At 39.2% G+C, this 136,265-nt stretch overlaps 12 protein-coding genes across 13 annotated transcripts; 3 read left to right on the top strand and 9 right to left on the bottom strand.

The window, feature by feature from the left end:
* Positions 1 to 2,258: 2,258 nt before the first annotated feature.
* Positions 2,259 to 15,307, bottom strand: LOC308137151 (atrial natriuretic peptide receptor 2-like; the record flags this gene model as incomplete). The annotated part of the gene is made up of 22 exons (XM_080505725.1): positions 2,259 to 2,369; positions 3,227 to 3,318; positions 3,840 to 3,938; positions 4,058 to 4,210; positions 4,408 to 4,547; positions 5,041 to 5,128; positions 5,439 to 5,532; positions 5,622 to 5,741; positions 5,926 to 6,033; positions 6,123 to 6,171; positions 6,284 to 6,428; positions 6,609 to 6,730; positions 7,619 to 7,762; positions 7,866 to 7,952; positions 8,617 to 8,761; positions 8,909 to 8,981; positions 9,112 to 9,257; positions 9,477 to 9,579; positions 12,783 to 12,906; positions 13,934 to 14,066; positions 14,317 to 14,407; positions 15,263 to 15,307. 22 exons carry the CDS (start codon positions 15,305 to 15,307, stop codon positions 2,259 to 2,261), a joined length of 2,412 nt encoding a protein of 803 aa, XP_080361851.1.
* Positions 15,308 to 18,184: 2,877 nt separating this feature from the next.
* lpar3 (lysophosphatidic acid receptor 3) lies at positions 18,185 to 25,855 on the bottom strand. Its single transcript, XM_080506516.1, has 3 exons — positions 25,733 to 25,855; positions 23,368 to 24,122; positions 18,185 to 19,831 (listed from the first exon to the last, which is right to left on the bottom strand). The coding sequence occupies exons 2-3, from the start codon at positions 24,107 to 24,109 to the stop codon at positions 19,503 to 19,505; spliced, it is 1,071 nt and encodes a 356-aa protein (XP_080362642.1). The 5' UTR covers positions 24,110 to 24,122; positions 25,733 to 25,855; the 3' UTR covers positions 18,185 to 19,502.
* A 3,215-nt stretch (positions 25,856 to 29,070) lies between these two features.
* On the bottom strand, positions 29,071 to 47,110 carry mcoln2 (mucolipin TRP cation channel 2). Its single transcript, XM_080506899.1, has 14 exons — positions 47,009 to 47,110; positions 46,284 to 46,437; positions 45,592 to 45,765; positions 44,066 to 44,222; positions 43,662 to 43,740; positions 43,458 to 43,554; positions 43,264 to 43,363; positions 42,849 to 42,961; positions 42,447 to 42,596; positions 41,262 to 41,363; positions 40,369 to 40,491; positions 36,860 to 37,066; positions 35,763 to 35,896; positions 29,071 to 29,984 (listed from the first exon to the last, which is right to left on the bottom strand). Exons 1-14 carry the CDS (start codon positions 47,050 to 47,052, stop codon positions 29,948 to 29,950), a joined length of 1,671 nt encoding a protein of 556 aa, XP_080363025.1. The 5' UTR covers positions 47,053 to 47,110; the 3' UTR covers positions 29,071 to 29,947.
* Positions 47,111 to 48,729: 1,619 nt separating this feature from the next.
* Positions 48,730 to 55,338, bottom strand: clcc1 (chloride channel CLIC-like 1). Its single transcript, XM_080506403.1, has 10 exons — positions 55,185 to 55,338; positions 54,985 to 55,092; positions 53,622 to 53,732; positions 53,225 to 53,446; positions 52,938 to 53,078; positions 52,400 to 52,499; positions 51,762 to 51,859; positions 51,071 to 51,217; positions 50,359 to 50,964; positions 48,730 to 49,702 (listed from the first exon to the last, which is right to left on the bottom strand). The coding sequence occupies exons 1-10, from the start codon at positions 55,314 to 55,316 to the stop codon at positions 49,610 to 49,612; spliced, it is 1,758 nt and encodes a 585-aa protein (XP_080362529.1). The 5' UTR covers positions 55,317 to 55,338; the 3' UTR covers positions 48,730 to 49,609.
* A 951-nt stretch (positions 55,339 to 56,289) lies between these two features.
* Positions 56,290 to 64,074, bottom strand: ftsj3 (FtsJ RNA 2'-O-methyltransferase 3). Its single transcript, XM_080506791.1, has 21 exons — positions 63,908 to 64,074; positions 63,681 to 63,786; positions 62,827 to 62,873; positions 62,651 to 62,730; positions 62,416 to 62,515; positions 61,893 to 62,087; positions 61,269 to 61,384; positions 61,033 to 61,137; positions 60,742 to 60,842; positions 60,467 to 60,553; positions 60,214 to 60,366; positions 59,864 to 59,999; positions 59,532 to 59,725; positions 58,899 to 59,013; positions 58,691 to 58,772; positions 58,367 to 58,511; positions 58,049 to 58,143; positions 57,758 to 57,860; positions 57,401 to 57,584; positions 57,039 to 57,133; positions 56,290 to 56,948 (listed from the first exon to the last, which is right to left on the bottom strand). The coding sequence occupies exons 1-21, from the start codon at positions 63,972 to 63,974 to the stop codon at positions 56,669 to 56,671; spliced, it is 2,586 nt and encodes an 861-aa protein (XP_080362917.1). The 5' UTR covers positions 63,975 to 64,074; the 3' UTR covers positions 56,290 to 56,668.
* A 1,096-nt stretch (positions 64,075 to 65,170) lies between these two features.
* On the bottom strand, positions 65,171 to 68,132 carry plaat1 (phospholipase A and acyltransferase 1; the record flags this gene model as incomplete). The annotated part of the gene is made up of 4 exons (XM_080506089.1): positions 65,171 to 65,272; positions 65,778 to 66,046; positions 67,617 to 67,755; positions 68,106 to 68,132. The coding sequence occupies 4 exons, from the start codon at positions 68,130 to 68,132 to the stop codon at positions 65,171 to 65,173; spliced, it is 537 nt and encodes a 178-aa protein (XP_080362215.1).
* Positions 68,133 to 70,158: 2,026 nt separating this feature from the next.
* On the top strand, positions 70,159 to 84,202 carry mfn1b (mitofusin 1b). Its single transcript, XM_080506775.1, has 18 exons — positions 70,159 to 70,296; positions 70,717 to 70,874; positions 71,539 to 71,674; positions 72,027 to 72,189; positions 73,407 to 73,531; positions 73,686 to 73,794; positions 75,018 to 75,125; positions 75,355 to 75,508; positions 75,813 to 75,880; positions 78,066 to 78,187; positions 78,506 to 78,632; positions 79,105 to 79,209; positions 79,693 to 79,795; positions 80,735 to 80,976; positions 81,325 to 81,504; positions 82,412 to 82,608; positions 82,821 to 82,955; positions 83,570 to 84,202. Exons 2-18 carry the CDS (start codon positions 70,727 to 70,729, stop codon positions 83,637 to 83,639), a joined length of 2,292 nt encoding a protein of 763 aa, XP_080362901.1. The 5' UTR covers positions 70,159 to 70,296; positions 70,717 to 70,726; the 3' UTR covers positions 83,640 to 84,202.
* A 6,950-nt stretch (positions 84,203 to 91,152) lies between these two features.
* LOC308137366 (guanine nucleotide-binding protein subunit beta-4) lies at positions 91,153 to 104,448 on the bottom strand. Of its 2 annotated transcripts, XM_080506023.1 has the most exons (11): positions 104,326 to 104,448; positions 98,083 to 98,304; positions 97,561 to 97,599; positions 97,315 to 97,421; positions 96,369 to 96,383; positions 95,019 to 95,082; positions 94,607 to 94,769; positions 93,778 to 93,844; positions 93,305 to 93,506; positions 92,273 to 92,489; positions 91,153 to 91,470 (listed from the first exon to the last, which is right to left on the bottom strand). In XM_080506023.1, exons 2-11 carry the CDS (start codon positions 98,137 to 98,139, stop codon positions 91,364 to 91,366), a joined length of 1,038 nt encoding a protein of 345 aa, XP_080362149.1. In that variant the 5' UTR covers positions 98,140 to 98,304; positions 104,326 to 104,448; the 3' UTR covers positions 91,153 to 91,363. The 2 variants fall into 2 exon arrangements, with proteins under 2 accessions (XP_080362149.1, XP_080362148.1); XM_080506022.1 differs by lacking the exon at positions 96,369 to 96,383.
* Positions 104,449 to 113,098: 8,650 nt separating this feature from the next.
* On the bottom strand, positions 113,099 to 116,957 carry aldh7a1 (aldehyde dehydrogenase 7 family, member A1). The gene is made up of 2 exons (XM_080506075.1): positions 116,887 to 116,957; positions 113,099 to 115,286 (listed from the first exon to the last, which is right to left on the bottom strand). The coding sequence occupies exon 2, from the start codon at positions 115,279 to 115,281 to the stop codon at positions 113,653 to 113,655; it is 1,629 nt and encodes a 542-aa protein (XP_080362201.1). The 5' UTR covers positions 115,282 to 115,286; positions 116,887 to 116,957; the 3' UTR covers positions 113,099 to 113,652.
* Positions 116,958 to 117,023: 66 nt separating this feature from the next.
* Positions 117,024 to 126,752, top strand: actl6a (actin-like 6A). The gene is made up of 14 exons (XM_080506937.1): positions 117,024 to 117,164; positions 118,232 to 118,308; positions 119,517 to 119,691; positions 122,436 to 122,536; positions 122,762 to 122,859; positions 123,120 to 123,214; positions 123,877 to 123,983; positions 124,111 to 124,200; positions 124,306 to 124,367; positions 124,738 to 124,852; positions 125,011 to 125,091; positions 125,326 to 125,421; positions 125,604 to 125,690; positions 125,824 to 126,752. The coding sequence occupies exons 1-14, from the start codon at positions 117,140 to 117,142 to the stop codon at positions 125,902 to 125,904; spliced, it is 1,290 nt and encodes a 429-aa protein (XP_080363063.1). The 5' UTR covers positions 117,024 to 117,139; the 3' UTR covers positions 125,905 to 126,752.
* On the bottom strand, positions 126,720 to 128,961 carry mrpl47 (mitochondrial ribosomal protein L47; the record flags this gene model as incomplete). Its single annotated transcript, XM_080506938.1, has 7 exons — positions 126,720 to 126,861; positions 126,954 to 127,049; positions 127,328 to 127,458; positions 127,600 to 127,696; positions 127,782 to 127,842; positions 128,052 to 128,197; positions 128,828 to 128,961. 7 exons carry the CDS (start codon positions 128,959 to 128,961, stop codon positions 126,750 to 126,752), a joined length of 777 nt encoding a protein of 258 aa, XP_080363064.1. The 3' UTR covers positions 126,720 to 126,749.
* A 264-nt stretch (positions 128,962 to 129,225) lies between these two features.
* ndufb5 (NADH:ubiquinone oxidoreductase subunit B5) lies at positions 129,226 to 132,808 on the top strand. Its single transcript, XM_080506971.1, has 6 exons — positions 129,226 to 129,354; positions 130,221 to 130,303; positions 130,595 to 130,661; positions 130,796 to 130,857; positions 131,609 to 131,715; positions 132,587 to 132,808. Exons 1-6 carry the CDS (start codon positions 129,237 to 129,239, stop codon positions 132,705 to 132,707), a joined length of 558 nt encoding a protein of 185 aa, XP_080363097.1. The 5' UTR covers positions 129,226 to 129,236; the 3' UTR covers positions 132,708 to 132,808.
* Positions 132,809 to 136,265: the final 3,457 nt, after the last annotated feature.

The raw sequence follows: 136,265 nt of genomic DNA on the forward strand, positions 1-136,265 counted from the left end.
TTGGGCCTCCCAGCATGACAAATAAACTTGAGGAGAACAAACGCACTCTTGAGAACAAACACTTGTTTGGTTCATTTTTCACAGCAATTTTTGAGATGGAACTACAAACAAAATCTTGGATCACATTAAACTACATTCAAAATGGTGGCCATCAGAGAGGCGGGAAAGTTGACCTCTTCTCAACCATGTGCTGGGAGAACAAAGGGATGGAGGAATGGGACTGTCACGATTCACACTTGTAGTCAATTCGCTGTCAAGTCGTTGTCAATTGTAGGGTCTATGAGCATTTCAAAAGGGTTGTGTTTTTTCCAATGTTTGGGTAGATATTCTGACGTATATAGATCAGAGTAAAAGTTTAGGACTGCATTCTTTAGCGATTTCAGGTCAGTGACTACTGTGCCCGTAGACAGTTTTATCCTAGGAATCAGTTTTGAGAGCCCTGCGGTTCTAGTCTGATGTGAGAGTTTTCCTGCCTTATCTCCCATTACAAAATAACATTGTCTTGTTTTTAAGAATTTAGTTTCCACTTTTGATGTCGATAACAGGTCAAACACGGTTTGAAGTTTAAGACGTTGGTCATAAAGAGTAGGAGTGGGTGTGGCAGCATAGAGGGTATACATTTTTAATAGTTGATCCGAGAGCCTGGTCATTCTCTCCGTTTTTGGTTTTATTTAGTCGAGAGGTGAATGAAGTAGCTTGTCCTCTCAAATAAGCTTTACAGGTCTCCCATAATGTGCTTCTCGTGATATCTGGGGTATCGTTTGTTTGGAAAAAAGTAATTATTCCTTCATGAGATAATTTTTTAAAGCTTGTATTATTCAATAGAAGGTGGGATAATTTCCATTGCATGTGTGGAGGGCTGTGGTTTGCAAAGTTTATGACAACCGATGTGAGAGCATAGTCTGAAATCACTATACTGTGATATTCTGCCATAGAATGGGAATTTTATCTATCTGAGGAAAAAGACCCTGATATTTATTGTTTCCTGTTGCACATTCATTTATAAGTCTTTGTGTGTTGATGAGAGGTATTCTGAAATGGTTTATTAGAATGTATGTCTATGACTATTACTATTGAAATTCTGCAAATATAATATAAATATAAATATATACAAGTGCATGCACTTGTCTGTAATAGCATACATCTATGAGAAAAATGGAGAACTTCAAAAAAATGTTTATTGCATAATAGAACAATACAATAACAACTCTTTTTGCACTACACAATGAGCAATACATGACATAGTCACAACAGGTCAGAGTCTATTTTTTTCTTTTCCTATTAATTGTTGTTCATGTGTTGCAAATCTTATTTGCATGAACAAGGTATTTGTCTCTTTAAAAACTCAAAAGCATGCTCACAAGTTCAAGCAAGTGCACAACCGTGGTCCAAATTAGCAGTCCATTTTTAAAAGAGACGAGCAAATTTTTTTGATTTGTCACATCAGAAAGAGTACAAGAGGATCATTGATGTGCAACAACAGTGGCAAAACCGATACAAAGTAGCAATAATAACACTTGTGCTTCAATTGCCTCTATACACATGGTCTATATATTGTCCAAAACTATTTAATATAAGCAATCTGATTCCAAAAGTACTATTTTTTTTTTTTTTTTACCCCAGATTGAGTTTAAGAAAGTTGTAAAGCCTTTACAGTGAATCAAAAGTATCTTTTGTGTGGATGTTCTTACTTTCAGGCAGTGAGAATCTTATCACAGTAGCAATATTGCAGACTACATGACAGAGAAAAACTAATGCTAATGTATGAATGCAGTTTTTTTAACATTTATTTTAAGAGAGTTAAGACATCCTGTGCATTAATTCGCTTTTATTTGTTTTACATCTGCTTCAGGTCTCTGAAATAACTTCAGCTACGTTTTGAATTGTGATCATATTTGGTTTGTACACAACAAATACATAATCGAGGTTTCAGGAAACTGAATCTTAATCCATTTGCCTTTTTAATATACTAACTTTCTCTTTTATTCATGCATTTTATGTACCACTTAGATATTTGAGATCATTTTGAACTTGCATTATTGATTGAAAAAATATATATTATCTTTTGTCATCACCTTCATCATCATCATCATCATCATCATCATCATCATTGTTACTGAATTTACAATCTGTTATAAGATTTGAATTTGAAACATCCTACTACTATATTCGCACAATGCAGTTCACTTGAAGACAAATCAACTCTACAACATGTATAGCTTTACATAAGCTATTAGGGTTTTTGCACAATTAATGTTCTAGTCACTAACTGGTACGGGGACAACTCTAAATTCAGCTGCTCTGTGCAGAGGGTCCGTGTAATCATTCTTTTTTGCTTCAAGCCACCATGTTGTCATATCACCTTTGCCCTGTTGAGTTAGGAGAAGAATGATCAGAAGGTGAATGAACAGAATCATAATGAAAATCACTCGTGTTTTTGAATTTTAAATAAAGCATTAGGACTTTATGGAGGGCTGAGAGCAGCAGCTGAGACCATATCGGAACAAGAAACCACAAATATCAGCATCACAACTGTGTCTTTTAAAGGTAAGAACTGAATCCCACCTCTACAAGTCACGCTGCCCCAGACAGAAAAGCAAGAAAAAAGGCCAAACAGTAGATATCGTACATCTGTTTTCCCTCTGAGTTTGTTGTTTTTTGTTCTTTTCAGATGTTTCTGCATGCTTTTTCAGACAGTTGCAGGAAAATGTATTGAGCTTTGAAAAACACTAGTTACCATGCAGACAACGAACCACACGGAATTTTCATGCCCTAATTTGCCTTAATTTGAAAGAATTTGTGGATACATTTCAGCACAAGTTGGGGATATGTGTTTTCAAATCAAATAAAGGACTTCAGTAACAACAGCAAGCATCATTGTCATGGCCAGGAATGTGCCTCGGACAGTGCCTCTGCGGGGTTGTGTGGCACGATCGCTTTGTGAAGCAGAGGAACGCTGCAGAAATTATAACTGTGATTTCTTCAAATTGAATAAATGTTCTTTAACACGAGGTGGGGGAAAAAATGAGGTCTGAATCCCTTTATTTGTTAAAAAAAAAAAAAAAAAAAGATCCATTTGAGGGACTCCTTTCCAAAAAATTGCTCTTGAGGTTGTTTTGATTTGGATTTTTTTTTTTATGGGGGGGTTATCGTCACAAAATTGAAGTGAAATGTCTGCCATTCTTTCACTACTTCCAAACTGTTCTCCACATGAATGCTTACTTACCTTCACATTCAGGGTTCCTCTGCAGGTCAGTATGTAACCTTTCAGGGTGTGAAGTAAATCAGCGGTAGCACCGCTCACTTGGATCTTCAGCGCTATGGTAAAGGCACAAATGATCAATTTGAAATTTCATCGCATACAAATCTTGGTTTTTGATCAATTAACTGAACTCCGATGGTTTTGTTGAATGACGTAATCTTGACATGCCTTATTGGTCTTATAAAAATAAGATATTCCATAAAGGGAGAAAGATTATTGTTGTTTTGTGACAGTGGATAATTTCTGTGTGTACAGAATACAACTTTAAGGCCGTATGAAGTATGCCACACATTTTTACACTCATAGTTGTTAAACATTATTCTTTTATATATTATTATATATGTATAATGTAATGACAATATTTCACAATTTTAACTTAAGACCTATTCATTTCTAGACAATATCACTGACATGCTCACTGAACTAAAGGTGTTTTGCACTGTAAGGAACTTTCTTGATTGATAATAGTCAAACCAGAACAATAAGACAAAGCTTTACACTTGATGTTTCAGTGAAATATTATACTTAATGTTTCAATATTTTCCGATACAGTTACTCTCATTTCCTCTTTTATTACCTTCACTAGTTGATTCCATGCGTGACGCCGTGTTCACAGTGTCCCCAAACAGGCAATAGCGAGGCATTTTCGTGCCAACCACACCAGCTACTACAGGTCCTGGGTAGAAACAAACCAAAAAAGTAGTCTAAATATGACTTACGCTTTACACTCTTAAATGTGCTCTTAAAGTATCTCAGAGGAATGGTTAAAACGACGCAGGTATTCTGTCCTTGTACCTGAGTGGATGCCAGCGCGGATCTTCAGCTGTGTCTTGGGCTTGTGGGGGATCTTAAAAGTGTGGCAGACACTAACAAGATCCAAAGCCATGCTGGCGATCTCGCCTGCATGATTGATGCCATTTTCTTGTGGAACCCCAGAGACCACCATGTCTGTTGAAGATAAGCCATACCACCACAGACAAAACAAGGTCAATCATCATGCTAAAACTTGTTCATTAATGAAGACAATTTTTTTTTTAACATGACATTGGGATTCAAGATTTGCTTGCTATCATTTCAAGTATATACTATACTCTAGTGAATCTATGTACCACATTGAGTGAACTGTGTAATCCATCCTTACGTACAAGCATCTCCTATTGTTTCCACCTTGTAGACGTCATAATTATCAATAATGTCATCAAAGGTGGTGTAGAGCTGGTTGAGGAAGTCTACAACCTGATGAGGAGTGCTGGAACCAGACAGCTGAGTAAAGCCAACAATGTCACTGTCAGGAGAGAGGAACACAGTCAGTCACCTCTGGTTTGTCTCACTGCGTATACTGAGATAACAAGTTTACAAAAGAAGAAGAAACGACTTGTGGCAGCACAGACAGAACAAGTCAAACTTAATGTACATTCATCCCTCGGAACACCTGGTAACACCCACAATTTCTGAGATGTCTGTGGCCTTGTCAAACGCAATCACGACCTCGCAGTTCACACATTACTTTTCACCTACTTTTAACACGCTAACGTTGAAGACAAAAATGTTCACTTGTTGCCTAATATATCCCACCCTTAGGTGCCATGATTCAATTAAAAATTACTTTAAAAAAAAAAATGCAATTTCATTGCTTTCATTCCAACACACACACACACACACACACACACACACACACACACACACACACACACACACACACACACACACACACACACACACACACCCACACACACACGCACACACACACACACACACACACACACACGCACACACACCTGAAGTAGACTGTGGCATTGTTGAAACTCTGAGCTTCTGTTGTCCGGCCTTGACGAAGGTCATCAGCCACTGGCTTTGGCAACATACCTGCACATGAATTTCATGTCTTTTGGACATTCACTTTTACTTCCACTCCACAAGATGGCACTGATTACATTAACCTGCATCTCTGACTCCTCACATGTATTAACTGTCAATAAACAATTCATGTGTGCACATATTGTAATAGATGAATTTACATGAACTCTAAATTTATAGTTGACTGTTAAAAACAAATGACAATATAGATTATATGCAAAGTCCTGTTAATGTTAAACAACGTAATCTCAACAACAGTATTCAAACAGTCTTATTACAAGTAACTTTTTTTCTCTGTCCTCATCGGTTTGTGACTTACTGTACAACAGTCGATCTGTCTTCTGTTTCTCCTGCAGTAGATCCTGTGTTCTTTCTGCAACTATGGCCTCCAGATGCTTGCTGTATTTTTCCATCTGTAATTAAAAAACTTTGTGTCTGAAAAAGAAAAATCTGGATGGCACAAATGCGTGAATTATGTATGTTGGTTCCAGTGAATTATTACCAGGTTCATCATCATGTCCACAGGGCTGACTTTGAGTGGGTTCATCTTTTCAAGAGACTTTTTCACCTGCTCAAATGTGGGCCTCATAGTGGTGTTGTGACACCAGCACTTCTTAATAAGCTGTTCAAGTGTTTTCAGATTAAAAAAAAATAAAAAATCAAATGTTTATGCAACTACTGATTATACAATTTTAGCAAGGTGTAGGTTTATGTTTAGTTCAACGTTTACCAATTAATAGGAATACAACAATAAGATTTCTCCACATACATTTGTGGAGAAATAATTCATTAAATCTGTAACAAACCTCACAATAGTCTCCTTGATTGGGACAGTCAGTGTCAGCCTTCCCTGCCTTAATTTCAGGGAGAGGAGGACGCCACGTAATGTCCATTCTGACTCCTTCAGTCTGGTCCTGTTGGAGAGCAGTGCTGGTTACAAAGCACAGATCAAAAGCAAGCACAAGGCTACACAGTAATATAATGAGCCGGCTGTTATACTCACTGAAATAAGGTCGGAGCGAGTTGCGATTTCAACCAGGATCATAGAGAAGCTGAGGGATGGAGGGAAAAGCTTGCAGTGGGACACAGCTTGGTTTCCATCATTGATATAAGCAACCCAATTTTTTTCTAAGCAAAATGAAATGCTAAATGGCTCAAACACACCTGTAAACATCTGCTGCTGGTGTCATGCTTGAACTGCTCCCCAGCACAACCTCCGGTGCACAGTATATGATGTTTAGATCCCCACAGTTGAAACCATTACTGTAGGCTTCAAAGTCTTCCTCTCTGTAGGTTGTGAGCCCATAATCTGAGCCCAAACACAGAGAAATGTACATTACATTATAGCAGAGCAATGTTTTGTGAGTTGCGTTTGTGATGATGCTGCTGACATGGTTGCCTTTCAGTAATGCAATTATATGCAATATGTGAAACTGTGTTTTATGATGTCTTGAGTGTTGCACCGTGACTGCGTATAATATTTTGATACCTGAGATTTTGCACACCCAGCGGTCATCAACAACACAGTTTCTGGTGTGAAGTCTCCCATGAAACACCTTGTGTTGATGGAGGTAGGACATTCCACGGGTGATGTCGGTTGCAAAGGACAACCTGCATGAGTAAAGATGTTATTGTCCATGTGTTCTACACCTTTTCTTTTATTATACAGCAGAGCAAAAGGGAAGCTTTTGAAGAACGAAATGTTCTTTTCAAAAATTAGTCTTATAGCTTGCCTTATATTTTCTAACGCCATTATTTTTCCTGTCTGTGTTGCTGGGAGAGATTTAAAACCTGGTTTCAGTAAGGGGTGAAGATTCTCTATTCAATATTATAAATCTATTTGCACACAGGAGAATGCACACGCAGGGCATGCATACAATAAAAGCTTGTGGTACTTCTTAGTCTTCTGATCTGCACAAGTAAACTGAATTCTCTTTCAGCAGAAATAATGAAGCGTGCCACAAACCTCCGTTAGCATCCCACACAATGTTCATGTTGTCCTTAACAACCATTTAACAAAGCAAATTTCAAAACATTTCACCAAAAAACAACAGGGGCTTCACTTAATGTTATTAATACTTATTTAAATAAAAAAAATTGTATTGCTTTATTGCTACATTAATAGCTTATATTTACCCATCTTAGCATTCCTTATTCATCTGTATTGTTTTTGAAATATTTGAAATCCACAATAGTCACTAGTCCATAGACCTTAATAAAAAAAAGAAAAAAAAAGAGCACTATATTAAGTGGAAAAAAAAACCCACAAACTTAAGGCTAATACATTTACTGACAATAGGCCCTTTGGTAATATATGTTATTGTTTATCATATAAACCAGTGGTTCTCATCCTCTTCTGATCTGGGATCCCCTTTGGTTTACACCAAAGTGAAACGTGTGCCAGACAAAATCATAAACAGACTTGCGTATGTCAAAGAAATATGTTTGAGAGCCTCTGAGCTAACGTATAACAATGAAGCAACTGTGATGTCTTCCCACCTGAAGCCCCAGTTGATGGGTATGTCGTCATTGAGCAGAACATCAGACAGACTTCCTTTTGGGCAGTGTTCTGTGATGATGGTCACGTATGGAACCTCAATGGAACCTCCGATAAACTTGCATAGATTTGGGTGGTCCAGTTGCCTGACCACAATGAAAGAAACTCTGAACTTACAGGAGACTGTCTTAAAGGGAGAAATGCAATGGCATTAGTTAAAAACAAACAAAAAACAATGTGTCTGCTCACCTCACTTCTTTCACCTCCTTTCTGATGGCTTTGGACAGAGTGAAATGTTTCTTATGAATGTGCTTCACTGCTACTGTCCTCCCATCACTGCAAAACAGTGAAGAACACGTGCCAAATAAATGTGGTACTTTAGGAGTCAGTACAAGGTATTTATTAAAAAAGCTCATTTTAACCAGCTGTGTCGGCATTGTCTATTTTAAATGACCACTGTATTGTTGTATAATGTATTTTAGTATTTTGTATGAAAAAAGGAAAGCACGTGTTACATTTTAGTGGTTTGTGCTAATGTTATAGATTTTTACTGTTTGTTATGTTTGTAAATATGTATTATTATGTTGTGTGCCTGCCCTCGGAACTGCAGATGGAAACTATGGCTACAATGTGGCATGAAGCACTATTTCTTCAAGATGAATGTTTCTTTACATGGTCCCTGAAAAATTGTAAAAGTAAGAGTAAATAAATAAATAAATAAGAAACTGTTCAGTGCTATTTGATGCTACTTCTATTTGTTTGTTTTACAATGCAAATCTGAACTAATGATTTATGGTATTGCATTTCTATAATTTAACATAAGAAATGAAATAAATTTACACTTATAGGTTTTAGCAGCCAGTGCTATTTATGTATTATATTGTATTGGTCCATATTATTACAGATAATATATCTGGAGTACAAAGTACACACTTCTACTTCTGGTTGTTCAAAATTTTAATGCAATGTATTTATTGAAACCGACAACAGAATTCCTCACTATATGCCTGGTTGTATGCAGCCTTGTTTGAAAGAAGTGTTGACCCCTGTGAACACGGTCACATCAGTGGCTCGGCTGATGCAGGAGTTGCTCTTGGCAGGCTGCAGACTTGTTGTGCTGTCATAGTCCCTGTAGCCTAATCGACCTGCAGGCCAGACAGTTGAATAATTGTATTGTCATGTAACCTCAATGAAAATTATTCATTTCGGTAGTTTGCTAAAAAGAACATCTAAGTCAGGCTTTCAGTGGAAACATATTCATATAAGTGAGCTGTATCTTTTTAACATCCTACCAAATATTATATTCTTGTAGTTGATGATCCAGCTTTCATCCCAAAACATCTTCTGTTTCTGGTACTGAAGCCACTACAGGAGTGAAGAGAAGAAAAACAAATGAATACTTGTGTAACCTGTGCTTGTATCCAATTCACAGCTCGTCCACAGAGCACAGCTTTATACAGTCAAAGGTGTGCGTCCATGTGTTTCAGGGACTGACCACCATTGTTAGAATGAAGCCGCTACTAAACAGGGTGACTGGAAGTCCGATGGCAACCTTGATAGACATGGACATGGGGCAGACGCCACAGTCTGCAGGGCAGTTCAGACACGTCTCCTCCAGTTCGCAAACATCATCCCCACACACTGAAAGACAATCAAACATTTCACAATATCTGGTCCATCGCTCAGCTCATATATTACTGTGTGTGACAGAGAGACAGAGAGAGAGAGAGAGAGAGAGAGAGTCTTGGACGACTCCAAATGTTCCTTGTGTTTCATTGCTGAGGTGTAGACGTACATACATTTTTGAACAAGTGTACATTTTTACATTATCGTTTACATAATAAGTCTTAATAGACTGACCTTGTGCGCTGACAACGAGCACTTTGGACTCCAGGGCTGCGTGCATCTGTCCTATTTTAATATGAGCAATAACCGAGGTGACTCCCACATGGATCAAAACCACCTTAAAAAAAAAAGTAAAACAGTGGAAAACGTTTGAAAGCACTTAATTGGAGGAACTAGTTTCTGTTCAATTTAAATCTTAGCTCACAATAGATTTGTTTTTTAATGAGATTTTGTTTTTTGTTTTTTTAGAAAGGAAGAAAAACACAAACGATCAGACCTGTAAAACAAATAAAAAGCATTATTTTTAAAGAAAATTTAAAGTATTATAAAAAATTATCACATTTACTAGTAATAAAGAAATAATAAAGGCGATATGAGAGCCGTCCAATGGGGGGAGAGAAAAAATAAAGTAAGAGATACAGACTTGACTAAGACAAACAAGGATCCCTGACACCCCAGGCCTTGCTCAAGGGCACGCCGTGAGAGTCATCAGCTGATTAGTTTTGGGACAAACAATGTTTTTCATCGTCCTCACCAATACCTCTGTTTATTCCAGATATTTGAACCAATGAAATTCCATTCTATGAGTTATTTCTACTATATATTTAGAAAAATGTTTCATATGAAATTATCTAATTTTAAAAAAAACGGCAAAACTGAAGATGTGAATGCGTGATATGGTAATGTGAAAAAAATGCCATGAATCTTCTTCACATGTAGGATTAAAAGCCTCACTGGTTATTCATAACAGTACAGTTTGAATCCACTCACCTTTGAGGTCCAGTATTTTTGGCTCATCGTTCCAGCTTTGGATACAGTGTGAGTCACTATTTCACCATCATCAGGAATCCATGGGCCACATATCCTACCGTGTTTCTTTGAAAAGAGAGGAAAATCATGATGAAACAATGAACAGATACTGCACGACACTGAAACCAAAATAAAAGCTATTGTTATGATTTATGTTGAATCGTCTTGGTTGTTCAGCCATAACTGGCACTGTATCAATGTTGGTTCAACTGTCAATTAAAAAAACCAGTCTGCTGCTTAAAGTTCGTAGATTTTATATTCTAACGATGCCACTAAACCAGTACTAATTCAAGCATCAACTAAATGGCAGTCTCCACGTGAAATAATAGGTACACATTGTGGTATCTTCAGACAAAATGTATTTGCCTGCTTCAAATGGAATGATAATAATTCATATAGACCGCTCAGTGGCTCTTAGCGAGGAGGTCTGGGTTCAAATACCGGCTGAACCTGAATCTGTTTGGTGTTTCCACGTTCTCACAGTGTGTGTGTGGATTTCTTCTGGGTACTGTGGTTTCCTCCCACAGTCTAAAAACATGTGCATGAGGTTAAATGGTGATCTTAAGACACCCCAAGTTGTGAACATGAGTGTGGTTGTCTGTGTGTCTGTGACAGACTGGTGACCTGTCCAGGGTGTATCCTGCCCTCGCCGGATAGTAGTTTTTTAGGTGCCGCAATTGTAAAGGAAAGATACTGTGAGCATGAACAATGTATATAGCCAGTTAACAGATAATTATTTCTGTCGATAGTTCTTCCAACACACCAGTGAGGGTCCTGTGTGTTTCATTAATAAAAAAATTGTTTTTAAATCAACCACCCAATCAGCTAAACAAGAGCCAACAGTAGAATCAGCTGTTTGACTGATGAGATTAAAAAAAATTTCCTCCCATGAACACAACCCAAATGCAGTCACTGCTCATCACAGAGGATTTTCAGGGCTGTAAGAGTTATTGGCTCTGTCTTAACAGGCTGGCTTCTCAAAGGTGCAATCACATAGTGAGCATCAGCTTCAGTCCCTTGTTCCCATAAGACTTAATCTATAAAGAAGAGCCCTGCAACCTGTGATCCATTTACTGCACTTTATTGAAGAATGTTCACATACATGTGTATGTGTCTGTGGTTCTTAAACAATCGATACAACCGGCCTTTAGTATGCTACATGTGATAATACAGATATAACAGGCGAACACCAATAATAATTAGCATTGAGCTGGTCCATCGTACATCACTCAACAATAGCATTCTACTGTTATTTCAAATAGACATTACACATAGAACAGCGACTATGTAATGCACAATCGATTTTATAACATCAATGTCAAACAGGAAAGAAAAAAGTGTCCTGCCACTAACAATAAAAATAATCCCAGAATTCTGTTTCCTACAATAGGGGGAATACAACCACCTGGTTAGTCCTGATTTGAATTAAAATACACTGCAATGCATTGGCTCTCCATGACTTTTAAGATTGATTATAACGTTCTTTTAATAGTTTAAAAACATTTTCTTTGTCTTGCACATTCTTATCTCACAGATTTACTTGTATCTGATGAACCAACGTGAACCCTCATGTCCTCCGACACCGTCCTTTTAATTATTACCACCATGAATACAAGAAGATAAAGTGAAGCTGCTTCCCAGCTGTATGCGCCACGTTTATGGAACAACCTGTTGGAGAAGCACTTTATATTGTTAATCACGTCACAACAGATTTAATGTGTACATACTTCATTAAGCTACCCTGCAAAACAGCTTGAAAATTTCAAGTACATGTAAGTATAGTACTTCTCACTAGCAATACTACTCTCGGAATACTCTTTTCAAATGGGTTATTGAAAAATAATTCTGCCACCAAGAATTGAAGAGGAATACACAAGAATCCTTAGATGATATTTTTTAAACTTACTTTCAGCAGAAACACTGTATCACAATTCTTAATGCGAGTATTTAAAAGAATATCAAATATAAATTATTAAAAACAGCTCGCACATAAATAATTGTTATGCAAAATAGTCCATATCTGCCATGAATGTATGCAAGAAAACGTCAACGTTAAGTTCATTTAGTGAATTTTACAATTTACATTGTATTTTATTTGTTTATTTCATCACTTTTTTGTAGTCTGCTAACTCTAAGTTCAAACACAACACAGTTAAAAAAAATTGTAACAAAATACAATAAACTCTAATAATAAGAACATATCTTTTTTAACAAAGTAAATTGTTGAAGCTGATAACTTACTGGAACATCTGCCGGCCCATGAGCCAAGTCTTCTTTCCATAGGCATACTGATGCACGGTGTACCATCAGTTTCAAAATGTGAACCATTTGAGTGTTCAGCCTCCCTGTTGGCTTTGCCAAAAAGGCACTTTTGGACATTATTACATACGTAATCTACAAGGCAGATTACGTGGTAATTGACTAATGTAGCATAAGAAAATGGCGTGCAGTGTTTGGAAAGTGCTTTATCGGGTCAACACAGAGTTGTGAAATATTTAAAGAGTAACCCACCATGAGGCCCAGGGGACAAGAGTGGATGTTGGCGTGATACACGCAGCAGTTCATTTCGTTGGCGTTGTTCCAGTTTGATGGGCACTCATGTTCGTGACAGAATCTCTTTGCCTCTGAGGCTTCACTGAAAGTGAAGGTTAATGAAGAAACAAGGAAGTTAATTAACATAAGAAGCCATGTTGCTTTTCCTATTGTGGAAGCTTACCGACCACTGAGGGACTGTCCACATGACGACCCTGTTTCATGCAACTGCATCATTTTTGGCTGATCATTCACACAGCACTGCGTTTTAGGCCCCGTTTACACGTACCCAGGTATTTGCAAATACAGTCATATTTCTGTGTATGGGCTTTGGATTTACACATAAAGGTGGAGATTTAGAAAAACTCTGTCTTTCCATTGGCATGTTGCGGGAGGGCGACGGATAGTTCTGTCACAATATGCGACAGAAGCATCATCAGTGTCTCCTTTTTCTTTTGCAACACCTGTTTACAGTTTGAATGCTGTGATGAAAATGGATACAATAAAAGCAGTGGTTGTGCTTTATTTGCTCAATGATCTAACGCCGCATTGAGGAGGAGCTCCGCTTCTTTATCAGTCCAAACAAATGAAATGTGCACCGAAGTGGAACTGGAAATAACTTCTCTGTTATTGGAGTATATCTGTGTCAGAGTTGCAACGCCACCTGGCATTTGTACTACATCGTGTTCATAGTGATGTGTAGACAAAGTTTTTTTTTTTTTTAAGAACAACAGAGAGAAACAACATTGTTGGTGTGGACAGGGCCTCAGTCACCCTCTTTAACAACAAACCTCAAGTTTCAGTTTGGATTTCAGTTCTCTATTGAATAAAGGGAATAGGATATTGAAAATGTTTATTGTCTGTACCCCCTTTTACATATTCTTATTATTATAGTTTTTTTGTGTAATTTTTCTTTATGTATTATTAAAGTTACACAAATGTTCCAAGCAAAACATTTTTCTAAATATTTTTGATATATTTTCACATATCCCTGAAATGTCTACATATGTGTTGCTTCTTAGCAGCTACAGAAATACTTTTTTATTGGTGCGTCACAGCTTATGTTCTTCGTCCTCTTCATCTATGTGTCCTTTTATTGGCATTGCAGGATGTTTAGGTAACACCCTTACCTGAACTGGAAAATCTTGTTCCTGACGGCATAGTCATAGAAGGAATCCGATGCGGTGACTGTGTACGAGACATTGAACTCTTCTCCATTGGTTATTTTCTCTGGGGGACGTTGCACCCAGGCCATCTCCAGACCTATGACAACACACAGGTATGACACCTCAACATAAGCGCTAAATTGAAATGTCTTTCGCTTACAGAGCCACAGTAAAAACATACATATAAGACATCTTATATGTCTCTGAATTTTGTCTCCTTCATATACAGCTGAAGCAGGATGAAGATGAGACTTTACGGTAAATGAATAGGAAATATTGCTGGAAAAAGTTGAAAATCACACATCAGCAGCAAGACCAAAAAGAAAAAAGAAAAAAACCAAACTTACCACCACAGTTAATCATGTTGAAGTCATTGGGATTGCTGATTGGCCAACAGTCATACTCAGTATTGTCGAGATCGTGCCAGCAATTTGCTCCCTGCAGACACATAAACAGAATTTTCTCATTCTTTACTAAACAAATGTGAAGTCTAAGGTGTATACACTAGTTCATCACTGATTCAGAGCTGTTGTATGGAATAATAAAATGCACAAGTTAACTACAGTTAACAAACAGCAGCTGATTGTAGCATTTCAAGATTCTCCTTGACTTTCATTATTTTCTGTACTTTTTTGTCCAAACATTTCGAAGATTAAGGAGATAGTGTCTGTGTATGTTGTTAGTACATGCGTGGTATATTCTAAAACTACTTGATGAGTAATCAAGTAAACAAGTGGATATTTACCAAATAATTGATTACAAAAGTATTTGTTGTGGCAGTCCTGCAGGAATGAATGTCACCAACCAACCAACTCCAGCTGTATGCCAGCCAAACAGCATATCTGCTTTGCATTAAGTATTTCAAGCTTCAAAGAATGATATAAATTGCATACCTTTGCTTGACGACACAGCACTTTGGCATTGTTGCGCATTTGTGTATATCCATTTAATCAAACAATATTTCCCTCTCACACACGGCAGGTACGTAATGCAGCAGCACACATTGAAATAGCACAGGCGCAAGACCATATGCCCACAGCAACAAATGTTTTTGACAAGACAACAAAAGCAAGGCCTTTCCTCAACAATTCAACAATATTTCATTATTATCAAATCACTGGTACTGTTGCCTATAAATCCTTCCTACATGCATTTCCCACTTTGCCTTCATTTTAGTGTATTTGTATCTTTAATTTATTCTTCTACATAAAGGCATAAAACTGTCTTTCGTCTTGAGAATTAAACCTGGTATTGTAATATATTTTCAAATCTTCCTTAATGTGAGACACTCACCAGCAGGAAACACAGACAGAGAGATGCCGCTATCCGTAGAGCCATGATGACTGCAGCTGGCTTTGACTGGACCTGCTCTGAACGCACTGACCAAGTGAAGGACCAGGTCCCCCTTTGTGTGTGTGTGTATGTGTGTGTGTGTGTGTGTGTGTGTGTGTGTGTGTGTGTGTGTGTGTGTGTGTGTGTGTGTGTGTGTGTGTGTGTGTGTGTGTGTGTGTGTGTGTGTGAGTGAGAGAGAGAGAGAGAGAGACAGAGAGAGAGAGACCTCCACCAATTAACAGTAACGTTCCCTGATTCTTTTCTTATCTCTGGTTCTGATGCTCACACTGTCTCCGCCCTCTATCTTGGCTTTTAATGTCCAATCAGCATGAGAGGCTCTTCAATCACATTTGAAGCACGGTCTCATTCACGGGGTCCTTCGGCTCACCTTCACTGTCCTACAGGTCAGCATTACCCACAAACCTCAACCACGCCTGAAGCTCAACTCCACTGGACTCCAAGTCGTCTGCACAATAAACAAGAGTTTGCGGATCTAAACATCATATGTTTTACAAAGGTTTTAAATTGTGTTCTTTATTTACACTGATCAATCATCTGGGATTATACAGCACAGAACACATCCACTTTGACAGTGATAATGAGTTTTAATTGAAATGAGTTTCTGTCATTTTTCACGTGTGATTTAATGTGTATTAACCTTGTGCATTGAGATTAATTTGTCTTCCAACCAAATGGCTGAATTTTCCTTGGGCAAAACGCTGAACCACAACTTGCTCTCAACATATTGTACAGTGTGAGCACATCACATTGCATGGCATCTGATGCATGTGTAAGTGTGTGTGGGTCATGTCAAAAGTATTGAAACTGCCTGATGTTGTTGTGTTTGCCTGAACATCTGGTGGATACACACCACCTGATGAAACTACATTTCCATGATGTTACTGGTTCACTAAGTAAAAATACAAGCAAATGTACAGTTACAGCTCCCAAGATTCCTTTTTAATTTTATTTGGCTGTGGCAGCCTATAGAAAGGTCACTTGGGAATAGATTATATGCATGGCTGAACTCTGTAGGAGAAACCTAAAGTCAAATAGTTCAATTATTCAACCACATATTCAACACAATAAATTTAGCAGTACAAGTCTTATGAGATTGGCAGGGAGGCTTCACAGAGTACAGTTCACCTGTTTGTGTCACTGTTAAATGGAAAAGACTCAGCAAGAGACTACTAAATATAAATGAATGGATATTTACACACAGAGAGGACAGATTGCCTTCTCTGCTTTTGTCGGTTTGCCCTGAGATTTAGAATAAATCTAAAGACAGACTTTCTGAACATCTGTGAGATTTAATTGGCTTTTCAAGAATGCATAATTACAGCACAGCTGTAGTAAAGTGGCTGCCACGCCACACAGTTTACAGATCATGTTTTTTGAAATGCTGAAGCAGAGTGGCACGCAGCAGTCACAGCAGGTTTACAGAAGTCTTCGCAGAGGACATGCAGTTGTCGCAACGATAGAGCACGTATTTTTTGTTTTTTCTTTTGTCTTGCTAAGCACATGGCTTTAATCAAGTCGAGTCAACAAGTGAAACAAAAGTGAACATGATCGTTAGAACTTTTTTTGAGAGAAATATGTGTCGTGTATTTCTTCTGCTGTCAAACGATGTTTGGTTGTGTTTGGGTGTGTTTTATACATTGTATAAAGGGATTTTACCATGTGATTAGGCATGCAGATGAAAACAGGTCACCTACAATCTGTGGGGAAATGAAAAAGGCGATGGGTTTGTGGTCGTAAAGCGTGAACAATAGGCCTGTATTTCAGGCCTGTCACATTGTGTAAATTAGAGAGGTTTTAAAGAGATAATCAAGGAAAATGTGCACATTATGGTGATAGTACATATAGAACCTGTTAATGGACGTATATAGAGATGCATAGAATATAACAGTTTAATAAAGCACTGCATTGTAAACACTTCAATGTGCCAACCTGTTTTCCAAATGACGCATTTATCTTTCTCTAACTCTTTGACTTTGATGTAGCTCAATGAAATGGAAATAAAAGGTCACCCATCTATTCCCTTGAAGAGAGTAAATCAGCCTGTAGTGCTACCAGAAATCTCAAGTAAAGGTACTTCATCAGCTGCAGTACAAATCATTCAATTCAAGGGTCAAATAATTCTTTCAATTGTTTTTGTTGGTGCTATTTTATCTGGAGTCTTCATCGCTTTTATACAATTATGAAAAACACATTTTTGTCAGCTCATAGTGATGATTGTCATTATCAAATGTAGACATATATCTTCTCAGTCAAACAGGATTTGCAAGTACTTATGCTTGCTCTGGTTTGGCTGATAGCGGTGTCAAGTGGAAGTGGTTGTTCACAGTGGCTCCAGAAACTCAAAGATGCTGATGCCAGTTAACTTTTTACCAAAGCGTATATTAACATTCAGTACCAGTAAGGATCTTTTTCTCCCCCAGCCTTTACCAGTGTTTGCTAATATGTTATTGCTGGAGCTTTTCCTAAATATTTAATTTGGATCTCAAGTGCTAAATGATCATATTGTTATTGGCAAAATATAAATAAAGCTCAGTTAAATAAAATATTTAACAATGTACACAAACAGTGCGCTAGATATTGATGTGAATACATGTAATTACTTTTGTCTCAGTTGCTGAGAAGTTTTGTTAAAACTACAAATGTTTAAAGAATATTCCAACGAGCGGATGTGAAGAAAAGCTACAAACAGACCACTGTAAACTGTTAAACGTCATTTAAAAAAACCCAGAAAATTAGTTTATAGTAATATATATATATACACACACCACAAAACAAAAAACATTACTTTCCATTTTCAAGGTTTATCTCAGTCACACTATTATTGGTCAAACAAACTTCATAATCTGGACCGTCTATTAATGAAATTTATTTACCAAACTATTGAACCTGTAAACCGTATCAGACACCACTCTCATATACACGGCCAGATTAAAAACAAAATGACTTTAATGAAGGTTTGGTGGCTTTTTGTTGTTGTTTTGTTTTGTTTTGACAGCAATTATATGAATAAATACTGTACAAGTGAGTAAAGTCTTTTGAACCCTGTAAATGATTTCGCAGCGGGGTCATCCCAGCAGCCTGCTGGGCCTGTGTTTGTGTGCGAAGGGAGTTGGAATCTGTTCAGTCGTATCCTCGTCGGTTCCTGCAGCACCTATTGTGTGCTCAGCCTCGAGCAGGAATCCAGCATGTCGCAACATCGTTTTTACAACCCTTCCACTCTCAGGTGCGCAGCTGTTTCATCAGAGCAACAGCAGCCACTCCGCGAGCTGAGGCAGATGTGTAAAAATGCTACAAGGAAAACAAGTTTGTCAAAGAGAGATGCGACATGTGGGAAGTCATGTGTTTAGCGGACCGAAGCTGGAAATGGAAAAAAGACACTCTTCTACTACAGGCCAAGATATGTTCTTTTTTCTTCCTCTTCTTTGATGATGAAAACCACCTGCTCAGGTTGTGCATAAATGTTACTGGACTACCGCACTACCATGTAGATGGCTACAGCTCAGCTAAATAACAGTAAATGTGTAAAACTGGAAATAAATCAATACCCTGCTTATACAAACCATTTCGCAAGTGCCTGAATACAAATAATTAGCATTGCTTGACAAGTTTCTGCACAACAGTATTTCTTCAATAAGTGCAAACTAAGTAAACCCACAGGATAATTTAAGCAGATATACACAAGTTTAAATGAGTAACTCGCACACAGCTTTCACCCTTCAGGGGGGCAAAAGGTGGAAATGTAGAACTGTGTATCTCATACAAACTTCTCTCATCGGTCACTGAGCTGTGGCCTCAACACACATTTAATGTACTCAAGGTATGTGATGAGAAAGAAAAAAAGGGCCACAGAAAACTCCCCTTTGCACAAGCAGAAAGGTTATGTTTCCAAAACTGATCAAATCCTGACAAAGCAACATATTCGTATCGGTTAAAGAAAATAGTGCATCAATATCTGCTATTATTTCTCGAACCACAATTCCAGCTGAACAGTGAAACAGTTTGACTGCAGCAGTTCTCCAGGGGAACTTTGTACACATTGGCAAAGCCAAGTCACTTTGACCTACAGTGTTCAAGTCAGCTTCAGTCTGTCTTCACAGAGTACTTCCAGCCAGACATTAACAGAAGTTCAAAAATGCTTTACAAAGAGAAAATGTATAGATATATATAAAAATTTTTCTCTCTAAGTCTTTAGTATCTCCTGGTTGTCACTTTTCATCTCTTCTGAGGGTGGTTGGCTGGTCCCCGTATCCTGGCCAGAGCTCAGTGGCCTGGCGTTGGCTTTTGTAGACCGCTGTCGGCGAGTGCCATTGCCAATACAGCGCATAAGATTCTTGAACGTTGCCCACATTTCCTCGTCTTTGTAGGAATAGATGCAGGGATTCATGACGGAGTTGGCCACGGCCAGGAGCAACAGCCAGCGTTTTGTTTTCATGACATTGCAGGTCTTACAGTTGAGGCCGTCCAGCAGTAGAACAACCAAGCCGGGGGTCCAGCAGATCACAAATGCCCCTGAAATGACCAAAATACCAAGTTAGACATTTATCATCCTGTTGAAGAAGGTTACATTTTGGAATAGTCTGTCAGTAAAAGTGCAAAAAAAAAAACTACAAGATAATTTTTCAATGAAGTTTAGGAAGTTTGCCAAGGTAAACAATTAAACCTTGAAGAAGGTTAACATGTTGTGCCGTCGTCTTTCACTTAATATGGGGCTCTGGCCGACTACATGCCATATACATTAAGATGCACAAGATTGTTTGAAAGTTAAATATTGAGAAAACATGCACTTTTCTGACACACAGTTGCACAATGCACATTGATGCATCTTAACAAAGTCAAATAGATGTGGAAAAGAATAGAAATGGCCTTGTCAGAGGAATAAACTCTCTGTATTTAATTTGGTATTTTTGTAATTTATTTTGTGTGTGTGTATGCAAATCATTGCTGCAATGATGAAGTCATTTAAATCCACCTTTCATATTTACATAGGAGGACCATATTGCATGAGACGAATAAAAAAAAAAAAAAAAGTCAAGACATTTTGGAATATTTAGATAAAAACTAGATGCAATGATTTGCCATTCACACAAATGATACATGAACTCTGTTCATTGACAAAGATTTCTCGAAGTGTTCCTTAGCCGTAGTTGTTACCAGTAGAAAATAATGTTGGTTTTAATGTAATGCAGCCTGAAGATTACAAGCACACAATACTGAGCTTTGACCTCGTCCCTTCTGCATGCATTTCTCCAGATTATATTAATTGTTTGATGATACAGCACCTATAGTAGCCAATATCATTCAAGACTCCAAGTCTTTCTCAAAGAAAGAGTATTCGAGCCACGAGAAAATTCTCAAATGTTGTGAAACTGATCGTTGGTCGTTTCTCCAGTTGCGAACTGAGATCTCGCAAGATGTGTGTGTGTGTGTGTGTGTGTGTGTGTGTGTGGCATATGGCCAAGAGTTTGGCCATATGATGTCATTAACGTGTTAAAATACAGTGCATAGCCCTATGTGTTTAGTAAATAATGAGGTTGGTCACATGGCTACCCGAAGAGCCGATTAGCCATCGACTACAAACGTGTTTGGGCACAAACACACAGCGATCAAGAGATTTCTGGAATTGAAAGGAAGCAGCGTGTCACAACTTGTCTTCACAACCAGCATCTCTGCAGCTTCAATGCATGGTGCAGAACAACAACATGCACTGTTAGATAGTTCCCTCCTCCTCTTTGTCTGTAGATATGTCGAGACTTAGAGGTTTTTTTTGAAGGTCTCATGATCAAAAAATAGCAAAGTCTTCTTGATCTTTTTCATTGAACGTTTAATCATAAAAACTCTTTTTGTCCCAACCCAGGTTTTTATGCCTAAAATACACCGAGAGCACCGAAAAGTAAATCTTACACACATTTAAATCTGGACCGTCCCCCTCTCAAATAAAGTAAAAAAATAAATGAATAAATAATTGAAAGATTGTGAGAGTCCACATTTTAAACATGTGGTCCTATTGGTATTTATGTGAAGATGTTTATTGCGCTTGAAATGAAAGTAAAATCAGAAACTGCCTGGAAAAGTTTGATGCCTCATTTCACAAGCAGGTACAAACACGCTACAAATAAATGGCTCAAGGCTGTGAAAATACCAAAAAAAAAAGGATGCTTCACAGGTACCAGTAAACATGTGAACAAGAGAATACATAGGAGATAGCTATATTCTTTACTGTTCTTACATATTCGGGTCAGTAAATATGTATTGAACTGCATAGTTATGCATCATCATTAATACTTTTTGGGGTTTGTTTGCTTGAGCAGGCAATTAGAGGAACAAAGTCCAAGAACACTTTCGATGCTTCGACACACACTTGTTTTTTTCCTCTGATATTAACAAAGCCTGTGCCTGTCACACACATATCTTTAAACTGGTTTGTCCAGTTGCCATTTCTGACATGGCATACTGCTTTGCGCCTGCAACAAGAGTTCACTACTGCTCCTCCCATAATTAATGCACGTCTCAGACCAGGACCCAACCACACAAGCACTTCCAACACGTTTTCCCCCAGTGTCAAAGCTTCTTTTTGTGAAATGAGTCACTAAAATGTCTGTTATGCAAAGCGCACACAATAATAAAGCAGCTACGTGCAGCGATTGAGTAATACTGAGTCATTGCAGTGGTGCTTATTAGAAGACTGACCTCCCATCCGTATTCTGATGCTCTCAACAAATATCTTTGGTGGAACAACAGTGAAAACCGCCTTTTGGTATCAAAGAAAAGTTTAAATCAAATCAAGATATTTAAAATTGGAAGTGGGTTTAGAAGATAACACTTGTACACTCGTGCTTCCATAAGAAGGCAAAGAGCATTTGAAAGCAATTGACAAAGTTTCTCAAGTATAGGCTCTTCTTTTTTGGGGTTGAGGAGGAGGGGACATCAAATGAAGGCCAGTGTGGTGGATGGTACGCCACACAGGCTGAGGAGCAGTGTCCTCACAGTGAAGGATAATTACACAGCAGTCTCAAGCAAAGTGCATTCCGAGGCAAACGACTCCTACGCTAGGATGGCGTGCTACTCTCGGGCCAGATGAGTCCCTAAACAGGCAACGATTACTGATCAATATCTAATATCTATTGTGAAACCTGTGCAATCCTGTTGACTGGAGAGCGTAGAACTGGAACCTGGGATGAACTCGTCTGAACCTGCACAGCTGCCTGAAATGTACTAGACTCACAAGGATTACCCAGTTCAGCTACTCACTTTGCATGCTCTGTCATATACTTTATGCACAATCTGCTTTCTTTACTTGTAGTGCTCCAAAGGAAATACTCAAGACAGAGCAGTTGTCTTGATTTTAAAGAAAAGCAAGGTTTGTCGATTGATTGAGAAACTGCTCCTCCATTATTGTAAGGTATCCGTTTACACCTGGTGAAAGAAAACGGGCGACGCTATCTGCCTGCATCATCTCGACTGTAAATAGAGGACGTTAAAAAACAGGATTCCGACTCTCTGTTTCGTGCGTGTTAAAGACAGACTATTTCTTCAGAATAAATGGGTGGATTGGATTAAAAAGGAAACCAAAGTGGCAAAAGAGTCAATATAAAGTTTCTTCAGCCATGTGATAGTTGTGAAAAGTTACTGTGCTTTTGCATTTCATGGGCAAAATTAGTCTTTTATACAATAAATCCAACTAATAAAGGAAATTTGGAGTTAAATGAAAAAGAATTAGGTGCCAAAATTGCAAACGCAGAAAAATCTGAGCACAGATAAATTAAAATAAATTTGCGCTAATTTTGCGTCTTTGGCTTTTATTTAGTTCATCCTATAATCCTTGACACACATAAACATTTATGTTTTTAACTTTTTCTATGGACCTCTCTTGTCAGGAAGTCAGACTAAGCATTTCAGCTCAGCACGTGAATGGCTATAATCTCAGGGACGACTACACACCTTGGTAAAAATCACACTGCTATGCACCACGACTACTATTCATGCTCTGACTCACAAGTGTATGATCCGCGGCTATGCAATGACAGCATTGGACGAGAGGCACCTACCAAGCACAACCATGACTGTCTTGATGAGTTTGATAGGAGTCCTCCTGCGGTTGATGGAGCCGCTCGTGTGTGGCATGAGCACAGACGTCTTCTTCTTGACGTAGGCGTAGATCCGCAGGTAGATGACCACCATGACAAGGAACACGACCAGGTTGGACAGGGACCAGAAGATCAAGTAGCTCCTGCTGAAGATGGGGGCCAACTGGGAGCAGTCACTCAGGTTGCAGATGCAGTTCCAGCCCAGACTGGGAACGGCCCCCATGAAGATGGAAATGGCCCACACCAGCACGATCAGCAGGGTCACCCGCCTCTTTGTCAGGTTGCTGTGGACTTTCCAGCTCATGACGGAGATGTAGCGCTCCAGAGCGATAACGAGCAGGTTCGCAAGCGAGGCGGAGAGACTGATGTCGAGAAGACCTTGGCGGATGAAGTACCCTCTGACTGTAAGCTTCCGCGACACTTCTCCCGTGTTGAACATGAGGTACACGTACGCTATGCCTGCCAGGAAGTCCGAGGCGGCGAGGTTCGCGAGGAGATAGTAGAACGGATAGTGAAACCTCTTATTCGTGATGACAGCAGCTATGACCATAGAGTTTGAGACCAGGATGAAGCAGCAAAAGAGGGAGCCCACCACCTGGACCAGGATGAGCTGCGCTTTGTCCCATTTGTCATTACTGCCGCTTTTGTTGTAGAAGAATCCCATGGACTCATTATAATGGCAGCTGTAGTTGTGCTGGGCCATTTCAGTAGAAGGTCTGTGAAACAAAGGGAAAACACAGAAGTCACTCATTTATCCGCCACATCATTTTGCATGATTAGAATCATTCAATTTCGTATTTCAAATTTTTTCATTCATCTGGAACAGTGATGCGACTTATCGGGGTTTTCTGAAAGTGGAATATGAAGCAGAACGTTGATCATTCTGGCTTCTCTTTTTTAAAGATCAGGCCTCTATTTTTTTAATTCAATAAAGCTCACAGTAAGAATTAGCGTAGGTCATCATTTTTCAGTTCAGCTGCTATAGGTTCCAGTTTATGGAACACCTTATTCAGTGCACAGTTATCTCCCCGTAAGTGCATATGTCAGTCATTTTGTTTCTCTCCTTCCAGTAGTCTAGACTCTCCTCCTCTCTACCTTTCTTAGGTATCTGGAGGCAAGGGTCCTATAACGTGCCTCCCAATATCATAATCATAAAAGACAACAGATATGAAATCATGTTGGAGAAAAAGCAATGGCTGAGGGGGTCATTGGCCTAAATATATTTTGCACCTGAATTAATGTATTCAATGTAAAACACTGTCGTAACCTGTTGAGTCTGCAAGGAAATCCCAGCAGGGAGTCTGATTTGCTTGCTGTTAATTCTCTATCAGAATCCAATAATACAAACCAAAGCAAACAAACAGCAAACACCTGTGAGACTAATTCTGTACAGATTTTGTGGTAAAAGGGAGATTTTCGTTTCCACAATCAAAAGGTCCAATTCATGGTAATGTGAAACTGTTAGCATTTCCTCTGTATTTTATTATGTGAAGTGATATGCAGTGTCTGTTTTAAATGACACAATACAGTTAAAATTGAATTGAAATTACTAAATAATATAATAAACAATAAAGTTAATGGGCATACATTTAGCTCCTATCTTAAGGTTTGATTTAACGCATTTTTTAATTAATTTCTTGAAGAGTGTCTTTTAAAGTTTGCAAGGGGTTTAAATGCACTACTTGGGAACAACAGCCCATTAAAGCTCAGATAATATTACAAAGGATGATACCAGTGATGCAAAATCCCAAAGGAAACGCTTCAGTGTATCACAGCAGTGCCTCCTGACAGTTTTTCCAAGGACAAATAGTTCCAGAGCAGAGAGAAGTTTCATGACTGATATCCATAGACACAAGGACACATACCCCGCATATTTGCCTGGAATAATACAAATAACATCGACGTTAACTTGAACACAAAGGAACATTAAAACGAAAAGCATTACAAAATAATCTGCCAAATGCCTTCCCGTACAAACATCACAACACTACAGATCAAACATCACAACACTACAGATCAAACTTCTTAACATTACAGATATACTACAGGAAAAGTGTCTACCTGAAACAGGTGTAAAGTTTTTTTGTTGTTGGGGGGTTTTTTTCCGCCAGCTTTTCAAAGAGCAGCTTCACTACAAACCCGTCGGACTCGGTTTACCGACGCCATGGGAATAAAAGAGACACGACAGGTTTGCAGTGGGATGGGTTGAGATCAGATACGCGTCCGTGAAATACAGACAAAACATCTCGCGCGTGCAGGAGGAGAAGAGAACCAAACACCCGAAGTTATTGGGGGGAAAGCCGAAGTACCCGGCAGGTGAGCTTACCTGCGTGGGAAACGATCGTCCGTGGTGCGTCAGGAGAATAAAAGTTTCGAAATAGTGTGAGATGAGTCAGTGACCATGTTGTCGGAGTGGCTCTGTGCCTCTGCAGCTCGGAAGGAGGCGACAGTGTGATGAGGAGTGGAGGAGGCAGGGAAGTTGAGCGTCTTTACTTTGAGGCTCCAAGGGCGCCGTGACGCAGAGGGCGTGACCCCGGAGCCAAGCCTCCCCCCCACGCAGGCTGCACGAGACCTCCGGTGAGCTTCCACGGCGTCAGTCGCACAGTCGTGATGCACATGATTTACTTTTATGGATTATCTCAATTTGTTACGAACAATTCGGTGAAAGGTCGACTATACGTGTCTTTGCACGTAATAATAATAATAATTTAAAAAAATACAGCACATCCATATCTCTTTTCTGCACTCCAAACTATTATTACTTTTCTTTCTTTATTTCTTTATTTGTTGGAGGGGGGGGGGGGGGGGGGGGGGGGGGGGGGGCTGATACGTGTCTCTCAGTAAAATTTTGTATCTATTTGGAAAGATATGTTTTAAATAGGGTCCATCTAACTAATTTCTTTCTGCTTTTCATTGTCAATATTACCTTCGTTATGTCCCTCTCGGTGATACGGGTCAGTCTGCACAAATTCTTTGACATTGAGAAATTAGATTGTTCTATTCACATGAACACTAACTATAGAGGGATCACATCGACATGCGGTTTAATATGTATCAAAATTATCATCCAATTCAGTCAATCTCATAATATTTAACTTGCACACATGATCTCAGATCCACCGTCCACTGGAAGTCATCCAAGTAAAAAGCTCCAGACTATTTAAGGCTAGTGTGTTTGTTTTGAAGGGAAGACACCAAAGAAATATTCTCCTTGTTCAGAGTGCAATCGTGAAGAGAGGAACATAGTGCATTTTTTTTGCAGGATGCAGAATAGCTCGTGCAGATGTTCATATAACTTTTTGTAGTTTTGTCAGTTATCACATAGTGCAACATATTTTTTGTCACAAATACAAATACATATCGAAAATTCCTGAAAGGGAGGTGGGGACATACTGTAAGTATTGTCTTCATTTCCTGTTCAAATTACATTTTAATCAGTTTTCTTTTTAACAACATGGCTGGCAGCTTTACATGATGATTACTGATATACAGAGTCCACAAGTTTCCGCATGTAAAACATGCATAGTGGATAGTTTGTTCAGCTGAAAGCCAACCTCATGAGCCAATCCCCCCCCCCCCCCCCCCCCCAACAAACAGAGTTTGATGTGACAGGATTGATAAGGACAGTTCCGTGTGCAACACAAAATATTGACTGCAAATAGATTAAACAAGCTCACATAAAGCAGTACTGGTTATTGAACAACCCTCTCCTTCTTGGAAATATAAACATCTACATTCATTTTTAGCATGCTGAGACAACTGTATACTTCATTCTTAATGGATATTAACGGAGCATGACCAGGTCTGTACAACTCTGTTCTATCTGGTGTCCAGTATGTGATGATGAGAATTTTCGTATATATGCACATGTTTTATGACATTTGTCTTAGCCACCACCTGCCAAAATAGACATCTTAACCCACTAAATAAGCCAAAGTAAAAAGATGAAGAAAAAAAAAACAGCTCAATGTCAGGGAAACAGTGTTAAAATTATTAACACTGTTTACAAATGAGCCGATTTCTTCTTTGTCTTAGTTTTTTGGCTGGTTTTCTTTGTTTTGGTCAACTGTAGTCTTACTAAAAAGCACTCCAGAGTGACATCATTCATTGAAAGGAAATAAGGATGTTTGATCTGTATGGAGATTTTTTGAATATGAATAAGTGTGGAATTCAAAAATAACCAAAACAAAACAAAGAAGAAAAGAAAGAAAAACAAACCATAAAAATAAAATCTGCAAAGGATTTTTAAAAGAAAGTGAACAGTACAGCAACAGAGGAGAATATAGAGCGTAAGCTCTTATTCAACTTACACCAGTTATCCGGAAACTTGTGTAATCAATTTCAAAATTCCCTCCAGACAGACAAAGTGACAAAAATGATTTTGTAAATCCACAATACTGATTGCACATAATGTTGGAATGCAAAAAAAATACAAACACTGCGACATTTGTTCATTGGCGGTCTGAAAGTTTACAAGCTTGCAGAGAACCACGTAGCAAAATTCAAATCATTTGCATAATTATTGATTAGTTTCAATGGGGAAGAGGAGTAATGTCAATTGACAGATACATTTTTGGGGGGCAAATATGTTTCTACATATAGAACAATGACAGGAGCATAATTTAGAAATTGACATTCTGAAACATGTCTAGAGGAATTTATTAAATTGCTTAAGACTCAAGTTTACATTAATATTCAATGACTCTTTGCATGCTGCAGTTATTCAGTGACCAGCACTCCTACAACACAGTGGGAATATCTCTGGTTCTACTCTGATCTTGGATGGCCTTTCTGTCCAGAGTCTGCCTCCTCTTCTTGTGCGCAAGTTTTCCTCCTCAGCTGATATCTCTAAATTGCACCTATATGTGCTTAGAACTGATGTTTGTACGGTAATAGACTCGCGATGTGTCCAGGACGTACCCTGCCTATAAGCCAGGATCAGCTCCAGGGCCCGACCTTAAAGACAAAGCAGTACGGAAGATAGATGGATGGAATAAAGCTTACATCTGTAGTCATCACTGTATTACCTGCAAGCGAAGGTTGCGGTAATGTTTTCCATTTAGGGAAAACATTTTCAGCACAAGTTCAGTTTAGGACTTTTCTCGTCAATTACAAATGTGCAGAGTCAAGCCACTAATATACCGATGGACTTAATTTGTAAATTCACAAGCATGCAGCACAGTGACGTAGAAGTCTTGCCTCTCCGCGAAAAGAACTCCATTCTGTGCTCGAACCTTTAATCACATAGTTTTCATAGATGGTGTAACACTGCTTATAACTAGAAAACATCACTGTGTAGGTTCTGCTATTATTATCAGCCATTCATCTTGCTGCTTTCGGTTGGTGCAAACTGGACTTTGATAGGTATTCAATAAAAAAATATGACACATTGTACATTTTCTTTGCTGCCCATTGTTACTTTTATCTGTTTTGTTTGACACAGGATATGCATGTTGATTGTATTAATTAATGTTGTGGAGAAAAGCAACGGCAGTGTTTGCTAACCCGGATGAACTGCACAGACTTGTTCAAAGGAAATCCTCAGAATAAAAAGCCTGTTCTTGTTCTCAAAACAAGGATTTGCTTTACTCGGGTGTCAGTTTAGACCTGAAGCTCCCACGTGGGAGCAACTATTACTACCATGTCAGTATTGCCACAAAGGGAACATTTTCTGAGGGTTGGTACTTTATGACACGCATCATTATTAGAAGTAATGGGTCACCGAGGTAGTCAGATGTTTTGGAAAACACAAAGAATGACAGCCCACCAGATGACAGGCAGTCACTCCCTCTAAACAAGTCAGATCAAATTACACAGGGGAAGGAAACATTTGATTTAATCATGTTCTGAAGCACAGTGTTCACACTTTATACGAGCTTGTCCAAACATGCCAACTTGCCTGTAGTTTTAACGATGAAGTTGACTCATACAGTACTTCTGGTGGAGTAAATCAAAACTCCCCTCTTACTCAATTTCATTTATAGAATGTTTTTACAAATGAGATCAAACTTTGGAGCACGTCATTATTATTTGAGCATCAAGGAAATGCATTGTGCTTGAAGTTTGTTCACCTTTGACATCATCGGTGCCTCAACAGAACTTGACCATATAATATGGAAACATTATTGACTGCAATCTTTAGCTCTTCAACACTTGATGAATAAATTCCATTTAACACCTCATTAAATTGCATAGCATCATTTTACAAAGCAACACTCAAATCCGGACAAACAAGGAATATCTTTCTTTGCTAAATATATGCATCGGTACACCTCGAGGCCCAGTCAAAATCCTGAAGGCCAATAAATATTGTTAACCCCAAAAATCTTTACGTATCAGCTTTGGAGCTCCAGTCACTCATGGAAAATGAATTTGGTCTTTCATATTGCACGTTATGAAAAGTTGCACTCGTAGAGAGGCAAGTTTACTTTCCAGGATTTTGCAGTTAAATCTCTTCGTCTCCAGCTGTTTGTCAAACGTGTGACGTCCCGTTTCCTGCATCCTCCTCCCTGAATCTTCGAACGTGTGTTCGGAACAGATGTCAGCTGATCAGAATAACGTCGTCATTAACTGGAACTCTGCAACAACAGAGAAGACAAGCATGAAACACAAAGTCCGTCATCAACAAATGCTGGATCAAGAGCCGTCTTAAAATGTTGGAGCTCGTTACACCTCAGTCATGACGTTTATAGATAAGGTTCAAGGGGTGGGAGAAAAGGGTTGAAAAGTAACATGTTTTTCATTAATGCATGACTATGAAAAACTGTATAAAGCGTTTTTATGTTGGCCTGCTGAAACAAGAGTAAAACCACATTTTCTGCAAACCTCCACATTCAAACTATATTTTACATGATTACACAGTGGAAAAGGACGAAAATCACATTGAAACCATGCTAAAGTACGAGGTGTCCACCTTTACATTTGCTCAATCAACTAAACATTTTTCCTCATCTATAGAGCCACACTTTTAAAGGAATATTGTGTTGAGACGCCATATCTAACACTCTCCAAAGGAAGCAGGAACTCCAACTCAAAGCACCTTAGTCAGATCCGTGTGTTTTACATTGAGCTTCTCAATTGTCAAAATAATACTGTTGCTGTACTTTCTTATCAGATTCAGCTACGTGAAGTCATGAAAGCACAAGCATGGCTTTTCCGTGCATCAATTCATCTTTAATTCAGCTGTATTCAACTAAGGGTGTCGGGGGGCTGGAGGGGAACTAGATTGACTGTGGTTCACACACAATCTCTCCTACGGGCAATTTAGAGGCACCAATGAGCCGAAAGGCATGTTTTAGGATTGTAGGAGGAAACCAGAGTACCTAAGGAAAGACCACGCATGTGTAGGGAGAACACTGCATTGAACAACCCTCAAGCCCAATCCAGGCTCAAACCGGGGATATTCTCATGATAAGGAAGGACTGTTGAACACTATCACCATGGACAGCTTTTGAAAATGTTATATTCCACCTTAAAAGAGGTGTAGCACTCATACAAAGGCTTACAAAGTTAGGACACAATAGAGGCGTTGATATCAGGTTAATGTGTTCCCATTTTGAGAGCTGATCTGCAAAATAAGTGCTTTCATGGGAATTGTTTGGTGTGCTGCATATTATTGCATGTGGCCATTTTCAGACAAGCCGAACACTGTAGAATTAAAACAAATTTGGGAAAAAAAAGTCCTGATTGAACTACTGCCGTCTGTTGAGGATGTTAAAGTGTTTCATACAAAGAGAATAGAAAATGAGTCCAGTCCTTTTCTTAAAAGGTGTAACTGCCCTAGTATGAGGATTTGATGTAACGTTTCAAACATAAAATCCACAGGTTGGCTAAGGGCGTGATTATGAGGACATTGTGTGGAGCTTAGCAGCTGTTTCTATTACGCAAGCCGTGCAATTCTTATGGTAAAGGGTAAACAGCAGCTTCAGATAAATGAGTTAGATGTGTAGAGTTAGAGAGAGTCTTGCTTCTCAGCTTACCATCCAAACAAAATAAACTGTACTTGAAACAGAAAACTGAGATATAAAGGATCAACGTACATGGATGAAATTTCATCCAGAAAGGCATCAATATGTTCGCCGAGGATCCTGATCTAATTTTTGAGACAAAGATGCTGAAAGATAAAATTGAGTCAAATTACAGGCTCCAAACGACCGCACTTACACAGCTGGTGCATCTTGACAAGACGGCTAATGAAGAAACCTATCCAACCCGAAAACACAATAGACGCACATCGAGCTGCATTACACTACTTTACATAATGGCTCTGTAACTGAAACAACACTTCCTCAAACACTTTTCTTCCACAGCAGGAAATCCTGGACAGCTCAATGACGGAATACAGCGTGCCAACGTGCAGAGGAAAGCACAGACAGTGTTAATGTCTGCAAACAATTTGTTCCTGCTTTCAAGACTCTCCTGCCATCCTTGTTTCAGCCAAGGATTTTATTTTTCACAGCCAATGAATTAAGATCTTCAGAGGGTACATGACAGCAAATTATTTCATATTGCTTGGAAACATTCGAAGCTCTCCAAGCAAATCTGGTAACGGTTTGGTGACAAATCATGCGTAAATCTATACAAATGACTACAGTAGTTGTCTTTCTGGGGCAAATAACATCTTTTTGCACACAGGAAAATGTCATGCCTTTGAAGTGAGACGACGTTGATGGATACAGAAACCAAGTCTGGACTGTGTTTACAAAGCAGCATTTATCTTCACAGTAAACAATCACAGACTTACTTTAAATTAACAAAACTGACCCAATTTCTAGAAAAGATGGGCAAATTTTGAAAAATAAACAAACGGGTCACTTATTTCAGCAGCCTATGATTTGCCGTTTTATAATGTCAACCATTACGGATATAAATCACAGCTATTAATGCTAAGCCTTCTCGGGTTTTTTTTTTTTACACATTATTTTGAATGCAATAAAATGAAAAATACAACTTGTTGTGTACAATATTTGGCCTTTTCTTTAACAACCAGTAATACTAAAAAGATTACAGCTTTTACTGTACAATTTCATTTCAAATGTATTAATGTTCTATACCAGGACTATTCAACTATATTTTTGGGAGGGCCACATTTTCAGAAAGCTAAGGACCCGGGGGCCGGACAATTCCCTGAGCTATTATTCCTGATCTCAACCTGACACAATGCTCTGCCACATTCAAAAGTGTTTTATTCTGGTACATGGCAAAAAAGTACAAATCACTGACTTTATACGCATCATACTGTTTTTGTTTTGGAACAAAGGCTGTTACAGCCCCATAAACACATATTTGAAACATCTGAAAGATTATGTATGTCTTTCTGTATAATTTTGTAAATTCTGACATCTCTACTTGTAATACAAATCCCTGTCTTTCAAGCAATCCACAGAAGAGAGCAAACAGATTATCAGAATTGAAAGATTAGCTGAATGGATTTCATGTCACACAGTAGCTGAAAATTGAGCATCTGGCAACAAAAGCTGTTTATCGAACAGACTTAATACCACAGCTTTTTATTTTGTTTTTTGTTGTTTCATTCTGTTTTTCTCTTTTCCTTTGTTTTCTTTTTGTTTCTTTGTTTTATGTCCTTTTGTTTTTGCTTTTGTTATAATTGTTGTGATTATTTTGGTTTTTGCTCTGTTGCTGCTCAGGCTGGTTTAATCTCATGGCAGTTGGAAAATATTTAAATCACTGTGATTACTGTATTATTAAAAAGAAAAAAAAATGTATGGAGCACTAACAAGGGTATTGTATGTATCTCCCCACCAAGTCTTTCTCTGTCTTTCCTTTCCTCTCCTCTATCCTTTCACCCCAAACGGTCCGCAGAATGCCGCCACCTCTGAGTCTGGTTTCTCCAAAGTTTCTCCCTGTTGAGGGAGTTTTTCCTTTCCACAGTCGCAAACACACCTGCTTGCTCATGTGGATATGTTGGGCTTTTCTATTTTCTCTATAAAAGCAAATTGGAATGACTGTAATGTATTTAAAATGTCTTTCTTTTTTTTTATTAAAAAAAAAAAAAAAGAACTGATCTGCGGGCCGGTCTGATGCCTGTGGGCCGCCAGTTAAATAGGCCTGTTCTATACCCTCCAAATCACGGTGCGGCAATCAGGCACAGTGAGAATAGCCATGCAGGCACAGGTAAAATATAAACTTAACTTTCACACTGAATCAGTCTTTTCACTGTGAGGCATGACGGCAACTCGCCACACCGCCACTACTCCATTTTAACAAATGATAATACTAATATAATAATATAAGACATAAACAACAACACATGATACATAAGATCTACAGTCCATAGAAACATTGCGCTGATTCACACTGTGTGTGTGTGTGTGTGTGTGTGTGTGTGTGTGTGTGTGTGTGTGTGTGTGTGTGTGTGTGTGTGTGTGTGTGTGTGTGTGTGTGTGTGTGTGTGTGTGTGTGTGTGTGTGTGTGTGTGTGTGTGTGTGTGAGCGATACAAAGGCTCTAATGCATGTCATGAAAGCGGTTAGATTTTGTACACTTTATGGAGAACACTGGCAGCATAATAATTGGTCACTTCAGTTTCTTTTCAGGAAGAGAAAACGTGCAAACACATTCTCTCTTATTTCAGGAAACATGACCTCAGCAGCCATTCTGCAAGTACAGTTGTAGGACTTTTTTCTTGCATAACCAAGTTTCAGGTTGCATTTCAGAATGCAGTGATGTATTGTGAAGAGTGACTTTGGTTTTTTGACATCATTCTACGGGTGACATTTCACATTGTCTCAGAAATCTTTTCATAAAGAGTACGCATGGCAGATAGTGGAAAAAGCTACATTTGGTGCAATCTCTTATCTATGAAGTTTGGCAGAGCGATGAGCCAAGATCTGTTAGTACTTGATCTCACATTTGACCAATTCACTTACTGATTTTGAAAAAATTGTTTAGCTAAAATGTTAAATACGCTTTCACAATAGAAATACATGACAATCTATGTTCAAAGCCTATTAGTTATCTTTAAGAATGTAGAATCAAAAGCCAAAAGTATGAAACCATGCATAAGGGAAACCTTTATTTTCTGTGAGCTGTAGAAACCTTGTTGTTTCATAGAAACAGGAAGTAAAGACTGCAACCAGTTCAACTGCTACAGATTCTTCTGTCGACTGCAGTTTCACATGGGATGTGGTGGATTAAAATGATGTAATGGAAAATTAAACATGAATTGATTAGATTAGGTGTATTGTGAATTGACTGAGCAAAATCAAACACACACAACAGTAAGCTGCTGAAATGTGAATTCCACAACAATAAGCATACCCTGAGTTTACCATGCAACTTAAAACAAACATATGAAGCTATTAGCAAGGATACTCCTTTTGAGGCTCAATTTGACTTGAAGGGTTTTGAGGGAGACAACACAGCAGTGAGCAGTGACTGGGGGTGGGAGGGGGGTTCTTCCCACTGTGCAGCCTCAGTTTCTCTGTAATCAGCCCATCACTGGGTGTGTCTGCATAGCTCTCACCACTAATTTCATTGCTCTCAGGCCACAGAATACAGAGCCAAACCACAGCCTAAAGGAAACTCCAGTCTGCTGCCTGCCGATGATAGAGATTGGCTCATAGTAAAGGAATGAGCAGAGAATGAGGATGTATAGAAAGAAATACGTTTTGCTTTAGCAACATGGTGCCGGCTGTACCGAGTAGACAGGGTCCTACTTTTTCAAACTACAATTTATGTAGTGTTATATTGTACAATTGTTTAGGCTGATTGTGAGACTGAAAGAAAAAAAATGTCAGGACACTTTTGTTTTTGTAATTTCTTCAGTTTTTCTTGCACTGAGCACAATGTACGTGTAATCTAAATTAAAGTAATGTCACTATATGTCATTGTTGTTAGAGTAGTTTTATACACCTGCTTGTGCTTTCAAAGCGAAAGCATGTTAATTGACTCCAAGAAATGTTTCAGACGGCCAGCAGCAGCTTTTTGTTTGTTACAAACAACTGATTATTTGCGTGAGCATAGAGAGCCACAACGGCAGCATAGAATATTGAAGAACAACACTTTATCTTAAAGCCAGGCTTTGCTGGTATCACCCAGGCTTTCAAATGATTTGTGGTCCATAAATACCGCAACAATGATTACACAGCAGATACTGATGTCTTTATAATTCTCTTATTTTCCCACTTACTTACAGAGTGGTTTCTGCCACTTATTGCAACGCTTTCTACAAGGCAATTTTATAACTACCGGTACATTATTGCCACAATGAAGGGCGCTTCAAGAGACAACAAGCAAAAGAACACAATCTCAAGTTTGCAGGGAGACGCTCCCACACGTGGTCTTGAAAATGACACGTTTTGAAAGCATAATTGCATTAGATTGAATAGCTTCTCACCGTTGACAACAGCAGATCACAGGGCTTCTGATGTGAACGTCCGTCTGACTGCACTCCTCTGTGACAGGAAAGTCCGTATCGTCTTTGAGAAACTTCTGCAGATCTGTCAATGGGAATCCATTCTTCTGGTAGTTCTGTTTAAAAAAAACCAAACAAACAAAAAAAAAACAATTCAAACAGTTCACACAAAGTTTGAAAAGAATGCAACTTTTGTTGTATCACATTTGAGAGACTAATAGAACAGTGGATGGAGAACAACGCCTTATTCTAAAAAGAAAACATGCAACAAAAAAAATAAAATAAAAAACACCCCTTAAAAAGGTCCTAAATTTAGCAAAGTAGCTAAATATTTACATTTTGGTTGGACTACCTAAATACAAATGGCACATCTTCAACCACAACTTTCTCACTTTCAGTGCAAAGCAATATTAGCAGGTAGACTGCGACCTGACACCCTGCCTGCCATGTTTCACTTACAACCAAGTGTGAACAAAAACAAGTCACTTCTAAAAACACTAAATCACTGCAGTATCAGCAGGTATGTTTCCTCTTGGTGCCAATACAATGTCGCTCTCACTATGTTTCAACGGAGCCCTACTGATCTGTGGGCTACAAACCCTGCAGTATCCTACTGTTTTGTTCTGGGTCACAGTGTTGTGTGAAGCTGCTACTGAAGCTCACTATAGTGCTCCGTCACACATTTTGGCACCTGATCAAGGGTCCTTAAGACTTTGCTGTATACTCAAAGTCACTGCTCCCTCTGGTTGCAATAAACCTTGACAGTGAGTGAGACCTTGGAGCTGAGGGAGAAGTGAGTCGTTACACATTAAGTTATAGCGACACAAAGAATGACCAACATGCGTGCCGTTACACATTTTCACTTCTCACGTGAGGTTGTGTCTGCACCGATTTCAGACGTCATGAAGGTGGAAAAAAAAATGCCATCAGTGCTTCTTTTGTGCACCAAAAAGTCTTGCGAGAACAGTTGGTCAATGACAGGAGGATTTCTCAATTTCAAAATTCTGAGCTTCCATTACTAAACTCTGCCAAGTGTAGTAATATTTTGCACGTTACTCATTCAGCGAACCAAGACTTACCTTGATGGTCTCGTAAGAGTCAGTGATAAGAGCGATGAAGAGTGACAGCACCATGTAGATGAAGAGGGAGATGAAGGAGTAAAGGTACGCCCGACTGAAGAGCCACACCAAGGTGTTTTTGTCTTTCAGCTGGGCGAAAGTAGTGAACATGTCGTCGCCATTCAACAGGGAGAACAGGCACTCTGCGACGCGACTCAGGCCCTCAAACTGGAGAATTGGAGCACAGACAACAACACAATGAACAGTGAATATGAGCACAATGGAAAAGGCCAAAAACAGTTCAATCTAGAATAATTAGCCTGGTAGAAAAACAACAAAAGATATTTTTCACAGCACAAACGAGTAAACAAGACAATTAATTTGGTCTGTAAAATAATTGAATTATATTTTATCAAGTTGTTTGTTTTTCTATCTGTACACGTACAAGAAAACCTTTAACATTTCCATCCAAGTTAGAAACAGGGACTATCTAAGGTGCATTAATGTTGTTGTATGGTTGTTGATTAGTTATTCAGAAACGTAACTATCACTGAGTCATTGCATAAGGTCACATCCTGCAGTGTAACAGAGGAAAGTGAGTCATACCACCCCCCCCCCCCCTCTTGGGTCACTTGTATTTATACATATGAAAATCAAGATTACTAAAACTGATACCGAAGCCAATACAAACACAGGCAGTTCAAAAATTGCTCTCTGTGCCTCGGGTGGTCACTTGTCAACCAGGTCAAACGTTTTAAAGGTAAAGAGATCAAACAAATCTTTCATTTTCTTTTCTCTAAAGTGTGATTGATGAACGATTCTTTAGAAAATGGACCAGAGGACAGACACAAGCGAAATGGCTAAAAGCGGTGACGTATTTAAAAGGTGGCAGGGGTGCCAAAGAGACTAATCACTGAAAGGGAGAGTCTGCAAGCCAACGTTTAACTTTTGCTTCAGCAGGATCTGATAGTATCTGAGAACAACATCCCTTTGTGACCTTACCGATTCAGGCCACGGCACTTGAAGACGTGTGGAAAGGCAAGTCCTATGACATCCTCTGTTTATTCTTTCAGTAAATACACAGAGGATCCTAGAAGGGCTGACAGCACGCTGCAGGGGACTCCCCCAGCCACCAGAATGTAAATATCCACGCCAGGTCTCAGCTGATTGCTGCACTGGACAAACTTCAGAAACTAAAACCTGCTTGACTTCAACTGAAGTTCATTTTCACCTCCACTGATTATTATCTATATTCCAACTGAGGATGGAAATTCATGCAATGCAATGCAATACTTTGTATATAGTTTGAAGAAGACATAAAGTGTGTTTTAAGTTATAAAATAACCCTCTTAAGTGCCTTTGATGAAACACCTGTACAGATATCCCTGTTAGTACATGTGGCAATGGAGTGCACCGACCTTACAAGCACACTTCAAAAAATGTACAGCAGTTACTCCTCTTCAGGTTAACATGATCAACAAATCTGAACTCGGTCAGTGAGACCCGAGATGTGGGACAGCTGCACTCGGTATATCTCACATTTGTCTCTTGAGTTTTGACTTGTTTAGACGCCAATTTCTCCTTGGACTTCCGTAAATAATTTATCTTAACAGCCACGGACAGCTAAACACAGTCCTATTTACCCTGATGACATTTAAGATTCAGGACCCTCCCAGATAAGCTGACCGCCTCATACTGGTAAGAGGTGAATCAAATGCTGCTTAATCCTTATGTGAACATATCCATTATGTAAAGTGAAGAAAAATAAAACCCCACGGTTCAAAAACAATTTTTTTCTGACCACTTAATTTAGGTCACACTTATTACTGAAGTCTGGCAGAACAGAATTTCATCTACTGCAAATTTTTATGGAGTATTGGGTTATATTCTAGTTTTTAAAGGTCTGCTCCTCTATATATAAAAATATGAGAGAGAGAGAGAGAGAGAGAGAGAGCGAGAGCGAGAGCGAGCGAGAGAGAGAGACTAATCACTGTTGTCAGACAATCAGTGTAGAAACACACAGTGACCTCTGGCGGTCACTTGATGCACTTCATATTTCAGTTTAAGGGCTGTAAAACATTACCGACCATAAAAGTTCTTTATCCCCATAAAAGAAGAACTCCGTGGCATTTTGTCTTCCTCTTTTTACAGTTTCCTCAACTCAAATCACTGAGACAGCTGCTGAAACAGCAGTTTACAAATAACCAGTACGAGAGGTCTGAGCAGTTTGTTTTCTGTTACGATAAATGAAACCATTAGATTACCAACTAATAATCTCAGATAGTTGGATTTATAATGCATTTAATCATTTTTGTTGACTTCTATTATTGGTCAACTCCCATAAAGATACCATAAACAATATCCTTACTACTAGAGCTAATGTTGACATATGGAGGTAATTACATTAGATGATATTTTCTTTAAATATTTGTCTTCATATTAATCTTATTTAATTGTATTGAGATTGTTTTTTTTACAGGAAATTAAATAACACTATTTGAAAACTATTAAGTAATAGTTTTCTTTTTTGCATGTGAATCACTCTACTAAGATCCACATAAAATGTACAAGCAGGTTGTTGGATTTTAAATAAGGTTTAAGACATGGAAATACTGGTTATGGCAGAGGACAATGGCCGAACCAGAAAAAAAAATGGAATGTTCATGAGCAAATTGTGACAGATGTATAATTTATACACAAGAATCATACATTTATTTGTGTCAATGTCCATCATCAATAACTTTTGTGTCAAAGTGAGTTTTAAGCGAGTGCTTAACAAGACAGTCATTTCAAATGTGTCTGAGTTGGTACTTCCCTTTATTCAACCTCATAGTTGTGGACTCAGCAAGTTTTGTGTGAATAAACAGTGTGAGTCAGTGTAGAGACTCAATAGTTTCTTTACGTTTCTCCCAGACCTCACCAAAAACATCAATCATCACAATCTACTCCTTTGACAGCTTCTACTTATTCAGAATGCAGCAGCATAACTCGACGCAAAACCACTGAATCCTTCTCCTCATCAGCTGCACTGGCTATTGGTAAATCGCTATCTAGAATAAATAGTCTTGTTAACATTCAAAGCTGTTCTTGATCAGTCTCCAATCTATCTCACTGACTCATTTACAGCCAAACCAACCTTTTTGTCTGCTTCTGACCTTCATCACTCCAAAGAGTCCCATCATCGAACCTCAACACTACGAGCACCAGAACATTCACATACTCTACTCCTAATCTCTGAAATGACCTTCAACACCACAAACACATGTCACCACGATTAAAACACATAGAAAAGCTTAATGACTTTAATTGTAAAATTACTTCTTCCAACTCTGTTTATTTATTTTAAGTACTGGTAATGTATAATTCTGTGTATGTTCCTGATGTAAAATAACCCAGAGTATCTTGACAGGCCCCTTCAAATCATGCTTTGAATGATAACGATAATGTTATCTTTTTTTTTTTCCTACTCCTGAAAACTGACTTCGCCTAATGAACTGTTTCCGCTTCGCTGGAACCAGACAGAAAATTACCTTCTCATGGTACGGCCCAAGTACAATCCATCCACAGAAGGTATAGCCAAGGTAGATCATGCCTGCACAGCAGCAGAAACGCAGGACCTTCGGGAAGGCTGCTTTCATGGTTAAAATCAGCACCTAAACATGTAAGAAGGATGGAACTGTTCAATCGCAAGGAAGATGCATGATTATATTTCAGTGCGAGGAGGACAAAGTCAGATGTGAACAGAGGCATGATGGGAACAAAATGTAAATAATATACGTCAATTCATTTATTTGTATTTATTTTTGAATTTCATTTTAAATTATTTAACAGGCAGTGAACAATTCTAACTTCTCACTCCTAAATGTGACTTGAAGTTTCTCTTTTCCCTTCACAAAAGCTGTAAAGCAATAATTTAGTTATCAATACTTCAATCATCTTAGAAATATATGGTTATATACATAGTTTGGGCAGTTGTAGATTGATAGAATAGAATATTAAAGAAATTGCATGAATCTTCTTTAGGATTAAGATTTGTGTTCAAATGTAGACAGTCTATATGTCGCCATACTTATTATCGGGATGGTGTCCATTTTTAATCACAAGAATGCTGCCTCTTCATCCTGTCACTGTCCTGCACAGTACAGTTGTATAATCTTCTATAAACGTGAATATGAAGATCATTAAATAGAATAGTGTCATGTGAATGAAGGCAACAAAAAGGCATTCCCAAACTATAAAGACGAAGAATAATTTCAATATTTGGCATTTCTTAGATATAAATAAATTTTTCTAAATAGTTTCATTTCAGTATGAGCAATATTAACTTTGCTTGACTTCAAATGGAAAGTACTGCCCTTCAATATAGCTTGGGTTTATGTATTGAGATCTGCACAATTATAAGAAAGAAACTCCTCAGACTCACGTTGTATTTCTGGAAGTATCCCAGGTACCTGATCACACCAACCCACACCAATAACGTAGACGTTCCCAGGAAGATACTGCACACATCATAACTTGTGAGGCTCTAAAAGGGAGAAAAAGGGCAAATAAGAGCACTGAAATGGAAATAGTGGAAATGCAGTATTCTTATATATTGCTTCAGAAGTTCCCAGATGACTATGGGTGAGAATAAAGTCACATATCGCAGGAATATTAACGTTATTGTGAAACTTTAACTGGACTCTAATAACCTAAACCCATAAGCAACAACATTTATTTAAACTTACTGCAATTCCCGGATGGGAGTTTATGCATTTCAAGATTTGTACGCTAAGTACAAAGGAATGAGAGTGCTTTGTGTGAGTGGATTCTGTAATGTACATCTTTTCAGTTTCTTTTTTTAATTATTTTCTACTGTGTACCAACAGAGTCTGCAAATGAGAGTTAGCTATAATGTCCTGTGATGCATTTCTATTCAATCAGAGTTTAGAACTTTTCTGTACACGATTCCTGAAAATAAATCATTAAAAAAAAAAAAACTTTATGACTCTTGGGCTTGTGATTGAACCCTAAAGTGTCATGAACCATGTGAAATGGTTTAATAGGGTTAAAAGTCCAACGCGACACAAGCAACAGAGCAACGCCCTACAGATTATTAACCACACTGACCAAATGACTGTCACGTTCAGCTGTTTTAACATCACAAAATCACTAAGTTCCTGGAAATTTAGAAAGAAAAATTATAAAACTTGACTGTACTTAACATATTTATAATGTTACTGTGTGTTACCTAATGCCACAGTGAAACTCCAGTGAGTGCCGAGTTGCACTTTGGATATTTTAGGCAACCAGATTTGACAGGGAAGGATGCTGACAGAAAGCAGACGCCCTCTTTGGTTTAATGTTATATAGAGACAGAATATTACTTCCTTGAAAGGTAAAGTCATGACTTAATAGCCCCCCCCCACACACACACACACACACACACACACTATTTACAGTGTAAATTTACAAAATACTTTCTTTATGAAGATTTTCTTCCCAATAAACACTCTGAATGTGAATAAAACCAGTGTAATAAAAAAAATGTAATGTCAAAACGTTAGTTTGTTTCATGTGCTATAATGACCCTTGACTCCAAGGGGAAATTTTGAAGGAAATAATTTACCTTGGCTTGTATTTCCATCTTTAGTATGGATCCGACTATGGCCAGAAGGTCGCTGATGATGACCAACACGTACCAGCCATTCAGAAACTCATTCTGGTCGTCCTCACACACCTTGTGATTGTAGTTCTCAAGGGAGAACCGGGAGAATCTCTTTAAAATACAGCAACATAAATTCAGTACGCCGCAGGACAGAAGGCAGAGACTTGAAAAGGAATAGAAAAGACATAGGAGAACCAGAGAAAAATAAACAAGCTTCCATTCTAAACTGTATTTTGTTAAAACCGAGTTCCCATTTTAAGCAAAAAATGTGAAAAACAATATTTCTACCTTTTACATGCAATCCGCATCAAAATTGCAAAAGGATAACAAAATTCGTGTGTGAGCAGATGGGGCACATCTGACCTGAAGCAGCCTGACGGCCAGTACAATGGAACGTGTGCACAACACGGCGGATGTGATGCAAACCAGGATGACAAAGGCATCAAAGACCAGCAGATAGTGTGTGTTCTTTTGAGCTGAAAAAAAGAAAACATTATAACTGCGTGTGAGAAACTTTATCTCTTCCACAACTCACTCACACTCCTTACTGACGCTGATAACTGAGTCAGCAAGAAAACGCCTCACCAACAGTCTCCACCAGGAAGAAGAAGACAACCAATTATGACGGTTTTTTTTACCACCACTATGGGATTAATTAGCACTGAGATGTTGCTACAGTGAATGAACCATTAATAAAATGAAGAAACAACAGCCTCTGTTCATCTGGCTGGTTTTATCAAAAAGATTCCCCCTTTTTGTTCAGAGAATGACACTTTACCTGTCCCAGATATCTTCCAGGCATGACACGCACTGCTCTGCGCATCAATGTCCAAGAATAGTTTCACCTTTCCACTGTGACACTGGTTGTCAAAGGTTATCTGGAGCAACAATTTGAAAGAGGACCAAGTGTTCATTAGAATATCAATTTGACAGTGAGTTAGTTGTCGGAGCCAGTGAATGGTTAAGCCATACCGTAACGTAGAAGGAGTAGCAGTCAGGTAACTCCCGCGTGCGCACTGTCTGGAGGTTGATTCCCTTCAACTGGAAATTAATTTTGACGTCAACCAGCCTGAGAAAGACAAAGGGCCAGAAACTCAAACCAGCGGTTGCAGGCAGCAGAGGAAATGTCACTGTATGTATGAGGAGCAGCCACAGAGTACTAATACTGATGTACACCTGTAAAAGTCCAGATCAAAGAAGGAGGAGTTGTTGGTCTTCCACTGGTTGGCAGTCCTTGGATCATGAGTCATACAAACTGAAAGAAAACCGAGAAACAGAATGACAAAACCTCTGCTGCTTCCTCATTTTCGAGCGTTTTGACATCATTGTGATACATAACATAAAGTGAATACACTTCTTCTTCACAGCAATATAGAGAGGCACCATTTCCATTTCTTGTACAATTACACACTGATTAATGTGATTGTTGTGCTCTATCGTGGTTTGTCCTGCATACATTTATCTCTTTCACAACAAACTGTCCAAAATAGCTGCCTCTACTGTATTCAGTCTCTTGAGATACTTTTTTAAACGCTTGTAAGTTCCTCACTCAAAGAAACCCCATAAGAGTGCTCTCTTACCCGTCTCCAGCTGAGCGTCAATGTCATAGGTCTCGTCTGAAGGCGCCAGGCTGCCTCGCTTGTAGTATTCTTTACAGATGATCAGAGGAAGCAGGTTCCCCTCTGCATCCTCAGCGTAACCGATGGGACCCACAGAGAGCTCACCCAGCTGGCTGTACTGTAAAGATCAGAGGCCTCAGGTAAAACACACTCCGGCTCAAGAGTGCAATGATGCTGAAAATCGATTACAAGTACAACAATGTGTATCTTTTTAGATGTGGAAATATAACAACAACCCTGTTTCAAACGAGAGCATCTAGAACTTTTACAATTTGCATCAATCGAGTGGTTTGTATTCATCTTTCATTTTCCTCTCGCATGCAAAAATATTCTTTATGATATATATATCTTTCTGTGAAAATCTGGAATAAGTGAATGGCAAAGGAGTAAGTCTCAATGTGCTTTCAAAACAGTAATGGACAGATCAGACCATGAACCCTGAGAATACACACTTAAGTAAATATATGTAAGATAAGGAGCCTGACAGTCTAAACTCCTCAGGGAAGTTATTCCAAAAACCAGAACGTCCAGTTGGCCATGGCTCTCTGTTTAAAAAGTGTAATTGCAACCAGTCAAATATTGACAAAACATGAATGGCATTTAAATTATTTGCGGGGAATCATTGAAATGGCCATTATATATTCTATCTCATGAAGAATGTCAGGAGTATGTTTGTTTGTTTGTTATATGTTCATTTTGCAGCCTTATTATGGACGAACTCTTATGCACGTTAACACTCATTGATAGATGAAGTCAACGTGTCATCTGCATGATACCGATTTCAATTTCAGGAGTCTAATGACAGGTAGAAAACCAAACAAGAAGCCTGGACGACTGCTTTTACATGCACATTCAAGCAAAAGTTATAATCGCGGCACATTTTGTGATGAAAACAAAGGATTGTGTGAAACAAAAGACGGCCAGATGACAGAGCAATGGAGAAATGTGGAAATGTTATTAAACCTTCAATATTTACAACTTGATATTCAAGTCAAAAACAAAGAAATGCTGTATGAAGGTAAGGAGAATTAATGCAGACAAAATAAAATCAAACATCATTATAAACATACCAAATAGAGCACACTGACTTTGCTAGGAAACTGAGTGCAGCGTGACTTTCATGTGAGGCGACTGGTTTCAATCATTTAGATCTTAAAATACATGGAGTGAATATATATTTTGTGCAGTCGCTTTAATCACCATGCCGAGAAAAACAGTTCCATCCCGTCCTGCCTCAAAAAAATTATCAAGCAGAAGATGTCCAGAGGGGCCCCATTTCCCTGGTTTCCACAGCAATTTGCATTGCGGCTGAAGCAGATTTCTAAAAACAATTGAACATGTACATCTTCACAGAGGAGACCCTGAACAAATGTTTATATGTGGTCAGACAGCAAAACAAAATGTAAGCAATAATATCACATCCTGTATATTTTCATTCAGCTGGTCCATGTGTATAAAATATTACAGTCACAGGTGAGCAAACTTGCCTGATCCAGGACATAAAACAGACTGTCGTAGACATCGTGTTGGGTGTAGACTGCGATGCAGTAGTCGTCCTCATCCACCCCACTGTAGTCCTTTAGAAATAGATTTTTGAGAGCCATGGTGTTCTCCTCCTTATAGGAAACCACCAGCTGGTTGTTGAGCCCAAACAGGACCAACTGTGAACGACAGACAGTAAGGCAGCGTTAAAGTAGTGCGGTGATGTAGAATGTAAATACTTGCAGTGCATAGTCAAGTAGTGAAGTGCATGAATTCCTGTTTGTTTGCAGATAAGTTTCGATCAGCACATTTTTACAACAATCTATTTTCTAAAACTGATGATCATCCCTAGATTATGTTGACTTTTTATACAAAATCCATTCTCCAAGCTCTATTGTTCAGTGGTTGGTTGTTTTTCTAGTCCTTAATATGGAGTATTACTTTTTATACAATTTCATTTTATCATTACATTGTTTTTCAGCTTTATTTTGCAAATATCTTTTTTGTTTTCCCTACTGAAGCTGCAAGAGGAAAATAATGCTGGTTATGTAGAGCCTTGTGTGTCAGCATGTGTCATCAGACTTTGCTTGCTGCCACAGATTCATATACATTTACTGCGCTGTCATATTACTGTTCCAGGAAGGGTTGATCTTATCCGAGGCGAGTAATAAATTGTCTTTAAAACTGCTGCGCGTACTTGTGTGGTGATCATAATGATTTTCAGAATCTGGACTCCCATTTTCCAGGGCAGATGACGGCGGGCTCTGTACTTCTCACAGGGACTCATAAAGTAATACTTCAGGTCATCTCTCAGGTTCTCCTCTTTGACGGTCTCTTGAGTCATGGCAGAGCTGCAACGAGGAAAACACCAACACAAAGGAGCGACGATCAACAGCAGCTGGTTTAAAACTGGAAGGTAAAGGATCCTCCATCCACCCTCGGGTTGTGAGGATCGGGTTAAAAAGCAGAAGTGAAAGTGTAAAGGCAGTTATTTCATGAGCAATCGTGTTTGTCATGTGCACCAAATTGCTCTTTCCACACAGGAAGAACTCCATGTACTGGAATACACTGCCTGCATTCAGACTGCAGCCTAGGTTCAAGTCCAAGGTTAGCTCTGAGTGTACTTTCAATATTTTCACAACAGTTTGTGAACCACACACTCTCAAAACAGCCAAAACTACATTTTACTTCCCAGCTTTTCACAGCAACAAGTGAACAAAGATAACCATTCATGACTATATCATGGAATTGCACAAACTCGTATCGTCGTCATGTTGTTGGAATAACAAATCCTCCGTTTTGAAACATATGGCGTTTAAATGCGCTCGTGTCAGCGGCCAGCACTTGATTTTACCCAATAACTTAACACACACATGACTTCACTTTTTAGTTCAGAAGAACAGTAATTAAAATAACACCCACCTAACGGAGTTGCTCCGGTCCATATATCGAACCAATAGTTCCATAATAAGTTATAATAATAATATTGGTGGAGAGAGTCCGACCAACACCGGAGAGACGCACTGTGTGCACGCGCCCTGAGGACTCCCTCCGGCTGAGTTTACCAACAGGACGCGCAGCTCGAGCTCAGCCAATCAGGACACGAGCTGCGAGCTGTGTGCAGGTGCCCAATCTGCGGGGCGGGGGCTTCCGTTAGCCACCTTAATCGAAACTAACTTTCATTCCTTTTTTTCAAGAATGGTCTACGGATCGAGTCTTGTCTTTATTATTATTATTCAAGAATTGTCAAAGTGTGGTGCTGTTCTGCTACCAGAAGACCCGTTTGCCATTTGGATCCAAACATTTATAGAAACTTTTTTTTTTTTTGCCATGTTTTTCTTTACATTTTCACAACAAAAATACAGCTTCTTGGTTCTATTTTGCTCCACAATCATATTGAAAATGAGTTACTGTACATTGAAAAACAACACAACAAAACAACCCACACACACACAAACACATGCACAGAATCCGAACAAAAGTGCTTCTCCCATCTTATCTAAACATAATCTGCCCATATTAAACTTTAATGTTTGCCAAAAAAAAAAAAAGAAAAGAAAAGAAAAAAAAGTGAATTATAAGTTACCAAGGTTAAAAACTAAAATTCAGGCAAATAAATAAAAAGTGTGTTTAACAAACCAAACCAAACTGGACGAAAAGTTTTGAAAAGGAAGAATCTAACCAGGATATCAGCTCTGTGTTCATCCATCAGGTCCAGGTTTCACACTGAGGGAGTACAAATAAAAAAAAGAAATTGGGAAATACTTTTTTCTGTATTTATTTGATTCCTATTGATAAAGCATGGATGAGAATGACTTTATATTGTTAATATACGCGACAGGGTTTAAAATGTTAAATATTTCGGTTGGTGGTGTGCCTCGAGATTTTTCCAATGGAAAAAGTGTGCCTTCGCTCAAAAAAGGTTGAAAAACACTGCTCTAAAAGACTTGTTGTTGACAAACTCTTCAAGAGATCACCTCAATTTTTAAACTGACTTGGGCACCTGATCAGCCTCTCCACCACTGGTTTCAAATGGTTTGGCTCAGGTCTGTCAAATTTTGTGGTGGGAATTATGCTTTTGTCTATTAAATTAATCAATCTCTGGCCCCTTCCTAGTTAATTTTCAACTGTATCTTTGATAATAAATCCTGGATGGTAGAAAGATTTCTGCAGCGAGACTGAGAATGAAGTTTATCAATCCTGGAGCCAAAGGAAACTTGGAAATGTACATGTATTATCAGCTTCACACCTTAACAAGTCAGGAACACATTTTTGACTCCAAGCCCAGTTTTATAGAAACAAATTTACAAGTTGTCAAAACAAGTCCTTAACATCTAAAGATTACAGCCTGATGAATATGGTCTGTTAATTTCTCTCAGGTTAAAACTGAGTTGTCGATGCTCTTATTTCCAGTTGTATTGACTTGGGCAATGTCCTACTTTGTGGTTTCACCCCCAAAAATTGTTATACCTTCAATTATGTAACCAGGAATTCAGCTGCATTCTTTTTTAATTCTAAGATCCTTTTTGCATATATTAGTAAAAGTATAAATTAAATAATTTCAAATGGTGATCAAGACAAATCACCCTCCATAAAAAAACAGACACTAGGTTTTAAATTATTCTTTATTGGAAAAAGCGATTTCTTGGTTCACACATGGGAGCAACACAAAACAATATTCATATTACAATCTCAGATTTTTAAAATGACATTAACAAAAGTTTCTCGCTTATAAAGAAAGTGGGATCTGCTAAAAATAAGTTGTTAAAACAAGTTTTTTTGCCCTTTCTAAAACAACATCGACGCGAGACTGATGAGTGTCGATGCTCAATTTCAGCTGCGTAACAGAGGTGGAAAGTAGTTAGATTACATTTCCTCTATCGCCTTGAAACACATGCATGCACGAGCTTTAGATAAAAGGCAACATTATACAGCAACATTGTTTAATGTATACTGTATGTGAAAAAACTTTATAAAAAGTGAAGCTTGTTGATTATTTAAAAATCCTGCAGAAATATCTGTTGCGCGTGTCTGCAGCTGTAGGGAATTGGCCATTCTTCACAGAAAACAAGCGATAGTGTGACGTTAGCATCAACACAATAAGCCTTTTGACCTTTCTGCACATAATTAATAACCACTTAAGTATTTCATACCATAAATTTAAATTGATCTCCATCCATATTAAAAAGAAACTAAAAGACCTTAGGAGAAGGAAAAGAGTCTTGTTTTAAAAATGTCCTGATACAGCTTTTATTTTTGGCTGTTGTGTGTATAACTGAAAATATTAGCTCCTTGTTAACTTATTGAAACAGATTTACTTGAGAGGAGCCACATTCAGCCAACTGCACTGGTTGGATGTGGTCATATCAAAAAAATTATCAAAACAATTACTTTCAAATAATGTCTGTAAATCTTTTGGTTTGGTGCATAAACAACAGTCACCATCATGGCGCACATAAAAAGTCCATAATTGTCAAGTACTGATGACACTAATATTGCTGAATTCACCAATGTAAACGTCGTCTACTCCGCTGAAGCCAAATTCGTCTCCTGAACAGGAACTCCAACAGTCTCTACAGGCACCACCGAGATGGAGGACGTCTTGTTTCCCAGGTCCTGAGGGGATTTAAGAACAAATATGTCAGAAAAAATATTAACATTCACACGCACACCAACTGTAGATAGGTCATGTTTCCGCTGTGACCACATATTTATTAGAAAAGCATTTAAAGCAAATGTTCCAAAGCTTTTAGCCCGAAGTTGTTCAACAAAAAAAACCAAAAAACTGACTCCAACTGAAATGTTTCACATAGTTAAGCTTTAAACCATTTAACTAATGCTTATATTGAGTTCACTCTGCATAATCTAAAAAGGCTTTTCATTTTCAATAATAGAATAGAATAGAATAGAATAGAATAGAACTTTTTGGAATTGCTGTGTGATGACACCAGAGAACAGGGAGAGAAAAAAAGCATTACATGAAGAACATGGAGACTGCAAACATAAAGCCCCTCAGACCCAAACCAGGAAGATCTGTGTTGTTAAATACGATCACAAACCTCTTCCTCTCTAAGTGACCCCGAGGCTTCAATTGTATCCAGGAACTTTAGAATTAAAAAATATCAATCTTACAGCTCATCAATCTATCTGCCGGATCCGAGCAGTAAAATAATGAATGTGTTTAAGTGCTAAAGCCTTACCTTGCCCAATTATAGTCGAGATGTGTAACAGGAGTGAGTAAAGTAGTTTGAAGAAGTATAAAAGAAGCTTACCTGAACATCAACAGGCAGTTTCTTTGCTGGCTGTGATCTGCCCCCTGCGCCGTCTCTTCTCTGTACAGCTTTAGAAAGTTTCTCATTTTCTTTGAATGTTAGTTCCTTTGACATGGATGACTCTGACTCATCAGGTTGAGTTTGTGTCCGAGTTGCATTTTCAGCAACGTTTCCAACTGTGGGTCCTTCAACTACCTCTGAAGCCTCCTGCTGGTTTTCAGTATCTGACGCACTGTGGAGATTCTGCTCCACCTCTGGATTCTCCTCACGATGAACAGCGTCCATCTCATCCTCACTGAGCTGAGGGTCAGCGGGTCGTAGCGTCTTCACAGGAACGTTGGGCGGCTCCTTGTTTGGCCTCCTCTGATGCACTTGGTTCCTGTGTGATCTGGCATTGGCAGCTCCGTACCCTGGGGCAGGCTGTGGCGGAGGTTCTCCTGCTATAGGAGGTACGTCTCCTATTGCAAACTGGTTTTGGTCCTCGATCCTCGGAGGACGAGGCCGTGGCTGATCCAGCTCTGGAGGAGGAGGATCCCTTCGAGGACGGCGCAGCGGTGCCATGATGCCATACTGGAAGGCCGACTGCACACTTCCATACATGCACACCTGTGGGGAAAGACCAAAAAACTCACACCAGTACAGAGAACCGCTGCCCCCCAGTTTAAAAAAAAAAAAAAAAAAGATAATTGTGATGGTCAGTTGAGGTCTTTACCACAATGGACAAAATGATGGTGATAAGGACGGGAATCTGCAGGGTGATGGGCAGATCTTTGAGGAGCGCTCGCAGAAACTCACTGATGCCCTGGCCAAAGTGCTTCATCGGCTCAGTGATGAAGGTTGTTATGGTAACGGACATCGCCTAAAAACAGAAGCATGTTCAGACACTTGGTATAAAGCTTGGAGAAAATAAAGTCACCACAAAAATCTTAACTCTTGTGTCCATTGATGTCCCTTTTTTTCCACATTACAGGTTTCTTAGCTCTGTTGAATGATGATTTTACATTTCAATACACGTTTCAATTAATCAAATTAACTGGGTGGCACAGAGATGAAGTGGTTAGGATTTCAATTTTTTACCAGAGCTAGAATTTTCCGAGTGCAATTTTGAACTTGGGGGGGGTTTGTGAGTAAAGTCTACATGTTCTCTCTGTGCATGCCTGGGTTTTCTCCAGATACTCCAATTTCCTCCTCCTCCAAAAACAAAACATTCAAGGTTAATTTGTGCCTCTATACTGCCACTATATGTTATAGGGAATGTGTGTGTTGCTGTCTGTCTCTGCCCTGTGATGGATTGATGACCTGTCAGATAAAGATGGATGGCCGGCCCGCAAACCTTGTAATCCATCAAGTGAATCCACTACATTAGTCTGAGCATCAGTTTTCAGTGCAGCACGGAGACTTACCTTGGTTGGGGGAACCAGCAGAATTGGGTTGATATAAAGGACTTCATAATACATTTTGCAAGGGTCATCCTGAAGAGTTAAGGTGCTTCTGAACAACTCTGAATGGGAACAGAAACAAATTATCAGCAGCAGCAAAATTAAGAGGTTAAATAGTTGGTGAAGCATCCTACAGGCAATTAAACGCAAAATGGGAGTAACATTTGATCAACATGGAATATTTGTTGTACCTTTCACTGACTGTCAGGATGAAAAGTAGGTAGGAGCAGACAACAGCAATTTTCATAATGATTTGTAAAAACTAAACTGAAGAAAGCACAAATTTGTCAAAAAATAAGCCCACATGCCTTTTAATCACAAATCAAGTCACAATGTTTGCCACCGCCACACAGACTGTGATCACTAAACATTCATTCTTACAGATATTCATGATAGATGTCTTGTGAACTGCTACACCTCAAAGCACCATATTAAATGGCAACTAATAAAAAAACAACAAACCTCCACCATGGCTCCAGCAGGACCACTTTATTACACAGAGGGCCATTTCTCTGCAGATTGTTCACCTTATTGGTGTGCAGTTAAAAATTGCATCCATATATTTTTTTTTTCATTTGTGGATACCGTTCTCTTGCTCTTACCTTTCAAACTGTCACTCCAGTCAATTTTCTTCACTCCGGTGCATTTGTCATTGAAACTGTCCATCTTCACAATTTTGCTTTGGTGCTCAGCAAAGGCAATCTAGAAATGTAAAGATTGAAATTCAAATACATTAACATAAAAACAACCATAGTCTTGTGTACTAATTTAATGACAGCTTAACTAAAGATGTTGTCACCATCTGTTACTACAGACCAGGTGGCCCAGTTGGTGCACACTAAAGTTCAAGCCTCTATAGTTTGTTTCGTCTGTGGCCACACTTCATTTTTCGGTTCTGTGCTAAAGGCCACGCCATCTGGCAAAGCGTTACGTTTCCATAACTCTTGGCAAGAGTTATGGAAATGTAAATATTAATATTTAGTACATTTTAGTTCATATTTATTTTTTCCTTGTCAACTGGCGCTGCTCTGAGACCACCTCTTCACAACGGTCTAAGAACCACTAGAGTACGAGTGTTTACGTTCATAGCTGTGTAAAAACACCATAAAAGGTGGTCGAAGCGAAAGAGATTGTTCTCACCTTGTACAGATAGAACCAGTTCCAGATGATACTGATGAAGAAGCACACCGCGAACAGTCGACTGAACTGCACGAACCACGAGACTGTGGACCACATCTGAGTGCACATGATGGCCACTATAATCAGCACACACAGTCCCATCTGCATCAAAGGAAAAACATACAGTTAAACAGGTAAAAGACTAATGCAAATTAGCCTGTGGAATGACATACAAACACTGAGTTCGTTTCCCCTGAGAGAACACAACAAACGTATATTATGGACTTGATATAAGGAATTATCCGTACTTTTAGAACGGTGTCGAGCTCCACACCAAAGGTGTCCTCAAAACGCCACTTCCAGGCGATGTAGTCATGTAGCTTCAGGTCAACCAGGATTTGGCTGATGGCATGGTCCAGAGCTCCTGTTCTCCAGCGGTCCTCGCCCTCCAGAAGAGTCTCAATCTCCGTTATGGCTTGTTTGGAGAGTTTGATTTTGGCGTCATACAAAACATCAGTGGACTCACTGGGCTGCAGAGACAAACGGACAGCACACACACATTTTTCTTCATAATGACATTTACTCTATTCACTACACTATTGGTGAACTACAACAACTATGGCCCAATTATTTCTAATGAACTTGGGTTTCATTTTCAGTCAGAGAGTTCCATAATTCAAACAAAATAATAGGATGACCACACACCACACCGACTCTTTCTACTTCTTTAAGTAGTCTGCTGAGGAATCTCTTGAATACTGGATTGCAGCTCGACTGCTGAGAGAAATGCGAGATGGTCTTCTTTTGGTCTTCAACCTGTAATGAAAACAAAGAACAATATCTGTGACACCTGAACGATTGAATTCATTCTCTTTTCCAAAAAGAACATCAAATCTTTCTGAAAGAAATTCAGCAGTGCAGAGTAGCCTCGTGTTTAAGGACACATTAACTTCTCATGTGTCCTCATTCAAGGTCCCACATTAAACGTGAGCAGACATTTGTGTCATCATTTTGGGGTACTCAAAGTTCTGATGAGCTCAATATGACCACAGTTGTATTTCCATGTCAACCATTATTACCACGTTGAAAGCACACACATTTCTCACATAACTGTAAAATGTTTTAATTTCAACATGTCACGCGTGTAAAAAGATTAAAGTTGAAACGCTAATTTCAAATGCTAAAAAATGCTGCACAAAATTTCTTCATTCAGTTATTTTTGGGTTAGAGGTATAGTTTCCAATCCCAACAGAGAATAATAAAAAAAAAAAAAACTTTCTTAACTCTCTAATTCCTTACGAAAATGCCCAGATGAAACAATAAAACCAATTTCAAAATAACATATAGTTTATTTTATGAATGGTAAACATATTTGTTTGAAAAAAGGTTTTTGTGTGTGCTGTTGGATGAACACTCTTTCAGGTACTTCACAACAATGAACATGAGACTTGAAATTCCACTTACAGTAACAGGACAACTATAATTATAGGATTATAACAAACTTTTCATAAAGTACTTCCACCCAGTTTGCATTTGAAAAGAAAAATCCTAAATATTGGGCGGGGAGCTCATTAATGTTGATTAGTGGTAAAACTGAAATATGATTAAACTTTGTTGTCTGCAGTGAACAACTCAGTCAAAATGCAATGTTTATTTACACTGCGTGCATTCCCATGTCGTTGAAACTGTTGTTCCATATCCAGGCTGCAAGGATATCATCCAGTCCTCTCAGGCTACATTTAGTATACCAGATAGTAATGCATGAGGTAAATATGAAGGGGTTTCATATTTTCCAATGTCCAAGTACCATATGTGTAAACTTTCAAAAGATTTAGTGAAGATTAAGTATTTATAACATCTGATTGCGAGAACCAGTGCTCTCACCCTTAAAAATAATAAGACTTGGTTTCACCTCACCATAAAAACAAGTAATTTCAACACTTCCGATCAAACTGGTAAAAATCTAACTGAGCTGTAAGTAGCAGTGAACTGAAATGAGTTGTATGTCGATGTTTTTTATTTGATTGATCTATTTGGTCCAGTTTGTCAACAGCACCATGTTGCTCACCAGTCTCTGGAGCTCCGCCACTTGTCTGCTGCAGGACAGCAGCTCTTTGTGCTCCGGGTCATCCGTGTACTCTCTTCTTTTGGTGCCAACATTGTCATAGTTTGCTGGCTGTGACAAAAAAAACACACAATCGAACACGTGCACTGGGTCACTACAACTTGTTTACAGCCCAACCACAGATTGTAAACAATGACACTCGCCTGGGGGGGCTTCCTCATGGTTTTTGTACTGGCGTCGTAGTTGACCATGTCATAGGGGTCCAGCCACTCGTCGGCCCCGTGCTGACCCAGGACAGGCAGCAAGAGGCTAAAAGTCAGGAGGATGAGCAGCATCCTGGACCCGAAGATGTCAGACGTTTTCGAGAAACGAGCGAATCCACACTGAAGTGCAGCGAAAGTGAATGTCCGGGAGGAACCCCACGATTCGCTTTCTGGTTCCGGTGCGAAACTAACGAAATCATCTACACTCACATATTCCGGCACATATAAGATACGACCACACATTTTAGTAGTTGTTTTGAACTAAACAAAGTCACTAATTCTACTTCCGTAAACCACCACTCACGCAAGAAAACCCGATTCACCACACGTTTCCTAATTGTTCATTACGCCAGTAAGGCCCGCCCTCCTCCAACTGTGATTGGTTTACTTATCAGAATTTTAACCAATCAAAAGGCAAAACAATGAATTGGCCAATCATGAACCGTGTACTGTGAACTTGCGTTTTACATGGCCTGATGGCGGAAATGTATTTCCGTTTAAAATGTACTTTTACAGTTCGTATAATTTCTTAATTTCAAAACCTATTTAAAATATTAAATAAAATGACCCATCTAGAAAATTTTAGACGTCTAAGAGCTGATTGCTTCTGTCTGAAAAGTTTCATTTACATTATATTTTAACAATTAATATTTAGTAAGTTTTTCTGGTGTAATAAATGAATTTGCAAACAAAAGTAGCAATGACGCAATACAAAGAAGCATAAATACTAGAAACATATAGCAGTGAGAAAGAAAAGTGGTCATATTGTGTATTATATGGTAGAGGTTCATGCTCTTGGCTCAAGAGGTCACGGGTTCAAATAGTTCTCACTGCGTCATCAGAAAGGCTGACGGTTACAAACTGTGTCTCAATGCAAGTACAATAATTTTACCAGTGCAGAGTATTTGAAGTCTCTCACCTGAAATACCAGGTATCCCATTGGTGATGCGGATTCAATCAATTAACTAATACAATCTCATTCCACTGATACAGACCCGCCTTAGTTGTTAAACAAATCACAAAACATGAATTAGTTTCCCAGGCATTTATTAAAAAGAAAAGATATTTGTTATTTACATGATGAAACAAAGACCTTAGTTGAATTTCATTTATAGATTGAATGTAAATTATCTCTTTTTGCAAAACTACAGGGGAATTTCCTGTCTTCAGAAACATAACCAAACATCAACATCATGAAAACCCTCTGAAAAAAAGACACTCGGCACAATTTTGCTAAATTTCAGCCAAAGTGGCTGAAAACAGGGAGATTATGTCAACGACCAAAGTCATCTTTGTCCCGAGAAAATGAGCTCAAACTGAATCATCTCAGTTCATCAAGAGCCATAAAAGCCTCGTCTGCAACACAAGGCGAGGAAGGTCAATATTTAGACAGTAAGGCAGGATTGTGAAAAGGTTTTTCAAATTTATTTTCCTTTTCGCCCTTTGCCACCTTTCATTCCTCCTTTGCCACCCTTCATTCCTCCTTTGCCACCCTTAGATTGTCTTCCTTTTCCCTTGCCGCCTTTATTAGCACGTTGCTCTTTCTTCTGCATCCCTCGCAGGTCCTTCTTCATGCGGCCGTCCACGACTTTGAAGACGCCCTTGACCCCAGCAGGCCGCCTTACCTTCTTACCGCCTCCCTTTTTGGTCACAACATAAGTGACTTCTCTTTTTTCTTTACCCAAGCCAGCTTTCTTGTAAATGCTGTAGTGAATAGAAAAAGAACAACCAAAATATTTAGTCTCTTGAGCCCGATTCATCTTTTATGTGCAGCCTGAATTCTAAACAACATACCTCTTGAGCTGGGCCATCTTCTCCCTCTCAGAAATGTCCACTGTGTTGACAACCGCCTCTGCTTTCTTCTTGGCTTGCTCCATCTTCTTAAGCATCTAAAGAGATACATGGTGTGTCCAACCATTAGTTTGATAGCAGGACATCAGTGGCCCCATGCTGTGGTACAGAACACCATACCCACCCACCCACCCACCCACCCACACACACACACACACACACACACACACACACACACACACACACACACACACACACACACACACACACACACACACACACACACACACACACACACACACACACACACACACACACACACACACACACACACACACACACACACACACACACACACACTTTACCCTTCTCTTCTTTCTGGCCTTGGCCTCAGCAACGCGTTTGATGGGCCGAGCATCGATCTCCCTCCATTTTTGTTTGTATTCCTCCACCATCTCTTTAGTGACAGGCACTGGCTTCTTTCGGTTTTTACGTTCATCGTTAAGGAACCATTCAGGCACCTCCCACGGCTCATCAGAGCTAGCAAACCTGCAGGCGGGCAAAGTCAGCCATCTGTGTAAGTACGCACTTCCACTTTGTCCTTCACATGCAACCAACACTGTTGTTGATATGATGTTTAAGGAGATTACAATAAGCCCAGTGGCGCAAAGGAGCAGGCAGCATTAGTCTTTGTGCCACCCATCACAGGGTCATACACATACCTGTGAAAGGAACTGTCCACCAGGTCTCGTGCTCTTTTCTTGGAGGTTGCAATCATTGTTCCCAACGCCAAGCCTTCTGCATCCAGAATCCTTGCTTTTTTACCTGAAGTGTATCCAGTGAAACACCACATAAGGCTGCAGCACTACCAAGCTCTCAAATTCAACGCATGAATAAAATTCAGCCGGTTGAAATGTTTCTGACATTTAAGCTTTGATGCCAATAAGATCGCGGCACAACGACTGGACGCTCAAAGTAAGTTTGCATGCAATATGCATTTTTCTCATACTAACTTGTGCTTTCGACTGGAACAACCTGGAAGTCGTCATTATCAGCCTCCCCTGATACCAAACCGGCTCCTTTGGACGTCTTCATTCTGGTAATTTCTCTGGAAAAAAGGAACACATCGATTTATGACCCTTTCATGTTCATTTAAGGCACCGATTTGAACAATGATTTCAATTAAAAAGCAAATAGACTGATAACTGTACAATATGCATGACAAAGAACATTTCTTTCAGTGGTAGATGATTGAATAAGGCGAAACTTTGATATAATTTCATTTGAATAGTAATATATAATTAAATATAATGAAACTGTTGAGGGTTTACTTTTCATCGTCGCTGCTGTCATCAGAGTCGCCGTCACTCTCTTCTGCAGCTTTCTGGGACGGTCCCGCCTTTTCTTCCTCTAATGGGACAACTGCTTTTTCCTGCTCCTTCTCTGCCGTCTCCTCCTCAGCTTTTCTCTTTTTGCCTTTTCATAGAAGCCACCGAAAGTGTTATTATTTTCACAATTTCCCATTGCAGGATTTCAAACAAGGCTCGTTTATAAAGTAAAGCAGTTCCTTCTGCTGACTTTTAAGTTCAAAAACATTATTTTGAAAAGTAGACTTTGTATGAACATTTGAGAGTGAAAGGGAAAGGAGCAATCACCTGACTTTTTGCTCTGAAGCAACTCAGTCTGTTTCAGCTCATTCTCTGCATCTCCTTCCAAGTCAATCTCAGAAAAGATGCCCTGCAGGGTGACAGAATGGCAGGCGTCACCATATTAGGAGGTACAAACCACAAAGAAGAAGAGAGGATGTCGAGATGGAAGCAGGATAGACGATATGAAGACCAGCACTCAAACACTCAGACAAACCTTGCTGAACCACAGATTGGTCTCTCGCTCCTTCTTCTCATCTTTTCCCTCAAGTTCCACCAGCAAGCCACTGTCCTGCCCTTCATCATCCTCCTCTGCCTCAGCAAACTTGACTCTGGAAACAAGTTGTAATAAATAAGCAACATGACACTTTCCTGGGTTTTTAAAAAATTTTTTTACATTGTTTCAAAGCAATAGACTTTCTTCATGCTGAAAAGTTTTGAATCTCCAAAAGAAACTTGTCTGGTTGAAGTTTACACTGTTGGGAATTAGGCAGTAGATGATTTTATATCAAACAAGCACGTGGAACCATTCGGAAAGACCCTTGTGAATCATGTTTACATTTTTACGTTCATGAGAGAAACTTAAAATTTCCATCATCTCCAGATTAAAAAAAAAAAAAAAAAAAAAAGACATAATATGTGAGGATAGATCACATTTTGTGTCAATACTGAAGACATGGTTGTTATTTTATAACCAAATGATCATTCTATGTTTCTTTATATATTCATATTCAAAGAAAAACATGGAGACATAAGTCTGTTTGCACAGCTGACAACTCAAGGGTCACAGATCTTCACTCCAGTCACACCAACATCACAGATAAAGGTCTTTTTGGGCTGAATCACTTACTTTTTCTTTGGTACTTTTTTGCTCAGTTCTTTTTCTCTCTGCTGCACCTCGCCCATGTCGTCCTCGTCTAAATCGGAGGCCAGGGACATTTTATCTGCTTCATCATCCTCTTCATCCGAAATATGAAGGTCATCCTCTTCGTCTACCAGAGTGTCCGCTATCTTCATGTCTCCTTTGGATAAATCGGTCAATACCTGATGGGCCGAGGAAAAAGAAACATCTTACTTGCATACCGTGAATCTCTCTGTTAATTAGAACAATTAAGGCCAACAATAGTTACGGAGTTTGGGTTTCCCCTTTCACCGTATCAGTGAAGTCCGTCGTGCCCTCACCGTTTGTTTCTTGACGGTGTACAGTGAGAATAAAGCTACATCATCAGTGTTTGCGATTGAGACCCCAGGCAGGTCCATCTTCAGCTCTACTCTCTCTCTCTGCTTCCTCTGCTCTTTAAGAAGTTTCTTCTTCTTCCTGGACAAACATGACAGAGACGGTCTTTAAATGACGGTTTCAAATGGCTCTATTGCCAGGAAATGTAAAGACTCTGCCAAATACAATACACATTGAACCGACTGTAAAAATTCAAGCAAAACAGTTAGTGAAATACACTGTTGTCAAAGAACAAGTAGCCAAAAGCCATACAAAGTAGAAACTGAAGTAGCAAAGTAAAATGTGTTTGTTGTACCGTTTGAGCTCGGCCATCTCGGTAGCTTTCAGTTCAGCCAGTTTTTTCTCCACTTCCTCCTCTTCTTCCTTCTCCTCATCTTCAGAATTCCTTTCCCTCCTTTTCTTATCCGATTCGTCCTCTGAATCACCTGCTTCTTCATCAGAAGATAAGCTTAAAAAAAAAAAAAAAAAAGAGTGGGGGTGGATGGGTGTGGAGGGGTTACTCTATGATATGATTTTAGTTTTGGGACTGTCGTAAGAAAGGAATTTACTTGATTTCATGGTCAAGTTGTTTGGCTTCCTCTTTCAATTTCTTAGACAGGTATCTCCTCAGCTTGGTCCTCCAGTTTAGCAGAAGCCTAAAAAAATGAGGAAACGTACATACATAAAGACTCTAAATAGTATAATTTCTAAGAAAATGAAAGACTGCAAATTGTAAAACTGAAAACTTTTCAAAATCTTGTGCATTCCGTGAGTAATATAAATCTTTTTTGAAAAAACTCTGGGTTTTTTTGTAGCTAAACATGTCAAGTGATAGATGGATTACCGCAGCTCCTTGCGTCCCAGGACTTTGATGTCACGACAACACTCCTTTATTTCATCACTGGTACCCGGGTGAGACTCCAGGTCCGAATTATCGAAGGTAATCTAAACGCCAGGGACAGAGCAAGAAACACCACTGGAATTTTCTCTTCCCTTACTCAGTCACATCTATCCAATGGAATGTCCGACACACTACTGTGGACTGTAATGTCCAGACATCAGGCCGACGACATCTTGAATATCAGACAACTTCCATTTAAAAACAGTAAATCACAAAGTTGCAGAGAAATCTCACCGCGCTGGCTTTTGCAAGGAAATCGACAGGGTTTTCGGCCTTTAGAAAAGTCGTCACTGTAAAACTGTGGTAAAGCGTCAGATCGCCGTCTGTGTAGCCCTCCGCCTGGAACACAAGAAGAATCGTTTGGCCAAAAATCTAAAAAAGCAACTAAGACAAATCGTGACTGGTCACCTCGATGCAAACACAGTAACATGTTCATGAGAGACGTATCACATCAGTAATACAAAACGTGCCTTTGGCTTCTTGACAGGAATCAGCTCCTTCACAGTTTTGGCCTGCACATCCACTTCTTTGAATGCATATTTTGGATCAAAGAATTTACTGTCAATTTTGTCCGGGGCAACAAATCCTGAAAGGAAAAAAAGAAAAAAAAAATATTTAGAAGTGGACATAAAAATATATGAAATGTATTTAAAAGTAAGCTTCATAGGAATTTATGCGGTTTGAAATGCTTCAGTATTTATTAGTGTGTCGCTGGAGCTAAAACTGTACTGTTATTTTACTATACTTGCAGTACACTTGTTCTACAATGATGCCTAGCAACACTATACTACACGACACAAATTCAACATTGTAGTTGCTCGATAGTTTGTCCACCATTGCCTAGTAAGTACCAACAAAAAACTATTTTCATTTCAAGTTTGGCAAAAAATCACCAATAAACAATAAATGAAGGGGTAAGTGTAGATTAATGTGAGTGCATATTAATTCCACAACAAGTGTGGGTGATAGGGGACATCTTGAACTTTTTATGCAAAGTAAGCTCATATAAATCACAGTATTTCTTTTACATCAACTATAAACAATTGTGATAAAGGAGCCATCAGCAATTGTAACAGTTCACTTTTGTCACTGACCCTGACAGATGACAAAAATCTCAGCAGACTCATTCCTGGAGGCCTGTGGCTTGGTCGCTTGCACCTTCTTGAAGAACTGCTGGAAGATCCAGAGCAGTGGCTGGTAGTCTTTAGAGCGGAAAACTTTGGTGACAAAAGTTCCACCTTTGTTCAGAAACTCACAGGCTAACTTCAGAGCCATGAGGGTCAGATGAGCTGCAGAAAAGAGAAATGTACACATTAGTTTTGAACAGTGTTAATGCACATTAAAAAAATTAACAGGCACTAAACAAAATGCCATGAAATACTTAGGGGGGGGAAAAGGAATTGCCCGTTTTCAAGAAGAAAGAAGAAATTCGTTTTCAGAGAATTTATCCGATGACGCAGTCTTACTTTTTTAAGTAATAATCAAGTAACATTTGGAAACCATCTATACCAAGTATGTAAAAAAAACAAGCTTGTGTATTAGAGAGTGTTAACTGAAGGCCGAAGAGAAAATCCAGTAAATAAAACAGTGTCAAATTTCCTGCAAATTCTTCTTCACCTTGTGAGAAAGCATCATGTTGCCAGTTTGCTCCCACATTCGGTGCTCCATCATTTAGCACGACATCCACTTTCCAGGTTTGAAGTTCTTTCTTGAGAGCCTGCGGATGGACGGATAATATTCAGCTGAACATCACTACACACTTGTGAACTTCGCTTAAATGCTGTACTCTTGCGCCGTGCTTTGCATATCAGCAGGCTTGATATCCTACATTTGTGAAAAGCAACTTCCTCACCTGTCTGCATTTGTCAGTAGTGATGTCTTCCTGCAGCGCCACCACATTGGGGATGGGTTTAATGGGGACAAGATCAACACCTGAGAAAAATAATAATGATTTTAACAATATGTTTACACTTGGTATGAGTACCTTTATTTTAAGATATGTTGACGTGTGTATGACAGTAGACTCACCAATGATAAGACTAGACACAGGCATGAACTTGGATGCCACCTGCAGCCTAGAAAATAAACAATCCATCACTCCATTTGAACCGTAGAAGTGCAACATATATATGTATATCAAGCTTAATCCCAAAATAAAGAGTTTAGCTTCATTCATGGTGATCTTGAATAAGCTAACATTTTAAACACATTTCTGATTAGTCCTAGATGAATAATGCATTACTTTTGAGTGTTGTCTGGTTCACTTCTGGTAAAATAGTTCAACCTGCCACAGACATCCCATTAAAAAGGCTTATTTTTCCTTGTCTGGCTGATACACAAACGGTTGTATATTTGTAAGGACAGTCTGCAGCACAGGTGTCAGTCATGTAACTTCAAAAGCCATATGGCCCAGTATGACCTTGATTGTGCTTAAGTACAGTTATTAATTACAGTCTTGTGTTACTCTAACTACTTTTATCAAAACAGTGCAACTAACAAATCTATAATCAAGAAGGGACCTCCAGGCGGGCCGGTTTTGAACTGTATGGTGTATTTTTGACTTCCCCAGCCTTTTCCATACCAATCTTTTGTTTTCTGAAGTCAAAACTAAAGTAACTGATATCAGGATTATAGCAGGTAACAACCACATTTCAGCTAATATTTATATAGGAAAAAGTAAAGACTCATCATTAATATTCTAGACACCACTCAGAAATATGACGAAATTAATGTATTGTTGCTACAAATAATAAAATGCTGAATGACAATCCAGATTCCGCACTTTCTGGTTTTTAAAATTGTTTTAACAGTAATACCAAAACATTACGCAGTAGTTGTTGATCTGATGTCTGATTTGGTGTGAGCGTGAACAGGCTGCTTACCATCCGCCGGGAGCAGCGCACAGGTCGACCAGAGCTCTGGCCTTCTGCAAAAACTGGAACTTACGATTGAGCTGAATGAGTTTGAAAGAGGATCGAGAGCGATAGCCTGAAAGATACCGAACAAGAAAACAGTGTGAGACTGGTGACACAAGACAATCTCCTCTGAAATGTGCCGGTGTTCAACGAAGGCGAGCTAAACTGAGCGGCCACAGCTCGGCGATCGTTACCCGTTTCTTTGGCCAGGTGGTAGAATTTATCCTTCCTGGTTTTTCCTGTTTTGAGTTTCTTCCCCATGATTGGCGCTCTGGTTTTATATTACACTGAAACGCGGATTTAAACCACTTTATAGTGGGAAACCTAAAGCCCGAAGACGTTCACCAAAACAACACGTGCAGCCTTTTTTCTTCTTCTACTGCTCCTGCTGATGCTTCCTCTTCTTCTTCGATTTAATGGCGCTTGCCTAGAGTAGAGTTTGACTTACTGCCCCCTGCTGGACTGGAGGGTATGGCGCAGTGGTGATTTTCAGGATCTGACTGGTGGAAAGAATACTAAATTATTCTCCTCATGTACGGTTACTTCGATCAATAGATAAAAGCAGATACAATGTACTCAGAGTAAAAATTACTTAGTTTCTTTTTTGACAGGGGAAGAATGATGTCTCCAAAGGAGTGCAAGGAATACAATGTGGTATAAATCTCGAAGTAGTTGTTCTTAATGAAAGGAGCAACTTTACCAATTGAATTGCAATGGCGGTGAAACTATAATTAAAATGGTCACAGGTGTTGTGACATACCTACTTACCTACCACCTATACAAACTGAAAATAAATAAATACATGCAGTCGAAAACATAACCTTGAACAACTTTGTTGGTCACCCAACTTTCATTGTCGAAGGTCTAAAAACCTAAAAACCTCCTCTATTAATCATTGTGCAGGATTCCTACAAAAAATTTACCTGCGCTCAAAAGCTGAGAATGACGTGTCAAAAAATATTTAAATTGATTACACCCCACATTCTACCATGAGTGGCAAATGCAAAGTACCTCAGGAAGATTTTTGCATCTCGATAAGCCTGCTGTTCGCTGGCATTTTACGCTAAATCCATACCACATACATGCGCTATGGGAATGTCCAGGAGCTTTTGGTTTGTGGGAGACAGTTATTAGAACTCTGACAGAACTAACAGGGGTACAGTTACCAATGGACCCAGCTGTACGTCTTCTAAATGACGACTCTCTCATTGCTGTTAAGGACAAGAAGCACAAAATGTAGCTGGCCATGCCAAACCGTGGCAAAGAAGGTTGTTGTCCAGTCCTGGAAATCCCCAAATGACATGACTCACTGTCTTCGGCGTTGTATACAGAGTTATAAGAACAAACGACACCGTCTTTTTAAAACCTATTCATTAATTACTTGTTTTATTAATTGACTGATCACAGCCGCATGAATGTTGGGGGGGGGGAACACTCCTCAGTGAAGAATACAGCTGTCAGAAAGGCCTGTTTCTGGATCGTGTGTTGATCAGTCCCAGGACAGAGAAGGCGCTGGCTGCTGCCGTCACCAAACTGATGGCCCCAATGGCCCTGGTAGCCTGTGGACACAAGGACGGAAACAGGCGTGGACTGAAGGTCACCATAGAAGAACAGCGGCGGTCAGAGAAACAGAATTCATGTGGTCAAATCTGCACAAATAATCCAACTAGTCAAACCTTATGCATGCAGATTGTTGTATTTGACTGTATTTACAATATCTGTGTCTTGATTTGATAAACTAAAATGGATTGAAGCCCCTCAAGCAAGAGATACTTAATAAGATTTTATCACACAACATTGAAAAAAAAAAAACATAATCAAAACTCAAGCCAAAAGTGCATGTGATATGAAGACAAGTAAAAATAACATTTTTGATTTATTTTGGAATGTTGTATTTGTCTTACTGTACGCAATATGTGTTCATAAAAACTTTACATTTGTGTTTCTGTTGTAAAGTGTAAAGTTATGACAGTAAAGTCTTCAGTTATTGTGACATGACAATTTAAAGGCTGCCATTGTGCAGCTAATGGCATCAGAAAAATGAAGCAAAGCAAACATAGAGACCTGCTCGGACACCCCCTCCCCATAGCGCAAGAGGGTAACGAAATGCTCGCAGTTGCTCCCCAGCAGGTCGTAGGACACCTCCTGGCCAATGAGGACTTGTGCTCGCTGGATGATTTCACAGACGGGCAGGGGCGTGTGGTTGTGGTCGTACTTGTTGTTGACGCGGTAGGAGTCGCTTCCCACCACCTCCTTCAGCAGCTGCATGCGCACCACTGCTTTCCTGCTGAAAACAGACTTGACGCTGGACATGGCAGCCGCCGGGCTCTCATCTGGGGAGAAAAGAGGAGAGCTTCAGCCGTCCGTGTTTCTTTTAATAGGAATGGACAAGAGGACGAGATGAGGTCCAGTCCAAGGATCAGGAAATTCACCTTTTTGTAGTTATAGATTCACAAGAACACAACAAATGCGAAGTTAAAACAAACAAACAAACAACAAAAAACCTACACACATTTTGGACCTTGATCACAGACAAAAGCCAAAAATGTTTATATTGTTCAAATGAAGCATTAAACAAAAACACAAAAGTGTGTGTTTGAGCATTTCAAGACTACTGATCGCTGGTTTTCTAATCCGATATCCGGGGGGCTGCCATGGCCACGCCCTTTGACTTCTGTGGTGGAATTTTGATGCTATTTTCATCGAGAAGGATTGTTGTGTATACAGGCCCAGTTTTAGAATAGTATACCATGTCAGTGTACAGTGTTGTTGTATGACAATACAGAATCCTTGAATACCTGAATATCACAATAAGCTAAAATAAAAAAACAAATAAACAAAACAAAACAAAAATTGGGTGAAACTCTATTCATTTGAGTGCAGAAACATACCTTGCAAAACAAACTTTTTTAATATCATTCCTTTTTAAGATCAACTCATGTTTGATCTGGAACTGATGCCGGAAAAGTCATTATTATACAGCTATGATATAGTATTTGGCTTGAATCCTGGATCTTAAATAGTAACCATATAGCAAAGCCTGCATTTTAAAGCTGGCTAAGAAGAAATCCAAGTGTTTTCTATGCTGTTAAGAAAACAACCCAACTGCATTACACACACACACATACACACACACACACACACACACACACACACACACACACACACACACACACACACACACACACACACACACACACACACACACACACACCCCTCCTGAACAATTTCCCAGTGTGCATTGTAGAGTAACTTTGCTAATGAACCAAAGAAAACCACAGCATTAAAATTCTCAGTTACAAACCCAAACGAACAGTTAGCACTGCATCCTGACTCAGAAAGTCTTTATGCATCTCCACCTGTACTATGTTGACTCAAGTTTAAGAAGTTTTTCAATGTTGAAAAAAAAAATGTCTACATTTTTACTTGGTAAACAGCAATATTATAGCTTATTTTAGTTCTGTGTCTCAGTTTGACTCCCAAGTCCTGCATATCAGGTTGAAAATGATGCTGTCAAGATTTTCCCTGTGACAGTTTGGCCCAAAGCCTGTTATTAATATTTCATGAGGATACCCATGACTGAGATAAGTGGGGTTTATTTTCTGAAAGACTTAATATATGACCTTCGATAAAGAAGTTAAATCTGCAGGTCCAACCATGAACCTTAATCTGTATTTGAATGGGGGAAGAAGAATCATCATTTACATCTTGCCTTGATTATAATGATGAAATACATTTAAATTAAATAAAACATTTCAAAAACAGAGTTACAAAGTGCTTTACATGACATATACTGCACATAGCCTATTTCACTATTATATGGTATTACATGGTCTAACAAAGATGACACCTCTTGTGCTAAAGTCAGTTAAATGAAACATTTGATTGACGGCAGTTACTCACCAACAGGAGTCAAATTGATGATGTAACCATCTCCCAGGTAAAGGGCCCAGTGCTGATAAGCAGGTCTGAAGATCTCAATGAGGTCACCAGGCTGAGGGTCACCCGAGGGGTCAGGAAGGTCAGGGTCATTAGAGGCCATCTACACAGACAGTTGTGTATTCCGTTTCAAAAAGAGGTTGGGATTTTGTTTCTGATACATTAGCCAAAAGACATTTGATTAATGGCTGCAATTGCTTGGAGGATGCTTAATTTACTCTTCAAAAATTAAATTATTTCAAAATGTTGCCGGATTTATGCAAGATTTAAAAAAGTAATAATGTTAATCAAAGTCAGCCACTTTTGCAGTATTAAAAAAAACAAACATTTCAATTTAAGATAGCCTTTTATAAAGCAGTTTACTACTGCCTGTTTTTTGTCGCACTCCTTTATTCCTGCCTCATTTGAACAAATGATAATTAAAGTCTTACAAACAGCACTTCAGTAACTTACAGTAGAGTTTTGTTGTTGTTTATCCATCCCACATCATGCTTCCACAAATTCTAAACAGAAAAAAGAAAGGATGTTTTTATGAAAGAATTTAAACCACTGACAATTCGAGGACCAGTTTAATAAAATAATAAATGTATTACTTTATCCACAATATGAATTAAACAAAAAAAAAAACAGTTAAATTCCCAGAGAAAGAGATTGCTAGATGGAATGCTACAAATGTAAAGGTCATCCACACATACACAATACACACAGGCTCACACAGACAATACACACACGAGCTCTTGTGTCACCTCTGCGGCCACAATAGCATCGACACAAAAGGGAAGCTGACAGAAAAATAGTTTGAGCTCAGGTTAATTCACATGGAGGGGGAAAAAAATATTCGTCAAGTCGGATCACTTTCAATATTTCTAATCCCACAAAATGTCTTATCATAATGTGAATCATGTGATTATATGTTTTAAAATTTCATTCAAATTGAATGAAATTTATATATCCCTGGGAGAGCAATTAGTATACCCATGTCATTATTAATGTATGATGCCAAGGCCACAGTGAAAATAAGGGGCCATTTATTATTTACTAAACCAAAACTCCATCAGTGTTGATGAGCTGCCACTAACATGGAAACAGTATTAAGTTGAATTGTGGAATGGTTCATGATATACTCATTTGTGCCATAAACAGATTAGTCAAAACAAAGGTACTTTAATGAATAACCACAGAAATACTTACTCGAACACCAGCAGTTTTTTCTTCCTCACCATTTTAATTCTCCATCATAAATCCGCACAAAACCATAAGAAATCCAGTGAGAAAAGAAACACAGAAGGAGCGCGATCCCAAGTTTCTGTGAAGACAAGCAGATGTTGAATCTCAAAGCCAAATGAGGGGCTGCAGGTCGTGTTGGAGGTATTTCACTGTTTGCCACAGTTGCCCAGGTCACACACACACTGGGAGATAGAGAGAGAGAGAGAGAGAGAGAGAGAGAGAGAGAGAGAGAGAGAGAGAGAGAGAGAGAGAGAGAGAGAGAGAAGTGAGAGAGAGAGAGACTACCTTTCCACTTTGTCCCATTCACAACCAGCTGCTCTGAATGACAATCTTTGTGTCTTTGTAAAAACAACACGGATATGTTTCAAGTTCATATAATATTTGTGGTTCCAACAATGTTTTAGCCGCACATGTTGGTAACATCTGCGATACAATCTAGTATCAATTAATTTGCCTGCTCATATATTTGTCCCCTCTTTAAAAAAAAAAAAATCACATAATATTCCTGTTGATTATGTATGAGTACAAATTGTGAATAAATACTTTCTTTTTTTCCAGTAATGTCTGTACTGTTTGTAGTCTGTTACTTTCACCCTTGCCAAGTATCCAGTAAGTGTTTACACATGTCAAAAACCCACAGGTGTCAGTTTGACAGTTGTTCCAGAAAGAAAATCAGGGTATCTTTGGTTTGTAAGGTTAATTCTATAGTGAATATAATTATCCAGGGATGCTGCCTTTTTAGGTTTCATGTACAAAATCAATCCTTCGCCACTTCTTCTTAGCTTTGGTTAATCTCCCTTTGAAAATATTCAAAGATGTTGTAAATGTTCTGAAAACCACATGTTCACGCATACTTACACATATCTACTACATTGCAATTTGTTTGTTTGTTTGTTTTTATTTTGTTTGTTTGTTTTAATTGAATGAGTCAATATTATCAGTTTTAATTTCCAGGTGTGTGTTTCTGGTGCCGTGCCCTGATTGGCTGCAGCCTGCATCCCCTTTGCCTCGCATGAATCCGCCCCCTGTCCTGATGGTGCAGGAACATGTATCAAGCTGACTGTATTCAGACTGACTCTAACAGGAACCTCAATCATTTAGTCACATGTTTTGGAAACATATGTACATTCGCGAACATTCGTAGGCTGGGTACGCTTGGAGCTCCGCTGTAAAACCTCTCGCAAGTTTGAACCCGCCGCAGCTTGTTGCTGCACTGTATAATTCTGAAATTTTACCGGAAGTGTCCCGTCCTCCGTGACGACAACTTGACTCCGGGGCTCCTCCGGCTACAAACACAAGGTTAGCGGTGCTGACAGTCATCTTTCAGCGCGGCTTTTGAGGGATTTTTCGGTGCTGTTTACACAGTTCCGCTGTGTTTGTGTTATGTGAAGAGGACTGTGGCTGTAGCAAGACTGTGGTGAGTAAAAATCACCTCATTTTTCATGCCAGAGTTTCGGTTTCGTCTGTATCTTTAGCTAGCTTAACGTGTTAGCTTGACAGCTGCACGCGCCCGCCTGAGTTCCATCGGACATTTACTTTTATAACATTTCTTCACAACTCTAGAGAAGATCGTGACCTCTACACAACATTATCCATCAATAATATTCCATGTTATCGAGTGTCGCGAAGTTTTGCGGAGTGACTTATTTACTGAGAGTTGGGTTACTTCATCAGAAGTGTTTTATTTTCGAGTCAGCGCTCCTGTAGCAGCTCTGTGAGGAAACTGTGATTAACTCCAGTTTATCAGCATGTTGTTCTGAACAGAACCATTATCGACAGTCGATCCCACTGATACGAGCTGCTTGTTTGCCCTTTTTGACCGTATCTCTGGCTGCAGATTGAGCACCATGGCCGCAGCGCCTCCTCTCCGCCGGTCGGACTCCGCTCGGGGGGAGTTTTCCCCCCTCAAGCACTTTGTCGTGGCCAAGAAGAAGATCGGCGACGTGTTCGAGCAACTACTCAACTACGTGAACGAGACCTCGGAGTTTGTAGAAGGTGAGGTGGACCTTGTTTATTCGTCAGCTCATAAACAACAGGAATAAACAATGGCGCTCCTCAATGATTTGTGCTGGGAACTATATTCTTTTTTTGGGGGGGGGGGGGGAAATAAGAACCTGTCATTGTGCTTTAGGAAACAGAAATATACATAACATCAGCAAGATGTAGAAGCTCAAAAGATTGTTGTCCATAGTCGGTCTGAGTTCCCTCCCCAACAAGATAATTCAATATCCAAACAAAGATGAGGTAAACAACAGAATCATTGGCAATCCACCCAGTGTCTCAGCAGTTTTTCGTAAACAATGCAGTGTATTCATGAAACATAATTATTGTCGTACATGTATTCAAACCCCTTCACATAAATGCAAATATTTACTTGCATAGCAGGTGCTAGAAGAAATCTGTGATAAAAGAAACTGTACCATCTTCCTGATTATTTTAAGAGTGATTACAGATTTCACTCATTACTTCTAAAGCCATTTTTTTTTCAATGTTTTGTATCCGTTTGGCTTTGGTGAGGTTTTTAAATGTCTGATGACTTAAAGACTGAGAAAATGTTTAGTGACCTAAACGTCAACCTTTTTCACAAAGGTGCAAAAATGTGGAGGGAAAAATAAAAGACAAATGCTTTTACTTTCTTCATTGTGTGTTACTTTGTCAGAAATCAATGGAAACAAAGCTTTGGAGAACATTGCATGTCAGGATCAGAAGCTGGAGATCCAGGCCTATGCTGGCAAGCTTGCTGTCATTAAGGAGGTACTCGCACGCAGGCACATGAAAGTAGCCTTTTTTGGCAGGTAAGTGTATCAATATATAAACATGTATTTTACACATTTGGTTAAAAATTAAACAAAACATTTGTAGAAATGATGCCTGAGGTGGCTTTTCCACCTCTATTATCTTAGTAGTTATCAAATGTGAACCTTCAGTGACTCTTATCACAAGCCGAGTCTATTTTTTTTTTGCCGGATTAATTAAAACATTTTAATGACCTCAACATCTAAAACATTCATTTGCGTCAAGTAAAAAGTGGAGATGACAGAAACACATGTTGTACTAGTGATGATCACAAGTCGTTAAATTTTTTTTTTTATGTTGTAACAACTGTTTGGCTGCGAACTCATCTGGGTTTGTCGGGTCTCCTCCTAGGACCAGTAATGGTAAAAGTACTGTGGTTAATGCCATGCTGAGGGACCGTGTACTGCCAAGTGGTATTGGCCACACCACCAACTGCTTCCTCAGTGTCGAGGGCACCGATGAAGACAAAGCCTACCTCAAGACTGAGGGCTCAGATGAGGAGAAAAGTATTAAGGTAACAGTTTTTCTTGAGTGCGTGTCTGCGCAGTATTTCTATTATAAGAGCAGCTTCACCATGCATGTGAATACTGGTAACTACTTCACACTACTGCCTTTGACCACAACGTTTTACACAAACAAACAATCAGAATCAGACCATCGTTTGCTTTGAATTTAAGTAGGGAAATCTTATGCTCAGTGATGTGAGTTGAGTTGTTTGGCCAGCTGTGATCGAAGGGCAGTGAAGTGGCTTAATGAGTTTAAAAGTTATTGTTGTGGTTGGTGTCAAACAGGTTAAATGGTTGAGGATACAGGTTGAACAGGTTTATTCTGCATTTTGTTGACAGAACATTTTGATATGCTTGTGTTCATTGTACTTGGAGCTTTAGCATGATCTTTAGCAGTGTGATCAAATCCTATCCTGCCCTCGCCCATAGTAAGCTGGGATTGGCTCCAGCGACCCTGAACAGGATCCGCGATGTAGAAGATGGGTGGGTGATCAAATCCAACATGTATGAACTGGGCCATCTGAACCGACAGCCATTGCAGGTCTTTTATGACGCAGGATGTTTACTAAAGTGTCTCATCTCCTAAAACCTACCGTCTGACACTTCATTCTCTTCTCCACCTCACCTGTGGAGGAGTGTGACATTGACATAGTGATTATGACAATGTAATAGGATAGACTACGTGTCTCCGGTTTCATCTAAAGGGTGTTGACGCATATTTCTGTCAGAATTTGTGAGGTCAGGTATTTTTCTAGGATTCTGATTGGCTGTCATAGCTTCATGCTTCTCACTCCACTGCCCCCCACAGGTTTGGCATGCTCATAGCAGCTCTGAACCAGGTGGAAATGTGGTCTGTGTTGAAGATTTTCTTTTTAACGTAGATGGGGAAATTCGGGTACTGGTAAACGTGGCCTTAATGTATGTCACTGCCAAGTGCACCTCTGAAGTTGAAAGTCACATCATTAAATTTGTCATTTCCTGTTCATTTTCACATTAAAAAGAAAACAGAATAAATATTGTAAAAATTGTATTGAATATTCAAATCTGTAATTGAACCCTTGATTGAAAGGATCTCAGACACCTCGGAGGTTGAATAAAATAACATTCGAAAAGTTCACTGCTCAGCAGTAATATAGCATCGTTTTCAGTTGAGTTCAATCAATACATGTACCGTTTCTATGTTGGTATCTATAACAAAAGTGTATTTGATCGCAATCTCTCTCAGACTGTTAACCAGCTCGCTCATGCGCTTCACATGGACGAAAGTCTGGACGCTGGCTGTCTTGTCCGTGTCTTCTGGCCGAAAACCAAATGTGCGCTGCTGCGAGATGATTTGGTCCTCGTCGACAGGTGAGGAGATCCAGTCTGATCAACCTCTTTATACCCTTTTTGATCATATCTAGTTCGACAACATGAACATCTCATAGTGTGAAGACGTACATCTTTTCATGCATATTTGTAGATATGATGTACTTGACATGTTGACATCTCTCTGCGCCCACAGTCCCGGGACAGACGTCACGTCACAGCTGGACAGCTGGATTGATAAGTTTTGCCTGGATGCTGACGTCTTTGTGCTGGTGGCAAACTCTGAATCCACTCTCATGAACACGGTAATGAAATTCTACTGGTATAAAACTTTTGTTTGAGCGTTATTCAATTGATTTTGCAGTGTACTTTTTCAGGCTGGTGATGGTGGCTTTCACTAATTTTGACACCAATGTCCGTGCATATGTGTTTATAGTTTTGATACGTTCAGTGAAAATCTATGTTAACAGTCAGAAAATAAAGAAAAAAACATTAGACGGTGTGTCCAAACGTCTGGTGCATGTGTGTACAGTAGACTGATTCATGTATATTCCCTTTTTATGTGGCCTGCCTCACGAGTTAATATTAGACTTGCTGTAGTGAGCCCTGAGAAACTGAGCATTCTATTGTTAGATGTTACTGTTATATTTCCATACTCGATTGATAATGAGTGTTGAATAAAAGGAATTCCTTACTAGGAATTGTCACAGCTCAACTTGTATTAACTTGAAATATTTTTCCACAACATCAAGCAAAGTACATTTTGAGTTACGTCGGTCACATAAGTGACTGATTGCAGTGTGGCTGCAATGTGATTCAATGTAGCAATAGCGTCGTTGTTTTCAATCTGCTCAGGCATTCATGCGATGTGAAACTGGACACAGTCACAGACCTCTTTAACTCGACTGAGCTTCTTAAAGGGAAAGCAGCCTTACATTCCCCTCTGGACTATTCAGTGGAAATCAACTCAGCCGTTATGTAGATAATGGAAGATGTTGGATGGTGCAAAGACTACGATCAGTTTGATAGTTTTGTCTTGTAAATAAGGGAGAGGTAAACAATAGAAACAGCACTTTTTCTCTCTGAGGTATTTTTGAACAAAAAGGTATGCTTTTATATTTGCAATTAAAAAAAATAAAATAAATAAAAGGTGTTCATGCACATATGTTGACAATGATGTGAAATATGTTCCATTATTTATTAACTCAAAATCAAAGTATGTTCTGCATTTACAAAATGAACTGTTAGAAACTCAAACTCTTGTACATTGGGGTTATTTATTTCAAAAATGTTTTGGATTGTGATTAGTATAAATGTAGAGGAACCTGTGTGGATGTGTGCAGAGCCATTCTTTGGATGTATAGCGCATGTTGGGTCGTTTGCGTCAAACGGCATCAGGCTGCTTTGGTGACTTTTTGATGATTGTTGGGAGTAGAAAAGAAAATTCTTGAAAAGAATAAGGATGATTCAGTGTTGTGAGTTCAGTGCAATCCTTGGTTTATTCATCCTCATGTTATTCGTCCTCTAGGAAAAACACTTTTTCCACAAAGTCAACGAACGTCTGTCAAAACCAAACATCTTCATCCTTAACAATCGCTGGGATGCTTCCGCGAACGAACCAGAATACATGGAGGATGTAAGTCTAACATGCGTTGCAATTCTTTTGAACACTAATGTTTTGATGAGCAGAAACCGGAGTGGATTGTTTTGACTCTTGAAATATTAAGTCGCTGTTTTTCCGTTGGAATTCTTATATATTAACTTTCTTGTAACCTTTCTTTAAGTGTAAACTTGGATATGTGAAAATAGACAAGGAAAAAGTTCATAATTAAAATGTGTGACTCTTTTTTTCTTTTCCTCCTCAGGTGAGGAAGCAGCACACCGACCGTTGTGTGGACTTTCTGGTCGAGGAGTTGAAAGTTGTCGATCGAGAGCAGGCACCCAATCGCATTTTCTTTGTTTCTGCAAAGGAGGTCCTTAATTCCCGCATGCAGCGTTTACAGGGCATGCCTGAAACAGGTGAGGGTGCAGGACATATTACAATGTGTGTATATATATATTTTAAAACCCATAAAGAAAGCGTATCTTCCTCCCTATACATACTAGGGGCAGCGGGCTGTCACAATACATTGCTTCAAAGAACTGATGGAGGTCAAGAGTTTTGCTCAAGGAGCCTCATTAGTAACCTGTCCACTGTGGAATTTGAACCTGCGCGTTTCCAATCCAATGTCTGCTCCTGTGACCTCTGAGCCACTACTGTCCTCATGTTAGAGGTGGTTTGTTCTTATCCTTGTTGTTCTTATTCAATCATCTCATCCATCAGGTGGCGCTCTCGCCGAAGGCTTCCAGGAAAGACTGAAGGAATTCCAGAGCTTTGAGAGGCGGTTTGAGGTGTGTCTGCGAGTTTAGAGCATTGCCAAGCAATGTGCAAACATTTTAGGATGCATACGTGAAACAAAATCCTGATTATTGATACTGATTACCCAACAGAAAGCCCTCCGGCAGTTTCAGAGCGTGAGGTAAAGCCAGTTTGAAGTAGAAAAAGAAATGTGGGTAACGTCTGTGTCCGGGACCAGGCAATAAGCACTGCAGTTGATATATTCCATAAAGTAAACAAATTCCTCTGACTCCATCCGACTGCTGCCAATGGGAATTAGTTACCACAGCAGAGAAAGACATTCGTTATTATATGATTCAAAGTAGTTTACTCATTGATTCAGAGATTGATACAAATACTAACTGTGTAATTAGGAGGTGGACCAGAGCTGTGATTGTTGTTCAGTCATCTCTGCTTGCCTTTTGAGAAAAACAAACTGGAGACTCTGCTGCCTAACAGGCTCTGTGCACATTCGTCAATGTTTAATGGAATTTCATTTATTTAAGAAAGCGCAAAGGCAATATCCTCTCCACGTTAACAGCCAACTGAAGCAGTCAACTGCTCAAATCCTACTGTTGACTATTTAATTTCAAGCTGTCTCCCTCGAGGCCTTCTAGACCAATCACTGTGCCTTTTCATCATCCTGCGTCTTCATTGCTGAAATCTAGATTCACTTGGGTGAGGGCATCCCTTTGTTGTCATTCAGCTATGAGTTTGTCCTGTTTTTTTTATATAACTATATTCTTTTTCTGTATTGTCTTTGTTTATATGGTTTGATTTTAATTTGAAGAATGTGATTGTTTATATCTTCCGTGCAATGTATCGTCACTTTTAAAGATTTAATCCTTCATTTTATAAATAGCACAGCAAATTTACCAATATCTACTACTTGAAATATTTTTAGAAACTGATAACAAAATTGTGTTTGGTAACACAATAATAGTGAACAACCTGACTTGTTAGATATTTTTTTCAAGCACAGCTGTTAACAGCTACTTTTAATACAAAGCCACCTTTTCAGATTCTGCAGTATAAATGAAGAGGGAGTTTTGACTGATAGTTTAAAGGACGACCTTATTGAGAGTCAGTGAAAATGGCTTCCAGAGTACATTTTCAAAATGCACCAGTCTCCATCCCTCTGAAAGCAGGAAAAAACACAACTTCCATGGCACATGTACTCTTAAGTTGAACTGCAACTACTTCAGTCACTTCACAGATTGATAACAATCACAATGGTGAATTCCTGATTAATGTTAGTGTCGCTCACTCTTTGAAATTGGACATTGCTTACTGCGTTAAAGAGTATGTTTACCACACCATCATCTGAGTCACATGCAGAGACGCATTTCTTACATACAGCAGATACTGAGTGGGCCTATACGGCAAACAAAACTAGTTAAAAGGTTCTTGCATATACTGTTGTTGTTGGCTGTATTTCAGTAAAACACAACACCAACTGATGACCTGACACGCAAACGCAGAAGTGATGGTGTTTCCAGTTGAACGTTGTCATGTAAACAAAAAAAGCTTTGAAAAAGATGAGCAGTCAAGCTTTTATAACATTTCACTCACCCGTATTTAAAATATGCAATGAAGCATAAAAGTTAATATTGGAAACAAATGTGTGAATATTTAAAGGATTAAAAAAAAAAAAAAGTAACTAAATTATTGGTGATAGTTGTGGCCTGTCGTTGATTACAGAGTAACATGTAAGACTGGAAGACTGTTAATGATAAGTAATAGGTAGTTAACATCAATATAAATACGACATTATTGTCTATGACACTTAAATTCTCACTCGGAAAAAAAAAGTCTGCAATGTCTCATTCCTTAAACGTGCATCCAAAAATAACTTCTGTCCTTCTTTTACATGTTACTATCATTTCTTTCATTTGCACTATGGTCTGTATTCACTTCATATGTTTTTTTTAAATGTTTATTTTTGTTGTTTTACAAGCACAAGACTGTGACTTTACAGAACGTGGGCTGCAGGACTCAGGATACACACTCTGCTGCTGTCATTCTCATCCCTGTGTTTCCATTTCTTTTGTTTCTTCTTTTGAGTTTAAAAAAGCAGCAGGTGTTCTATCTTATTCCTCGGATTTGTCCCTGGGCGGCGTGCGAGCTCATCGCACGCCGCCCAGCAGCAGCAGCAGCACTTCCAACTGTCACAGTAACTTGTATGTTATGGCCTCGCAGGAGTGTATCTCGCAGTCAGCAGTGAAAACAAAGTTTGAGCAGCACACTATCAGGGCCAAGCTGATCACAGAAAAAGTCAAGAGCATCATGGACGCCATCAACATCGAGGCGGCCGAGAAGAGGTGAGTATCTCCCGCCACACAATTCTTCCTCCCCTCCGTGAGTCGACGCATGAGCGTATTGGTGGAGAACAATATTAAAATGTGATTACAGTGGCAATGCTCAACTGGTATTGTCCTCTTTTGGCAAAGTCGTGAAGGGCTTTGTGAAGGTAAACTGTAAAACATGAACAGAAAATAAACACCTTAAGTGTCCTTTTCTTAGACGTTTAGCTCTCTTTTGTTTTTCTTTCTTTTTTTTTTTTACATTAGCATATCCTGCTGCTTTAGCACTACTTGTTAGCTCGTCTGACAATGTTTCCCTTTGGGCTGGCCTGCCAGGGTGGCGGCTCTGGAGGACCGAGAGTACCAGATGGACCGGCTGGAGTTTGTGAAGAATCAGCTCAACTTGCTGATCAATGACATTAAGAAGAAGATCAAAGCTATTAGTGAGGAGGTGGAGAGCAAGGTAACTCCAGGTCAATTTATCATCATGGAGGAAACACAAGAATTAGAAAATATTTGTGAGGAAGAAGCCCTTGATGACTTTTCTTTTGACAAAGTCCTGTTGTCAGTGTGGTGGCAGATTTATTTGCTATTCAAACACTCAGATCATCGTTTTAGGCTTAACTTTTCAGGCAGTTTTTACCTAATATCTTCTATAGAAATACCTCTGACACAACAGTCTGCAGTTTAAAAAAAAAAATGAAATCAAGCTTGAAATTGAAAAAATGGTTTAATCCCTTAGATTGTTGAATTAGACGATACTAAACGTTGTTCCTGCAGCATACCATGTCTATGCATATTCCTCTTTGTCCAGGTAGGAGGCATCTTAATGCAAATTGAACCAGGTCAGCTGTACTTGGTAACTTTGCATTAAGCTTCATCTTCAGTCCTGACCTGCTGATGGTGACTTTTCTCCTTGATTGTGTGACACTCAGGTGTCCAGCGCCATGGAGGAGGAGATTTGCCGTCTCCATGTAATTGTGGATGAGTTCCACACAGACTTCCACCCCTCGCCTCATGTCCTCAAGATCTACAAATCTGTAAGTCAAAGCACTGACTTAAAAACATTGTTAGCATTGGTCAAATTCACTGCAGTTTGTGCAAGAGAGTGGGGGGGTTATTTTTTTGTGGTCATTGGATGTTGTCACTTAGGACTTCGCAACTGTTGCATTTATGGAATAATTAAATGCTATTTTCATTAGAGAATTCTGTATTTTACTGGACGTTATGATGATGACATTGGTGAAGTATATTTTGCATTAAGCTTCTTCAACTTCTTTAAGCTCTCAGTCTCTTTTATCTATAACGTTTTGTTTGTTTTTGCCATTTTTCATTCTGCATTATGAAAGTAGCATCTGCATTGGTCACCGGTTCACTAATTGCTGGACAGAGCTGATAAGTCAGTGTAATCTTTCTTGCAGAAACATTAATGAGAAATGTAAGCATTAATAGAGTTTGGTCATCGTAAACACCAGATGGAAACTTTCATGTTGTCCGTCTGACCTCTGCGTCGTCTTTTGCAGGAGCTGCTGACTCATGTGGAGGAGGGCATGGGAAAGAACCTGGCCTTCCGATGCTCCAAAGCGGTCCACGCCTCGGTCCAGTCCTCTCAGAGTTACATGATAGGTACGTGACATCGAACACAACTTGTATCCTAAACTATCAGGCTATATTGATGATCGAGGTTCCAGTTGTTTCTGGGCTTACTGGAAACAAGTTACCCTTTGGCCTCAACCACTATGGACACAATTCTTAAACTCTAAACCAATTAAGTCCTGGGGTGTTATTTGTGTACTTTCTCCTTGAAGGAGGCCGTGTATTACATCTTAAAAAAAAAAGGGAAGTTATTTCATATCCAGCTTTTGGGGGGAAGGGCAACAAGTCAATTAAACTGTTCATAAATCTTTGCTCAGGGATTGATAAATCAAAGTTTAATATAATTACATATAAGGGCGGGTTATAGTTTTATTCTGATAATCTGTGATAGATTCTAAATTACATTTCTAGTATTATCCTTATGTAGGGCGCGTAAAGGTTGAGTTCTAAAAATAAAGATGAGGTTGTGTTAAAAATCATTTATATTTTGTTGCCACCTTCAAAAATGAACAATTTCTCAGAAATGGCCTCAGTCAGTCAGGCAGTCCCCCCATTGCTCCTCTCTGGATCACTCGTTCAGTGTTACTAAACATAGTCGGGACCTGTTGGGCTCTTGGGCAAAGGTCTGTAACACCCAGAGCACAGATATATTTACCCTCCTCACTGAATGCCATCATTCCGTGCTGCATTATGCTACCAGTCCATCACTGTGTCTCGCTCACATCAAAGCTATAAATGACATGCTGGAAAAAGGTGTTAATGTGCCCTCTGAAGAAAAGGCTCCAGGAGCTGTTATGTAAATGTGGGCTGTTTTTTTTTTTTTTTTTCCCTCAATGAAATGGCTCACATATTCAAATGAAATGTATAAATTTGTGATAAGTTTGTCATTTGAGTAATGGTTTATGAAGCTTTAAACATTGAACCACAAATGCTCCCATGATGGTTTACTTGTGTTCTGTTCCTCTCCAGAGAGCATGCTGCCTCTACTTCCTTCTACTGCCCAGAGCCAAATCCACATGCTCGTACCCAGCAGGACCTTCGACCTGAGTTACGACCTGAATTGTGCCATACTTTGCAGCGACTTCCAGGAAAACATTGAGTTTCGCTTTTCTTTGGGCTGGACGGCGGTGGTCCACCGCTTCTTGGGGTCCGTCAACGCACAGCGAGCTCTCAAGCTGGTGGACCAGAAGTTCCAGATTCCAACAACGACTGTGAGGGAGAGCTGTGACTTATATTTTAATGATTCAATGTCAAAGATGAGGTTGACGTCATCAGTCAGGACTGGATGAGACACAGGAGCTTCTGCTGGTCTATGTTATGTTATGTTATGTTTCCCTCAGTGTGTTAGAATACAGATGCACAACACACTATCTTTTGGGGAATGTAAAGCTTCTTTAGCTGTCCTGAAAAGCGCTTCATAAACCGCATGCATTATTATTTTTTAAATCATTAACTTCAGTGCATGGCTGCAATTCATAACAAATGAAGCATTCTTGTCAGATTAGAATCGCAAAACGAAGAATACTAGATATTTAGAAATTCTGCTAATCATTACACAGACCTCCAGACCAGCGCTGCCCCTGGCGCGAACGCCTTCCTCGGGACCGCCCTCCATCGCGGCGCCACCCAACAGCGAGGCGGCCCTCATGACCCAGGAAGACCTGATGCTCGCCATGGCAACCAACGTGGCATCCCTCACATCTCGCACGTCAATGAGCGTCCTCGTCGTTTGTGGAGTGGTACGTCAACGGTGATTTCAGTTCAGAATAGACGTTCGTAGAAAGATTGTGTTGAGATTTGCATTTCTTTGTATGTAAAACAAATCTCTTTGTTTCAGTGAATTTTTACCTTCAAAATGTTTAAAATTGTGAAACGAAATTTTTATTTAAGGACTGAATTGTTTTCTCACACCCGCATTTCAGCCTTTAGTTTCATATCGCAGGAAACATCAGACGTTATCTCTTTCTTTTCTTTTTTTAACCAAGGTTCATTTTCAGTTTCAAACACAACACAAAATATAAACGTAACAGCAGCAACATTCAACATTCTCCCATCCCCTACACACAAACCCTTATAAAACCTTTCACCCGTTTGGCATGCTATAAGTAGTGCGAGTGAAAAATGAAGTGTGTGATGTAAAACAGTTGCCAAGATGACAAAAAAATGGACTGGCAAAACCGGGTCAGTGGTGTGCAGGACCACAACATGTGGTCTGAGGCAGCAGTGTCTTTACACCTGTCCCATGTCCAATCTAAATTTGGACAGATCTTATAACGGAATGTCTCATGCCTATTGAAGATGAATGTATCCTTTTCATTATATGCTTCCACATTTCGCCTGAGATACGTCTCCACATTTCTCGCACACTGAGTTTTAACTGAATCAAATGGTACTTGGCCAAAAGTGTTGATTTATGATATAAAGTTTACCAATGTATCTGAGAGAAGAACTGGAAAGTTAATAAAATTAGATGGGAGTAAAATCCCGGACCTGCGGGTGTCTAAAGAAGCGTGGCCTCGGTAAATCTTAACTTTTCAGAGAACTTTTTCATAAGGAACCCCGAAATGCATGTTTGAAAAGTTATCCTAGATATGCCTGTTAGCTCACTTATGGTAATATTAATCATCCTGATTATCCTTCTCCAAGGTGTGGAAAACGGTTGGCTGGAGGTCGATCGCCTTGACGGCTTCACTCTACGGCGTGTTGTACCTCTACGAGAGACTCACCTGGACCACGAAGGCAAAGGAGCGTGCTCTGAAGCGCCAGTTTGTGGACTATGCTTCTGAGAAACTGCAGCTCATCGTCAGCTTCACCAGTGCCAACTGTAGCCACCAGGTCCAACAGTAAGTCCTGAAATGTCCCAGTGCATGTCAACAAACACTTCTAGCAACATATATACACACATATATGATGTATACAAGGTTGACCAGGACGTGCAAAAAAAAAAAAAAAAAGGCAACACGTGCACACACAAAGCCATGCTTTTCCGCCGCCCTCCTCTTTAAGCAGGGCTAAATATCTAAGCAATGCAACGTTGTGCTCTCTGCGTTGCCAGGGAGATGGCGACGACCTTTGCTCGGCTCTGTCAGCAGGTGGACCAGACGCAAAAGGAGCTGGAGGGAGAGATTCGTCAACTGACAGCCAACATAGATCAGCTGGAGACCGTCCAGAGTCACTCCAAGAGCCTGAGGTCAGCTTCGTTTGTTTGGTTTTTTTGTCCGTCAGAGGAAACGAGAACTGTAGAGAAATGGGAGGTGGAGGGTGGGGATCAAAGAAATAGTTTATTTTGAAGAAATAGTATATTAGAAAATCAAGTCAATCATTCTTCCATCTTTTATTTAGTTTTTTTGTTTTTAGTTTGGGGTCTTGAATCGGTACAATTCTGTTTTTATTTTCTTCTGAATATCATGCTTTGAACAGTCAAATTCATGATGAAATTTACAATAAAAAATGTTTTCCCCCACATATCAAGTAGCTGTAAATTGTTATTATACTTGTGACTAGGTTTTATTGTTTCATATGAAGAAAGTCCCCTCACCCATGCTTACATTGGAGAAACAAATTTTTTTTCAATGGGATTATGGTATCACGTTTTGGAACTGGTGGACGTTTTCAGATGTAATTAAATTCACCAAAAGCTTTTTGTATTAGTAGTCTCATGTTGGACGCGCATTTGTACACGACTTCATGTTAAATACCCTGTCACACATTTTCCTGCTCAGGTCTCAGGACCCGTTTCAAGTTTGCACCGACATTTGCACTTTTGAACTGTGGCTAAATGTGATCCATTTGTTTCCTGTGCAGGCATAAAGCCACTGAGCTGGAGAGAGAGTTGGAGGCCTTCACAAACCAGTACCTGCAGCCGCATCAGTGATGTCGCTCCTTTTCGTGGCACAAACGTTGGGCTGTCATCGAGTCACTCATTCCTCAGTGTGATGCCACTGTAATCTGAACTACATCATAGTTACTGTGTGGATGACGAGGCTGAAAAAGACGGATCATGTCCCGATTGCTTCATTGGCTGTTAAAACAACATGCAGTTTTTTTTTAAGGTTTTTAAGGTTATGGTATTGGATATCATATTTCTCTCGTATTTGTTTCATTTGTAAAATGAAAAGATAAAAAATCTGTACAGATACATGATTTGCTTTATGTTAAAAAGCATCAAAGGAAAAATCATCAAGGCACTTTTCTTCCTAATTGTATGAAATAAATCCTAAAATCTCCGGAGTAGGAAGGGAACGCATGTGTTTAAATAACTGTAGGTTTGTGATCTATTTTTTAACAATCCAAACTGTATAGATCAAATCCTCATATATTTTGTATCCTGTTTATTTATAAGCATTAGAACACACCAGTCTGCACTTTGTAAAATTGTCCTCTTTCTTTCTGTTTGTTGACTTAATGATTCAGTAATAAACTTGCAGTGACACTCTGTCCATGTATTGCAAATCTTTCAAGAAGTGTTGTAAATATGCTTTGAAAACTTTAATTTCTACATTTTCATTATATTAGCTTTTATAATTCTCATAAATCTTTATAAAAAAAAAGTTACAATTTGTCCATGTGTTGTAGCTGTTAAAATACGAAATGCAGTATTTGCAATGATCATAGTGGCCAGTAACGGGACAGGCATCTGGAAAAGTTTCACGGAGACACTCCTGAACTGCCCTGGCTCTGTGTTTTTGGGTCATTATCCAGAAGACCCAGTTCAGTCCTCTCTCTTTTTGCAGCATAGCACCCCCAAAGTAGGCTGTTTCCACCCCCATGCTTCATGGTTGGGATGGCGCTCTCGGGTGTGTACTCATCCTTCTTCCTCCAAACACAGCAACTGGAGTTCATTTGAAAAAGCTCCTCTTTGCTCTCATCTGAGCCCATGACATTCTCCCATGTTTCTTTTGGATCATCCAGATGATCATTGGCAGACTTCAGATGTGTGCCGGCTTGAGCAGAGACCTTGAGGGGGCTGCAGGATTTTTAATCCACGGTGGCGTCGTGAGTTACAAAAGGTAATCTTAGGTTGTGGTCCTGGCTCTCTTCAGGTCTTTGACCAGGTCCTTCAATGTAGTTCTAGTCTGATACCCTCACGAGAAACACCAGGGACAGTCTTTCATGGAGCTGCAGACCAAGAGCGATTGACAGATGTTGTCATGATATTATCCAGTCGTCAAGCCCAGCCTTGTGCAGGTCTGCAATGTTGTCCCTGATGTCAGACGGTTCTCTGGCCTCGCCCATGGTGGAAAGCTTGGACTCTGATTATGTGGATAGGTGGTTTTTATACCAGGTAACAAGTGGAGAAAAGGAGGGCTTCTTAAATTGAAACTTACAGGTGTGTGAGCCAGAATTCCTGTCTGTTGGGAGGTGATCAAATACTTTTTATGCAACAAATTACATTTAAAGAAAAACATTTTAAATTCTGTCCCTCACAACTGAAGTGTTCCTCCGATAAAAATGACCAACCTCCATATTCATTATAAGTGGAAAAACTTTCAAAATTGGCAGTGTATCAAATACCTATTTCCCCTCTGTGTGGCTATTATAGAGGTTGAAACTTTTATTTTTGAGAAGTAACAAACACATCAATATACACCCAATAACAAATGACCAGGCAGAATATGTCCTTGGTTAAAAGCTTGTTTTTATTGGTTACAATAACTCATGGCAACATATCAGTATCACCCAGCCACTGTACAAATACAAAAAAAAAAAGTTTGGTGTGAAAAAGACTATAAAAGTTATTCCAGAACAAGTGATTATAATTTCACACAATAGCACTGTAAGAGTTTATCATGGCACCAAGTCCCTGGTCTTCACTGGCTTAAAGCACAAAAAACAATAAATAAAACAGGATCAAAACAGATTTCAAAAAATGTCACAATAGTAGGTTGTAGAGTCAAAAGGCAGTGCATTACTTTGTGATGGTGCTGTGGTGGTGACGCGACGCTATCAACTCAAGTGATGGGTGTCACAGACGAGACTTATTCCACCGTGTGTTCACGAGAAACATTTCACAAAACGCATAAAGAAGGAAATCTTCAGCTTGAATAAATCACCACGACCTGATCACAGCAGTGTGACACTCACACATCTGCTCATGAAGGTTTGATAGAGGGACAATCTGCTGAATACAATAAACAAGCTAGAAGTTAACTTATTACCAGCTCGGTCCGAATATAACACAACCCTGATTTTTTTTTTTTCATGTTTGGAAAAAACTCTTTTTGCAGAACAAATGTTCTCATTATGTATGTCACATTGAGCATGTTTCTCTTGTTGTAAAACCCTTTCAGTCATTTTGCAAAACTCGCCATAACACCGGGAGCTAAAAATGAATGCCTCAACATTAGGACCACCCATTTGATTTTTAGAGAAAAGAAAGTGTGCTAGATTCGAACCGGTATTTTATTGTAAGTCACCTCTGGTGTAGTTTCATGAATAAAATGGAAAATAGATTTTAGGTCATTATAACAACAATGTGAAATCAAGTCAAGCACCTTTTCGTGGTCTATGTGTTTACTGCACTGGCACATAGAAGTGTAACCATTTCGGATTTCAGCAGCTAAAACTGCAAACACACACAGAATGATGAAACTGTTGCCTGTCAATGTCAGTGATACAGACAGTCCCGTCGTTCAACCGTTAAGGACTATGGTGTGTTATTTCATTTGATCGCACACAGCTCACAACAATGTATGAAAATGATTTGGGACAGTGATGAAGGTTTTTCAGAGATATCATCAGACAGCATTTGTTTTCTTAAAACTAAACTACAAGCCTCACACCACGTAGCAGGAATGCTAGTTTGTTTTGGGGAAACGGCACTGGCCGCCACCGTCCTGTGTGTTTTAAACACTTAGGGACACAAAAACGATCGCTATATGCAGATGTTAAAATTTCAGCTGGTTATGGCTTGCAGACTAGAGAACAATCTGCCCTCAGTTACATCAGACAATCAAACCGGACTTGTGACGAATCACCATTGTTATTTCGGCACACGCCGCCTCTTTAATATCCTTGAAACGTTCCAGAGCGTTCTCTCATTGGATGCCGACAAAGCTTTCAATCGTGTGGAATATGGTTATCTCTTCAAAGTCCTAGAAAAATCGGGCTTTGGTTCTAACTTTAGAAATGGGTGAGGCTGCTGGATTTATTTCCCTCTGCTTAAATTCTCACAAACTCCCAGGTGTCACAACCTTTAAGCCTTCAAAGAGGAACTCAACAAGGATGTCCGCTGGGCCCTCCTTTTCCACATAACCCTGGAAGCTTGAGGAAAAGCACTTCACAGTAGCGAATGGTAGAAAGTTTCACTCTATGTGGACGACCTCTGAATTTCTTTTGTGAAATTCAACTACATCACTCCCAGCTTTGTTGTCATTATCCACTCAATTCAGCCAGTTTTCAGGATATAAGCTAAACTTGCAACCGAAGCAAACTATTCCTTGTAAATACAGAAGCAATCTCCCAAAATTATAGCACATTTCACTCTAAAACTGTTTGAAATCAATTCTTTTATCATGACATTACTGTCACAAGGAAACAAAGCTCTCTATAAAGTGGATTGCTTTGCTCACTCAAGTGAAACTGAGCTTCAGACAGTGGTCACCATTGAGCACATCTCTGGTAGGCCGGATCAATTCCATTAAAATTACTCTCCTCACTAAATATTTGTACTCCTTTCAAACTATCGTAACGTTCATCCCTAAATTGTACTTTGATATTCTGTACTCACTTCTATCATCCATATAGAAGGGTAAATGTCCCCGGCCAAGCATACTGCATCTTTATAAACTTAAGATAGAGGGGCCTGTACAACTATGCAACCCACATATGTTGTATCATGTTTGATCCCACCAAACAATAAATAAACAAATAGTCCACTTGGGGTCGGTATGGAGCTCAGGTCAATTAAAAGCATCATTGATTATTTTATGTATTAAACGGTTTTAAGCGGAAACTAAAGAGAGCTATTCTTTCAGTTTACCTTATTTTTGATAGATTTTAATGGGGCTTTACTATTTAACAGTTTGGTTTTAAAAGGCAAAAATGTCCCTTTCAGGTTGGGTAAATGTGGAAAAAGAAAATTCCCCAATTGGATTAATAAAGTATGACTACATTAAAACATTTCAGGGAGTTGGTGCTTATCAAGCAGGCTCTTAAAGAAACAGTAGCTGATATAAAACAGTTTTAGTCAAAGAACAAGCCGAGGACTTCACTAAAGACTAGTTGAAAGATTTTTTTCATCTAAGTTATGAAAATTTGGTTGACACAAATTAATTGATCTCAAAATGATTTTTTTTTTTTTTATTACATAAATTACCTTTTGTGAAAGAAAGTGAGAAATGGAACTCAGGTGAGATTGCTAGTCAAAAAGTCACTCATTATATAACACAGTTACCACCTGAACAGAAAAAGCTGTTCGGAAATGATTTTGTCGAGTGCTTTACAGATGATCAGCTGAAAGTAAAGTCCCTGCAACCTGCATGGGACTGCAGACATGCAGTGTGATGCAACGTGAGACAAGCTGCTGGGTAACCACCACTAATACTTTATGGTATATGCAAAAAAAACATACTCTGGCACAACTTTAAAGCAAACTACATGTAACATGCTCATGGTTTTCCCCGTCGTTGCTCTACCTCAATTAACAGACAGCCTAATTTCTCCCCGCATCTGACTGCCTCAAAGCAAGCGTTTCCCAGAATGCCATGCTCGCCCCTTAAATACATACTGTCACTTTTCCATCTTCATCTGAGGAAGCATGACCATCTGATGACCACTGACAAAAATAGAAACTTGAAACTAATGAGGACTGTCAGCTTAATAACACTTTGGGATAACAGAAGCTCATAGTGACGTAACGGCTGTTGACCTGTTTGAGCAGAGAACAAATAAGCTTCACAATCAGACACTGGCTTTTACTCGATGGAGATGGTTGGCACTTGAGTAAAAAGAGTCAATGTTTTGTTGTTGTTTTTTTTTTTTTTTTGTCATCACACAGTCTCGTTTTCACTTCACAGCTCAGGGTCTGTGAGTAACATTGGCACATATGAGGCAGTAACACTTAAAATCAATATGTTATCCACATACATTACGCCCGACCGCCAACCCCTCTCCCACACATTCTTCAACACTCGTATACGATACACATCAAATACCCTACGCAACTTTGAAATACTCTCAGGCTAAAATTTAAATGGTTACTGTGAACACTCCCTCAAAATGGACTGATTCATGCAAACCTGGTACAAGAAGAAGAAGCTAAAATGTGGAAAAAAGGTTGCCTAGAATCACGTTATGCCAAAGAGGGGTCTCATTTATATCTGACTGCACCTTAATAAAGTACTACAAACTTTAGTAGAAAGCAGAACTGTATAAAAAAGAAATGGTGTTAAATACTTGTTTTAATAAGCAGTAGGGAGCTGCATGTGACAGCAGTGGTTTTCTGTGAGCATGCTTTTTAGTGTTCACTAGTATCAGGATGTGCTTCTACTGGGGAAAGCAATAAAAAGGAGGAATCTCACCTACGGATGTGTAAAAAGAGGACTATGAAGAGGAAAACATGACTGTAGTCAATGCTCTTATTACCTGCTAGTATGACGGCATTCGAAGGCAGGGTGGAGACACAATAGTGCCACGTCTCACTAGTGTACAGACCCTCACTTTGTCCAACCTATGTGGGTCAAATGTTCATATTTCGAGAGACACCTGAGACAGCTGATGAATAGGTCCAAGTCACACAGTTATGTGCGTTTCTAAGTCCTTTAAGAAGCAAAAGTCACATGTGCTCCATGGTTTACATTGGTACTACAGTTTGTGAGTGCTTACCACTCTTTAAGTGTACATTTCAGTCCACACAGTATTTTTTTTTCACGAGCAACACTTATCAGTTCATAACATTTTTTTTTTTAAGTGAACAAACAATGCAGAGTGTGAAACTTTTAAAAAGTCTTGTTTTCACCCCCCCCAAACAGGCGAATGGTGGCATTGGTGTGATTTTGGAGTGGCTCACTAGATTTCAGTTCTATGTCACTAAATTCACATCCTGTGGAAGAGGGAAAAAAAAAAGGATTCTGTGATCCTCGATTCAGAAAAACCTAAAGATGAAAATAGCCTGTTGAGCTTAGAAAGACATCTTCTGCTCCATCCTCACTTCTCCTGACATCGACCTCTGTTCAGTCACACAGATTTCCCTTCAGTTCATAAAGTTTTCATGCCGTTTACAAAGTTGCAGGTTGAGAACGGCTCCTGTTGGTGGAAAAGGCATCTCGACTTGAGCTCTTTTCAGGGCATCTTAAAAGAGTGAGACGTCTCAACTTTAAACAACGTTTTGACTCTTCAGGCCATGGGGGACAGGGACTTGATAGCCTGGCTTTAGAACCAGTATCGGTCATAGCACACTGCAGTTGATCTACATGGTATAAATGACGTCTTCCATGCTTGTGCATTTAGTATTTGAGACAAAACTCCACTGGAGTAGAAGCCAAGGCAATGTCTCAAATAATTCCTTTCCTCGCCTAAGATTCTGTAGTTTCTACTTTGGACTTTACACAGAATCCAGGTTTCAAACAAACAAACAAACAAAACCACCTCGTCGATAGTGAAGTGCTTTCTTTCCAATCACACCCACAGCAATCTGACTGTTTCAATTGAAAACATTAAACCATGGAGGGGAATACTCATGGTCACATTATAAAATCTATGATAAAATAAATTTAAAAAAAAGAAAATTCACAGCCGTCATTCACATAAGCACAACACTAGAGGTGCAGGTCACCCTGACAAGTGTCCATAATACGGATACACTGACAAAACAAGTTCAAAATGTTCAGTGAGGCCAAATTATATCACTGGTTTGCATGTTAATTTTGTTTTTGTAGGGGCACAAAATCAACTAAATCGAGTCCAAGATATGTAAAAAAAAAAAAAGTAAGGATATAAAATAAAGGAGACCATCTGACTGTCACTCTTCTAATCAAGGATAATTTAAAAAAAAAAGTGCATCATGTTGCATTATCTAACAATGTGAATATGTCAGTTTGAAATAAGACATTTCACCCAAATTATAAAAACAAAACCTCAAAGGTGAGAGAAAACAAAACTACAAATTATGTACATACACATTATATATGCATATATGATGCATAAATACACACATAATGCTATACATATATACTGTCTTTACATATACATTTACATAATACACTCTGAAGCTGATTTTGTTTTGTGGTAAGTGACAGATTCTCTATATTTCCCCATATAATTTGTATGAAGGCAAACAAACACCCTTTTTTATATCCTTCAGTTTTCAAACAAATTTGTTTTCTTTTTTTTTTAACTCTTGATTGGCCAACTTCACTTAAGGGGTTTCTCTTATTGTTGCTGTGTTGGGTGAAAAAAAGTGTAGATAAAAACAGTAGGTACGTTTTCACAGGTGGACAGGTCACTTGCAAAGGGGTGATCCGATGGTGAGTGAAGAGGATTTTGGCAGACACCGTGCTCACCCCAAAGTTCCAGCACTGCGGATGAGTTGGGAGACGTCAGGTGGGGCTGCGGGGAGGAAACTGGTGGGCAGTGATTGAGGAGGCAAAAGGTTTGTTCTTAATTCCAGATCCGGAGGAAACTGTCCCAAGAGCCAGTGGCCACAGCCATGCCGTCCTGCGTCACTCCTAAACAGCTGACTCTGTTGTCGTGGCCAGCGAGCACACCTGGAGGTCAAAGAATACAAGATGTGGTCGAGAAGTCGGGATGAGTCCCGATAAGATCTCCTATCAACTTGGCAAAACTAATTTTTGGTTGAGTTCCGTGCCTGCTACATTGCAAATATACAAGCATGTACTCACATAGAGAAATATCACAATATGTAATGTGTAGGGTGAGGATTGGAAAAATAAATGAACAAAATTAAGCAAATGAGAAAGTTTAACATAATATTATGTACATAAGCTGAAGCGCTCTTCATATAAATATAGAAATATATTATTATATAAACTTATATTATATAAACACTGACAGCATCACTTGTCGAAACCAAACATTGTCAGTTACAAATAGCTCAGTTTCCACACCAAGGAAATGGAAATAAATCAAAATTACTACTTGTTAGACAAAACAATGACTTGAAATAAAGCACATTTTTAAAGATCAACTGAAATGAGGTGGATTGATATTTGATTCTTCCATCAATTCCCATGAACACAGTTTCTATGTGCCATCAGACATTTGACTTTGTTTTACAGAAGAGCAAAGGCGAGGCTTTGATGTGAAAATACTCCCCGAATCATGTTTTACTACTCTTTCACACAGACTAAGCCCCATGAGAACAATTAAAGCAAAGACACAAGGTGAGAACTGAGAAAATGTATTTTCCACTTCACAAGGGCTTTCGCCACTTCAGCAGTCTAAAAACACTGACCATAATTTAAAACTCGACTTCCTGGTCAAACAAGCCTCCTTTCTTCAGTCATTGGAAGCTACAGAGCCAACACCCAGGCTTCAGACGTCACTTACCTGCACGCTCGCCTTTAAGAGTGTCCCACACATTGCAGTTGAAGTCATCGTAGCCCGCTAAGAGCAGGCGGCCGCTCTTGGAGAATGCAACTGAAGTTATGCCGCAGATGATGTTGTCGTGGCTGTACATCATCAGCTCCTGGTCAGCACGCAGGTCAAAGAGCCTGCAGGTGGCGTCATCAGAGCCGGTACCAAAGGCATTCCCATTGGGGAAAAACTGATGAGAAGAAGCCATAAAGACAAGTGTTGTCACATCTTATCACTCGACCAGGGGAAAAGGTTGTGCTTCTGAGAAGAATACTTCTTGAACTTCTCTTAAAAAACATCAACTTTATTACTTCACCTTTTAACCTTTCAAAATGAAATATGAGTCATACTATCTTAAGCATGTCAGAATGTAGTTTGACATATAGAAATGCTTAACATTTCAGCAATCATTCATTGAATACAGAATGAATTAATTTAATATACAAATATAATGGATTTACAGTTCAACGTCATTCTTTTGTACACTGAACCTCGAAGGATTATGGACTAAACTAACTGTCCTGTCAAAAGTCAAGGTTTTGACATGATAATAAAAGAAAAGACACATTCTCCTCTTTGGACTGACCAATGAGGGTTCATAGTTTAATGGTATGAACAAAGACGATCCTTTGAGTGGAGGAAGAATTGAGGTAATAAAATTGAAACAGCTTCTCTTCAAGGGTTACTCATACTATATTATACATTATTCTGTATTGTATAAATATACTATCCTATATTATGTACATATTGTTAAGTCTATATCTTTCTTTGACGTTACCTTTCTCCTCCGCTGTCACAACACCTGCAATTTCCCCCACTGTGCAACTGGTAAAGGAATATTTACTCCAATGGAATGCAACTGTACATGCTCTCTAATAAAATGTATTGTTGCTTTCATCCTTTTATGAAACCGACTTGCAATCAGAGTGCAGTTCTGCAATTGCTCAACTTTCATACGTTTCTTCCTCTCTGCAGTGTGTTTGTGACGGAAGGTCTGATACTCACAGTGACAGCATTGATGTCAGACACATGGCCAGTGAATGATTGCCTGCACATGCCATCGCGGATGTCCCACAGCTTGGACGTAGCGTCGCACGCTCCCGACACAAACGTCTTGAAGTCTGGGCTGAGAGACAAGCTCATCACGTCCCCTGTGTGACCAGAGAAGCTGGTGGCCTGCTGGCCCGTCTCGATGTCCCACAATGCACTGCAGGAAATCAGTTGTGGTCAAAAAAAGAGCTGTGATCCTTGAATTATTGCTTTACATTCACATTGGACATTGATTGTGCTAATTTTCGAATATTCCCCCCCCCCAATTTCATTTACCTATAAATGATGATTTCATTAACTGATATTTATTAATATTGTATATATCCTAAACAGAAAAGTAAGAACAAAATAAGGCAACTAGTAAAACTTATAAAGACAGAGGGATATTTTTGTCATGCACAGTGCACAAGTGTTTAAGTAACGCTCACCAGGTGGTGTCTCCAGAGCTGGTTAGTATCTGGTTGTCATCCAAGAAGCGACAGCAGGACAAATAACCTGGAGATACACAGTAGCTATACATCAGATAAGGCATCCACTTTTCATGCAGACAATTGCCTCAGAAACTGTAAATAATCTCTGGAAAATAACATGAGCATCTCTCCAACTTTATATAATTTACAGCAGTTCACAATTAGCAAAAGCAGGATACATTCTGAAGAAGGTTGCAAGGCCATGAAAGTCCAAATTTATATACACACAGAAGAGCAATATTGAGCCAACAATGTTTTTAGACTGTAGGAAAAAAAAAAAATAGAGTCCATCCATCCATCTTCCATACTGCTTTATCCTGTGCAAGGTCAGGGGGGCGCTGGAGTCGAGTTCAGCTGACGAGCTGAGGGCAGGAAACATCCTGGACAGGTCAACAGTCCATCACAGGGCAAACACAAAGAGACAGACAACTTCACGCTCACATTCACACTTAAGGGAAATTTTTGGTCCCAAATAATATCACATGCATGTTTTTGGACTGTTGGAGGAACCAGAGTACCCAGAGGAAACCCACCCACACACAGGGAGATCATGCAAACTCCACACAGAAGGATCCCGTCAATATTTGAACCCAGACCTTCTCGCTATGAGGCAAGAATAATAAACCACTGCTCCAGTACACACAAAAGCTCAGATTGAAACTGTTGTTCATAGAGTGAGACGAGTGGAAACAATTACCATCATGGATATATCATTACTAGCATCTTAAAAGCAGAACAAAGTGTCTGTTTAGTCTTATTTCTCCTCGTATTGTATGGCTGCGCATACCCGTGTGTCCTGGTAGCTCTCTGGTCACACGCACGTTGCCCTCGCGGGTCTTCAGGCTGTATATAGAGCAGATGTTGTCCAGACCACCGCAGGCTACATAGTTCCCAGAGGGGGCGTACGCACAGGTCATCACCCAGGAAGAGCGCAGTGGGATGGCGTGCATCTGAATACAAAGAGAATTAAATGCATTTCTTTACATAACATAATATAGTCCTTGCTTTAGAGAATGAGGAGACATTTTAAAAGATGAATTCAATAAATTAGTTTCAATCAACTGGGATGATGGTGCCTTGTCTTTGATTGCAACAGATTCAGAGCAGTGCAGGATTTATAATCAAAATGCTCCGTTAAGGTTTTTAATACAGCTTTGTTTGTCATACCTTATGCACAATAGTGACAGTCATAATCATACCTTGTTCGTTGTGTAGCTGTCCCATATAATAAGCTTTCCATCTTGCGAAGCACTGACAAGTGACCTAAACACAAGTGAAGAAACGTTACACAAGGCCCATCTGCAGAGAAACCAACATGATCATAGATACATGCACCCGGTTTACTCAAAGCAATGGGAGCCAGCCACTTTACAAAATACTATGCTATACTGTCGATCTCAATGTAAACAGGGCATTTGTTGAAGAAGCATTCTGCCTGAGCCTCCTGCTCATGTGCGTTACATTCTCTTTTCTCCCTTTCCTGGTGGAAACCTCCCCGTCTAGAGAAGCCTCTTTTAATGTCCCACTCCATGTAATATTCATAACCCCAGTTATGCAAAAGTCCCTGTGTGTCAAGTGGGAGGTGAAGGCCTGGCAGATTGGGACAGCACGAGAAAGACATCAAGGTGGGACAGCGAAAGAAAAGGCAAGGACTGGGGTAATAGAGTGGAAGATGTAAATGGGGCAGATGCACTAACAGCTGGAAACCCCCCTCCCACCCTCACTGGGTGTTTCAGTCTCTCCGGGAACAGGAAGTGGTTTGATGCTGCTTCACAACAATCAAGAGGCATGTCATCACGCTCAAATGTCAGAGGCTGTTTACAAAATAAACAGTCACCTCCTGCAGGGGTCACCGAGAGAGTGTTCGGCACACCCATACACACAAGTTGTGGGACCAGACAACAGATAACAACAGCATTTAAAAGTTACATTTTAAAAGCATGTTACAGTAGCTAATAGACTGATATGCAATTTTGTTAAAAGACAATCGTGCATCATTTCTGAAAATCAAATCAATCAAATGACAAGCTCGAGTGATCAATCAATTTCATACAGATTAGCAGAAGTTAATGCACTACATGCACACCACAGAAGGAATACAAGCATAACTGCTATTCTCTGTGCGACTCCCCTTGATGCTCATAATTGCAGCAAACACTTAAAAAAGCAGTTTGTAAGATTGAAGTTAATGACGATTTCATGTCTGTGTCCAGAACAGTCAAATCTGGAGAGACACTTCTTCACTCAGTGGTATATTGTGATATTCAGTCAGAACAATGCCAAGGTTTTAGGATCTTACAAACTTCATTTTTAAGGAAATATTACAAAAGCTGTAGGTCACTACAGCTCATCTCTGTGCCTAGAGTCTATCATTATTGTGCTCATAGTGAAGGCATTAAACAGTGCAAGTACTTAGATGTACAGTAGTGGTGAGGGTGATAGGAGTGGCAGTCATTTATGATAGTATTAGTCATATTAGTAGAAAAGTAGTAGTTGTGGCAGTGGAGGAGGTAGTAGTAGTAGAACTGATAGTAGTGTTGCCCCCACACCTGGGACTCCCATCACTGCCCCAGTGCATCGCATTGGGAAACAAACGGACAAAGAGAAAGATAAAGAGTAATGCACATATTAACACATGTGAAAACAAAAGCTCATAATTCCAGTCATGAAAGGAATGTGCCTTCTAAGGGACTTGTTTACAACAGTGATCTACTAAAACCAGTTCTCAATAACAGTGGTTTAAGGAATTGAACAATTAAAAGCAGCTTTTACAAGACAGACATAAACTAATTCAGGACCAGTGATTTTGCCGTCTGATGTCTATATTCACATGGTTGTTTATGTTTGAAATACTGTGATTTCTAACCATGTGAGTGCAACTTCCCCACTGACGTCGTGTCCAGTAGTCATTAAAACAAGAAGCACCACTCGGTTGGTGGAGCATTGTGAAGCTGAACAGAACCACCACATTGCAGCTGATTTACAAATGTGTACCAAATGCACACAGTGGTCTGAATATCCAGTGTGAAAGCAGACTAAAAGTTACCATGACAGCAGTACCAGAGGCCAATATATTAATATGTTTTATTTAAATTCTTGAGCGAAGTAGCTCATATTGTTTTGCTGCAATAAACTTAGAAATAATTTGATGAATTTGAAATATTGGGAGTTGAACTGAAATGCAAAACAACACAACTTAAATCAATGGCAACAGACAGCAAGTAGGCGCAACAACAAATGTACACCAACATTTGATCTGAAGATATAAACAAAAGTAAGAAAAATAATATACGTTTATCATTTCAAGAAATTTCTAAGGAATTATATAAGTGTTATTTAAAGTAAAGATAAGCCTTTTGTTGTAAACCTTATTCAAAGAAACTCCTATAAAAATGACAAAAAAACCTCAAAACAAAAGAAAGAAAAACAGAATCAACCACTGAAGATGCACAATGTCCTTGAAGCTAATATTTGTGTCCTTAACATAATAAGCACCTCGAGTCACTCCCCCAGTGCATTGCATAGATCTTGGCCAAGTGACCCCTGAGAGTGCGTCGCGTCCGCATCTGTATCCGGCCCACGGAGTCCAGACCAGCTGTGATCTGCCAAAACACAGGAAGGAGTGTCAGCTGTTACATGTGTTTTCTGACTGCGAGAGGAAACTGAAGTCACCATAGAAAAGTCCCCTGCGCACCGATGGAGAACATGCAAACCCAACCCAGAAAGGCCCAGGAGTCTTACCTGTGACAGAGTGGAATCGCTGCATGCTTTCCTGGCATCCTGCAACAAAACCATTGTTCAGAACAAAAACCAAAAAAATATGCTTTTTCAACCAGCAACCTATATGATTATTGCCTTTGCACCAAATACGCAAAAAGACAAAAATAGCAAACTATGCCCTGTTACATTACCTGTAACTCAAACTGAATACCTCAGTAGTCCTATTATACTTGTATAACAGTAATTGACATTTATCCTTTAATTCCTAGAATCAAATATTTTCACTTGAATAGAATGGAATAGAACTTAATTGTCACTCTGTAGCAATGGTGAAACACTGTTGCAGCAGTGACATTTCAAACAACCTCAAGGACAGCAATAAAAACACAAGCAATAATACAAAACTGTGGAGAAGACTAAAATATTAAGTATTAAATATTGAAAATCAAAACTGAGAAGTATAAACAAAGTATTTACAAAAGTTGAAAGGATGAGACTCACTGGCACGCGCACACACACACACACACAAACATTATATTGTACCCGGATCTGATTGCGTAGCTGCTCAGCTTCCTGCCGCAACTGTTCCAGCTCACTCATTGTCCCTTTGTGATGTCTTCAAGCCACTACTTCACTCCAAACACTGCCTGTTGGGAAAACACGGGCTTGCACGCATGCACACAGTCGCACTCGCATTCACCCAACCAATCACACACACAGACATACACACGTACGTGTGTGTCCACCCACTCTGCCAGCTGACACCTGCAAGACAGCAAGACAGAAATACCATAAGTTCAACACACAGGCATGTAGCAGAGGACTGGAACACTTCCTCCGGACAAACACAAGTATCGTATTTGGACTCCAACAACAAAGCTGCAAAGGGTGGGGGGGAAAGGTGGAGCTGGGTAGCAGCTTAGTGGGTGGCCTGACCCTTCAAACACCATTAGTCTGGTTCAAAAGGTTGTCTGAGACGGGCACTGACCTTTCCACACGCAATCAGCCTTTTTAGTGTTGCACAGTGCAATTTGGTCAATCTGCATGCATGCGTGTGTGCAAACCCTGGATTGTGGGTGGGTAGGTAGGTATCACGTAATCTCTCTTAATGCGCATCTGCCTTAAGTGTGCGAGACTTAGCATCTTTAGAATAGAGTGGCAGATTAATCCCAGAGGGAAATTCTTTAAACTTTGTATAAACCCTGCAAGTCAAAGGTTTGGGCACACGTTTTTATTAAACGATTTTTCATTCTCTTCTTGACTATTTACATTGTAGTTTCTCGCTGAAAGCATCAAAACTACTTGCACTGTTGGGGATTTATTCAAAATTGAAAGCACACTGATCCAGCATGGCGACCACAGCACCCTGCAGCGACATGCCATCCTATCCAGTTTGCGTTCAGTTGAGCCGTCATTTATTTTTCAACGGGATAATGCCCCCAAACACACCTCCAGGCTGTGTGAGGGCTATTTGACCAAGAAGGAGAGTGATGGAGTGCGGCTCCAGATGACCTGGCCTCCACAGTCACCTGACCTAAACCCAGTCCAGATGGTTTGGGATGAGGTGGACCGCAGTGCGAAGGCAAAAGAGCCAACAAGCGCTCAAGATCTCTGGGACTCCTTCAAGACTGTCGGAGTGTGTAAAGCAGTAATCAAAGCAAAGGGTGGCTACTTTGAAGAATCTAAAATATAAAACATGTTTGGAGTTAATTCACACGTTTTGTTTACTCCATAATTCCATATGTGTTCATTCATAGTTTCGATGCCTTCAGCAAGAATCTACAATGTAAATGGACATGAAAATAAAGAAAAAACATTAAATGTGAAGGTATGTCCAAATGTTTGACTGATATATAACTATATAAATGTATATGCACGCATGCCTGCATGTATGTATGCATGTGTGCCCTTGCCAGTTGCCACTACCTTTACCTTGGGGAGCATGAATGTGGGTCAGAGAGCACTTAGACACTCCTCCTTTACAGTCTGTTGTCAAGCAGTCGAACCCTCTGAGATTAAATTTTCAGGTCCATTTTCTATAATTCAACAATAAGCCAAAGCCCAGCCCTTCCTCTCCCCAGCAAGTCATGTAATATAAAGACAAGCTTGTGTGTGCTTCCGCCTCTTTACTGCAGCTTTATTCAACCCTAATGCGACATGAGTTACACACTCTATACAAATCAAAAATAGGACAAACTTTACGAAACACATCACAGAGGTCTTGGTGTCAATTTGTCTATTATGTTGTACTGCTCAACAACAATACAATAACTGCATTTTGCATCTCTGCCATGTGGACAATTGTTAATCCAAATTTTAAGCCACAGACTTATGCCAAAGAATGCAGAAGGATGTGTAAAACTATGCAAATAATAGTGACTAATGCTGAGAAACACACTAAAGATTTTCCATAAAATTGGGAAAAACAGACAGCTCCAATCGGATCGGATCTGTGGCACAGTATGCAGACTTTGAGAAAGCACAGTCATTTAAGGACCCGAGGTGGACACTGATAGCTTCCAAAGTGAGTAACCACATGAACAGCCAAAAAGAAGCCGTCAGAAAGATAAATGGCCGACAGTAAAGGGCTGGATAAACTTTATCTGTCAGTAATTTATAGTAGCATTGCATAGGATCAGAGCAACAAAGGCACAACTGTGTGCAGGAGCTGCCCATTGTTTAGCACATGGTGATCGTAGACAGGACAGTCTGTGACTGTCACAGTTGGGAATCTATGAGGGGCAATGGGAGGCAATGGTTTCTACGACCCTGTCCAGACACGTAACCACTCAAAGCTCCATGCATCAACCCTGTCCAGTTTGGCCACAGTGTATATGAACTGGAAACAAAGCCTTTGCAGACATACGAGATTATGTTGCATAGGACAGGTGAAGTCATGACATTCATATTTATCTCTACAAATCAATGTCACCAGTTTGATAGGTCAACAGAGATGCATTCTTACATCTGTTATTACGTCAGTGTGTGAATGAACCCATCAACAAAAACATAAAATATAAAATGCACAATTACACAACCTAGTAAAAAGTCTCAGCAGGTAATCTTTCTGTGTGGAATGTTCAAGATTTCCCTCTGTCTGTTTTGTTTGTGTTTTTTTTCCCCCTCCTGGATACTCTGTTTTAATCCCTCAGTTGAGCATTTGAGGTTAAATGGTGATGTTAAAATACTCACAGCAGTGAATGTGAGCGTTTGTTATTTTCTGTCTGTTTTCTGTCTTCCCACCCGATGATGAACTGGTGCCCTATCCGGGGCGTCGACCATAAACAGCTGGGATCGGCTCCAGCCAATCAATGTTCTATAATTCTAAACAGAAGTGCCCTGAAATTGAATAATGACAATGAATTGAACATCTCTGGATTTGATATGATGTGTCCATTATGGAGGAGAGCTATACTAATGTTCAAACTTTCGTTTTCAATTGTATGCACTCACCAAAGAAAAATATACTGTTAATTCTGGTTTTGTTGCTCCAGAGGATCCATAGACAGACAACAAAATATGAGCATTACATCATATAAAGATAGTCTGTGATGAATTTGTTCATATGGGGATTCTTGTTAGGGTGACTTCAAGCAGAGAGGCCTACGCATTTGCATCATCTGCGAGTAAATACTGATGAACAAAGGCACATGCACAGGGGCCCAAGAAAACGTTTGACCAGGCAGGTCAGGAGTTGACCTTCCTTACTAGTCAGGCCTTGACAGAGTCCCACACCAAAGATTGCTCTTAGCACTTCTGCATCAGCGATTACAGTATAGCAATACTGTCCAGCAGTAAAACAATAACCATGTGTTATATTGTATCAGACAATCACAGGTGTTATTATTGAACAGGGTAACGATTTTAAAAGGTTTTAACTTATTTTTGCTGCGTTCATCCTTCACAATGAATTGTATAACTTCACTTTTCATGCAACCATTTTTAAACAGCCTGAAGCTGTGAAATTAATATTTTCTTTTGTCTTCATCCCAAATCAATATGCATGCATTGGCTTATAAACTGCAGAAAGATTTTTAGAAGGAAAGTTATCTCAGTTTGTTGTGTTGATGTCAAACTTCAAAGCAGCAGCAAAGCTCTCACAGCTGTGAACTTGTTCGGTTACTACTGACTAATCCAAACATCCTTACTTAGGGAATGTTTGACAAAATTCAAATATGATGATGGGCCACATGGTTCCTTCCAGTTTGTCAATGTATGTGTATATCAAAATTATTAGATGAGAAGAACATAGGATATGCTCAGAATTACAAGAGCCAAACTATAGCTCTCACACGATAGCTTTAACCCACACACACAACTCAGAGATGGTTCCAAGCAAAAAAAAAGGGAACATTTCTTACTACAATTTAATTTCCACATTACAACACATGAGAGACAATTCAACACAATTTAGTGAGGTTCAAGAAATGGCAATCCCTCACCGTTGTCTTTTTATTTTGACCACAATTTAATAAGTTTGAAATTTTGTAGCACGACAGACCTGACTTAAGAAAGAGACCCTCTCAGGCTTCTGCTGACCTTAAAGCAACCTTTTTATGTGATCAGCGTTGTTTGAGTGCTTTTACATCTGTGACAGTGTTCATACTAGTCAGATAAGTCTGATTGCCATGTCATAGCTGTCCTTGTTTGGAAGTGTTAATGCTGAAGTCTTTCTGACGTCTTTCTTAAACTTGTTTTAGTATTTAGTTTTAGTGTTTTGTTTATATCTGTTGTGTCTTGTTTATATCTTTTGGCCTGTTGTAAAAATTGCAGAGTGATTGCTACTACTGGAGAGACTGCAGGCAGGAGTGGCGAAATAGAATACAATACTTAGATATTGAGGTTACTGGACAATCTACCTGCAATCTATATCACAATAATAAACACGTATAATGAGTCATGATGAGTGTTTTTAATATTATGAGGAGACCAGGTTGAGAAAGTATTTCCAGAGTTTGTGTTTCTTTTTCTTAGAATACACATTGAAAGAAAATGTAGCCAAACTGCAAACACTCAATCATAACTGTAGTTGAGGGCCACAAAACAGTATTGAGGGCTTTTATGAAATCTTTTTGAGTTCCATTTTTATGAGCATGACATATGTTCTGTCGTCCTGGCTACTATTTTGAAAAATTGAAAATATTAGTATCACTTAAACATGTCACCTTGAGCAATGGACACGGATGATTGACATTTCAGTCATATGGTATATGCAAAGTTTCAACTGATTAATCAACCGAGAAAACAACTGTTGAGTGTGTCAATTTCAAGCGTATTTCTGAAGTCATTTTTGACATTTAAAGGACAAGGGCTTTGATAAGCACTCTCACCTCAGATGGAGACAGCCCCGTTACCAGGGTGTCAGTGTTTGTATATTTTCCAGATATGTGTATTGCGTTTTTTTTCTCCTGGGAACGCAGCTTTTATTTCCACTGTCCAAAAACATGTATTTGAGGTTAACTGGCGCCCCTGAATGTGTGACTGTCTCTGTGTTTATAATGAAGTGGCAAATTGTCCAGGATGTACCTGAGACTGGCTCTTGAGCGAGATGAAGCAGAATAAAAAAAATGGATGCAAGATAAAAATGTGGAATAAAAGTGTAAAAAACAAACAAATAATACAGGAGTTACAGTGAATAGGGCTCCTTCCATATAATCCATTATCTATGTATAAACACAACTCCCAAAATTGTATTCAGTTTTAGCCCAACAAAAAATGCATTTCTTATTCATATTCCACAGGTCCTCATACATCAACAATAATAGTTTGGGCCAATTTTGGCTACAATCTTTGGCTTCCCAAAGAATCTGGCTATGATTTTGTTTGATTTAGATCCCCTCCAGGAATTGGAGATTGTTACTTGGATTACTTCAATACACGTCACCTCCCAGACACTAAAGTATGACCTCACATCTCTGCCTTGTGTCTTTGGCAACATTTGGGTTCATACTTGATAATATTCAGTATACACCAATATTTTTTTATCTCGTTTTTCCTTTTATGCATTGAAAAAAAACCTATTCTGTCAGTGTTAGTTCAATTAGTTTATCCCATACTGTGTGTGTGTTATTATAAAAAGTTGAACAGTACTACAGCTCTAGCATTTTATGAAGCTTTACCCCAGTAAAATTGCCAGCAAATTAATATTTCACAACAACAAAAAGTCTATGTTCAAGCATTTATGGATGGAAAAAGATACTAATCGCTGCAAATCCACATATGGTATCAGTAAACAACCAACCAACCTACCCACCCACCTACATCATCAACACATATTGGTAATGGTTATAAGAGCCTCTGATTCCCGAAGATTGTCTGACAGATGCAACAATTTGCAGGGGCAGAGAGCTCCATCACGCAACCAGTGGATGCTGGATGAAGGCGGACTGCCATGTATATTTAATAGAAAAGAGAGGATGGGGGAAAGCGACGCAGGGTATCTCAGCGCCACATATAAGAAAACGGATGCACAAGTATAAAACACCCGTGAATATGTGGCTTCTGGTGAACGACTCTCTCACTGTCACGTATTGACAGCGGGCAGAAGGCCACGTTAGTGAAGCGGTGTGTTTTAATCAGTGGAGGCAACAGTCAGTCAGGGCATCGTTATTATAACAGCCTCGCTCCCGCAAGGCTGGAGTATGACAGACGATGTCACAATTTGACAAATCATCACATCATCAATACGAACTAAACCGGTCTGAGTGGAGACGAGTTTAGCTTAAAAAAAAAAAAAAAAAAAAACACACACACGCCAAACTAACAAGCCAGAGCCCACGTCCTTACCTGAAGCAGGCTGTCTGTTCCTCTAATCAAGTCAAACCGCTCCGGTTTCACACGGCGATGATGCCCACAGCTGTGAGAGAAATCGTGATGACAGCCGCGTTAATTTTAAGGTTTGTTTTTTTCCCCTGCGATTACAAACGGTCAAAACAAGCAGTAACTCTGCTCGAATTTGACTACAATTCACACCAAGCAGGCTAATCACCACACCCATGAAAGTGGGAACATGGCAACAGCCCACGCTGGGGGGAGTCCTGCGGTGGAGTGAGGAATATGTAAATTTTCTAGAGAAAAGAATGTATGACTGAAATAGCTATGATGTACAAATACATCAAGTATTGAAGTAATAACGCAAAAATCAATACGTTATAACATCTATTTTTCATCGATGTTGTGCTAATTCAGTATTGAGTACCCTGTAGCAGGAATGGTACGGTCCTCTCGCCCCCCCGATAAAAGGAATCGAACGGGATACAGGAAATAGACACGAGACTTATAGAATAGTGGTAAAAGAAGTGAGAAGCCGTATTTCAGATTTGACTTTTTGTGCAAGCTTAACTGAATAAAAAAAAATGCTATAATTTTCCTTCTTACTAATATTCCAAAACAAATCAGGGCTGCTACTGCAGTATATTATATATATTAAATAAAAAAAAATGTAGAAAACTAGAATACAGTGGGGATTTTTTTCAGGGCGACCTGTTAACCACCTGTGACCATTCCTGACTGATTTGTTTATATTTATATTGCACATACTACGTAACTATAATATAATTCATTCAGAATGTATAGAAAATATATTACTAAACTATGTACCAATATGTTACCAAACTGCTCCTCTTGAAGAAATATTTCAATGAAAAAGAATTGAGATTGAGGAGTTTTAATAATTCAATTTTGTTTTAACTCTAGGTTGTTGTTTTTTTGCTCTTTTTTTTTTGCTTTTTCTCGGTAAAATAAATAATTCAAGTAGCCCCTCTTTGGCTTGTGTGAAATTCACAAGACCATTTCAGTCTTTTCTATACAGTCAGTTGACTGACATGTAATGACAAACTTACAGCTATGAAATTATTTAGTCTAATGAAATTAGTAGGCCTAATTTTGTAATTTTTCTGCAATATTTGTGAATAGATGGAAAATATTTCTGTGGTTCCAACTCTTTAAATAATTATCTTGATTTCTGTCCCTTGAAGAAAAGTACATGCATTTCAGTTCATCAGTTTACATGCTCAGTAAGGTATCACCTGTAACTAAAAGTCTTACTTCATCAGTTGATATGGACACGGTGTAAATCTCTCTTTTTTTGGCATTGCTTTAAAGTTGGAGAAAAAAATTAAGTACACATCAGTGAAGACAAACCCGTTATCAAGATCCAAATCGTGAAAAGTCAAATCTCTGGGGTTTGGATTGGACGAGGAGACAGCTGTGCCAAGTCTCACCCCAGCACACCATGGTTGGCCTGCAGTGGGCTCATTGAAAAGGATCTCTCTCCATTGGGACAGGATGAATTTTTAATGGGGCCAATGAAAGGGAGCAGTGGGATAGGCTTTTCCATATCTCTGCACGAGCCACAATCAATAGAGGGAGGATGAAAGTTTCCCAGCCCTTGGTTTCCTTTCGAAGTGGCATGGGGCCAGATTAAGTCTAATTGAATTCACATACACAGCAGTAGTTTAGGTGTGTCAGTCCAATTTCCCCCCTAAACACATTATAAGGATTAGGATTAACAAGAGACAGGAGACATGTGTGGTTTGTTTGTCATTAGGGCATTTGGGATTAAGATTTTTGTTTATTTGTTCTCAAGCCAACAGTCATCAGTATAACATGAAACAGGATAATATTATATCAGAATCTGAATCTGTTATTGTCATTGTAATATAGGTACAATGGAATTGTTGTGACAGTCGGTACCAACTCAACCGAGGCAGCCAGTGTCACTGCGCACCTTGCAGATAATAATCTAATTATACTGTCGTTCTTATTTGTAATAAAATTGTTATAAAACAAATGTTAAATGTATAGCTTAATGTAACAATTTTCCAGTTGGAAGTTTTCTGTAACTTGATTGAAAATTTACAACACATTTGGTCACGTCAGACCTTTTGTCAGATCACATATGAGATTACTCAAACATTACTTGTGTCACCATGATTCGCCCTATGATTGTCAAGAAGGATATTTTAAAAAGTCACAGCTGTTGAGCCCTCAGCTTCAGTGAGCCCAAAGACTGAATTCATTAGTCAGCTGAGAATCACAGTAAGTGCATCCAAAAGCAATTCCTTGGCCTTTCAAGTTCCTTAGCCCATTGCCTGGCAACCAAAGGAAAGGAAGGGAGCAAATCAACACTGTAAAAATAGCACAACAATAGCTTGGTGTCTATAAAAAAGTAGACACATGTTGATGATTCTATAAATAGCAACCTTCTGCCTATAATAGGTATTATGTACCGGGAACTCAACTGTATCATTGATATTGAATAAGATATTTTTGAATAGATGCAAATTCAACAAGAGGAGTAACTGAGCTGAATGCAAAAAAATAAATAATTATTAAATTAAAAGATATAGATGAATCCTTTCATTTGAATAGGGAGGATTTAGGAATAAAAGAATCATGAAGAGTACGATTCCGTGATAAAAAAAAACAACAAAAAAATCAAACAGGTTGGCAGGGTTTCCTTATCCAAGTTTTTTTCCGAATCAGCTGTTTTGGATTTTTTCAAAATTATTTCATGCTGAAATACTAAATTTGATTGTGTCATCATTTGCGACAATTAAAAAACATCCAGGATAGATAAAGGAGAACTGGCATTACCATGCCTCAAAGAATATTTCCACGGTGCACAAATCAAACCCCTGATATACTGGTGCATGAGGGGATACACAGCAAAATGTAAAAGTTTCGAAATAGATATGAAACACAAAGAAGTATGGAATTTAATGGCAGACAAAGACTTAATTTCTAATAATTTAGATAATCAAGTAAACCCAATAATTAAAACTTCAATTGACATATGGAACACAGTGGTGGGGAAATCTAAATTAGATAGAGAGAAACAGACTTTGAGTTGGTGGGACTCAAGATTTATACCTGCCACTCATAATAAAGGCTTTAAGCAATGGGAAAATAAAGGTATTACAGCAATGTGCACGATGACTGAACGAGGCAAGCTGCTGAACTTTGATAAACTGAAGGAGAAATTTGGACGAGGGGAACATGATCACTATCAATACCTGCAAATTAGAGACATCTTTGAAAAGAAGATGAAAACTTACACAACAAATGAAATAATAGAGATATTTTAGAAAGCATACGATGGGACAAAATGCAGAGTAATTTCAGCTCTGTACAAAGGTTTAATGCTATACAGAAATAGTTCATCTCTGTATTAAAGAGAAATGGGAAAAGGAGCTTGGGGCTCATATCTCCGAGGAAGAACGGGCTGTTATGTGTAAAACTCAGTGCACGTCCACGAGCTCCAGGACTTGGAGACAACACAACTGGTAGAATTTACATAGACATTTTATCACTCCTAAAAGCAAGAGGGGAATGATCTCAACCCAGCAGTCATGCTGGAGATCATGTGCATTGAAGGATGTAGACCACACACATATATTCTGGTCATGCCCAAACGTCAAACAACACTGGGACAAAATATGGCTAATGTTGAATATAATACTTGGATATCAGCCACCCATATCTTGTAAGGTTTTATACCTGGGGCACATAACAGGTGAGGTAATTCAAAAAGAAGATCAATATGCATCACATATTGGCATGCAATGTGGAGGAGATTCACGTAATGGAGATATGTACTCGTAAACTGAGACTGCAAGAGCCACAATTCTATAATAAATGGGAAAAATGGACAAATTACCGAAGACAGGAAGAGGACGACACCATCATCACCTCTACCCGACAACAAGGACTTGAATCATTGTAAAACTGAATGTGAATGTGCTACTCCCAACTGCTAAAATTGTTAATTAAAAAAAAAAAGAATAAAAACTTTCAGCCTAAAATAATAGAGGCAAGTGTCAAGTTAATGACGAGAATGAGGAGTGTTATCAGAAGTATGTGCACCAAGTGAGATATGTGCTGCATGTGGTCTTTACATACTGTATTTTATCATCATTACTGTGTCTGAGTGTTAAAAGAAGTGGGATCTCTGCTTTAGATATCCAGGCAGTGTAGCAGACTGAGGTTAAAAATAGATCTATTTTATCCAATTCGGTTTCACGGGACTGCTCAGAAACCACCTCAGTGTGAGGGTGTGCGAATTGAGTGGAGATAATTGATATCAATCAGAAATTCTCATTATGTATATTTTATCTGCGTTGTGTTTTTTCTGCATGCAGCGACACAACCTAACACAATGTAATACTGCCACTGTATCAAAGGCAATTAATAGGTGTAGCCACACTCAAACCTTAAAAGGCTTTATCAGGGCCTTCTTATCTACCAGACATCTCCCGGGGAGGCTGGCCGTTGCTACGGTAACCCTCACAAATGGCAACTGACGTCAGCAAGGTTAGGAGAAATACCGAGGAGAGCTGAAGCTGCTATGCATAATGGATTATTGAATAAAGTGACTGAAAATATGCGTGCCATGCCGACTTTGCCACCACTCTCTCTTTCTCTCGTGCGCTCTCACTTTGATGATTAAAATAAATCTTGACATTTTGGGGATTTCACTTTTGCTGACTGAAACCACTTTGGCAGAATAGGAACTGTGAAATGAACCAGTTTGCGTCAAACATTTTAAAGATCATATAATAATTTACTACATAATGGTTGGCTTCCAAAATTGGGGAATTCTACACAGATTTATTGATAAAAATAATTTTTTTCTGAGGTGGTGTGTGCGCAACTAAATGGGAAAATATAAAATAAATCCCACATTTTTTAATTGAACTCATGTGAAGCCACTCCCAGGTATCTGAGTCTCCCAGAACCGAGGAAGAGGAATCTGTCACATCAGAAATCACCTTTCTCGGTTGAGCTTTCCTTAGTCACATAACAAAGGGCCACAGTGACAGGCGCAGGTTCTCAGAAGTCATCGCTTCACATCTTGTTTAAGACCAGAGCATAAGTATGAGTGGTTTACTCTGTTCCCGTGTCAGGTCCTTGTCTAATCTTAGTGCTATTGTTGGCCCATGAGAGACTTTCACAGCAGCAGCATTTGAAGAGCCCTCATCGTTTCTATGATGATACTTCTTATGTTGTGTTGGAGTCACACTATCGACAAGCAGGACACTGATTGTGGAGTCAGGTTTACTCATTGCAAAGGCCAAACTGTTGCTACCCAGATTTAGCGAGCGAGACAGAAACACCTCGATGCAAAAGGAGCAACGCTGTATCCAATTTTGACAAGGAGGTGAAACATGAACACTAATACATCATTGTTATAAGGTCTAATAATCTTTTACATCAAGTATGGTACTCTGCTAATGATTCCAATGAATTTGACTTCAGGTAATGACAGCAGAAGAGTTGTAATTGGGTAATATCAATTCAAAGAGTAAATAACTAGTGACTGTAAACCCTTTGGATTGCTTTTTGTAAGTTAAGATGTAGTTATTGTGTTGCTGAGAAAGCTGAGTGAATGAGTGTGACCAAGCTTTTCAAACTTAGGGTCACTGGAAGCTGGAGCCAGTCCCAGGTGACTATGGAGAAAGGCAGAGTGCACCCTGACAGATCACCCGTCTGTCATGGGAAAACACAGGAGACAACATGCAAACCCAACACCAGGCCCAACTTTGACTCAAACCTGGGGCATTTTCTCCAACCACTAAGTTTGTATTAATGAGAAGTAGAAGAAGCCTGTAAACAGAAGTGAGAGTGCTCTAGTCCTGTGAAAACATTGCCACTTCTTCAAATAACAAGACACACAAAGCATGAAATAATGTGCTGTGAATTTCCTCAGAAGCCATGGAGGGGGAAATATTAGGGACATTACTGGTGTGGTAATCTTTTTTTAAAAAATGCGGCCCATCACCATAGTTACACAATGATACCTGATAATCATTCATGTATTACCATATCCCGAAAATTATCTTTATTTCACAGGTTGTAAACACACAAGAACACCAATATACTACCTCCTTGCCATGTGTGAGCCAAACACAGAACACCTTAAAAAGAAATGAGTTTGACAAAACCCGAGATGACAATTTTTTTCAATACTGCTGTTGTAGCTGAATTGCCTTCCAAATTCACACCTATCTCGGTTTAAAATCAATCTGTGCTTTCTGCAAGGTAACAAGTTCAGAGCTGTTATTCTGAATACTGTTGCAATATATCCCAAGTCAAACATAAGTAAAGTGCTTCTTTTTGCTCCTATGAGACTTATTACTGTTTTATCCTGACACCAGTGAGTTTGATGTGACCCTACATCACAGATGAATGAAGCCATGTAAACATCAAAGTGCACGAAAAAAAAAATTTTACATTTAGAAAAATAACTGATCGTGTTTTACCTTTTTTTTCAGTGGAGAGGAGCAGCAGTGGAAGTGAGTGTTTTCGGCATATGTCCTTAATCACGACCGGCACTGAGCGTTGTGGTTTTCAGTTCTTCCTTTCAGCTGTGAGTGCAGATGCTGCATGCAGGAGCAGTAAAGTGAGAGAGAAGGAGACAGAGCTGGAGTATGAGGCAGAGAGCCACTGAGTGGGAGGGTGAACATATGGGGGGGCATGAAGGATGGGAGCAAGAGTAGTATTCTATTAAAGGGACAGAAACGGTTTTTAGTGACACTACATTTATAGACATTACGGCAACAACAACAACAAAAAACAACACAGGTTTTGGTCACTCTGTTAGTAATATTCGGAAGGAAATGTATGCAGGTTTTGGTTGACGAGGATCTCGCCGCTCTTGTTAAAGACAGGCAGTGCAAGTTAACATAAGAAGGCCCTTGCATGTGTTATACAATAGATAAAGGAAGGTAAAAAGGTTCAGTATTGCAAAACCAAATAAAGATTAAATGAGATTTTGTGAATTCTATCAGGTGGGTATAGCAGGAATCAATGTCAAATATTTTAATATTATCTATGTCCGAATGAGAAATAGACCACACGAATCAATCTAGAAAAAATAATAAGACAGGGTTGTTACCTTCATCCAGGTCTCTAAGGATTATTTATCAATCCATTATCTCAGGTAATGAGACAGGAGGAAGAAGTTAAAGGGGTTAAGATAGGAGAGAGGGGCTATAAGGTGAATTATTTGCAAATTACATAGTCATGCTTTTGAAGCAACCCCACAAAATCTTTCTGTGAGAGAAGTATGGGAAATATTCAAGACAAAATCGATGTCACAAAAACACACTTTGTCAGTCCCTGTCACAAGAAATGAAGAAAGAAGGTGAAGTGGAATGATTATGAAGTGTATAAATAGGAGAAAGAGATTGCATTTTTATAGTTGGTTTGCTTGGATTTCAGGTTTATACTGGACTACAATAGAAATACTTAATTGACCTCAGAGGGAAACTCTGGTAACATTGTTCCACACAGAAAAGAACACAGAATAAATAGCATATGGAAGTGAAAATGTCAATATAACAGAATGAAGTCAAATATGTAATACATAACATTAATATGTTGAGCTAAGCCATGACTGATAGGCACATAGAAGAGTAAAATCAATAGAAAAACACAACAGTATTTACAATCAGGAGCTCGTCTTTATTTCCACAGGAATGATCTACTGGCGTTCTGTACTGCTCTTTGGTGATATTCATCTATTGCTGAAGTTGCTCCTGCTGCTGACCAGGACACCATGCAGGGGTCCATTTGGACATGATCCTCCTCATTGAGACCACCTGTACAGAGTCCATCTCCGTCCCCACCACGTCACCAGCCTTTTTAGTGAGTTTGTTGACCCCCCCCCCTTCAGCCTGTTATCCACCATCACCATGTGTACACAATTTAGGTTTCACAAGAAAAGCATCACAGCTATATCGCCAATGGTCAAATAGGACAAGGTATTTGTAAAGTTATTGTGTAAATTTGGATTCGATGAACGCTAATAATACTGAATAACTACGTGAACACCTCATCATTGGGATACTCCAAACAGCTTAGCAGTCAATAAGTTCAGCTTTTAAAGAATTTAGATGACTTCCTCTTTTTACATAACACTGTGAAAATTAAATGAAGCAAATATGGGAGGTAGAGAAGTTGAATATTTGTAAAATTCAGTGCCTCCACACAAGTTTCAGATTCTGAAGATAATTCAGATAATAGATTTATTGTATACCCCTGCATCAGGGGATTTGTTATCAGCATTCATAGCTTTATTGACATCTAAATTATTCATCAGATTAGTGTGGTGGGAGTCATCTATAAAAGGTAGGATAGGAACTTCGCGGGACCAGGGTTGAACGTCGCTGTTCTGTGGAGTCAAAAACACACAAATACATTGTACATTTCGTAATGCAAACAAAATGATTGCATTGAACTAATGAAACCTGAAAATATGTATCCAGTGTAAAACCATACTTTTTCATTCCATGAATGTTGTAGCTATAAGGTTTTATTGCCGATATGAATTATGGTAATATGACCAATGGTTTGATTAACAATCTAAATACAAGTGCCCCCCCCCTTTATTTTTCTAAACAAGCTGTATTGAATGAATTATGCACGTTTCCAGAATTTCTATATATATAAAAAAACATACATACTGTCATCCATCTCCCGTTTAATCCGATTTCTAGAATTAGCTTCATCTAATCCTCCAGGTTAATAAAAAAATAGACTGACCAAAGTCCAGATGTCAAAATTACAACCTTTATTTTTTGCTATTTAATTTCCATACAAAGACAGGTTTGTTCTTTCGTCAAATGCAAATTACAGAATATTAATGTGGTGCAAATTGCCCGCTACAGTATATTGGCAAAATCTAGGTCACCATCATCATTCTGTTATTGTGGAAAACCTGATTTATTCAGTTAGTCTTTGATGAACTGCTTTTTACCAAATCTACAAATTAGTAACACTACGCTTTTCTTACTCCAAACTGAATTATTTATTGTACAGTATAAAGCATCAGTTACAGCCATCTATCACTTTTAATTACTGTGCCTGTAGAAAAGTGCACATTTGAAACATAATTTGACCTTTAACACATTGAGTTGTTTCAAATCTGAGATTCATATCTAAAGCCACAGCAACAGAGAAAACCTAATATATGTCGCATGACAAAGATCCAAAATTAGTAAATTTACTTGAACTCAGGCTGACCTTTCTGAATTCAAAAATGTGTTCAGCTTCATTCTACTCCTGAAGATATTTAGTGTTGCAGCCTAAACGACAAAGCAGCCAAGAGCTTCACTCAAACTTGATCCCCTGAGCCAGAGGAAGATCCTTGCTGTAGTTGATTGTGCATGTTGAACGCCTCATGTACTGCTTCCAAGAGTCACTGCCCGACTCTCTGCCACCTCCTGTATGCTTTTCCCCACCAAAGGCACCGCCGATCTCAGCTCCACTTGTAGGAATGTTGACATTCACAATACCACAGTCGGATCCTTTGGGCCCTAACCAGCGGAAAACCCGGCCCATATCTTTGGTGAAGATGCTGCTGGACAGACCCTGCTGGACCTCGTTGTTCCAGGCAAACGCCTCCTCCTCTGTGTTGAACTTGAGAACATAGAGGATGGGGACAAAGGTTTCGGTATGGACAATTGGTGCATCATGAGCCAGTCCTGTAATGATGGTGGGCTCAACGTAGTTTCCAGGGCGGTCCATGACCTTTCCTCCACAGACCACAGTTCCACCCTGCTGCTTGGCCTGCTCAACAGCCGCCAGGTACTGCTGCACAGCTTGTTTGGTATGCAGAGGACCATACAGGGTGCTGGGGTCCCAGGGGTCGCCAATGCGGACTTGTTTGTACGCCTTGGCAATCCTTTCAACCACTGTGTCGTGGAGACTCTCGTGCAGCATCAACCTTCTGGTTGTGGTACAGCGTTGGCCTGCAGTCCCCACAGAAGCAAAGACAGCAGAAGGCACCACGAGATTCAGGTCAGCATCTTCAAAGACAATGATAGCGTTGTTTCCACCCAGCTCCAACAACTTGCGACCGAACCGTTCTTGCACCATCATGGCCACCATCTTGCCAACATGTGTGCTGCCAGTGAAAGACAGCAGATCAACGCGCTCATCCTTGGCCATGGCGGTGCCAATGTCTGCACCACCACAGGTCATAGAGCAGATGGCACCAGGCAGGTTATTCTTCTCGAGCACTCCAGCCACAATCTTGCTAACTGCAACACTGGTGAGAGGAGTTGTAGGGGCTCCTTTCCAAAGGCAGACGTTACCACAGGTCAGAGCAATAGCATTGTTCCAGCCATAGACGGCAACGGGAAAGTTGAACGCTGTGATGATGCCAACAAGACCAACTGGGTTCCACTGCTCAATCAGGGCATGACCTGGTCTTTCCGATGGCAGGATGGGTCCCCCAATCATTCTTGATAGACCAACAGCATAATCACAGACGTCAACGTACTCCTGCACTTCGCCCACTCCTTCAACATAGATCTTTCCCATTTCAAGAGCTACAAGACTTCCCAGAACATTGATCTTCTTTCTTAATGCGTCACCAATCTGCCGCACGATCTCTCCCCTTTTGGGTGCGGGGATATCTGCCCACATCTTCCAAGCTTCCCTCGTCTTCTGGATAGTTTCTTCATACTCAGCCAAAGTGGCCTGGGTAACTCTGGCAATAGGCTCATTGTTGGCTGGGCAGTATGATGTGACAACCTCGCCACTGCCTCCCCAGCTCCCATTGTAAACTCCTGGGTTGTCCTCTGACAAACCCAGTTCTTTCAGCCAGGAGTATTTGGGCTGGTTGATGAGAAGACTTGACATGGCTGCTGCTTGTTGGCAGTGGGCAGATGCAAACCTGTGTTTCAAGAGGAGCCTGCTGTGCCGGGCGAATGTCAGAGTCAAACAACGCTGCATGAGTGCTGTAAACAAAGAAGAGTAAAGATTATTTTTATGTTTTCAGGACATTGACATAATACTTGACACACACAGCAAGTTGGATGTTCACTCAACAGCCATTTACAATATTGATTTATTAGTAATTGTTAAGTTAAGTAATGGCATTAGATTTTCCAAAACACCAAATAAAACTCTGGATTCCAAATAACTTTTTTCTTCTTGTCTGGCTCAGTATAAAAAAATTGATTTACTCCTAAACTTACAAAAACAACCCATACTAGTAAGTCAGTGCAGTTTTTGTTGCGAGTTGCACTTGTTCTGTCAAAAAATAAACATTTTCTTAATTTCTCAGGCTAAAAAGTAACATTAAAAACACGTGTCACAGTCCAGTGCAGTGTGCAGTTCATGTGTGCTGAAAAGTATGAAGAGGGTCAACAGCTGTTAAACTAGTGACTGGGGGGGTTAAAAATAGGCTTCTCATAGAGGGTCTTTTGTGTAGAATGAAACAATGTAATTAGAATGTTTGAATTATTCTTGCTTGAATTATAATTCAGTCAGTTTAAAAAACAAAAGTTGTTGGACATTTCTTAATTGCATTGGGCAGAAAGTTATTTTGTCAAAAAAAATAACAGGAAAAAACCAACTAGTTACAGATTTTTAAATATAAAAGGGACTCCTTTTATTCTTCCAACATGCATCAACAATAAATGTAGATTTAGGAATAACTTGATTTGGGCAAAAACAAAAAAGAGTCCTAATGTCACCTTGAGATGTTAACATAGTATTTTGCAAGGCCCATTAGATGACACTCATAGATCCGTAGTTAAAATACAAATTGCTGCAACTCCAACAGTGTCAACTTTGCTCAATCAAAAGCAGCTGTCAAGTCACAAGCACATCGAAAAGAATAATTCAAACTTTCAGAAGCTGGCAGGATACTAACCAGAAAAGTCTAAATTATGGTAATTATTCTAAAATATCCCAACTGTCACCAACTTATTGTGTTCAAACTCACTGTTAAAACCCCATGTGCTGAACAAATCTGATAGAAAAGGTTTCAGATTACCGTTTGGCTGATTGTATGTTGTCAAGTTCACACTTAAAAAAATCTGTCGCTCAAACAAAAAATAAATAAAAAGGCAAACAGCAGAGGTGGGTGTGTTTTTGGACAGCGACTAGTTAAGCATTTTGGCAAGTCTATTTCCTTCCCAGATACGTTACATAACCATGTCTCCTCACACGAGCTCCACGTCCAACAGGTTACTCAACCATACCTCCCCCCAATGCGCCTGCGCATGTCATCCGAGTTTGGAAACCCACGAGGTTAAAATAACTTGAATTTACGGCGTGGTGATGGGATAAAATCATGAACAGCGGTGTTGTTTCTAACTACAGTGGTAATAATAACCTCTGCTTCGCATGTGTGGCGTTTCACATCGTGCAGAGTAGTTTTACAACTTCCTACTTCACACGATATTTTTAATAAGTGTGACGACGTCTTCCCAAGGTCTCGCAGCTTAAATTCACGAACATGACGACGCTGCTACAACATATCAACGAGCATAACGTGCAAAATGTTCGTGAACCGCAAGTCCGCAGTAATTTCAGGTAGTTTTGACTCACGTTGATATCGGATCCAAAGGAGCACGTACCCTCCAGAGAATGGAAGACCTCGTCGTCTCTCGATTTGTACGTCACAATGAGGGCGGAAGTTCCGTCGCTGTGCTTTGCTCTGATTGGACAGAACTCGTACGCTCCGAGGCGCCCGCTTTGTTGTACCGATCCATGCTAACAACCTCTCTTTGTTGTGATTTACCGTCCAGCCGGTGTGTTTCTGTAAACACTGATACAGTTACATTTTGTTACACCTTGAAGGATGAGCGGTGGAGTGTACGGAGGCGGTGAGTGGCGCATCGTGACCGAACTAATCCCAAACTGCAGTCCACGTCCCGTTGTGTTGCTTTAGCTTACTTTGTAGTGAGCTAGTAATGCTAACTCTGCTAACGTTTAGCGTCGCTTGGAGAAAATAGCTGCTTGTTTTACTCTTCAGCTAATCAACTGGTGGTTAAAATGTATAAATAAACAAATCACTTCAGTAACTTAGTCTCGTAGTTGGGGATGAACTTGAATCGCATCCACGTTAAGGCAAGCGCTAAGCTAGCATTGGAATGAATGAAAGAGGGATAGCCGAGCTGTTGAGCACATCATGAAATAGTTTGTTTCATGTTTAATTAAACTAAACGTTGTTTGTGTCACGTTTGACAGAGATCAGGGGGAATTGAAGTTCATTGTGTTTATACATTGTAACTCAGTTCCTTTATATTTGCTTTCACGTGTCTTGAGTGAGCGCCAACGCATCTCGTTTCCACTCATTTACACGAGTGGGCCATATTTCTCCTGTTGGTAAAGTGACAAATATCTATGCCTACTACAACTACCTACAGTTGTTGAATTCATCCACACACATGAAGCTCCCTAATGTATCTTGTTTCGTTTCACAGAGCACATATCCCACAGGTATAATCGACACTTCTGTACTGTTTTCATTTGAGTTACGCTTGTCCAATAATATTCTTCATATTCATTCCATTTGCACAAGGCTATAAAGCAGTATAACAGACCAGCGTGCAGCTTCACATTAGTTTGAGAGAGAACTTCACCATGGTAACATCAGCATTAGAAGCACATTATTTCACATTACAATAGCAGAATAGTTCTTTATTGTCATTGTAGAAGCAATATTAAAAGTGTTTACAGCAGTAAAATATGTGGCTCAGGGGAATTGTGGACAAAAGATCTGAACGAATGTACAAAAAACAGTGCATCATTTTCTTAAAATAACCTTTACGTTTGTTTTATTTGTCAACAAAATCATTATTATCAATATTTTATTGCAATGCACTGACATTGATATTTTATTTAACTTTACAGTTTTATCTTACCCAAACATTTCTTCTTTTTATTGTAGATGAGGTGGGAGCGTTGGTGTTTGACATCGGCTCTTATTCTGTTAGAGCCGGCTACGCGGGAGAAGACTGTCCTAAGGTATGTGGATCACTCAGATGACCTGATTAACTGTGTCTTTCTTCTCTGAGCGCATCTTCATCTCCCCTCTAGGGGTACACCAATGTCAAGGAAATGAGGGCTGTTCCCCTCGAGACATACAGGATATTAAATTGAGTTCAGATCCTTCTGGAAGCCCGTGCTTTGGATTTTGTGAATGAGTGAGATGTTTGGGAACAAATGAGTTTTTGGTTTGTCTATGTCATGCTGATTTTTGCTAATGCCACACTATAGATAAGTTTGAGATAAAATGTGAAGCTTTAATTATATGACCTGATATCACAAGTCTGGTTTTTTTCCCCCAATCTTTCCGGTCAGAACAGAGCAACTTTGTTGTCTTCAATTATGGTACATCGTCCTGACTAAATAATTTTTTAAAATCCTAGCAGTTTCTGTGATGGACTGGCAATCAGTCTAGAGTGTACCCTGCCCTTTCCCATAGATAGCTGGGATTGGCTCAGACAGCCCTTAACCCTAAACAGAATAAAGTAGGACAGAAAATGGCTCGATGAATGGAATCTTAGTTGGTTTTGTATAACTGGTAGCCTTTTAACGCATGCCTGGATAATCTCGGCTTTGTGATGTGATTTAAATCAATTATAACTGACCATAATTTCAATTGGTCAATGGGATCCAAACTACTTGTTTGACACAAGGATAGACAGAAGATATCTTTAAATATCTTCTGAGTTGTCGAGCTGCAGAAGTCTACAAGATGTTACAAAGCCATTTCTGTGACTTAACATACCCATAAGTTCAGTTAAACATTGATAGAAAGTATTTGGTGGCGTCACCAATCTTGCAAGAAATGGGAACCCAACCAAATACATTATGATGCAGGATGATCATTGTGGAAGCATTCGTCAGGGTGGTCTTTGCGATTAAACTATACTATATATAAACTATAATAATAGATTTGAATTGTACTGAAAATGTATTGATATAAGTGCTTTCAACACCCTCCCAGCTCAGAAGCAGATGTCGAAGCTGCTGTTTACATGATGTCTTGGTCAATATCAACAAAAACATTAGGGTTTCTAAACTGTTGTCCTGTTGTCCTGGAATTTATTGATTTCGGGTTTGGATGGGAAAGAGCTTTGTGATAAAAGTTTGTGGAAAGTAACATTGATAAATAAGTGTCTGCGAATATGTATTGACCTGCTCTTTGTTTTTGTTCGTTCTCTGCTCAGGCTGACTTCCCCACAGTGATCGGCGTGACTCTAGACCGAGAGGATGGCAGCACGCCGATGGAGACAGATGGCGACAAGAGCAAGCAGAACGGCACCACCTACTACATCGATACCAATCAGCTGCGGGTACCCAGAGAGAACATGGAGGTCATGTCTCCGCTCAAGAACGGCATGAGTGAGTGTCAAGTTGATGAGAAGTTTTCCCTTGCTTTGTTGTCTTGCCTGTAATTTACAGATAGCAGTTGGGGTACTTGCACTTTTATGCAGCGCTAGTTTAACCACATTACAAAAACTGAATGTCTGTTGTAAAAAGGTCAATATGGGTGTTCAATGTAAGTATTGGATGTACGAGTTAATATTAGCAATTCATATTTTTAATTGTGTGTGCTTTACATGGTTTTAGGCAGTGAACTGCCCAGCCGTCATTTGGAGTCAATTTTCGGAAAAGACAGCCGAAAAAATAGTGGACGTGTCGTTCAAAGCCTCTAAAATATGTGTATAATGGTCATCACTGCTTGTCACCATCTAATTTTGCTTAAATTCATCTTTTTTCATCAAAATATAGTGAATTATCGGCTCGAGTACACAACTCGCAACTGACTTCCAGTTTGTATTGCGCCCAGTAACAAGCAACATGATTGGTCAAACGATAGCATGTGGTATATACCTTTTTAATGGCGGCTTCTGATTGGTTCGTAACTCTCTGACTCATCCTGGTGCGTTCAAATGCCGGGGCAGAGGGGAGGAATGTGGATACATTTTCTTTCCAAACGGCTGAGGAATTATATATGTAGACTCCACACAGGTGGGACTAATTCTATGGCACTATGATCAATCTAATATTTCATTTCCAAAATGTTGACACGTGTTTGGATAACTGTGCATCATTCATGCTTTTCATTGAAGCATAAAATATTATTTGCTGTGAAAATGCTGATTTCAATGGAAGTATTAACAATCATGCTTGCTCCATCACTAATTTATGTGTGAGTGGGCCATACTACGGTCTTGGGACCAAACTATCGGAGGCCTGCAGATAACAAATAAGGATCGGTTATTTAATTAAAAACTAATCAGAGAATAATAGTAACTATTCCAGAGTTCATCGTCTATAGGTGCACAGTGAAGGGGTGCAGACAAAAGTAATGTGTCAACTACCAGGGGCATAAACAAGTACATGCAGTGAAGTTTAAAGTGAGGTGAGTTACAGGTACAAGTGAAAACCATCACCAATGAATAAGAAGCTATTACCATAAAAGAAAAAACAACAACTTTTTAATAAAGTAGGAAAGTATATTAGATGCATCAGCAAAAATGTCAAGGAGTAAATGAAATATATTACTGTTAAAAAAAAAAATCTACATGTCACAATATATTATTTAGCAGTCCAGAATCCATTAGAATGCACCATTTAAGGTCTATCTCTTTCTATTATTTTTTTTTTCTTTAAATTTCTTCCCCCTGGTCGCTGATCCCTAAAATTTTGGACACTCATATTTTTGGGATGAACACTCAAAACACTGATTTCTGCCTAAAACTATGGTGCTTGAACTGTTTTCGCATAATTAGACATTGCTGAGCTCACATGATGGATGGCAAAATCGTCACACATCTCGTGTCCTCTCGAATGAAGCCAAGCCCCTTGCTATCTTTGGTTTGCTGCCATATTAGCCCACATATGATCTTATGCTCCTTTCTCTAATGTGGCCTTATTTTGCATGCGTTACACAGCTAAAGCCAAATGTGGGTCATTATATTATGTGGGTTATTCAGAGCTTTCCTTGGTTCTCATCTGGAGTTTAAGCTGCACAAGTCATCCATACTGTTCATTCTGCTAAACGTATAGCATAGTATTGATTTATAATTTATTCAAACTGTACACATGGTGTGTACCAATTTAAACATTTCTTCTTTATGAACAACCCTTTCATTAGTATTATTTATTGTTAATGATGATAATTGTTACTTGCAGTTGTCCAGGGAACCCTTTTAACATTTTCTTTTTAAATATTCATTATTCAAAGCGTTTAAGACTATTCACATAATTTAAAGCTGGAGTATCAAAGTCCTTTTGGTTTGAGGGCCACATACAGTTCTATTTGTTCTTAGTTGGGCCAAAGCAGTAATATTTTACCATGATAATATCAGTTCAATGACGACATGACAAAAAAAGTCATTTCTTTTCAAGTGCAGAAAATGCAAGTGCATTGTGAAAAATGTTACCATTTAATGTAGTTTTCCCAAAACACAGAATAAAGTAGTTATATTAGATTTAAACATTTTAAATTTGGTTTAACATTGTGGTGTCTAATTGTTCCCAAAGGCCAATACTTTTCAGTTACGGCCACACTGGTCTTGCAACTATTAGTAACAGCAGCCAAACGACAAATATGCTGGTGTGCCTACCTCGCCGATCACACTCATCAGAATCTGGTCCACTGAAGTTCATCTGTGAAGCTATTTAGAGACAAGTGTGACATCAATCTTAATTGCAGCAGAGCAGCACTGTGGGACCACAGACACCCCCAGAGAGGACTGACCTGGAACATCGGTGCCTGGTGTTGAAATTAATGTCTAAAAAAGCTCCTCGTTGCTCTATTTTCTCCACCATCTGACCCAAGTGGAATAAAAAGGAAATGAATTGAACCCTTTTGTGTTATGTTGGACTGTGTGGCCACAAATGAAATGCAGCCACGGAATGCAACAACATATCGGCTATGTACTTAAGAAATGCCTTTCTGTACATGACATTTACTAATACAGACATTCTTGTTCTCTACACCCCATTTCTGTTTTATTGTAATTGTTTTACATTACCTTAACCATTCTGCTTTATTTTCTAAATAACTTACATATGCATGAAAAGTGACTTGACATAACAAACTTGGCTCTTTGTTTTCTCGTTGACCCTGTTAACAGTTGAGGACTGGGACAGTTTCCAGGCCATTTTGGATCACACGTACAAGATGCACTTCAAGTCTGAACCCAGCCTGCATCCAGTGCTCATGTCAGAAGCATCGGTGAGTTTTCTATTGTTCTATGCAGCTGGAATCGGTACTTCTGGTGAGCCGAGATGCTGTTTTCTTTGAGTCGAACAGATGTGATGAGGTGTAGATTTCCATAGAGGGGGGGTTTTCTTTCCTCACTGGTCCTTTATCGTCACTTGGATATTTGCATTTGTTTGTATTGGCTGACCGTGATGATTTTGTTATTGATGGACTGACCTGTTCTTTTTTGTTTTGCAGTGGAACACACGGGCAAAACGAGAAAAACTAACGGAGCTGATGTTTGAGCATTACAACATTCCCGCCTTCTTCCTCTGCAAATCAGCAGTGCTGTCTGCGTATCCTTTACTGTTTCATGTATATATACCTTTCAATACTTATAGTGTGTTACTGATTCATTGATCGTTGAGGTTTTTAATATCTGGAGGCACCTTTTTTAATGTATTCAGGGCCTGAAGTGATGTTCTTTGTGGTAGTCCAGGCCCCCGTTTTTCTTGTGCTTCCACCATTTTCGTACACAAAATGCACATTCTAATGCTGTATTCCATGTATGTTCAAGCACGTTGCTCGATTGTGTCCTTCACTTTAAATATTCCAGCTTTGCCAATGGGAGGTCGACAGGCTTAGTCCTGGATAGTGGAGCCACACACACCACAGCTATTCCAGTGCACGACGGCTACGTCCTGCAACAAGGTGATCAGCTGTTCTAAATGATTCATTGTTGAAAACGCTGACAACTTGCTGAGATTACCTGAACACCCCCCCCCCCCCCCCACCCCCCACAGAGCTAACCTGTATAATGTGTGAGAGGCAGATAGAAACGTGATCGTCTTGATGCTTCACTGTTGTGAGTGCATCCGTTCTGTGCGTGTGGCTGCCATCTGCTGGGCTTAGAAAACATTGTAGTCTTGCAGGTCAAACAAGTTGCTGAAACTAATGTTGGGTCATGATAGCTTTGTGTTGTACGTTCTGTTTTTATGTGTTATTGTCAAACAAGATGTTCACTGAACTGTCGGGATCTTTCAATCCAATTCAACTACCGTTGCACCTTATTTGTGATTTGCGATTTAAACCAGCTTGTAGAGGGACAATGATTTATTTTACAAACTACAGTTACCATCTTAATAGTTTTCATATGGAGGGATTATCTGTGTAGCAGTGGGACGACTGGACTGATAAGGAAGTTTTGACCACAGTGTTTTGTAAACACCGTGGTGAGAAATCCTACTGATACTGATGTTGGATACTGTTGTCTTAAACTTGAATCAAACTTGAATCACCCAAAACTGTTTTGAGGATGTGATACTGATATTGAATGCCAATTAATCACATATTTGACTTATTATCTCTGACAGGCATTGTCAAATCACCACTGGCCGGAGACTTCATGAGCATGCAGTGTCGGGAGCTATTTCAAGAGTTAACTGTTGAGCTTATCCCGCCCTACATGATTGCATCCAAGGTAAGAAAAAATAAATAAATATATAAATGCAAATCACATATGTAAAATTTTCTTTCAATGTTTGATATGAGTTCACCACATGAAATACACATCTTGACAGAGTCATCCAGTCTTTCTGTCATTGCAGGATCCAGTGCGGGAGGGTGCGACACCGAGCTGGAAGAAAAAAGAAAAGCTACCTCAAGTCACCCGCTCATGGCATAATTACATGTGTAATGTAAGCAACTGGTTCATTACTATTTTATTTGTTTTGCGATTCGGTGATGATTTAAAATGTGAAGGAGCTGAATGTGTGAAAACTTCCCTGTGTTATACTTTGCAGTGTGTAATCCAGGACTTCCAGGCATCAGTGCTCCAGGTGTCAGACTCGCCATATGATGAACAGTAAGACAGTTCTTTCGAGATTCATGTGATGCCCTATGTTATTGGAATAAATTTCATGGTAAAGAGGCCACTTTCTAATGCTGGCATTAGAAAGCAAGTGGCGTGTGCATCACATGCTCATAGATTTTTTTTAAACGGAGGTTTAGACATAGCTTTCAGTTTGCAGAAAAAAAACAAGAGGTAGAATTTAACCTGAATGTAAAATGAAAGCATTTTTATTGTGATGGTCTGTTGGAAATGCATATTAATATTCTTTAGTCTACAGCTCCTATACACGTGTGCACCTGAAAAGTATTAGTCTTCTGAGAACGCCACATGTCAGTCCCATTGTTGGAAACATGACTTACCTGCTATGACACGGTTTCATCAGGGTTGCTGCCCAAATGCCCACGGTGCATTACGAGCTACCCAACGGCTACAACTGTGACTTTGGAGCCGAGAGGCTGAAGATCCCAGAGGGTTTGTTTGACCCCTCCAATGCTAAGGTTAGTGCTCAATCAATTTAATATAGAAGCCCAAATGTAGTGATTGTACCTGTTGTGCTACGTCGTAGCTAATTATATTTCCCCAGTTAAGAAAACCTGCTTTTAATTCACTCCATGGGTGCTTTGTGTGTTGTAATGTTTGTTCTGATCACCTGCAGGGTCTGTCTGGAAACACCATGTTGGGAGTTGGACACGTGGTGACGACCAGTGTGGGAATGTGTGACATCGACATACGGCCAGTGAGTATCGGAAGATCTAAATTGACATTTGTTTTCTATCTCAGATTTTAACCAGTTGAACAGAAATTTTACTTTTATTTTGCACCTTGTATGACAAAAAAAGACATTTAATATTTTTTTGATTTGAAACAAACCCAGAACTATATTTTCTCTATTTTCTGTGTAAAAGGCTTCAGATTTGAGCCTAACTTTACAAAGATTTCTGGAATTGAACAAATCGATCTTTTGTTTAAGGGCCTATATGGCAGTGTGGTGGTGACTGGAGGCAACACGCTCATTCAGGGCTTCACTGACCGACTGAACAGAGAACTCTCTCAGAAAACCCCTCCGGTAAGTTATCTTAGTAAAGATGCTTTTCTAAATATGACTATTCACGCTCTTTTGGTTTGTGAAACAAACTACCTGCTGTTCGACAATTAGAGTTTGATGTACAACACTACTGCTCATTGACTTGCCACTCTTTTTCCCATGCGTTGTAGATGGTTACGGTTTGAGTGTTTGTATAATTGCAGAGTATGAGGTTGAAGTTGATCGCCAACAACACGACCGTGGAGCGTCGGTTCAGTGCCTGGATAGGAGGATCCATCTTGGCATCACTTGTAAGGACACACAAGTCAAAAAGACACCTCATTAAGAGAACAGTGCCTTATGACATATTGCAGAAACTCATTTCATGTGCATTTAATTCATTAGTTTTAATTGCTGATGAACATGTTTTTGTTCAACTTATAGGGAACTTTCCAGCAGATGTGGATCTCCAAGCAAGAGTATGAAGAGGGAGGGAAGCAGTGTGTGGACAGGAAGTGCCCTTGATTTGACAGCAAGTCAAACTCCCCTCACTGTTTTCACCGCAAGCTCAACATCTTGAGCCGTCGACCTCTGGCTGAGACTCAGGAACACTTTGCCGTTTTAAAATCAAGCTTGTCCATATGCCTGACTGGGATTTGTCGTGAAAATCAAACATCTGCGGTTTATTTGTTTTGTTTTTTTTAAATTCAAGTCCAAACAGACAAGTCTGTCGCCTTATTTCTTGAGTTGTTGGTGTGGGATGGAATTTTGTCGTCCGAACTGATGATGGAAAGTACATTTTGTGCATGAATAGTCTTTTATTTTTAGTTTGAGGTGAATACAGATTTCATTGTTTATAAGTGTTCTGTTTCTTTTATCCCATGACCAAATCTAAAGCAAAGGCCTATCAGTTCTCGCCCGTGCTCACTGGTGTTCTAACACAAATAAATCTGTATTTAATTTCCACTTTATCCTTTGCATATTTAAATGTTTTTTCCTCTAAAAAATACCTAACTTGAATATACACCCTTCATCCAAACAATGGTTGCAGGTACTGGAGCCAGTACCGGTTTCCAAAACTTAAGACATCCGTACAGTGAGAACATGCAAACTCTACATCAGAAAGACTCCAAATGTAAATCAAATCAGTGTTGTGATGTTTTTTTTTTATTCTGTGGCCCCATCCATTTAAAAAAAACAAACAAACAAACAAACAACCCAAACATTAACTCCATTGTGCTACAAATGAATTCACAACCAAAATTTTAGGGTGATATTATTCATTTTGCAAGAGTTTCTGACCACTCCATTTCTTGAGTCGATGCACACTGCAGAGTTGAATCACAGTGACGATTAAAAAGCTTGATATTTCATGATGCGGGGACCTTCATTGTCGGGAATTTCTCTTTCAGTTTTTGCAAGGATTGCATCCTTTGGCGCTCTTTGCGGACTTTTCCCCGAAGGAGCTTCTCAATGCGCAGCCTGCGTGGTAAACATTTTAATTATTGTAAACCAGCATTGACTTTATATGATTTTCATTTAGGATAAACTTGACAGCATGTTAAGTATCTTACCTTATATGTGGCTGGACAAATGGTGGTGTGTAGAATCTCCTGCGTGTGTATCTTCTATTCATGTACCAAGGAATAGGGTGTTCCTTGAACCGATACCTGTTGAGGTGAGGGGGGGGGCATCTCAATATGAAAATCACCCTTCACAATATAGTGAATCCCCATAAATGTGTTTTTGTAAATGGTACTATGATCACCTCACAAAGAACATCAGATTTGAACCAAAATGATAAACTCAACTAAAATCTCTTACAATGTGAATGAAGTTTTTCAGTGAAATTTGTGTAAGCAAGCTTGGATAAAATACAAAGGCCAATGAGTCATTCAAAATGATGATTCTCTCAGCTGTTTACAATTGCCCGAGATTTCATCCTCACCAGTAGACATGTCCAAATATGTTCCTCCTCCAGTCTCCTGGTCGGCCTTTCTCCTGTCCCGTCTGTAGCAGACGCAGCGCAGTCTCTCTCTCCGTCGCCACAGTTTCCAGTCTGATCATTGACCGCTCAATCTGTGGGTGAAAAGGAAAGCTTTACCCTGGCCAGAGTTCTAATTTCCTATGACTACAATAAAAACTCTTAAAATGTAGGTCTTGCGTCACTAATACGTCATGTATAACAGCCTGTATGTGGCACTTCAGTATCACACCAACCTTTCGCAGTCTCTCTGGGCTCGGCATCTGAACTCTTTGCCGTTTTGCTTCCTGCTCAAGTGTGAGCAACATGTTCTTTTCTTTCATCAGCACATACCTGAGACAGAATGACGGCAATACAAAAAAAGTTGGGAAAAACGACTTCCTCCAAGAAGCACCGGGAACATTTCCACACCGCTCACCATAGTTTGTGTAAATCCTCGTTACTTTTTGTTCTCATTTGCTTGGCGGTCCATGGTGCACCTTAAATATGACAAACCAAAATGTGTCAAATTATGCTATCTTGCATCGCTAAAACAACCTTGTTTATTAGTCAGTGATGGTGATAATCACCTACAAGATGTATCATTTAAAAAGATGCACATTTAAGTGTATAATCAGGTTCATATGAATGTTTTTGCTAAAACTACCGATGGCATTTTGTTTTGTTTCTTAAAAGCTGTAGATTTCACCTGACTTCACGGTGGTCTCTCCCCAGTTCTCCGGAGCATCAAAGAACTCATCCAGTCCTCTTCTATTGCTGGTTGTGTGCAGAGTTCGACACTGAGCTGCAGACTGGATGGGACTGCTCCAAAACGAGGGAAGTGCACGGTTTTCCCTGATGGATGGGGGAAAAAAGAAAGAAGTCATACAAATGTATTTGTAATATTGTACTCAACTTCAGTTTGAAGATTTTAAACAAACTCTACCTCAGATAACCTTAAGAGGTTCAACACTCAAGCAGTTGCTTTCTGCTCCCTTTCATTACAACCTGAACAAAAATGCTATAATTTCTCCCGCTTTACCATATCTTACAGAGTCAATGTGCTTATGTTGTGACATGGCTTCACATTTACCTATGAGTAATTCTGCAGATCGTGAATTTCATTATTTCACTCTAGTACAGTTATCCAAAACATCCACTGGACTGGCCAAGGTTTGTCTAAATAAAACTATGTTGAACCTGTACATTGCAAGGCTGCATTTATCTAGTTTTAGTGACATTAATTTAATCTAGAGAGTTGTACATCAACTGATTGGCTCCATCTAAATGTATGTCGAAGTATTTTTAGATAATCACATTATTTAATTTCAGGGCATTAATCCTGATTGTTAACAAATAGTTACAATATTCAGAGGGACATTTTTTGTTTTACATTTAAATACGGTCACCGTGGAGGAGTACGGTGCGAGGATGGCGTCCTCATGGAACTAAGAGTTCAAAACGTAAACCAAAACACAGCCTTACTTGAAAAGATGAGTCCACCCTTTGTTTGAAGTAATAGCAGGATATTGAGTCCTTAATGTTGAAGGTATCCTGCAGACGCTTTGAAACTGCTTGCAAAGAGTCAAAACGCGAACGACCGAAGAGGACGCCGCCATGTCTGATGTGTAGACCTCCCCCTTTACCCAGCATGCATTTCTCTATATTTTAATGAATTAATTTACCTTTAAAAAACAAACAAAAATAAATCTATAATTTTTATTTGTTATGATTAATCACATTTTGTAATTTATTATTGAATAACAAAGCAAGGATACACGTGAGATGAAGAAATACAACATTTTTCCGCCCTCAGTAAACATGGCGATTTCAGCTTCATTTCTGTTTCGACCAATCATTGACCGTGTTGTTGCTCAGTCGTCCAACAGTAGCGATGGTGGGCATGAGTGTTCTCAGGTCTGCTGCTGCTTTTGCAGCCAGACTGAGTCCCTTAAAATCTGGAAACAATGCCGCAAATCTACTCACCCGTACGATCCAGCGTACAGATAAAGGTACGAAACAACCCGGTCGTACAATTAGTGGCATATTGAATTGTTAACATAGCTGTTTGTTACCATGACCTTGCGTCGGGGCTCGTTAGCCTGCTAACATGAGCTACTTGCTAAAGTCCCATTGCCAACAAAACAATCAATTTCTTTATCCTGACAAACTCCGCTTAATTTCACTCTGTCTACCTTTCTTTATATTTCTTGGTCGTGTTTAGTGTTTAGCTGGTTTACCGGGTTTAAGTGTAACTTTAATCGTCACAGTCTGTATTATGTACAATATTCAATCCTTAAATGTGTGTTAAGTTGATCTCTTAAGCATCATTATAGAAGACATTTGCTTCACATTACATAGATTTTTTATTACCATGGTATGAAGCAACATGCCGTTAAATACAAAAATCTCTTTACACTTATATAAATACACACACACGCACTGCATTTTGATTTAGCAACATAATGATCTCAATGAGGATTTTACTTGTATATGCTTGATTTTTAAAAGACATGAAAGTGAGTATCAGAAGTGTGAATTTAAGTGGGTTCGTGTGGTTATTTTGATTCTGCAGCCACAAAAATTAAATTCACTTAAAATATTGAAATGTTGGTCATACCCGATTCGTAAATGTGTTGGAAATTTGCACTGTTGGTTTGACTTTGTGACACTGGAATGAATTTGAGTGGCCAATCATGTCATAAAGTCACACTTAGTGAATGAATGTAGAGCAGTAGTGCTTGTTTGGAGAGTGAGCAAAATTGATATGTACTTTGATTCAATATATTATGACTTGTCTTGTGGCAATCTGTTACCACAGTTCAAAACGTTAAATGAAATTCACAGTCATGACCGTAAGCTTGATCCTGTTTTGTAGTGGCTGTCCGCTGGGGTCACGGAAAGAAGATGTTTATCATCAGACCTACTGACTTCTATGACAGGAGGTTCCTACGCTCGTTGGTGAGTAATAATGGCAGTATTAACAAAAATGACGCTTTTATCTGTATAGCTTTTTTTTTTTTATTCGAAGTTACTAAATGCTTCACATCAAAGCATCAATACACTTTCCCCCAAATCAGCTTACAACTGCAAATGACTATAAAAGACCATAAACAATAACATTAAAAAAAAAAGTTTTTATGAAATTATCCATTTTTTATCAAAAAGTCAGACTTTTGAGGATGAGGATTCCCTTATGCACATGGGTTTTTTGTTTTCAAAATTACATTTTGCCTTCTGCTTTCTCCGCAGCAATTTTACATCCTGCTGACCGGTATTCCTGTGGCCATCTTTGTCACCTGTGTGAATGTCTTCGTTGGTAAGTAAACACATTGCTTTGTGGGTGGTAGTTGACAGTCTTTTGTTTGGTTTTGTGAGTCAAAGATTTGAGTATATTGTTAAATGTAAAGGAAACTAATGTATAATAAACACGCGTGTAATTCTATTCTGAAGGTGAGGCAGAGCTGGCCGAAATCCCCGAGGACTATGAGCCTGAGCACTGGGAGTACTACAAGGTTTGTACAGTTGTTCTCCAGTTTTCTGATGAATTCTTATATCACTGGTCTCAACACTAGAGGAACACAATATTATGTCCTGTGACACAACTGCTGTCACTGCTCCACTGATCACGAACTACTTTTTCTTTGTGGCGTTATTGCATCCTGACATATGATTGGTTGAAGTCCTGCCTTGTATAGCCGTGACCTGTGTGAAGCGATATACCTCTGCTGAAGCTTATTAAACAAAGGCTGTACAGAATTTATGCTTTTGGGTACAACTATCTACTTTCACTCGACTCGTTTCATTATAATTTGCTACCAAATTCCACAATATAAAGATACATTTCAGTAAATATTGAGATCGCAATTACGTAATGTAATAGCTCATTGTCTTCAGTAACATCAGGCATTTATTTGTTTGTTTTTTCTAATGATAATCTGTTTTAACTGGATTTTTTTAAAGCTTAAATTAATTTATATAAAATTAATGAATGAGAGTCAAATAAGTTGTTTTCAGTGGCTGTTTTAAAGCACTGGTTTCCTACCTTAAGGTTAGAGACCCTCTTGAGAGAGAGCCAGAAAGCACAGGGAAACTGTGACTTACTGACTTGGTCAAAGAAAACCATCATGACAAACACAATGTGGAGCATCCTCGGGACCACATGACATTATGCACACATGCATTTTGCAGAGATTACTAACTTTGTTAAGAAAGTTGTTTCATATTTGTTATCATTGTTGCAACAATTTTGTCTTGTCATTGCAGCACCCCATCACCCGTTGGATTTCTCGAAACCTGTACGATTCTCCAGTGAAGGACTATGAAAAGATGATGGCTGCAATCCAAATCCAAAAGGAAAAGGCAGACATGAGGTGATTGTCGGCCGCGGCATTCTACCATCCATAGTAATGGTGTATGAAGGCCGGAAGCCCACTGTGATCCAGAAGTCAACTTTATTCCTGACTTCAAGATCAAGACACAAATTGGTTTTCTAAATGTAATTTAAGCAATACAGAAAAGGATGTGTAGCAATGCAGAAGGAAAAAGAAAACTAGAAAAATTCTTTACATATAAATAAAACGGGAGGACTCTGCATAAGTAAACACTTAAAGTAAAACCCTATCTGACGTGTCTGCACGCTATAAACTGAAGATGCAGAACTCATGAGTACAAACACCGGTCTGAGCAGTGAATCTCTAGCTGCTTCTTACGTCACTCCAAAGGAGCGTCTAGTTCTACATTTTTGGTGCAATGGGGTCAAAGATATAAACAATATAAACAGCTGATGGCTATGTTGTCTCCAAGTATGCGTAAGAATTCTAAGCAGCGACATAAATGATACATTGTACTCAAGACACTTAAGCAGGGAGATGATGATGATGTCCAAGACAGTTGATTGGCCATGAGTCTTTAAAAAAAAAAAAAATCCTGTAAACTGCTCTGGAGCAGATTACAGGTTCAGGGTCAGTTGCAGTGGCTATGTAGCCACTGGCGTAGTACTGACAACTCAAGTTAAACTTGGAAAGTCAAAATTCATCTTGGCAGTACAGGCCTCTGGACACAAGGAAAAATTCAAAACAAAATTGTCGGACTCGAGAATTGAGTTTCACAGACTCTTCGTGTAGAGAATTTGCCAGAATGTTTTTCTTCTTCTTTAATTTGCATTATTGGTGCTTTGAAGTGTAACTCGGTCCTGTTTTCTGAAGCCTGTCTTTAAAGTCACTGCCTGTTTGTTGTCAACAGACTGACCGAGCTGGAAGTGCGCCGACAGATGAGGCAGAAGGGCGACGGCCCCTGGTTCCAGGTGCCCACCCTCAGTGAGGATCTCATTGACAAGAGCCACAAGTCGACTCCTGACAACTAATTCACACGTGGCTGTCGATCAAAGTCACGACTTGTCGATCAAAGTCACTGTTTGTACATTTTTCCCTTGTTGCGTAAATAAAGTATCTTTATGTACTCTCATTTTTGAAATGTTTGACTGCAGAGGGTGATGTGGAATATTAAGGCTTTTACAGATTACAATTTTGTCCGTTTTTGGGAGGGGGGAGTTCATAAATGTGGGTGACAGAAGTTATTCTGTATATTATCTACATACATTTCCTGGTTTCAGGGCTTCCAGCAGAAAATGAAGCAATGATAGGTGAAACTCAGTGTCTAAATCAAACAAAATAGATGAGTTCTTTAAACATGAAGTGAACACACCTCGGCCAAGATGCAAACCTTGAATTGGCATTAGGTAAATATCCTCCACAAAAACATTATGCTTTTATCATCACGTGAACAAGTGGCATTTCGAAACTGAATACAATATTAATCTAGACATTTTTAAGTTTCATATGGTGGTAATGTGCTCAACACCGTATTTAATAACAGTTCGCATACTCTAAGCTGCTGTTCTTTAGTTTCACCACCAGGTGGAGCAGCAGTTGAAGTGAGCAGGGTAGCTGCAGGTTTCCACTTCCCTCAGCGCGCAGCGTGCTGAACGACAACACTGAACCTGTCTGTCTCCCCTTTTATGGTATGTTATTAGCAATAATAATAATACTATGGGGATGGGAGAAGTGAAATGCTCCAATGGATGATGGGTTTTGCCTGCATGATCAATCTCACCTTGTGAGTTTGTGTTGGAATATGAATTAATTACTACGACGGCACGAGGAGTTCTGCGTTCCACAAATTATTTTTTCTGCACTTCTTCCAGTGTGACCATTGTTATTAAGCTCATTGTTCCAGATCAACCCTCGTGGAGCTAAACAGGCTTGGAACAAGTCGTGAACAAGAATTACCCTCAAAGCCTCACTGACAAGGATTTATTTTATTATGTGTCTAAATTACTTTCTCATCACCTCTGCAGCTCCACACTGGACCTGTGTTGTATTTGGTGCTACACAAATAAAGTTGAATTGAACAGCGCACCAATACACCCAGAGGCGTCACAACGGGATTGGCAACACTTGCAATTGCCCAGGGCCCCGAGTTGAAGGGGCCCCCGAGGAACGGCTGACATTGGTCAATTTCAATGACAAAATAATGTAACTGCTTTTGACAACGCAATGACAGCGCATTGGAAATCCCCCGCACGTGGCCCTTTCTGTTTGGTGAAGTGAGCCGCACCGAGATGTTTATGGTCCCTCATATTCTGAATTTGACAGTAATGTCTAGAAGCAGAGGCAAACTCTTGGTTTTCAAAATAAAGGACATTTTGAAATTACATGGTTTTCACGTTTGTAACCCCATACCCAGGGAGCGAATACATAGAGGGGATGTAGTAGTACGCTGGGGCCGGGGCCCGGATTGAATTGGTAACCCCTTATTTTAACCAAATATAATTTTTTCCAAAATGAAAAAGAGCCAACAAATGGAAAAAGAAAAGTAAAATAAACAACATGGATAAATAAAGTTGACTCCAATAAAAGCAGGAGAATCATATCAAATCATCAGCACCCATAAAGGAAACACGGTTTGTTCCACACTCATCAAATATACTCACAGGCACCTAAGCCATGGGAACCTAAATGTACTCACTCACACATCCATTCCTCCTCCAGGAGAGGGTGTGGCCTTCACAGTAAGACAGTGCAGGAGTGAGTGACTCTTTGTCATACCAGTAAATAGCAGTGTTGAGTCATTTGGGCTATGAAAAGCACAAAATGCTAGTACAAACTTCAAACCTATAGGTACTGTGAGCAATTGGAAATTGACAAATTAATTATAATTATATTTCAAATAAAACAAATAATCAAAATGAATTTTTCATTCATTTCAAATCAGCTTTGAGTTGGCCCTGACTACCCTGACTGTACGTCACTGATCTATATACAGTTTATGGTATGCATGTATGATTGCTGGTGCCCAAGTTATTTAAAGTCTTCTGTCCTCTATCGTCTGTAATCCATTGATGGCAGCTTTATCATAGCGAACATCTATTTCTCCAATCATCAGTATCATCAGTTTTATTACAGTATATTTGATAACAATTTTGGGTTGTTGCTTCATACTGGGCTCAAACTAGACTCATCTTCATGCAGCAGTATTTAGATGTTTTAGACACGTTTTCTTTTTATATACAGTGGGGATTGAAAGTTTGGGCATTTTCTTTGGTGGGGGAGGGATGGGGGGTCTTGTCTCAGGTTCATTATTGAGAAGCTTTTCTCTTTTTCTGTTTTTTTGCTTTTTTCGCTTGTCTTCTGCTCACATACTTTTTTCCAGGTCCCAAATCTGAAAAACAAAATGACATTTGTTGTGTAAAACTATGCAGGTTAAATAGCCTTTCAACCAAGGTTAGTGCAGCAATCTAATTAACTATATGTAAAATACAGCCCATCCAACTGATCCAGTCATTTTTTTCAATTATAAATAACAGCTTGTCTTGTCATTGATGTGCTTACTTGTGTTACTGTTGGATTGGTCCTTGTCCCTCGGGGGGGAGGAGCGGTCAGAAGTCTTGCACTTCATCTCCTCTTCATTTTGTTTTGGTGATATTTCATAAGCAAGAAAGAAAATTGTTAGTCTCAGTTTAGTTAGTCTTTTTCCTTAAAATACTAAAACTCCTCAGAACGATAAAGTTTGGACAAATACCTGTTGACAGGCCCTGAAAGTTGTTGTGGGACATCTTGTGCTGAGGCCTGGTCCTTTTTGCTCAGGTCGGAAAAACAGTATTTATTGGCCAAATGGTTGCTGTTGGACCAGGTGACGCTGGCAAAGAGTGGCTGAATATATTCATATTCATAAGAACTGCAACTGTTGCACTCCTCCACGTGTTTGCTGAAAGATTTCACATTGAAAGATTAACAATCATTACACTCAACAGCTTGCAAAAGTACAATAATGTTGAATATTTGTACACACTTAGCAGCTATGGTATTGGTCTGTATGTTTAAAGACTGTCTATATTGGTCAAAATCAATTTGATTGTGGTAAAAATTGCATTTACTTAGCTTGTTTGGCTATTTAACTGTTTTTTTCAGTAACAACGTTCTGACATGAAAAAGACGAGATGATTAATGTAGCAAAAAATATTCACTTTTAAATATCAGATGATTAAAATGCAAAAATGATAACTTTTAACATGATATAATTACACTTCTTAATGCTATGCCTCTTATTAAAACCTTAAGTAAAGCAATAGCTGGTATAATAGACCTACTCAGTTTGAAACTCAATACAGCAATGAAAATTTATTTTTTAATAAATTTTGTCTTTTCCAATATTATTAAGTTAATACTGTAATAAAGAGTCCCAGAGGTGCCATCGAGGGGAAAAAAAATAAATAAATTAAAAAAATAAATAAATATATATATATATATATATATAAATATATAGATAGCATATGGACTTTTCCATTCCGTCATATTTGCTGTTAAGGGCACTTTAAAAGCCAAGTTTCCACATTAGATATTGGTGTTTTCTAACTAAACTC

The sequence above is a fragment of the Blennius ocellaris genome, assembly GCF_963422515.1.
Source record: "Blennius ocellaris genome assembly, chromosome: 12".
Classification (NCBI taxonomy): domain Eukaryota; kingdom Metazoa; phylum Chordata; class Actinopteri; order Blenniiformes; family Blenniidae; genus Blennius; species Blennius ocellaris.

Coding starts and splice junctions, on each gene's coding strand:
- ftsj3 (XM_080506791.1), bottom strand. CDS start 63,974: ATGGGGAAGAAACTCAAAACAGGAAAAACCAGGAAGGATAAATTCTAC. Junction 61,385..61,892: donor GATTTTTGTCATCTGTCAGG/GTCAGTGACAAA, acceptor TTTTCCTTTCAG/GATTTGTTGCCCCGGACAAA. Junction 56,949..57,038: donor AAGATGGCCCAGCTCAAGAG/GTATGTTGTTTA, acceptor TATTCACTACAG/CATTTACAAGAAAGCTGGCT.
- LOC308137366 (XM_080506023.1), bottom strand. CDS start 98,139: ATGAGTGAGCTGGAACAGTTGCGGCAGGAAGCTGAGCAGCTACGCAAT. Junction 94,770..95,018: donor ACAGCTACACAACGAACAAG/GTATGATTATGA, acceptor CTTTGTATTCAG/ATGCACGCCATCCCACTGCG. Junction 91,471..92,272: donor TCTTAAAGGCGAGCGTGCAG/GTAAGTGACGTC, acceptor TTTGACCTCCAG/GTGTGCTCGCTGGCCACGAC.
- actl6a (XM_080506937.1), top strand. CDS start 117,140: ATGAGCGGTGGAGTGTACGGAGGCG. Junction 119,692..122,435: donor TCCGCTCAAGAACGGCATGA/GTGAGTGTCAAG, acceptor CCCTGTTAACAG/TTGAGGACTGGGACAGTTTC. Junction 124,853..125,010: donor TTGACCCCTCCAATGCTAAG/GTTAGTGCTCAA, acceptor GATCACCTGCAG/GGTCTGTCTGGAAACACCAT.
- clcc1 (XM_080506403.1), bottom strand. CDS start 55,316: ATGCTGCTCATCCTCCTGACTTTTAGCCTCTTGCTGCCTGTCCTGGGT. Junction 53,733..54,984: donor TGGCGGAGCTCCAGAGACTG/GTGAGCAACATG, acceptor TTTTCATTACAG/GTTGAAGACCAAAAGAAGAC. Junction 49,703..50,358: donor AACTGCCTGTTGATGTTCAG/GTAAGCTTCTTT, acceptor AAATCCCCTCAG/GACCTGGGAAACAAGACGTC.
- aldh7a1 (XM_080506075.1), bottom strand. CDS start 115,281: ATGCAGCGTTGTTTGACTCTGACATTCGCCCGGCACAGCAGGCTCCTC.
- lpar3 (XM_080506516.1), bottom strand. CDS start 24,109: ATGGCCCAGCACAACTACAGCTGCCATTATAATGAGTCCATGGGATTC. Junction 19,832..23,367: donor GACAGTCATGGTTGTGCTTG/GTAGGTGCCTCT, acceptor TGGTCATTTCAG/GGGCATTTGTGATCTGCTGG.
- mcoln2 (XM_080506899.1), bottom strand. CDS start 47,052: ATGGAACTATTGGTTCGATATATGGACCGGAGCAACTCCGTTAG. Junction 42,962..43,263: donor CTGGAAGATATCTGGGACAG/GTAAAGTGTCAT, acceptor TCTTTTTTTCAG/CTCAAAAGAACACACACTAT. Junction 29,985..35,762: donor GTGATCTGCTGTTGTCAACG/GTGAGAAGCTAT, acceptor CTGTTGTTGCAG/AGTTCCAGTTAATGACGACG.
- mfn1b (XM_080506775.1), top strand. CDS start 70,727: ATGGCCGCAGCGCCTCCTCTCCGCCGGTCGGACTCCGCTCGGGGGGAG. Junction 75,509..75,812: donor ACAGGGCATGCCTGAAACAG/GTGAGGGTGCAG, acceptor CTCATCCATCAG/GTGGCGCTCTCGCCGAAGGC. Junction 79,796..80,734: donor CTCTCAGAGTTACATGATAG/GTACGTGACATC, acceptor GTTCCTCTCCAG/AGAGCATGCTGCCTCTACTT.
- ndufb5 (XM_080506971.1), top strand. CDS start 129,237: ATGGTGGGCATGAGTGTTCTCAGGTCTGCTGCTGCTTTTGCAGCCAGA. Junction 130,304..130,594: donor GGAGGTTCCTACGCTCGTTG/GTGAGTAATAAT, acceptor CTTTCTCCGCAG/CAATTTTACATCCTGCTGAC. Junction 130,662..130,795: donor CTGTGTGAATGTCTTCGTTG/GTAAGTAAACAC, acceptor TCTATTCTGAAG/GTGAGGCAGAGCTGGCCGAA.